The following is a 140945-nucleotide window of genomic DNA, read 5'->3' as shown; positions in this document are numbered from 1 at the left end:
TGCGTGGAGGGTGGGGGCGGGGAGGGGCCAGGGATGCTAATTGTGGTAACCCATTGGAGGGGCAGGTACACTTTGATCTCTAATGGGGCCAGTGGGGCTGCCGTGCAGGCAGGGCTCACCTGGCCCCATTGCAGGTCAGGAAATTGGGAAATTGGCGGGTCAGCCCTTGCCCAATGCTTAGACAGGAGCGAGGTGAGTTTGGGCTCAATGATTCAGGTGTGGCTTTAGTCACTGCTTCCCCACCACAGACACAGACACACAAATGCACACACGCACGTGCACACACACGCACGCAGCCCCCAGGGTGCCTGCACTTCAGCCTCCCCAGGGTGTGCCCCACCTGTGACACTGTCACCCCCTCCTCCAAGCCACAGCTGCCAGAGCAGACCCTGGGATCAGAGGAGTTGTTGATGGGCCCCGGGGCCTCCTGCCAGGCGGTCAAGGCCATGGTCTTGCGGGGCTGTGCCCACTCCCTCGGGGCTCCCCTGCAGCCCCACCGACTCCTCCATCTCCCCCAGAGGCTCCACATCTCACTCCCCTCCCAGACCCTGCTCCTGCTCTCCCTGCTGCCGGGGAGGCCCCGCCCCTGCCCTCCCATGGTCGAAATTCTGTCGGTCTGGGGACTCCCCAACAACCTGTGGCCCTTTTGTGGTCCCTGGGCTCTCCTGTGGGATCAGCTCCATTTAGGGTCTGGTCTTCGCCCCTGACTGGGAGAGCCTCCCTGGGCGCATAGCTTTCCCTGAGCGCCCAGCCCGTGTCAGGTGTCTTGCCTGCTGGGTCTTATTTTCTTGGCTACCGCTTCGCATGTACACAGCACTAACCAACGACTGACTTTGGCTGTGGGAGGGGAGGCTCCCAGCAGCTGGCTGACGTAGGCAGGTCACCTAGCGAGGCCTGGGTGGACGCCAGGGCAGCAGCCAGGCCTGTCTGAATTTGCACTTCACTGTCCCCCTGCCTCAGTCGTCGGGCATTGTTGCTGGGGGCAGCTAACTGGATTAGACACTCAGCGCACACGCCCTGGGCCCCTCCTTGGGTCTAGCCCAGTTCCTTTGCTGTGGCCCAGCCCAACCAAACTCCCTTCTGTCCTCAGGCCCAGGGGCCCCACCTGTGCTTCTCGTCCAGAACACATGCCTGGCCCCCGGGGATTCGCTCCTCCTAGAGTTTCTGCCTGACCCCACTGGGGAGACCCAGGCTGAAACTTTCTGCAAAGTTGCAGATGTATACTAGGGTGGGCAGGAATGTCACCCGGCTGGCCGGGATCTGGGCTGGCTCTGTCTAGAATGCTCCCTGCTGGGAGCTCTACACCCTTCTCAGCTGCTCTAGGAGCCTCCAGGTCACAACTCAGCATGTGACCAGGGTCAGGGCTCAGCGTGTGACCAGGGTCAGGGCTCAGAGTGGGACCAGGGTCAGGGCTCGGCGTGCGACCGGGCTTAGGGCTCAGTGTGCGAAGGGGTCAGGACTCAGCGTGTGACCAGGGTCAGTGCTGAGAGTGTGACCAGGGTCAGGGCTCAGGGTGTGACCAGGGTCAGGGCTCAGCATGCGACCGGGCTTAGGGCTCAGTGTGTGACCAGGGTCAGGTCTCAGAGTGTGACCAGGGTCAGGGCTGAGAGTGTGACCAGGGTCAGGGCTGAGAGTGTGACCAGGGTCAGGGCTCAGGGTGTGACCAGGGTCGTGTCTCAGGGTGTGATCAGGGTCAGGGCTCAGTGTGTGACCAGGGTCAGGGCTCAGTGTGTGACCAGGGTCAGGGCTCATCGTGTGATCAGGGTCAGGGCTCAGAGTGTGACCAGGGGCAGGGCTCAGTGTGTGACCAGGGTCAGGGCTCATCGTGTGATCAGGGTCAGGGCTCAGAGTGTGACCAGGGTCAGGGCTCATCGTGTGATCAGGGTCAGGGCTCAGAGTGTGACCAGGGTCAGGGCTCAGAGTGGGACCAGGGTCAGGGCTCGGCGTGCGACCGGGCTTAGGGCTCAGTGTGCGACGGGGATCAGGACTCAGCGTGTGACCGGGGTCAGGGCTGAGAGTGTGACCAGGGTCAGGGCTCAGGGTGTGACCAGGGTCGTGTCTCAGCATGTGATCAGGGTCAGGGCTCAGTGTGTGACCAGGGTCAGGGCTCAGTGTGTGACCAGGGTCAGGGCTCATCGTGTGATCAGGGTCAGGGCTCAGAGTGTGACCAGGGGCAGGGCTCGGCGTGCGACCGGGCTTAGGGCTCAGTGTGCGACGGGGATCAGGACTCAGCGTGTGACCAGGGTCAGGGCTGAGAGTGTGACCAGGGTCAGGGCTCAGGGTGTGACCAGGGTCGTGTCTCAGCATGTGATCAGGGTCAGGGCTCAGTGTGTGACCAGGGTCAGGGCTCAGAGTGTGACCAGGGTCAGGGCTCATCGTGTGATCAGGGTCAGGGCTCAGAGTGTGACCAGGGTCAGGGCTCATCGTGTGATCAGGGTCAGGGCTCAGAGTGTGACCAGGGTCAGGGCTCATCGTGTGATCAGGGTCAGGGCTCAGAGTGTGACCAGGGTCAGGGCTCAGAGTGTGACCAGGGTCAGGGCTCAGGGTGTGACCAGGGTCAGGGCTCAGGGTGTGACCAGGGTCAAGGCTCTGCTGCTCCCAGTGTTGCCTCCTGCCCAGCTTGTGGGGTGTCTCATCTGGGCAGTTTCTGTGGACCCCCAGGAAGGCTGAGTGGTGTCCCCACCTGGGCTCACACTCCCTTGTCCCCCTCTGGGGTGTACGGCAGGGCAGACAGATGGCTCAGAACGTAGCCAATGTTTCTCTGTTGTGGAGAAAGTGCACAGACAATGTAAAGGCCTCCCCAAGGCAGCTGCTGTAACCATTTCCTCTGTATCCTTCCAGAAGGATTCTGATTTGGATGTGCCCTAATTTCCCACCTCTGTACTAGCAGGCATTTAGGGTGCTCATAATTTGTGCTGAAAACCTGCTCAGTGAGCGTCTTATTGCACAGTCTGCACACCCTTCAGCCATAACCAGTGGGACGAGTGCTAGGAGGGACACAGCTGGGTCGCTCTGAGAACTCACGTTATCTTCCCATGCGCCTCGGGGCTCCTTGTCCACGTGATTGGGGCTTCTACTCCCATGTCTCCATCACCACTGCCCGACCCTTCCAGGAGATTTCCAGGAAGATAAAGGTGGCAAAGAACTATCATTCGTTGCAGGAACTTCCCAAAGGTCCCATCGGCTCTTCAGTGGAAACCATCAAACGACACTTTACACTCAGAAGCCCTGCCTCAGAATCCTAAACTATTTTATCAGGGTCCTTACCCAATGCTCACCAAGTCCCCACATCAGGAGACTTGCCTTAAACCGGGTTCTCAAAGCTCAGGGGCACGGAGAGGCGGGGGCTCTGTGTCGGTGGAGCGCTCCCTCCCGTCCACAGGTGTTTGGGTGACATCTTGGGGAGTCAGCCTTCAACAAAACTCTAGGGCATCTGAGGGTTTTATAGATGGCACTGATTTGCCTTCCACGAGGCTGCAAGAGGCTGCATGGATTCCCACCAATGGCACGGAGGGCTGGGTTCCCTGCCCTTTGGTCACCATTGTCTCATCACTTTTTTTGCTCATGGATTTAAAAATGCTACTTCCTTTACTTTGCTCCTCTTTGACTCCGAGTGTGGTTGAATTCCTTTTTCTCTGAAAATGCTACTCATGTCCTTTGCCCCTTCCTTGTGGATTTGTAAGTATTCGTTTTTTTTTTTTTGTGAGGAAGATCGGCCCTGAGCTAACATCTGCCAATCCTCCTCTTTTTTTTTTTTTTTTTTTGCTGAAGAAGACTGGCCCTGAGCTAACATCCATGCCCATCTTCCTTCACTTCCTCCACTGGCTTGCCAAGCGGTGCATTGGTGCACGCCCGGGATCCGAACCGGTGAACCCCAGGCCGCTGCAGTGGAGCTTGTGCACTTAACCGCTTGTGCCACTGGGCAGGCCTGTAAGTATTCTTTGTATGGGAAAAGAATAATCATTTTTTCCATATGTGGCAAATATTTCCTACTTTGTCTTCTGTTTTTTAGTTTTGTGTATGGTATTTTTTTCATGTATTTCTTTTTAGATTTTTATGTAGTCATGGATCTTTCTTAATTTGGATTTTGGGTCTTGTTTTTTCTTTTTAAAACATTTTTCTTCCTTTTTTCTCTTTAATTTTTAACAGCTTTATTGGATATACTTCACATACCATACAATTCACACATTCAGTGTTTTTGTATAGCCACAAATATATGCAGCCATCACCAGTCAGTTTGGAACACTTGCATTGTTTCCAAGAGAACCCCTTACCCTTCAGCTATCACCCCTTGCCCCACCTCCCTTTGGCCCCTGGCACGACTAATCTACTTTCTGTCTCTACAGATTTGCCTAATCTGGGCATTTCATATACATGGAGTCAGAATATGTGGTCTTTTGTGTCTGGCTTCTTTCACTTAGCATAATGTTTTCAAGGTTCATTTAAGTTGTAGCCTGCATCAGTGTTTTGTTCCCTTTTATAGCTGAAAAATATTCCATTGTATGAACAGACCACAATTTGTTTATTCATTGTCAACTGTGTCAACTTAAAAAGTAAATTGGCCAGTTATTTTACCTGCAAAACAAGTTTATTCAGGAACAACCAAAAGAATTGTAATTCAGGACACACAGGTCATGGTGGACCACAGGCAAATCCAGAGAACAAAGGAGGGGAGCTTACTTTTATAGGGAAAAGAGGGAGTTCGGAGGGGCTGCGATAAAAAGTCCATTGGAGGAAACTAGGAGTCCAAAGTATAGAGGCTTTTTATTGGTCGGGTTCTACAGCCTCTCACTGGCTGGGCTGTTGCTGGGCAGGGAAAGAAGTCTTCCCCCTGCCAGGTAGTAAAGTCGTAAACACTTTCCTGTGGGAGATGCAAGCCCAGGTCTCTTCCTGGTTGGTGTAATTGACAATGTGTGATGGGGGTGAGAGCTCCTCCTACAGGCCTCCCCACTCCACTTTAGTTAAGGTTTCTTTTATTCATTTGACAGGGGGGAGGGAGGGAGGGAGGGAGGAAGCAATGAACTCTGGGGGGTAGGGTTGTCAAGAAAAAGAACAATTCTGTCCCTTGTCAGGAGTTTTGCATTTTCAGCAATGAGGCAGGGAGGGAGGAGGAGATTTTAGCTCCAAACAGGAGATGGGCTGCTGGACCGAGTGGTGTTGGATGACGAGGGACAGCGCTCAGAGCACCCTGCACACGGGCACACAGTGAGCAAGCTCTGAGACGATGAAGGGAGGGAGGCAGGACGATGGAGAAACGGACTGGCTTTGGGTGCTGCAGACCAGGTTCCCGTCCTGCCCTGGCTCGCTGCAGGGCCAAGCGGGTCACCTCCCAGTCTGGACTCCGCTGTTTACGCTAAAGCAAGGACGGCGTGAGGACTGGGGACGCTGTGCTGCCCGTGGGCGGCGGGGGGAGGACGCCAGCAATGATGAGGCACATGGGGCTTCCTCAGAGAGAGTCACAGGGCTCTGACCCCCCATTCTTCAGGTGACAGGGCAGTGACCCCAGGCCAGGGGCTTGTTCTGTGGGGTGGAAGGTAGGATTTCAGAGGAGGGCCACTTAGGCAGTGAGGGGCCTGTGGGTCAGAGATGACTCAGTGGATACAGCACTGGGCAGGGCTCTCGTGATCCGCTGGCCCAGGGCTGAGCCAGGCTGATGGATGGCTCCTCCCTCTGGTGGCCACCAGACCCCTGTGACCCAGCCCTGGCTGCGACAAAGGCTTTGCCAGAGGCCCCACTCCCTGTTGTCTGTCCCCCGCGATGACCCAGGGGCGGTTCTCAGAGGTCTGTGGTGGGCCCTGGGCCCCAAGCCTCACAGACCCTTCCCACAGGACAGGGGGCCCCCACAGGGCCCAGGCGAGGAGGGGGTCCCTGTGGGTGGGGACAGTGGGCGGATCCGAGAGACTGCTGAGAGGAGGGGCTCTGTGCCTGTGCCAGGGACCATCTCACGCAGGGCCACGCTGCTGGTGAGGCGGCCACGGACCCAGACTGGGAAACAGAGGCCTTGCCAGGTGAGGGCTGGGGGCGCGGGGGCTGGTTGGGTTTGGATGGGGGGCAGCTGGTTTTGTTCGGGCATCTGGGAGGGTGGAGAGGCTGTCCCAACTCGGAGCTCTGTGGGAAGGTGACAGACACACCCGGTTTGAGGGGGGATGTCACCAAGTAGCTCTGGGGCAGGCATCTGGGCTGCAGGGCTGGAGGTGGGGCGTGTGACAGAGGAGAGGCAGGGACTCCCCCTCCCCACCCAAGAGAGGTAAGAGGGAGCCAGGAGATGGGGTACCCAGGAAACAGGTGCGGCTAGGAGGTCAGGCCGGGGAGAGCTGAGGAGGGCCATCAAATTCAGTGTGTGGGAAGGTCACTGCAGTAGTGGGGCGGCCTAGGTGCTGGGGGAGGGAGGTGTCAAGCCAGGGGCAGGGCACTGAGCAGTGAGCAGCCCTTACAGGGACAAAGACAGCAGGAGGGCTTAGCTGATGGGCCTGTGGGTCCAGGAAGGGGGTTCGGGTCGGGGGAGAACTGTGAGTGATGTCCACAAGCAGTGGGTAGGAGCTGGCGGATGAGGAGGGGCCAGTGCTGCAGGAGAGGGGGATGGGGCAGGAAGTGGGCCCCCCTGAGGTGGGGAGTCATAGCCCAGGGCTCCGTGGTGGCCAAGATTGGAGGGACGGGTGCAGAGCCATGGGGGAGGACATAGGAAGGAGGTGGCCCAGACCCGTGGACTCACCCCGCATCAGGCTCAAGGCAGCGGCCAGCAGGAGCCCAAGGAGCAGTCACCTGTTCTCCTGGGGAGAGGCCAGGGCACCCAGGCTGCCGTCTTGTACCTGCTGCAGCTCCCCGCCCGCCCCAGCCTGGCTCTGCAGTGGGAGTCACCCTGCGGCCCCCTCAGCCTGGGGAGCCGGGCTGGGGCCTGGGCAGTGCTGGGGTCCAGCCTGGCCCCCAAGGCTTGCTGGCTGTATGCCCTCAGCGGGGGCCTAGTTTAATCCCATGAGCCTCTTTCCTTGTGCATCCAGCAGGATAAGCCCGGGTCATAGGATCGAGGGTCATGTAAGATGGCCTGACACAGGGTGGGCCCTCAGCACACAGCCTCCCTTGGGTGTCCTGGAGGTGGGCGTCCAGCACAGGCCCACGAGTCTGTCCCCTCCCCTAAACATGCAAATAGGGCTTAGGGCGGGGTGGAAACCGGAAGCCTTCACCAGCACTCCCCCCAGGGTGAGCTCTGGGGAGTGACTGGATCTGGTTACTCTCATGATTGTACCTAGGGCCCAGGACCTGTGGGTGTTTTCCTGGGGGTGGGGGTGGGGGTGTAGCAGAAAGGCCCTTGGTATTAAAAGGGGCCCATGACGGTGAGAGCCCAGAAGGGCACAGCTGAGAGCAGGAGCCGATCCGCCAGCTGCACGCCCACCTTTCTGCCAAAAGCTCTTGGAGGATGGGGCACCGTGGGGCAGAGCAGGTGGCTGTCGACTGGGGGTTGGCTCTGCCAGTGCAGGGGCCCCTGTGTGTCTGCTCTGGCTACCCAAGTGGCTTTTGTCCACCCTCTACCTGGTGGGCTCCTCAGGGCTGGGGCTGGGCAGCCTCAGACCCTGCTCCCAGGTGGAGGAGAAACCAGGGAGCCAGAAGGCTGGGGTGGTGGGGTGGGTTCCCGGGGTCCTGCCTCCCTCACCCAGCCCCCACCAGCCTTCCCCAGGGACTCCACTCAGAGGGAGCACTGGGTGAATGGTGGGTCTGCCTCTCTCCATGGAACCGGGGGTCCCTCGGGAATCCTCTGCCTCTCCTGTTCTCTCCCCTCCGATGGGTGGTCCTCTTGCCCTGTGCCAGGGCAGGCTCCAAGGTCAAGACTGGATGAGCCGGGGTGGACAGGAGACTAGGACCTACAGAGCCAGCAGGACCAGCCAAACCAGACAGGAAGGGTGGGGCGGAGCTCAGGCCAAGGTGGCTGGCGGGGACAGAGAGAAGGGCAGACGTGTTTATTCATCCATTTATTCACTCGCCTGATGAGCTACTGTGCACAGTGTGAGCAGGGGAAGGGCTGTGGCCTGAAGGCGGATTCCCATGCTGGTCAGGGTCAGGGTCAGGGCTTGGGGTTAGCCCTGCAGCAGGGGCAGGGCCCTGGGAAGTACCCAGACCTTGGGAGCGGGACAGAAGGGCAGGGGCACCATTCATCCATCCATCCGTCCGTCCATCCGGGGCCTCCTGTGTGCCAGGCCCTGAGCTGGGCACTCACACCCATAGCCTCGTTAATTCCCACGAGGCCCCAGCTTGGTGGGAACGAGCATTCCCATTTTATCAATGAGACAGCCGAGACTCAGAGATGTGAATGACGAGCTCCAGGCCACCCTAAGGTGTAATATCCATCAAAACTCGCTGAAGGAGGCGTGAAAAAGAAAGGGGCCTCTCAATTGCTTTTTACCTTTTTCAGAGCTGTAGAATTATGACTAAAACACGTGTTCATCACAGCAATCAGATGTTACGAGGGAGATGAAGAGCAGGGGTCTCCCTTCCCCACATCCAGCAGCACGGGCCGCAGCTCTGCACTGACACCTTCCACATGTCTTCTTTATGCACCTGGGCCAGACCAGACACACCGCGCTGGAACGCGCTTTCCACCGCAGACGCCAACCTGACCGTGTCTCCAGGTCAAGGCCGGCAGCTCCAGCTTCTCCTCAGTTGTGTTCCAAGGCGAATACACAATACGATAGTCCACGGTGGGGGGGGCGGGGCAGGGGGTGCCACAGCGGAGTCGAGCAGCCACTCCTGAGAGATAGCCTGGATAGGCTTCCAGATTTGAGACACCACAAAGAGCCACAGGAGGAGCCCGAGCATCTATCCATATTGAGGGGAACCTCATTTCTGTTGGAGAGATCCCCAAAGTGGGACCGCCCACTGCCTTGCCGGCAGTCCAGGACCCATGGTCCTGACACAGGTGGGGCACGCCGGGGGTGACTGGCACCCCTCTGCCCTCCTCTCTCTGCTGCTCCACCCATGGCCTGGCACCCAGACATGGTGCTGGATGCCCTAGCTCTGGCCCTCATGGCTTCTCAAATCTCTGGTTCCAATTTTCTCCTTCTAAGCTTTCCTGACCCTAAGCCCTTATAATTATTTAACACGCAAAGATTCTCTTAAGTTTATAAACCCACCTTCCCGGCTTCCCCCTCCCAGGCTCAGGTGTGCAGAGCCTCCCAGCTGGTGGGAGAAGAGACTGCATGGTAGGGAAGGAGTGTGGTGGGTGGGCAGGGAGGCCAGCCAGCCTGGGGGCAACCACTTCACCTCTGTGCCTCAGTTTCCTCACCTGTCCAAGGGGCATGATAATGGCTCCCCTCCTACCTTGCAGCGCTGTCGTGGAGGGCTCAGAACCACGACGACAGGGAGAGTGGACGGATGTTAGTTACCATCCCCATCGACACCGTCCGCACAAATTTACCGGCTGGACTTCCACCAGCACTGCCCTTCGAGTCCCCGTGTTCTGCAGCGCCACACACCTCCCACTCACGGCCCCGGCCCAGCATTAGCTGAGTGCCTTCCGTGTGCTCTGCGCTGCGTTCCAAGGACAGCAGCCCCCGTCTGTGGTAGCGGTGGGGGACAGCAGGGTCCCAGGGGACTGGGGCAGCGTGATCGGCATTGGGCTCGGACCAGGTCAGGGTGGAGGAGGCATGGACAGATCAAGGCAGGGGGCAGCTGTAAGGAGCGCCCCCCAACAGCGGCACGCCCAGCTCCCACTGGATCCCTGCTCTCACTGACCCCAGCCCACAGACAACCAGGCAGGGCTCTACTCCATCGCCCCCTGGGAGGGACCCCATCCCGTGGCTCCTCCCAGCTCTGGCCCAGGACACCACTTGACCCAGGACAAACGGCTTCCCCAAGCAGGGTAATGACTTCGCCCCAGGCCTCTCCCGCTGAGTCAGGAGGTCAGAGCCCACGTCTGCCCTCCCTCCCAGCTAGCATCAAAGGCCTGTGCTGGCCCTGCAGCCAGCTTGGGGATGAGGGAGTTGGTCACTTCTCTGAGGCTGACCGCTCCTGGGGGTCCTGCGGGTGTGGGAGCTCAGGGATGGGGTCTGACTTCCTCCCAGCCTCCCCCAAGGACTCACACCTGATTGGGCCTCAAGGGGAGAGACACCCGGGTCCTGGCCTGCTGTCTGGGCTGAGCACTGGACCAGCCACTCCTTGGGGTTCAGCTTCTTCCTGTCTTCTGGCCTGGGGTGAGGCCAGTCCTTCCAGATCCTCTGGGAAGTCCAACCCAGGCCTGCCTGAGGACCCCTGCCCTGGCTCCCCCAGGATGCCCTGATCGCCTGAGCTCCCACCAGCTTGGAGAGAAGCTCTCAAGACAGAACTTCCAGCACAGGCTCCCCTGACGAGGGCCATGCTTTGGGGCCAAGGCCTTCTGGGTTCCAGGGACAATCTCACCACACAGGCATTTGCCACCATCCTGCCCACTTGGGCTGGGCCAGCTTGAGGGGGTTCCTCAGGCCCCTCCGCAGACACTGGAGCTGGGGGCACTGGCCAGGTGAGGAGGTCTGTGTGACACCAGGCACAGGGATGTTGCACACCCCGCCAGGCCTCACTGGAAGCAGGGCCGGCGCTCCCTGGACCCCTCTATCCAGGATGGCTGGTGCTGGGTACACCCGTGCTTCTCAGCCTGGCTGGGGATGGAGCTCATCTGGGGTGGGGGCCCTTTAAAGACCGCCGACTCTTGGTCCCTGGGGGTACCAACGCCCAGCTGGGTTGGGGGCACCTGGAAGCCACTCCCCGAGTCCAGGCGGGAGCGCTTCAGCCGGGTGCAGAGTCAGGGGATAGAGGGCCCGCGGAGACCCTCGGCGCCAAGGCCGGCTCACCGCGCGCTCGTTCCGCCGGGATCCTGCTGCCGGCCGGCCCGGACACTGGTCACCCGGAAGGAGGGTGCAGAGCGAACCCCGAGCGGCGCCCAGCGAGAGCGCGGCCCTCCTCCCCTCCTTCCGGGGACCCCGCCTCCCCGACCCCTCCTTCCGGGGGCCCCGCCTCCCCGACCCCTCCTCCCGGGGGCCCCGCCTCCCCCTCCCGCCGGCCCCGCCCGCCCCTGCCCAGCGCCACACCGTCCAGGAGAGGGCGAGCCGCTCGGCCGCGAGATTACCGCCTCCCCCCCCCGCCCCACGACTTGGGTGGGAGCATGCCCTCGGTCGCCGGGCCGCAGTTTGCCCCCCTCCATAAAGGGGCACGCCCCGCCGAGCCTGCTGGTGCTGAAGACCAGGCCTCGGGCGGCCCACGGCCCAGCTCCCTTCCCTCCCGGCCCAAAATAGCCCTGGGGTCAGCGCTCAGGCCCGACCAAATATAACCGGCCTGCCCGCCCCGCCCCCACGTGCCTGCCAGCCGCAGGCCCATCGCACAGGCCAGAGCCCAGGTAGAGAACGGGAAGGTCAAGAGTTTGGCTGAACAACAAGGGAAGGACCCCTCGCTGGACTCAGAACCTACTTCTGGGGCTGGAGGGGCGGCAGGAGCCTCTCTAGGCTGAGCCACCCCCTCGCCTGCTAAGTGCTGTCTGTACGCCTGGGCCTGGCACTCCTGCCTAGGACAGCGGACAGGGACAAAGGCCTTCCTCACATGGCCCTCACCTGACCTCAGGGCTGCCAGGAAGGTGGGGCGCGTCTCCCTTCAAATCAGGATGCCTTGGCTGACTGAGGAACCCCCATAAACAGCACACTTTGCCAGATGCCCCCATCCTCGGATGGAGGAGGGGCTGAGCTTCCCCACCAATGCCAGACCCCTCTGGGAGGCCAGTCCCGATCGGCCTTGAAAAGGAAAGGTCTTGGCCTCCAGGCCCGTGGTGGCTGGGGGTGGTTGAGTCCTCTTGCAGACAGTCCTGGGTGTGGCTGAAGGGGTCTGTGGGGGGCAGAGAGTGGGAAGGGTGTGTGCAGGGTGAGAGGGGGGCTGTGCCTCTCAGAGCTTTGTCCTTGAGTGCGGCTGGCGGGGGGCTTAGAGCAGACTCCAGAGGGTGGCCAGGAGTACAGGGACCAGGGCCAGAGCCCCAGGGGCGGCACGGCCAGCGCCGTTGCAGAGGTCATACTGGCAGCAGGAGGTGGTGGCCGCGTGCTTGGAGTAGCCATCATACACGGTCTCGAAGCAGCTGGGCACGCACGACTTGCTCACCTTCATCCTGGTCGGGGTGTAGTCTGCGGAGGGGTGGGGCAGCGGGCCAGGACCCTGAGTCGGGCAGACCCCAGCGTGCAGGGCCATTGGGCAGGTTCTCCCCCCCGCCAGGGGCTCCCAGAAAGGATCCAGGGCAGGTGGGAGCCTCCCTCCTCAGTAGCGCCCCCTCAGTCTCCTGGGAAGGGCTGTGGGGGCACCCTGCCGACTCACAAGTGCGCGTGGTCATGCAGTAGGTGACCATGGCTGGGCAGCGCATGGGGCTGAAGCAGTTCTCCCCGTTGTAAGTGCACACATGGCAGTCCAGAGCCTGGGCTGGGGCAGGGGTGGGGCAGGAGGGGCACGGGGTCACAGAACAGGGGGAGACCCCCTCCTCCAGCCCGTCAGACCCCCAGTCCCGTCACCTTCCCCAGGGAAGAGTAGCTAGCTGAGGGGAGACCTCCCTCCCCACTTACAGCCTGCCTGCCCCCACACTGGGTGTGTCCATCCCTCCATCCTCCATCCATCCTACCCAGGGGTAGGCCCAACAGGGCAGCCAGGAACAGGGCGAGCAGGGGCGCCATGGCTGGAGGCAGGAGGGCACAGTGGGAGTGGGGAGGTGGACAGCAGCTGGTCCTGGATTCAACTCAAGCCAGGCTGGGGCAGGGCACAGAGGGGGTCGTACAAGCCCCCTGCCCTCCGGGAGCTCCCGGTCTACTGGAGGCGCTGCTGCAGCCCTGCACAGAGGGGGACAAGGACAGGTGGTCACTGTGGGAACTGAGGGAGCCACGGGGGCCTGGGCAGGGGTGGCAGGGGCAGAGGAGCCACCCAACTCAGCCTGGGCATCAGGGAAGGTTTCCTGGAGGGGACACGGGATGAGATGAGAAGGGAGGGGTTGGGACATTCCCACCAGAGAGACCAGCGCCTGCAAAAACAGAGACCTGGGCAGATGGAAGGAGGCAGCACGAGAGTAGGGGGAGCAGGGTCCAGGGAAGGCTGGGGAGGCCTTGAATGCCAGACCATACCCTACACCTTACCCAGGGGATGGTTCATGCAGGGCCTGATGGGAGCTTGGCACACACCCCCTCCCCACCCAGGGCCCTGGGTGCAGGGGGCCTGGCCAGGGCACAGCTGGGCCCAGGGGTGGGTCTCTCCTCACTGCTCCCCCTCCCCTTTGCTCCTGGGGTGTCCCTGCGTGGTCCCCCACTTCCTGCTACTTTCAGGCCCAGCTAGGGGCCCCTCGCCTGGGAAGATCTCCAGAGCCCTGCCCAGGTCTCTCAGGTCTGAGTCCTTCGTCACTGCGGGAGCTCCCGGCAGCGAGGACCTAGGTCCAGCCTGTGGAGAAATGCGCGTTGAATGCATCCCAGGAAGGCACCTGGGCAAGACAGCAGGAAGGACTTCCCAGTCTGGATCTGGCGTCTGGAATGGAGATGCCACTCTCCTGGAAGGGGGTTTGGGGGGAATCTGGACTACGACTCTCCTCCCCCCGCGGGATATTCCGGCCCGGGTCCTCGCCCCGCGGGAGTAACCTAGACTCCCCCCTTCCCGAGAACAACAAACCCATCTTCCACGGCCCATTTCTCAGGCGTCAACCTCAGGATGCGGAAGGTCTGAGTAAGGCCGGGCGGGCGGCCCCTGCGCTTCCCGCCCCCTCCCGGAGAGCCCCGCCCCAAAGACTGCGGTCCCAAGCTGGGGAGGGGGTCGCGGTGACCTGCACCGTGACCTTCACCACCTGAGCCCCCGCTACGCCCGGGACTCACCCGCGGCCGCTCGCCGGGCCCTCCTCGGTCTGACAGAGCGTCTGTCCGCGCGCCCCGCAACCGCCGCGCCTCGCCGCCGCCTGCGCGGCCCCCGCCTCCCCGAGCCGCCCACCGCGCGCCAGCTCCGCGCAGGCTCGGCCCCGGCCTGTCCTGGCCCCGCCCCTCCCGCCGGGGCCCCGCCCCTCCCGCCCCCGCCCCCCGCCCCGCCCCCGCCCCGCCCGCGGGCTCTTCTCTCCCGGGACTCGGACCGGCCCTGGCGTCGGGACGCTCCGACACCGCGGACAGCCAGCCACGCCTACGCCTAGACACGTACGCGGCCCTGCAGTGACACCCGCGCGACCGTCAGACGCCGCGTCACTTAGTCGCCCGCACACCCCCGCCAGCCGCCCCGCCCCTCCGTCTTCAGCCGCGTCCTGCTGGGGTGTTGCATGGAGCAGCGCCAGGGCGCAGTGACCCCTGGACCAGGCTCCCTGTTCAGCCTGCCTGGGTCCTCGTCCCCTGTCCGTCCGTCCCCCGCAGCATCTCTGGGCCTCAGTCCCCACACCTAGTCCACCTAACAAAGCGTAAAAGCCAGCCTTGAAAGGATACCGTTGTTTTACGGACCCCCTCTCACCATAATAATATCAGTATTAAATAATTGTTTTTTATGTAACAACTTCAACCTTTAGCTTCTGCTGTTTTACGCAAAATTGAAGATTTTCGTGGGCCCTAAAATTTTCATTTTTTTCCTAATGTGAGAAAGCAAATAGATTTTTTTTGACGCTGAGTTCTTTTTTTTTTTTTTTCTTTACTAGATGAGCCATTTTTGGGCCCTAGGCCCTGAGCCTCCAGAGCCGAGTGGGCAGTACTGTGCAGGCGGACAGGAGTGATCGGTCCCCCTATCTGCCGAATAGTCACCGAGGTGTCCCCTGTGCCAGGAGTTGGGTAACGGTGGGGAATAAAACTGCCAAACGTTTCCAAATATCCCGCATGCATGGGGCTCACGCTCTAATGAGTGTAAAATAAACACAAAGGTCCAAACCGGAGCATGTCCTGCGCTCCAGCATCAGACCGCGATGAACTAACGGGAGCTGGATTTTCCGCCCTGCCTTAAACAGCTAAGAAACAGGGCTAAATAAACGAAGCATCGTCTTTCAGACGTTGCCCGGCGGGCAGCACAGGGCAGTGATCCTGGAGGGGAGGAAACAGATGGTGGAGCCACAGGGCGCAGTGCAGGGAGGGGCCCAAACAGAGCCGCCGTCTCCCTGATTGAGGAGACAGAGCGGGGAGCGCAGGGAGGCCCCGGCAGCTAGAGTTCACAGGGCGGAGCGTGGAGAGCGGAGAGCTGCCGGGAGGGAGGGCTGGGGAGGTCACAGAGTCTTCAACGGAGTTCCATTAGTGCACGTATTGGAGGAACTTACCCAAAGATCTGCAAGGAACCGCTGGGAAGGAGCAAGCCAAAAAGTTCCCAGAGCTCACACAGGGCTGGGGGGAGTTCACCTGAACTGGGAAGAGAAACCCTGGAATAGAAGGGTGGGCCGTGGGGCAGAGTGCTGGGAGGGAAAGTGCCTCAATCACAGCACCAGCTCAGCCCTAGATGAAAGACTGCACCTGGGCTCACCTAACAAAGCTTGAAAGAAAGCCTTGAAAGGGTCCAGTCGTCTCCAAGTAACTTAACTGCATCCTAGGACAAAGCTCAAAATTATTTTAAAAAAGAACATAATCCAGCACCCAACAGTGTAAAATTCATCCAGTTAAGTGTCTGATACCCATCTGAAAACACCACTGGCATGCAAAGAAGCAGAAAATGTAACCCATAGTGGGGAGAAAAAATCATTAGAAACAGACCCACAAATGACACAGATGATACGATAAGCAGGCAGGGACATTAAAACAGATATTATGAGTATATTTCATATATTCAAGAAGGTAGAGGAGAGCATGAGCATGTCAGGGGAGCCATGGGAAAGAGAAAAAGACACAATTGAACTTCCAATGATGAAAAATGGGTCTGAGATGAAAAATACACTGGATGACATTAACATTGGATTGGACTTTGCAGATAAAAGATGAGTGAATTTGAGGATAAAGCGTTAGAAACTACTAAAAAAGAATCACAGAAAAAAAGACTGAAAAAATGAGCAGAGTGTCAGGCAGCTGTGGGACAACTTCACATGGCTTAATATGTGTAATTGGAGTTCCAGAAGGAGAGGAGAGGAGGAGGGGAAAAGAAGACATTTTGAAAGAAATAATAGCCAGAATGTTTCCAAATTTGATGAAAACTATAAACCCATGGAACCCAGAAACTCAGTGAACCCCAAGCGCAAGAAATATGAGGAAAACGACACCAAAGCACATCGCAATCAAATAGCTTAAAGCCAGTGATAAAGAGAAAACACTAAAGGCAGACACTTTGTAATGCACAGGAGGTCAAAGGTAAGGGTGACGGCAGATTTCTTGTCAGAAACAGCCCAAGGCAACATAGCGAAGCAATGATTGAAATACCAAAAACAAACACAAACTATGTAGAATTATACGCCCAGCAAAAATATCTTTGAAAAGTGAAGGTGAAATACAGACTTTTTCAGACAGGCAAAGGCAGGAGGAATTCCTCAGCAGCAGACTGGCACCACGAGAAATGTGGAAGGAAGGCCTGCAGGTGGGAGGGAGACTGCGCTAAACGGAAACACCCATCCACGCAAAGGGATGAAGATGCCCAAAATGGGAAAGAGAAGGGCATTGTTTCTTATTTTTAAATACTTTAGAAGACAATTGACTGCTTAAAGCAAAAATGATAAGGTATTATGGGATTTCTAGGAAATGTGGAAGTAAATTGTGTGACGATAGTAGCACAGATGGGCCAGGAGAGGGAAGATGGACGTGCACTGTTGTAGGTTTATCATACTGTCTGTGACATGGTGTATTTCTGGAACATGGACTGTCATAAGTTAAAAATGTGTACTATGAACACTAGAGTAGCCAACAAGAAAAGAAAGAAAAGAAATATCAGAGAGCACTCCCTAATAAGGCAACAAAGGAGAGAAAATGGAACCATACAAAATTAATCTGTGAATCGAAGAGAAGGCAGAAGAAGAGGGAAAATGAAAAAGAACAGGTGGGACAAAGAGAAGACAAATGGCAGGATGAGAGATTTAAACCCAACTACACCAGTAGTCACACCAAATGGTCCAAACACCCCAATTAAAATGCAGAGGCTGTCAGATTGGATAAAAAGAGAAAGAGCCAAATATATGCTGTCTTCAAGAAACCCACTGTACGGATGAAAACACAATAGGTTACAAATCAGAGGGTGGAAAAGATATACCATGCTAACGCTAATTAAAAGAAAGCAGGAGTGACTACATTTAACATCAGATGAAGTGGGTTTTAGAGCAAAGAATATATCCAGGAAGAGGCCCATTACATAATGATAAAGAGGTCAGTTCATTAAGGGGACATAGCAATCCTAAATGTTTATGCATCTAACAATTGAGCTTCAAAATACATGAAGCAAAAAACCCTGAGAGAACTGAAAGGAGAAAAAGAAAACCCACAGTCAGAAATTTCAACACTCCTTTCTCATGACTGGTGGAGGAAGCAGACAGAAAATAAATGAGGATAAAGGAGACTTGAACAACATTACCCGCCAATGTGACCTGCTTGATATGTCGATGACTGTCCACCCAGCAGAAAGAGGACATGTTCTTCTCAAGTACACACAAAACATTTACCAAGATAGACTGTGTTCTGGGCCATAAAACAAATCTCAATAAATTTACGAGGATTGAAATCACACAAATTATTTTCTTGGACTACAGTGCAATTAAATTAGAAATCAAGAATAGAAAAATAGCCATGAGATCCCCAAATATTTAGAAACTGAGCAACACATTTCTAAATAACTCATGGGTCAAAGGAGAAATTTAAAAGGAAGTTAGAAAGTATTTCCAAGTGAATGAAAATGAAAACATTATCTATCAAAGTTAGTGGATGCCATGAAGGCAGTGTTTAGACGCAAAGTTTTAGCACCAATGCTTGTATTAGAAAAAAGGAAGGTCTCAACACGACGACCTATGCTTCTGCCTTCAGAAACTAGAACAAAAAGAGCAAATCAAACCCCAAGTAAGAAAACAAAAGAAATAATAAAAATAAGAGCAAAGAAAAAATCAATGAAATAGGAAAAGAAAAACAATAGAGAAGATCAGTCAAACCCAAAACTGATTCTTGGTGAATATCAATATGATTTTTAACCTCCTGGCCAGACTGATCAGAAAGAAAAGAGATGAGACAAACCACCGATATCAGGGATAAGAAAGAGGGCATTGTGACAGGTCCAGGTCATGATGACATTAAAAGCATAATAAGGGAACACTATGAATAACATTATGCCAATAAATTCTACAACTTAGACAAAACGGGCAAATTCCATCAAAGACACAAGCTAGCAATGCTCACTCAAGAAGAAATATATAACCTGATTATCCCTCTGTCTTTTGAAGAAATTGAATTTGTAGTTAAAAATCTTCCCATAAAGAAAACTCTAGTGAATTCTACAAAGTGTTTAAGGAAAGAATAATACCAATTCCATGCGACTCCTTCCAGAAAATGAGGACTATGTTCTACTCATCTAGGAGGCCGGCATCACCCTGATGCCAAAACCAGACACAGACATTACAAGGAAAAACACTCAGACCAGTATCCTTCATGGGCATAGATGCAAACATTAAAATAAAGTGTAGCAAATGAATTCAACAATATAAAAACAAAATGACAAAGTGCAAGGTTGGTTTAACATTAGAAAATCAATGAATGTGATTCACAATATCAAAAAGATGATCATCTGCACAGATTTGGAAAAAACATTTGACAAAATCTAACATCCATTTCTGATTTAAAAAAAAAAAAAAAACCATTCAGCAAACTGGGAATAGAAGGGAACTTCCTTAGCCTGATAAGGGGCATCTACGAAAACCCTACGGTTAATGTCATATTCAATGTTGAAAGACTGAACGCTCCCCCTAATATCAGGAACAGAGTAGGGACATCTCTGACCGTTCTTACTCAGCTTCGTACTGGAAGCCCAGCAGCGTAAGAAGACAGGAAAAAGAGATAAAAGACACAAAGATTGGAAGAGAAGAAATAAAATTGCCTTGATTTTTCAGATGACATGACTATTTACATAGAAAATTCCAGAGAATGTACAAAAACAAAAAACACCCTTCCTAGAACTAAATTGGTTTAGCAAGGCTGCAGGAGAAGAGGTTAATATGCAAAAAGTTAATTGTATTTCTATATACTAACAACCAACAACTAATAATTGAAGTTTTAAGATACCGTTTATTAATAGCATCCCATGCAGTACTTAGGGATCAATTTGACAAAAGACCTGTATACTGAAAACTAGAAAATACTGCTGAAATAAATTTTAAAAAGACTTCAGTAGATGGAGAGATATGCTATATTCATTGATTAGAAGACTCAATATTAAGATGTAAATTCTCCCCAAACTGATCTGTAGATTAGCTGCAATCCCAATCAATAACCCAAGGGTTTTTTTTCCTTGTAGAAATTGCAAGCTAATTCTAAAATTTATATGGAAACGGAGAGGGCCTAGAATAGCCAAAACAATTTTGAAAAAGAAAGTAAAAGTTGGAGGTCTCATACTACCTGATTTTAGGTCTTAATATAATCACCACAGTGTGGTATTGGTGTCAAGAGAGACATACAGACCAATGGAACAGAATGGAGTCCAGAAATAGACCCCACGTGGATGGTCAGCCGATTTTTGACACAGGTACTAAGCCATTTCAATGTAGAGAGGATAACTTTCAACCAGTGGAGTCAGACACGAGCAAAATTGAATCTCCCCCTGTCCCTCGCTCCACACGTGAAGATGAGCTCCAGTGGGTCACCGACTGAGCTGTGAGAGCTAAGCTTACACACATTCTGCAAGAAAACATACGAGGAAATCTTAGTGACCCCGAGTATGGTGAAAATTTCTTAAAATCTACAAACTATACAAGAAGAAATCAACAAACTGGACTTCATCAAAATTTAAAACTTTTGCTCTTTACAAAACACTGTTATGAAAATGAAAAGGCAAGCCGGAATGGGAGAAAATATTTACAAAGTATCTATCTAAGAAGTTGTATCTAAAATGTATGAACAACTTTTACAAATAAGAAGACGTTGAACAACCCAAAGGAAACAAAGGAGTAAGAGTGTTTGAACAGACACCTCATGAAAGAAGACGTTCGGATAGCAGATCAACGCTGCTCGAGACAGGGTGCTGGATGTCATCTGTGATTAGGGACATGCAAACTGCTACTGCTGTGAGACACCCCCACACACATTAGCTCGTCTAAAACTAAAGACTGAAGCACCAAGTGGTGGCCAGGAGGTGGAACAACTAGAACTCCCTACACTGCTGGGGGAAGGGAAAGGTGCAACCCCTTCGGAGAACAGTCTGGCAGTCCTTCAGAACTGAAACACGCATCTACCATCCGCCCCGTCCATTCCGCTCCGAGGTTTTATCCAGGGAAATGAAGACACCTGTCCACACGAAGACTTGTACACAAATGTTCATAGCAACATTGTTCACGAGAGCACAAACCTGGAAACACCCCAAACGTTCATCCACGGTGCGTGGATAAACAGACGCTACCAGCAATAAGAAAGAATGACCGACTGAAGCACCTTGCCACGTGGCTGCATCTCTAAACCACGCTTCGTGACAGAAGCCGCAAAACAAGAACGCATGTTGTGGGCTTCCATTTACATCAAATTCTAGACAATGTAAACTAATCGACAGTGTTGGGGTGTTTCCAGTTTTGAGCTCTCACGAATGACACTGCTGTGAACAAGCAGATGAGGGGTTGCCTGGGGTGTGGGTGTGCAGGGAAGGACAGAGGGACATTATAAAGGGGTGCAGGAAGCTCTTGGGGGTAATGGGCATGCTCATTATCTTGATTGTGGTGATGATTTCACCGGCATATAATATATTAAAACTCATTACGTTGTACACTTCAAATGTGGACAGTTTACCGTACTTTAGGTATACTTCGATTACACTGAGACAAGGCAGAGTGTGTCAGATGGTGACAAAACTATGGAGGAAACGGGAGCCGGGGGAGTGGGGAGTGTGGGTGGGGCTTCGGGGCCACATGTGGGGAAAGACCTGAGGACATGGGTGCATCAGATCGTGGCTGCCGTGTGAGGCTCGTAGACACAGGCCGAGTGCACCCTGCCATCTAGCAGCACTGGGAAGCAGCTCTGCCCCTTTGCCGTGGACCTCAGGCCACATGGGGCCCTGCCCCTCCTGCTCCTGGCTGGGTCCCTCGTCTTTGCCATCCCTCAGCCAAGGACCTCGCTGAGCCCACTGCCCAGCCAGGGCTCCTCCTTGCTGGCGCTTGAGCCTGCGAGATTGACTGTCCAGGGATGGGTGTGGCCTCCCCTGAGAGGTCCCTGTTTTCCTCCACACCGCGTCCCCTGGCACAGGCCTGGCTCAGCGTTGGCGCTCTGGCATGCAGCGTTTCTGGGAGAGGACAGAAGGGAGCAGCCGCTGGCATCAAGCAGGGCCCGGGGCTCCGCTGCCCCCCTTTCCTGTCTGTGCTGCCCTGCTTCAGCAGGCGGGAGGCTGTGTGGGAGGGAGAGAAGTGTCGACGGGTGATCTCAGGTCCCTCCTGGCTGCAGCTGCCTCAAGAGCAGTGTGTCTGGGGCACTGGTGACCTCCCTGGCAAGAGGGACCATGGCAACCCCTCCCCAGCCTTGCTTGTCCACGCAGGACCAGAGGGAGGCCAGGGTGGCTGGCCAGAGGAGTGGGTGGCATGGGTCCTCTGTGGGACCTGGGTGACCTGGGTGGGCCTAAGGGAGGCTTTTGGTCATATCCCCCATGGGCCCCTCTGAGCCAACCAGGTAACTCTCCTTCCTGTCCGGTGGGAAATGCAGGCCTGCCTGGGCTGCACCGTGGCCACCTGGTGATGGTCGAGGTTAAAATGTAATTTTGTTTCTGCCCAGAGTTCAGCCTTGAGGTGGTCGTGGTATCCTTCACCTCCACTCTGGCTTTGATTTTATCTCTTTCATTTATCACTGGAGAACAAAGCAGTAGATTGTCCCACAGTGAGGACATTTAGAAAGCCCAGGGCACAGATACACTGTAGCTGGGAAGAGCCACCAATCAGAACTGGACTCACCCTTAACCTTGCATGCTCTGCACTGTGTGCCTTTAAAAACCAGCCACCCCTAGACCAAGGCAGTGGGGACAGGGGTGGGGGATGGCTCACCTGTCAACTTCCAGTTGAGGTATACTTCCCCGGTTTGCAAACCTTTAATAAAGCCTCTCTTTTCTTTAAAACTTACCTTTGCCTCATAAAGCTGCTCATTTTGGTTAACATTTCTGGCACCGAGGATGGAATGTGAAGCGGCTGCCTGATTGCCTCCTGGGGACACTGCCTGCCGACACGACCCGGAGCCCCTTGGCTGCTCCTCTGCATCTCCAACGGTCTCAGGAGGACATCAAGGTAAGGCCCTCTCACCTTGAAGTCCCAGCTCTGGTAGAGGCCTAGAAGCTCTTTAAGGAGGGGATTCCCTCGGTCTCTAAGGAGGGGAATCCCTCATTTCCAGGTTTCTTTAAGGTTCAGCCAGCTGAAAGCGAAGCTTCTCCATTCATGATGGGTGCCTTTTGTTTTAAAGAGGCAGCAAATGGCCAACCACCTGCCACCACCCCTGCGGCCTTTATGTACCAAAATTATGGACCAGGGCCGGCCCAGTGGTGCAGCGGTTAAGTGTGAGCACTCTGCTTCAGTGGCCGGGGGTTCGCAGGTTTGGATGCCGGGCGTGGACCTACACACCCCTTATCAACCTTGCTGTGGCAGCGTCCCATATAAAGTAGAGGAAGATGGGCATGGATGTTAGCCCAGGGCCAGTCTTCCTCAGCAGAAAGAGGAGGATTGGCATCAGATGTTAGCTCAGGGCTAATCTTCCTCACAGAAAAAAAAAAGAAGAAAGAAAGAAAAATTATAGACCAAACATTTGCAAGTTCCTTGTCACCTGGGTCCAGATTACTGGAGATGATCTAAGATTACATTGGCCACAATGGGATCCTTCGACATTCCCAAACTGGTTTATTTGTGTGCTCAATTGGAAAAGAGGATACTGCACCTCTCAAAGACAATGGGAAGCCTATTTTAATGTTTTGAGGCCTCTAAACAAGATCAGGAATCCCTTACTGCCTCTTCAAAAGAAAATAATTAGGAAGAAAACATGCCAGATTGGAGGATGTCAGCTGCACCAGTGACCATGCTGGTGAAGCAAACCCAGATCTGCTGCTCCTCTCTCCTCTCTCCTCTCTCGCTGAGCTCCCCTACTTCAACTCCCCCGAAATTCCTGATCTAAAACTAAGCAAGTGAAAATGGGTAAACTTTCAGATGATGTGAAATTGTAATGGTCATTCTGGGGAATCTTGTTTCAGATAAGTCCACCTTAAGGGTCACTCTTAAAAGAAAGGATTCAAAACCTCTCACAACAGAATGCATTCTTTGATTAATACGCAGAACCTTCTAAAAGACAAAATGACTTCAAAAATGGCTCTAAAAAGGAGCCTTACAGCAAAGACAAAAAAAAAAATCTTTAGTAAAAATCTTTGACCATCTGAGCAGGTCCATCTGTCAGGGAGCAATTTGGATCCAACTATTCTTTGGAGTTTTGTGCCTGAGACATGCCTAAAATTTTAAAGATCTCTGTTTGTGTCTATCTGTATGTGTATGTTTATGTATATAAGTCTCTCTCTGTATATATATTTGTCTGCCTCCAGATGATATGATTTCAAAAGGAGTTCTATTTAATTGGCTTGAAGTAAGCACTTATGTAAATTATTTCTAAATATAATAGAAACTAGCACAGATGTCTTTCAAGTTAACATGATGTAAAATGATCTTTGGTAAATAAAAATTAATTTGCTGGTTTAATAAAAGCAGGGATGTCTTCAGAATTATCAATATTGCATATAATGCAAACATACAACTTTTTCTACCTGGGTTTACTGGTCATGTGGGCTCATGCTGTTTCCGTTCTGAAATTTGTCAACAGGGGAAATGACTCGGGATGATGGTTAACTATTTAATGTCTAATCCAAGCATAATTGTTAAAAGCAAATGTTTAAATAAAGGTAAATAAGACAAAAGCTTATGCTAAGTTAAACTAAATAATGGATATTCATTGAATATCTGAATCATTTCTAGATAGGATGCTATACTGAGACATTGATTGCTAAATATACGTTTGCCTAGTTTTGGCTTTCTAATTGTTTTTTACAGAAAGACAAACAATATTTGGGTCCATCAATAGACATGTTTTGTGCTTCACTGAAAAGTTTGCTGTAAAGATAAATATGCTTCTGGAAATTATGATATGTGTTTATGGGTTTGCTCATCTACTACAGGATGCAAATATGTGATACACAGTTCACAAATGCCTGATTCCTAGTTTCACAGGAAAGCAAAGACAATGTATAGGATCCGGTAAGGCTCCTTTTTAGAGCCATTTTTGAAGTCATTTTGTCTTTTAGAAGGTTCTGCGTATTAATCAAAGAATGCATTCTGTTGTGAGAGGTTTTGAATCCTTTCTTTTAAGAGTGACCCTTAAGGTGGACTTATCTGAAACAAGATTCCCCAGAATGACCATTACAATTTCACATCATCTGAAAGTTTACCCATTTTCACTTGCTTAGTTTTAGATCAGGAATTTCGGGGGAGTTGAAGTAGGGGAGCTCAGCGAGAGAGGAGAGAGGAGAGAGGAGCAGCAGATCTGGGTTTGCTTCACCAGCATGGTCACTGGTGCAGCTGACATCCTCCAATCTGGCATGTTTTCTTCCTAATTATTTTCTTTTGAAGAGGCAGTAAGGGATTCCTGATCTTGTTTAGAGGCCTCAAAACATTAAAATAGGCTTCCCATTGTCTTTGAGAGGTGCAGTATCCTCTTTTCCAATTGAGCACACAAATAAACCAGTTTGGGAATGTCGAAGGATCCCATTGTGGCCAATGTAATCTTAGATCATCTCCAGTAATCTGGACCCAGGTGACAAGGAACTTGCAAATGTTTGGTCTATAATTTTTCTTTCTTTCTTCTTTTTTTTTTCTGTGAGGAAGATTAGCCCTGAGCTAACATCTGATGCCAATCCTCCTCTTTCTGCTGAGGAAGACTGGCCCTGGGCTAACATCCATGCCCATCTTCCTCTACTTTATATGGGACGCTGCCACAGCAAGGTTGATAAGGGGTGTGTAGGTCCACGCCCGGCATCCAAACCTGCGAACCCCCGGCCACTGAAGCAGAGTGCTCACACTTAACCGCTGCACCACTGGGCCGGCCCTGGTCCATAATTTTGGTACATAAAGGCCGCAGGGGTGGTGGCAGGTGGTTGGCCATTTGCTGCCTCTTTAAAACAAAAGGCACCCATCATGAATGGAGAAGCTTCGCTTTCAGCTGGCTGAACCTTAAAGAAACCTGGAAATGAGGGATTCCCCTCCTTAGAGACCGAGGGAATCCCCTCCTTAAAGAGCTTCTAGGCCTCTACCAGAGCTGGGACTTCAAGGTGAGAGGGCCTTACCTTGATGTCCTCCTGAGACCGTTGGAGATGCAGAGGAGCAGCCAAGGGGCTCCGGGTCGTGTCGGCAGGCAGTGTCCCCAGGAGGCAATCAGGCAGCCGCTTCACATTCCATCCTCGGTGCCAGAAATGTTAACCAAAATGAGCAGCTTTATGAGGCAAAGGTAAGTTTTAAAGAAAAGAGAGGCTTTATTAAAGGTTTGCAAACCGGGGAAGTATACCTCAACTGGAAGTTGACAGGTGAGCCATCCCCCACCCCTGTCCCCACTGCCTTGGTCTAGGGGTGGCTGGTTTTTAAAGGCACACAGTGCAGAGCATGCAAGGTTAAGGGTGAGTCCAGTTCTGATTGGTGGCTCTTCCCAGCTACAGTGTATCTGTGCCCTGGGCTTTCTAAATGTCCTCACTGCGGGACAATCTATTGCCTTGTTCTCTGGCCATCTGGCGACAGTGGAGGTTAAAGTGTAATTTTTTATTTTTGTCCGTAGCTCAGCCTTGAGATGGTCATGGTAACAGTCACATGGACTCTGGCCTCCTTCTAATCTTTTTCTTTTTTCAACCTGTCCTCCTGGACTCATTCAAATCCCACGTGTGCGACCAGCCTGCTGTGGGATGGCAACTTGGTTTCCACACGTGGCAACGGGGATGGCCCACGGTCTGTGCGCCCCTGCGCCCTGTTCTCTGCCTGACCTCCGCGTCCCGCGTCTGACTCCTGCCTTTCCTCTCCCTGCCGCGTGCGTCCGGGTGCTGAGGGCACAGAGCGGGTTCTGCGTGAGGGAAGAGGCAGCATCCTCCCAACGCCCCGCTCTCCCGTGGCCGCCAGGGGGCGCGCCGGCCCCAGGACCCGCTCTGGGACTATTTCGGGAGCGCCAGGCGCTATCATGGCCCCTGGGAGCATGGAGGGGAGAGACCTCCAGCCCTGCAGAGGGTACCAAGGCCGCTGAACTGGACCACAGGTGACGTTGAGGGGCGCTGGCTTCCAGGTGGGTACCAAGAGCACACGCAGGAAACCGAGGCTTGGAAGTACAGTGGCTTGCTCCAGATCACCCCGTTAGGACAAGGGGGCTCCCAGAATGACCCTGGGGAGGCGTGGCTTGGAGGCAGAGATGTGGGCGAAGGGCTCGCAGAGTGGGCCGGACGGGGTCCCAGAGGCGCAGGCAGCCCTCCAGGGAGGGGTTCCATGGTGACCCCTGTCCCAGGCGAGACAGATGGCTGCATGGTGAAGAGCGAAGGCCTTGCCATCACCCCTCCCCTTAGACTATCCAGAGCCCCAGGTCCCTCCCCAGGGACTGGGGAAAGAGACTTATCTCATCCCATATGGGAATTAAGAGATGAGCGCCTGGCCCCAGGTTCAGGAAATGCTGCTGACCCTCCTCAGCAGCTGCCACCCCCCTGCTGTCTGCTGGGGTGGGAGGCCACCACAGGATTTCCCAGGCCAGGCCTGCAAGGGTGCCAGCCTTGGTGGGGGTCAGGGCTCTGTGCTGACCCATGTTGAGGCCTGAGAGTGTGGTGGCTGCCTGCCTGGGAAGTGGGGCCAGCCCTCCGAAGCCTCTGGTTCTCTTAGGAGGAGGAAAGGCTGCTTGCTTGGGCATCTGCTGGGTGCTGGGTGCTCAGAGAGGTACAGCGATTCAAACTGTCCAGATCCAGGCAGAGGGCCCAGAACCCTGGTAGCGGGACTGAAAACCCAGGTAGTAGGGTCCAGAACCCAGGCAGAGGGCCCAGAATCCAGGCAGAGGGCCAGGAACCCAGGCAGAGGGCCCAGAAGCCCACGCAGTAGGATCCAGAACCCAGGCACAGGGGACAGAACCCAGGCAGAGGGCCCAGGACCCAGGCAGAGGGCCTAGGACCCAGGTAGAGGGGCCAGAGCCCAGGTGGAGGCCCCCTGAACACAGGCGGAGGCCCTAGAATAGAGGCAGAGAGCCCGGAACCCAAGCAGTAGGATCCAGAACCCAGGCAGAGGCTCCTGTAACCCAGGCAGTAGGGTCCTGGAACCTAGGTGGAGGCCCCCAGAACCCAGGTGGAGGCACTTGGAACCCAGGCGCAGGGCCCGGAACTCAGGCAGAGGTCCTAGAATCCAGGCAGAGGGCCCGGAACGCAGGCAGAGGGCCCAGAACCCAGGCATTGGACCCAGAACCCAGACAGAGGGCCCAGAACCCAGACCCTCAGAGGCTGTCCTCTCTTTGCACCCAGCCGCAATGGTTGCAGTCGAATACACACACACACACACACACACACACACGCACACATACCATCTTTCTCGACCTGGTGAGGTTGGCCAAGGGAGCCGCTAGGCTCACCTGGAGGGGTCAACCCAAGGAAGCTGGACTTACCGTGGCCTGGCTGGGCAGTTGATGTCTGCAGAGCTCCAAGGCTCAGCTGCCATCTGGGGTGTCCCGAGCCGGCCTCTCTGGAGGCTCTGAGACCAGGTCTGAGGACATGCCTGGGGGACAGAGGCGGCAGCCCTTCTTCCCGGACTGCGGGACACCGAAGCCTTGTGCCCTGGGCTCCTGCTCAGGACCCCCAGGGGCGCCCTCCTCTTCTGGGGTTTCAGAGGAGGTGCCTGGGGAGGGTCATGTTCCTTCTGAGGGTGAGGGGTGACGGTGGCATTTCAGGCATCGTGCATGCTGCCATGACTGGCCCTGGGTGACAAGCCCTGGGACTTGGGGTCCTGTGTGGCTGGATGGCCCGGCCCACCCCCTCGACTACTGGAATAGCACAAACACAACCACACTGGTTTTCAATCATTTATTCCTATGCAGAGGTTTGAGTAGAAAAATAAGCGGAAACAACAGAATGAATATGGGATCAGAATGCCTTTGGTCCCCTGCCCTCCACGCTGCTCAGGGAGGGGCATCCTCTTATCTTAGGCGAGGGGATGGCTTCAAGTCATCAGCTCTCCGTGCCCGCACGACTGGCCCCAGCCCTTCCGAGGGAGGCCCCAGCCCAGGGCGTCTGAGTCCCCCCATCATGGCTAGGGAGGGGGTCGTGGAATTCCTCAGGGCAGGGAAAGGAAGGGTGGGGGGGTGTGGAAGTCCCTGGGAAAGGGATAGGGGCCCTTGCCTTGGGGGGGTTCACAGGTTGGGGACCAAGATGAAGGCGAGGAGGCCGAGGGCCAGGGCCAGGCTGAGGGTGGCACTGGAGAGCAGGATGCGAGCGGGCGCGTGGCTCTGCAGACTCTCGTTGCACAGGTCGCCCTGGCAGCACAGGGTGGCTGCCGTGCCGCTGCTCACCTGGCCCTGCATGCTGTACGCGGGCGTGCACGACTCTGAGCAGTCCTTCTCCACCAGGTTCCCCGCCAGGGGCTCCACTGGGAACGGGTGGGTGCGGTCAGGCCGGGTGGCCGTCTCTGACTCCCACATCCCACCCAGCTTGCGTTGTCCATGGCACCCTAAGTCCCAGCTCTCAGCCTCTATGGCCACCGCCACTGCTGGCACTCCCACCAGCCTCCCCGGGGATGGTCTGCCAGCCCCTGGGGCACCTAGACAGAGCTCTGGGGTGGTCTGCGGGGCCCCCTTCCTGGCCCCGTGCCCCCAGGTCACTCACCCTTGGTCATGGTCCTGCAGTAGCGCGAGCTGGTGGGGCAAGTCTGAGGTTTCCTACAGTTGGTAGAGCTGGAGCACACGTGACAGCGGAGAGCCTGGGCTGCGGGTGAGGGTGGCAGGGGTCTCAGCCAGCCCCAGCAAGGCCTCTCAGGGACACAGGGAGGCCTGGGCTCACTTCCTCCAAAGACCCCTCCTGGACAGAGCCCTCTGCCACCCCTGCCCTAGATCAGGCCCTCTGAGGTCCCCGCGCCCTGTCAGGGCTCATGTCCTGCACACAGCCTCAGCAGGCAGGAGGTGACAGTCCCTGTCACCCCACCTGGAGGAAATGTCCTGTGCTGGGCATGTTAGAGGAATGGTGAGGAGGGGCCAGAACAGGGTGCACTGGGGACCCCTCTCCAGGGTCATCAGAGAGCTCTAGGACCCGCTAAGTCCCCCCCAGGGGCTGTCCCTGGATGGGCAGCTGATGGTTCTGAGGACCTGAGGCTGGGTCAGAGCCCTGGGGCTGTCAGCTTGGCTGCACTGAGCCTGTGGGAGCAAAGCCTGTCCTGGGGGGCCCTGGAGACCAGGAGAGGCAGAGGCCAGATGTAGGGTTCATTTTGTTTTAATTTCTGAGTCTAGCACCCCACAATTTTAGGATTCTCTGAGCCTAAATGTCAACAACTCCAGGCTTCCACTGGCCGGCCCATTGGCCAAAGCTGCCAACCTCCATCCCAGCCCCCTCGTCCAGCCCCTCACCTGGCCCAGCGGCCACAGCCAGAGTGACAAGGAGCAGCAGGGCAGTCTTCATCTCGGGTGTCTCTGGGAGCAGTGGGGGCCCCTCCTCTCTGGAGGCCTTATAGCTGGGATGGGTGCTGACGGGAGGGGCGGGGTAGGCAGCCAGTCAGGCAGCGGTGTTCTGCGGGGCCCGGCCCCACCCTGGCTCCCCACACACCCCAGCCCAGCACTTGCCTGCCCCTGCCAGGTTCAGGGACCTCTGCCCCTGGCCACCTCCTCCCGCGGCAGGGGCCTGCCTTCCCCCTCTCCGGGCTGTGGACAGCAGCCTCTGCTGACCCTGCAGCTCACTGCCGTGTCTTCCTCTCTCTGGCCCTCTGGCCACTCCTGGATCACTGTGTCTGACCTTCCGCTCCTTCCCTTGCATTCCCCACCCTCAGACAGGGTCCCAGAGTCACAAGCTTGTGTGGGTGCCCACGGGTCCAGGGAGGCAAGAGGAGGCGCTGGCCCTGCCTGCCTGGGCTCTGGGCTCAGGGGTGCTAGGTCCACCCGGGAGCCCTGGGAGAAGGAGCCCTGGGGAGGCACAGCATCCTGCTGAGATGTCGGGAGCTGGGGGTGGTGAGGGGAGGGGAGGTCATCCTGGGCGGGGTGGGCCACAGAACAAGGCTGTGGATGTGCCTACAGGGAGGTGAGCACTAGACCAGCTGTGGAACGGGAAGACCAGTGGGACTGTCACGGGAGGGGTGGGGCGTGGAGGCCAAGACAAGCCCTAGTGGCACGGCAGAGACCGAGGGCCCTCACATCTCCCCCAACCCGTCCGGGGCCCAGGACCCCTCCCCATCAAGTGCTCCCTCCGCAAGGGGCAGCTGCTTCCGTCCTGCTTTGTGACTTGTTCTCTGCCTCTCTGCTCTGGTGACAGCTGGGGGTGGGCTCTCCAGGCCACTGGGCGCCTGCCCAGGGCCCTGGGGCAGGGTCTAACCAGTGGGTGCTGGGCAGGCCCCTCCCACCCCCACCCTCTTGTCGTGCTCGCAGGAGGGACTTGGGACTCTGAGCACAGGCGCCCTCTCTGCTCGCCATCTCCCCCCAGGTTTCCCTGTCTGCTTGCTGGCCCCGGGGGCCCTGCTGCTGCTCTGCTCTGCAGGGCAGCCCCTGCTGGGTGCTGTGGGTGGGCCCCACAGGGGCCTGTCCAGTCCTTGCCCTGGCAGGCCATGCCAACAGTGAGTGGGGCCGGGGCACAGGTGGAGTCAGCCCTGGGCTGACCCCACCCCCTGCCGATGGATATGTGCCACAAGGACTGGTGAGGCCGGGCCTGCCACAAGGAGGGCAGCCTTGGGCCGGGGGGCGGGGCCTGGGGCCAGCCTATGGCTCTTGGGAGCATCTGGGCTCCAGACTCCCTGGCCCTTCCTCCCGTCATGTCCCTGCGCTGGGCCCCTTCTCTCTCCGGCCACGTGTGGTAGAGTCAGGGCCGCATCAGGGGGGTCGGAGGAGGTGCTGCCCTCCCTGAAGCAGTCACTGGACCTGGTGGGACCTGGCCGAAGGTGGAGGAGTAGTGTGGCGGTGCCTTCCAGGACCATGGTGGGTGCAGGTGGGTCCCCCAGGCAGCCCCACAGCAGCACGCAGAGCCTGTGGAGGCCCCCTGTCCTGCTGGCTGGTCCCAGGCTCCCTGCGGCTTGTTTAGGGCAGTTGGGATCTCGCTCCACAAGGCAAGTAATGTGGGGGTCCCCATGCCCTCACCTGGAGAGAGAAAGTCACCCCAAGCTCCGAGGCCTCCCCATATTCAGCACGGCCACTCACGGCAGGGGGAGGGAGGGCATCCCTGAGGCCTTGGGAAGCAGGACTCAGGGCTGGGTGACAGGGTGTGACTGGCGTGGGGTGGGAGTGGCAGGGGGCAGAGGTGACTCACTCAGGCGAAGGGGCATGGAAGCTGCTGGAAAAACAGGTTTGAGGAATTGGATTTCCTGTTAGGCCTGGTGCAGCTGCAGGATCCAGGGACATCAGGCGGGATGGAGGTCCAGATGTGAGGCCACTGCAGCGGGCTCCCTGCACACCTGGCCACCCCTGTGAGGCACCTCAGCAGTCACTGTGGCCATGTGCCCTGGACCAGGGCCAGACACTGGCACAGAGGTGGCAGCTGGGTTCTGGTCCCGTGGGAAGAAGGCCTTTGTCCCTGGCAGGGCTGCCCCTGGGAAGGTGAGCCACCTGTCCTGGGGGCTTCCCAGCAGAACCAGCAACAACACCCCCAGACAGTTTACCTGTGGGAGAAAGTGGGTGATTTGGATGGCAGGAGCTCTCGGAGACTGGGAGTCAGGGAGGGCTCCCTGCAGGCGGTGACCTGGCTATGGTCTTGGAGGGCAGGATTCAGCAGAGAGAGGAGCCATCATGGCCTGTTAAGTGGGCCCCCTTCCAACACCCTTTTACTGGTGAGGAAATGAGGGCCAGAGAGGGCCGGGCTGGTGCCAGGTCACCCCAGGAGTGGGGCAGAACCTGGCATTTGTTTCTATCACCAGTGGCCTCTCTTCCTCTCCTCCCTCGCCCCCTGGAGAAAGCTGCCACTTTCCAGAACCTGAGCCCTCTCACCCAGCCCCTGGTGCCGGCCCAGGTCCTTAGACCTGACTGTACCAGCGGAACGTTGGCAGCAGGAATGACCGGGAGAGGCCTTGAAGGGGCCTGGGGCCTGGAGCACCGCCACCCCCACACCTCAGCCCCACGGCTCCCCGGCCAGGAAGCCAGGCGCTGGCACAAGCCCAGACCCTTGCCCATGGCCCGAGTCTGGCTGCTCACGCCCCTCATCACGCTTTGCTTTCCTACCCTCTCCCCAGCTCTGGCCTTGGAGTGGGGGCGGGCAGCAGTTGAGGCCCAGACCTCCAGGCTGTCGGGCCACCTGATCACATGGAGGGGGCCTGTGGCCCAGAGAGGAAAGTGCCTGGCGCAGCACGGCATAGCAGCCTCTCCAAGCCTTCTGAAAGTGAGGGTGGGCACCAGGGTGGGCAAGTCAGGCCCCCCGCCTGGAGGCACCCCTGCACCTCCATGCCTGGGGACAAGGCTTCTTCAGCTCCAAGTTGCCACATGGGCAAGTGCTGGCCCGGCCACACCCTAGGAGTGCCAGAATGCTTCCCTCTGCCTCAAGGCAGTCCATTCATTCATTCACTCACTCATTCATTCGGCAGTGTTTTAGAAGCACATACCATATGCCAGGTACTGGGGTGTAACAGACCGAGAGAGGAGAGATGGGCCTGGAGCAACTGGGGAGCCAGGGCATGGACAAGTGATGCTCTGTGGCGGACCCCACACACACATGTGAGGATCAGAGAGGCTGAGGGACCTGGGGGGAGCTCCAAGGGTGGAGCAGGGAAGGGCATCCATGCAGGGGAGCTGGGGCAGAGTCTGAGGCCCTGTGGCCCTTGGGGGGATCACACTTCTCTTGTCTCTCTTCCTTCTTCCCCAACAGGGGCGAGGTGACTACCCCGTGAGTCAGGCACCCACCCACGAGACACAGTGTCTCCCTTGGGCCCTCTCTGTCCCTTTCAGGCTCACACCTGCACACCAGACGGGCCTCTCTTGCATGACACAGAGAGGGCAGGGCCTTGCCCAGGGTTGCCCAGCTGGCGAGTGGGAGGCAGAGTTCTTCTCCCAGGCCCAGGCCTCCCACTCCTTCCTGGCACAGGAGAGTCACCCTCACCCACAGGGCCTCAGCCTCAACACGGATCTCTGTCACCTTCCCAGGGCCTTCCCCTGCCCTAGATCATCCCCTGGGACCCTGGCCGCAGCAGCCCTTCTCCAGAGATGCCCTCCCTCCGTTGCTGGGTGGGGCTGATGGGTGCTGTTAACGTCCTTGGGCTGGGCCAGGGGCTGGGGTTCGAGGCCAGCTCTGCCCTCTGCGCTGGCCCCTCGTCTGTGCGGGGTCTCTCTTCCAGGCTCTCCCAGAGTGCAAATCCAGGTAGCAGCCGACTGGGCAGCCTTTCCCTGCCTTGGGGTGCAACCTGTTCCTGGGCATGACTGGACCAGAGCCTGTGGTTCCTGAGGGCCAAGAGAGACAAACCAGTTCTCAGGCCTGGCAGGCGACTCCCCTGAGAGAGGCCCCACAGGACCCCTGTGCACACCAGCACCTAGGACCACACTGGGACACCGCTTGACGGAGCCCCACATGGGCTCTGGTTGTCGGCTTCTCTGCCTGTGTCCCTGAGAGGCCCTGGGACTCAGGGGTCGGGTGATGAGGGAGAGGCCCTCAGGGTGTGAGCAGCATCCTTCCCTGAGGTAGGGGGAGAGACCCTGCGGAAGGGCGCAGGCACAGAGCCACAGAGCCACAGCGACCATGGGGACCTCGGGGTCCCAGGACCACAGGCCCCTGCAGGATGGGCTCGTAGAACGTGGAGCCCTGGAAGTGCAGAACCCAACGAGCCTGAGGGTCAGGTCCTCTGGGGGGTGACTCTCCCCAGGCCAGGACAAGCTCTTTCCAGGTTTCTAGGGAAGGGCAGAGTATATGTGCCCACGCTCTACGCCTGGGGTCCCCCACTGCTGTGCCTGGCCCACTGCACCTCCTGCTGTAGCCTGGAGCTTGTGGCTGTGAATGGCTGAGCTCCATGTCAGCGTGGGTGTAGTTTCCAGGGTAGAATGTAGGACCCTCCTCACTCTCCTTTCTCACTCCTCTGCCCTTAATTGCTCCCAACACCTACCCACTCACCTACCCATGCATCCACCCATCTATCCATCATCCATCCACCCGTCCATCCATCTATCCACCCACTTGCCCACCCGTCCACCCACGTATTCATCCACCCATCTATCCATCCACCTATCTCTTCATCCACTCATACCACTTATGTGTTCTCTAGGAGATAGTTAGAGTGGTGTCTCTCTCTCCTCTCCCCTGTTGCCTTTCTTATTTACACACACACCTGCCCCTGACAAGAGAAAACAGTAATTCTCAGAGACCATGGAGTGAAGCCGGGGGCGCTTGGAGAGCCTTCGGTCTGCAGGTCATTGGCGACAGCTCTGGGACTTGCAACACCCGACATGCAGACACTCTCTTTTTACTTGAGATTATGTGATAACTTGGGGGAGGGGGGCTTCGGGAGGACATCGTTTATTCTAACCTTTAGGAGGGAAATAAACATTTTAGGTATATCACGTGCCCTGTTGGTCTTTCTGTCCATCTTTGGCACAAGTATCTCTTACACAGAGCGGTCTAAGTTTCTTTCCTTGATGCCCCGCCACCCTTGTCACTTTGTCCTCTGTTCCTTGGGAACGTAAAATGGCTCCTTACTGGGTGCTGCCACTCTCTAAGCCCCACTAAAACACTGCCAGGACAGGCTGGAATTTAAAAAAGTTTTTTTTTTTTTTTTTTATTGAGGTAACATTGGTTTATAACATTATATAAATTTCAGGTATACATCATTATATTTTAATTTCTGCATAGATTACATCATGTTCACCTCCCAAATACTAATTACGGTCCATCACCACACACATGTGCCTAATCACCCCTTTCACCCTCCTCCCTCCCCCCTTCCCCTCTGGTAACCACCAGTCCAATCTCTGTCTCTATGTGTTTGTTTGTTGTTGTTTTTGTCTTCTATTTATGAGTGAGATCATACAGTATTTGACTTTCTCCCTCTGGACTTATTTCACTTAGCACAATACCCTCAAGGTCCACCCATGTTGTCGCAAATGGCATGATTTCATCTTTTTTTATGGCTGAGTAGTATTCCATTGCGTATATATACCACATCTTCTTTACCCATTCATCCTTTGATGGGCACCCGGGTTGCTTTCAAGTCTTGGCTATTGTGAATAATGCTGCAGAGAACACAGGGGTGCATGTATCTTTACGTATTCATGTTTTCGTGTTCTTTGGATAAATACCCAGCAGTGGAATAGCTGGATTGTGTGGAAGTTCTAGTCTTAACTTTCTGAGGACTCTCCATACTGTTTTCCATAGTGGCTGCACCAGTTTGCACTCCCACCAGCAGTGTATGAGAGCTCCCTTCTCTCCACATCCTCTCCAACACTTCTTTATTTCCTGCTTGTTAATTATAGCCATTCTGACGGGCGTGAGGTGATATCTCATTGTAGTTTTGATTTGCATTTCCCTGACAATTAGTGATGTTGAACATCTTTTCGTGTGCCTGTTGGCCATTTGTGTATCTTCTTTGGAAAAATGTCTGTTCAGATCTTTTGCCCACTTAAAACATACAGATTTTTTGGAAACAGCTAATGAAATTGTCAGAGGGGGACTGTTGTCTTCCCCAGTACGTGTGGGGAGGGCTTCAGTCTTCCAGCGAGACCCAGATTGCAGCCCCTGTCTAGACCCTGCATTGTGCAGACGAGGTTCCTGAGGCTTGTCCAGTGCCCAGCAGGGCCTGGAGACTCACACTGCCCTGTCCCCACGCGGCCTGGGAGCTGAGGAGACCCAGTCTCTGCTCCTCGGGGCCCCAGGCGGCTGCTGAGCTTCGCATCTGGAACAGCCCAGCTCAGCTGCTCTCTGCTCAGCCTGGCCTCGGGGTTTGCATGTTGTTGCAGCTGCTCTGGGTGTGGAGACAGGCCCCCAGGGGAGGGAGGTGGGTCCCACACTGGGCCCTGCCAGGGAGCTCCTTACTACAATCACAGGAGCTTAGGGAATCAAGGGGCCTGTGTCATCCCAACAGGAGAATGTTATGTAAGGAGGGAGCAGGGCGGCTCCTTGGGGAGCAGGGGATGCTGGGTGGAGGGATTGTGACACGTGGAGCCAAAGGGACAAAGGGACGGAGATGCTGCTCCTTTCATCTCAGCCCCAGCTCTCTGGGCTCCAGCCACCTCCCCCCCTTCCCTGCCCAGGCCTCCCTTGGGCATTTCAGGAGTAACAGGTCGCAGCCTGAGCCCTCGATTTGTGGCCCCACCCCCACACCACCCAGAAATGCTCCTCCCTAAACAGGCAGCATTAGGGACACTTAGTGTCAAACCCAGCCCCATGTCCTGCTGCCCACGAGCCCTGCCGCTGGCTCACCCGCTGCCACCCTCGGTGTTCCCACGGCATGGGTCTCCTGGCAGTCCTCAAGCCGTCCTACCTCCCGGCCGGTGCACCAGCTGTCCCTGCGGCCTTCCCTGCCCTCGGGGAGGCAGCTGGCTCCCGCACGACCTGGGCCTCCGCCACATCCCTGGGCAGGAGCTGTGGGCCTACATTCGTTGGTCGGTTTGCTGGCTGCGGCCCCCGTGCCTGCTCTGTCACTGTGGTGTCCCGGTGCCCACATGATCCTGGGATGCAGCCGCTCTCTCTGAGTGTCTATGGATTTAAGGGCTGTGGGGAGGGGCTCAGTCTTCGGCGCGGACCACTCTGCCAACCCAAGAGTTAATCCAGAAAGCTCTTTGTGCCTCAGTTTCCTCCTCTGTAGCGAGCAAAGACTCATATCTTTGTATGGAAGCAGTCTCCTTACCCCACCCTCACTTCTGACTGCAGACGCTCTTGGAGGAGGAGGCTGTGGGTTGTCGTGTGGCATCCAGTGCGGTTTCCCCTTGGGACTTGTAGGGGTGGGGCTGCCCCAGAGGGAAGGCTCGTCAGACAGGAGAGTCATGAGAGGAAATTCCCACCCTTCTTAAGAAAAGAAACCCCAAGCTCCCAAGGCTGGGTGGGGTCGCCCAACCCTGAGCCCCAACTTTGCTCCTGCAATGGCCGCCCCATGGACTCCACACCGACCTCCTCCTGGGTCCCCAGAGCCCAGCAGCAGGGAGATTGTGCTGGAGGCTCAGAGGGGCCCCAAAGGAATCCTGACGTCCTTGTTTCAAGGCAAGGCCCCCCTCAGCCCGCCTTGTCCTCTAGACATCCAAGGTGCAGACACAGTGGGCAGAAACCCTGCACGAAGGCCGTGCCTCCCACTGGTCTGAGCCCTCTGCTTCCCTGCGCCCTTTGGGAGCACTGTGCTCCCCGACAGAAAGGCCACCACAGCACTGTCACAGGCACAGGGGATGACAGCGGGCTGGGCAAGCAGGCACTCGGGGCAGCGGTCCTGCAAGACTAGAGAGGTGGCTGCTGGGAACAGGAAGGGCTGTGTCCCTTAGGGCGAGCGTGGGAACGTTCTGGGACCCGCGGGCGGTGGGAGGGGTGGAGGCTGAGGGGAAGGGGTGGGGGAGGCTGACTGTCTGTCTGCCTTGCACATCTGCCGCCCAATTCCTCGGTTCCCAGGACTGAGGCCCGCGCCCGTCTAGGGAGGCAGCCAGGCTCTGCGGGGCAGGCGGGAGGCCCGTCCCTACTCACCGGGCCTGGACGGTTGTCCTTGTCACCCGGGAAGGGATGTGAGGGACAGAGAGGTGGGGGAAGGGAAAGGCTGTGTCTTCCTCGATTAGAGCAAGCCTCAAGGAGAGGCCTCTGGGGAGCGGGGAGGAGGCAGGTGGGCCAGGGCTGGGCTCCGCGGGCTGGGAGCAGGGAGACCCCGAGGGTGCCGGGGGTGTGAGGACCTGGGCGGGCTCCCGTGGAGGGGCCCCGGGCACAGGTGCAGAGAGCAAAGCTGCTAGAGAGTTGGGGGCCTCTGGCCTTGCCCCCCAGGAAGATCCCTGGGCGCCTGTGCCCCAGTGGGGGATGCAGAATAGTGGGGGTGCAAGGGCGCACTGTGGGGCTGAGCACCTATGCGGGGGGACACCGAGGCTGAGAGGGGCTCCCTACAGGACCCCATGTGAACCCCCAACTTGGGGTTTCCTGAAAGCATGTTTCTGCCACCCTGGCCGGGGGTTGGAATAGACCCCAGCTTCTCAGATAAGAGGAAAGTGGGCTCCTTCCCCACCCGAGCTTGTGCTCCCAGAGTTCTACCCACCCCCGTGTAACGTGCCCCTGCCTGCTCCCGAGGTGCAGGGGGCTTCCACCCCACCAGGACCAGGACAAGAACCCCCCCAGATTCGACGTCTCAGATAATGAGGGCAGGGAGGACGTGCAGCTTTATTCTCCTCTCAGAGATCCTGGGAGGTGGGCTGGCAGAGGGTGCCTCTGGGGGACGTAGGATGGCCCCCATTGCCAAGTGAGAATGGACGCCCCCCGATCCCGATGCCCGACACTGATGCCCTGGGTGACCTGGTCCACCCTACAGCAGGCGGCCAGGGGACCACTGGAAAGGCCTGCCTTCAGCTGGCAGGGGCCAGCGGGGGTGACAGTGGCCTTCTGGACCCCCCGTCCTGTCCCTGGACTTTGGGCACTGGTCACACACCGAGCCCCTGAGGGAGAGCCTGGGAGGTGGGTCCCTGCCGGCTCTCGTCGGGGTGCCTGGCTCCAAGGAAGCCCCGTGGGTTTGTGATGAATGAATGCACCAGCTGAAATGTGAGTGAACGAGGGAAGAGTAGATGCGCCAAAGGATAGATGGAGGGAGGGATGAATGAGGGAGCACAGGAGTGGCTGGTGGCGTAAATAGAAAGCCCGGGAGAATCAACATCCAAACCCCCGACCCGCCTCCTCCTGCATGGGCAGTTCCAGGCACAGGAGGAGGCCGAGGGGCCCAGTGGCCATGGAGCACAGGGGGCTCCTTCGAGGCAGGGGCTGATGGGAAAGAGTCGCCAGCAGAAGCCCCTGAAAAAGAGTGGAGGGTGCTGGGGAGAATTGAGGCACTCTTCCCACTCCCAGATGGCTGGGGGACCCCAGGATCCCAGGAGAGGGCTGAGGTTCCCTCTGAGGTGCAGGCCTGGGGGAGGCGTGCCCCCCTCGGCTTCCCACATGGGTGGGTTCCCTGAGGCAGAGGGGAGCGTCCTTCTCTGGGGTAGAAGGCTGAGGGGCTGGGTGTGGCCTGGGGGAAGCAGGGAGGAGTGACAGGCGAGATGGGGGCTCTTCCCACCAGGGTGGGGGTGTGCTGGGAGCTTCACAGGCTGGAGACAGACCCCTGCAGCCTGAGTTCAGGCCGAGAGGGGACAGGCCAGATCCAGGGCCAGCCAGTGGTGAGTGGGCTCACCAGGCCGCCCGGAGCAGTGCCCACAGCAGGCTGGCCGAGGTGCTGACCCGCAGGGCTCCGTGGCCACCAGCCAGGCCTGCAGCCCCGCTGTGGTTGCACTGGCTGCCATGGCAGCAGGAGACGGAGAGAGCGCGGCCATCCGAGGACACGGTGCTGTTGGGGCACGTCGGGGCACAGGACTTCATGACCAGGATGCTGCTGGGGGTGGCTGTGGAGAGAGGGGCGAGGGCCCATGGGCGGCGTGCTCCACGCACTGCCCACTCAGCCAGCCGACGCGAGGCCCTGCAGCCCATGGCTGTCACCACCGTGGGCACAGCCCACTTCCGGAGCTCCTGGGAGCTTGCACGTGGGGGTCCCAAAGGGCTGTGGAGGGGGGTGTCCTTCCTTGGTGCCTTTGGGTCTGGGGAGTCCTGTCTCCCCCTCGGGCCAGGCTCCTCCGTGACAGGTGGGGAGGGAGGACTCAGTGGCTCCCCATGCCCAGTCTCTCCGCCCCCAGCTCCCTCCTCCCCTCCCTCTGCCTGGTGTCTGGGGGTGCTTCTCCGCTCTGGGTCTCAGGGTCCAGGGGAGGTGCCAGGCCCTGCGCTCACCTCTTGTCCCTTTCTGGGCCTGGGGAGCCTTAGGAAACGGGGGGTGAGGGATTGTGGGATACAGCAGGCTGCACAGCTGCCCTTAGAACCCCACGCCCTGTAAGGGGAACGGAAAGTGCCTGAGGGAGGCTGCTGTGCGCCCCATTCCGGGAGGGAGGGCCTAGCAGGGCCCCTGTGGAGTGAGGAGGGCGCGTGGACTGGGGCCTCGGGCAGGCCGCCTTCATCTGTGCCAGACTCGCTGGCTTGGTTTCTGCCCTGTGCAGTGGGGACCGCTGAAGAGGGAGCCGGACATGCCGGGTGCAGGCTGCTCAGAGCCCAGGGTGCTGGGTAAATGCGAGCTGCTTCCCTAACCCGTGCCGGTCAGCACGTGCTTGAAGCTGGGACCCTGACCGAAGGGGACTCGTTTGCAGCTGGCCCAGAGACCAGCGGGTGGGGCTGGGGTGTCTGTCTCCTGGTGCCTGATCTCTCTGCCTCAGTTTCCTCGTCCGGAAGATGTGGGAACTAAGAGATCGACCTCGGCGATGGCTGGGGGTTAGATGAGTTAGTTCACGAGTAGCATGGAGACAGCGTTGAGTCCGTGTTAGTTTTCAGTCGAGTGTAGTTAGCAGCGGTGTTTAGAGCTGCAGTGCCAGGAAGGGAGGGACACAGCCCCTTCTGGCAAAGCAGGGACAGAGCCGCCAGCTCCCGAGATGGGAGCCGTGCCTGCGCGAGGAGAGGGTCAGAGGCCAGTGGGGCCACCTGAGGGGCCTCGGACTCGCCAGGTAGGCACGGTTCCTGCGCCCCCAGGAAGCCACCTCTGTGGACATACCCCCCTCCACGAGCCCGGGGCAGCGCCCGGCAGGACGCCAGACAGTGCGTTTCTTTACCTCTCGCCCCCGTAGCGAATCCTTCAATTACACAGATGATTGGTCCCTGCCCAGTGCAGTTATTAAGTAAGGAGCTGTGTGTTTATGGACGGCGTGTAACCGGGGCAGCGTCTGCTACCCTGTCCCGGAGTCACTGCTGGGGGCGTGTGTGGATAGTTACCCAGCTTGGCCACTGCCTCGCTGGGGGTCTCTGAGCTGCAGGGTCCTCACCTGAGAAATGGGGTTTTCAGTGGGGGCTGTTGGAGGACCGAACCGGAAGATGGACCAACGCCCTGGGCCTGGCGCTCTGCAGGGGCCGTGTGTTTACCTTGGTCACGAGTGAGACCATGGCTCTCTGCCGAGAGGACGGCAGTGGGGGGTGTCCTCAGGCCCCTCCTCGCGGGACCCACAGAAGCCGAGGCCCAGGGCGGCTGATTGGTGGGTCTGAGACCAGAGGCGGCACAGCCCTCTCCCCACCCCGTCTCCCAGGATCTCGCAGGGAGCCAGCGGGCATCACACCTCCCAGCTACCGTCCCCATGTCAGACCAAGGCTCAGGGAGGCCCTGAGACCTGCGGGGGCCCTGCGGGTGGTGCAGGGAGCACATGGGAGCGATCGCTCTGCCGCCCGCCCGTGCTCTGCCTGCCTGGCACCCACCAGAGGGCTCCTGCCCCCACTTGCTGCTCCAGGCCCCCCTGCCTCCCCCAGGCTGGCCAGCACCCTCCCTACTCAGGCGGGGCCTCTGCTCACGGCCCCCTCCAAGGAGCGCAGCCTCCCCAGTTGTCAGCCTGGGGCACCTGTTACCACGTGGTCAGATTTGGTCTGACTGCTGCCCCTGGAGCAGATGCTCAGGGAGAGCTGCCCGGATGGACAGGTGGACGGACAAACAGGTGCAGCAGGTGGTCAGTCAGGGGCAGGCGGGAGGTGGGAAGAGGGCGAGGAGAGCATGCCTGGGGAGTCTGAGGGAAGCTCCCGCCCCAGGGACGGGACTGCGGGCCCGCAGGGTGTCTGGCCCTAACCAGGGTGTAAGAACTGAGGCTTCAGGGGCAAAGGGAGCCCGTGGGGGGTCCTAGGCAGGCTGGGACCTCCTTGGTCCCCCTCTAGCCCTCTCGTCCACCCCTCTCACTCCGAGGTTTGCTGTGCTCTGGCCACCTCCCCCCAGTACGCCCATCGAGGCTTAGAACCATTTGGTCCTGCCTTGTGCCAGGGCCAGAGCTGGCCACGCACAGTAGGTGCTCAGGGGCCATCTGCCAGGTGACTGAAAGAGAAGAGCAGTTCTGGCTGTGCCCCCTGCAGGGCTCGGCCAGAAGTGGGGGCTTGTCCCCTAGGCCTGAGAAAGTGACATGCTGGTGTCTCTGGGCAAGGTCCTTCTCTGTCCAACAGGGGCGTCCTGGAGGCATTCAGGGGGCACACGCTGCTCCCTCACAGTGTCCCTGGGCTGAGAGGAGAGTGAGGGCCAGCTGGGTGGTGGGGAGACGGAACCCGGCATGGGCCTGTCCCTGGCATGCACTCGTGGGGTCCTGGGCTCGACACTGTGTCTCCCTGTAATGGGGGGGTCTGCGTCCTGGCAGGAAGGGCCTTTGTCATCATCGGGATATATAGGGAGCTGTGGCCCAGAGGACGGCCCCAGGCCCCCATGAGGCTGCCTGGCTGCCCGGCCCACGGCAGAGCTCCTGCTTCACGTGGGGAGCGGGGGGGGGGGGGGTGCGGTACACTGCCGGGGCCTCCACAGGTGTGACCCCAATGGCGGCAGCAGCCTGCACGTGGAGAGGGTTTCTCATCCCCATCGTAGGAATGGACGCTGCTGCCTGCCCAGCGTCTCCTGGACCACACACGGCCTCCTCTCTCTGTGAGGGCCCGCCTGTCCCTGCCGCCCCTTCCCAGCCAAGCATCCCTGCTGCGCCGTCTAACTCTCTGCAGTCTGGTCAGCCTTTGCTCTCCTCGGGGTCACTGCAGCGATCGCACCCTCACCTCCTCGCCCTGCTCAGATCCCCGTGATGTGACCTCCTTGGCCTTGCCTGCATCCTGATCCTGCCTGTCACTGTCACCTTCGGGCCCTACTCGAGAGCTCTGGCCCCGGCTCAGCCCATGGTGGCTCCAAGATGAACTGGACCCACACAGGGGGTCCTGGTAGGTCAGAGGAAGGAGTTGGGGGCGTGGGGGGATGCCAACAGCCAGAGGAACCCGGAGGAGGCAGGTTCCGAGTATGGCAGGGAGAGGCGGAGTGCCAGGTGCAGAGGGAGGACAGAGGTTATGGTCTTGCAGCCGCGTTTGAGGCAGGGAGCTGGGGAGCACACAGCCCGGCTGTGTGCAGGGCTGCGACCAGGCCAGGTCTTCCGGCATCAGCCTCCCTCCACGTTCGTGTCTTGCCAAATGCGTGTACCACCTGCTCCCTGCCTCCCGGGTCTTTTCCGCAGACTCACTCATTCTAATTGAATCCGTGGAGCCCGCTGTCCGGCCTTGCTCCGGCGGTGCTGTGGGGTTGCTGGCAGAGGTTCTTCTTGCTGACCCTTTGCGTGTGCACGTGAGTATTCCAGTGGGATACATCAGGCCCTGCCACCTACAGCCCTGGGGGTGGGCCGCCCTGTGGGGTTCCTGCTGGGGGGCAGTGGTGTTCCCCGGTTGGGACCAAGGTTGGGGGGCGGTCAAAGGCAGGCTTCTGGCTGGGCCGGAGCCGAGAGGTGGGGCACAGGACTGTGGGATGGGCGTGGGGACTCCCTCACCCGCATAATCACACAGGACTGGTCAGTTGGCACACTCCACCAGAGGCTCGCGGTTCTCGGCCGCGGCACATGTGGCAGTGCAGGGCCCGGCCTGGGAGGGAGGAAGCACAGGCTTGTGCTCTGTCTGGGCCGGGGGCTCAGGCAGCCATCCTAGTGGGTGGCCTGGGGGCCTGGGCCTGGGCCTGGGCTAGGCTGAGCGCCTGGCTGCCTGTGCATGGCCGCCTCCCGGCCAGCCCTCTCTGAGCCTCCTCTTCCTCCCTCCCTCTCTCCAGAGGTGCTCCTCGTCCCCTAGGATGGGCCAACGGGCAGGGACTTGGTGGTGGTGACTCTGAGGTGCCCCCAGGCCACCTCTCTGGCCCTGTGTGTGTGAACGCTGCCGCCGGTCAGCAGGAGTGAGGGTGTGGGTCAGAGCGTGGGTGTCTGCAGGCCGTCCCCCGGGATTGAGGAGGGCGTGGGGCAGCACGATGCAATACCAAGAGGGTCGACTTTGGAGGTGATCTGGGTCCTGCTTCTCACTGTCCCTGTCCCTCTCCGAGCCGCAGTGTCCTCACCTGTCAGGTGGGGCTCATCGCGGCCGGCCCGGGCTGTGCAGCCTTGCTGGAGGGTGAAATGGCACAAGGTGCTTGGCCCCTGCCCCGCCCTCCTTTGCTGGGGGCCCCCACCTGGGACTGCTGCCTGGACCAGAGGGCAACTGCAGCTCTGAGGATCCTGCACACAGTAGGTGCTGAGGGCTGCTTAGTTAACAGGAAGGAACGGCCCTGCTCCTCACGGCCTGGGGCCTGTCGGTGACCCCTCCTCCATGCCGATTGACGGGGAATCTACAGCAAAAGGCCCTGGTCCAGGCCAGCCCCTGCGTGCTGTGTGACTGGCTTCAGGACCCAACGACAGGCTGAAGGACCTGACAAGGACCTTCAAGGACAAGGCTCCTGGCCTGGAGACCCCGCAAGCCATCCAGGGGTGGCAGACCAAGGTACAGTGTGTAACCCCGAGTGGGATGGAGCGGAGGGTCAATGGACACCTGGCAGAGGGGAATGCAGTCTTGATAGAGGGCGGGGACCATCTGGGGAGGCTTTCTGGAGTGGGTGGCCCTGGAGCCGAGCCTGGACAGATGTATGGATTTCTACTCATCCTGGGGAAAGGACCCTCAGGCAGAAGGTGCAGTATGGCAGAGGCCAGGCCAGCTGGGACCAGGAGCTGTGACAGGGCAGGTGGGAAAGCCAGGAGCACCTTGCCCGAGGTGTGGGGGCCTGTGCTGCATGAGGGGGCTGGAGGAGGGGGGCTGGGGGGATGCCCTGCAAGGCGGTGCCTTGTAGCGGGTGCCCCGGGAGGGGGCGTCTTGGGAGGGGTGCCTTTGGAGGGGAGCCCCGTTGGATGTCCTGAGAGGGGTGCTCTGGGCAAGGCGTGGCCACTCTGACCTCAGAGCCGGGCCTGTGGAATGGGGTGACCGCACCTTCCACACATGGGTCAACTGATGTCAAAGCCCTTTACCCTGTGAGGAGAGTGGGAGGCGCTTGTGGCTGAATCATGGGCAAGCAGGCAGACAGCCTCAGACCTCAAAGCCCCCCACCCCTCGGCTCAGAGACCATGCTTCCCAGTTCAGGGTTCTGGAAGCCCCCAAGAACAATAGACCTCTCTGTCGGGGGGTAACTGCTGGCCATTCCTCGTCCCCCTGTCTGCAACGAAGTCCCGGGTGCTGGTGGGAGCAGGGAGACACTCTAGGTGCCTCAGTTGCCCGCACTGGGGTCCGGATAGTCCCTATGTCCTTGTGCTGTGCTGAGTATTCATGGGTTGGTACTCCTTAGGTCCCTGGAGCCGTGGCCTGCTTCCAGCAGGTGCTTTCCCAGCATCAGCCCCCCAGGAAACCTAAGCCCCAGGACAGAGACATCCCAGGCCCCGGCCCCTCCTCTCCCACAGCTGGGCCCCAACACAGGGTTGGGGGAGGGGTCTGAGTGGGGCCTCCTTAGCGCCTGCTCCCTCCTGCTGCTCCTCGCCTCTGCGCTGAGCTCTCTTCTGATAAGCCCCATTCCCGGAGCCAGCCTCACACCCTTGCCCAAATGTCCCCTCCATCTGTCCTTCCAGCCTCCCCGAGCTGGGACTGATCCCCAAGGTGCCTCCTTCCAGCTAAGGGCCCCACCGCCCCCATGGGGCTTCCCCAGGCAGCTGGAGGCTCTACTCCACCCCACCCCGTGCTCAGGGGAAGCTGATGGCGCTAATTATCTCTGATGGTAATTATTCAGCAGATAATCACAGGCTATACCACCCCCTCCCCAGGCCCTGTTTCCAGTGGCGCCCGAAGCAGCAGCAGGCGCTCTTGTTCAAGGTCGCACAGCCAGGTCATCAGGTAGGGGCAGAGCTGGGATTAGAAAGGGGTAACCAACTCATTTTCCTGGTTTTAGCACCGAGAGTCCTGCCTCCCAAGAATCCCCTTTATCCCAGGAAAATAGGACGATTGGTCACCCTGGCTGGAGCCCAGGTCCCCCTGCCTGGCCCAGAGCTCAGCAGTCCCGGGCCTCTCATCCAGGTCTTCTACCCCCACAAGAGCCAGATATACCAGAAACTGTGCCCAAAGGGACACACAGGTCTCCATGTCTGGCTGGTCAGGGAGCAGCCACAAGGGCCTCCCCCTCACTCCCTTCAGCCCCCAATCCAGGCTGATGCCGCAGACCCCTCAGACCGAAGCCAGTCCTATCTGGCACATGTCTCTCCCCGTCCCTTACCCAGGTCAGTGCACAGAGCAGCCAGAAGCAGAAACACCAGGAGGGGCCTCATCAGGGGACATCCGCCAGCTGGGACTGGGGACAGCCGGTGCCAGGTGCCTTTATATGGCTGGCTGCCCAGCCGCGGTCAGACCTAGTGATTTAGCTGGAGAGGAGCTTGGGACAGCAGGGCCAGCCTGACTCATACTGCCTAGGCTTCCCTTTGCCCCACCCCCAGGGGCCCTGGGGGCTCTCAGATGGTCGCTTGTCCCCCCTCTCTGCCTGTCCCTCTGTCCTGAGCCATTGGCCTCCCTGTCCCTGCAGTTATCACGAGGCCCCAGGTTGGGCTGGGGAGAAGGAAGGAGGCAGGGCCATGGTGGTCTATGGGTGACAACCCACTCTGGGGGCCTGGGGGACACGGCCCTGCCCTGGGGTCAGGGGTCATGGCCGTGCCTGGGGTCTGGAGGTTACAGCCCTGCCCTGGGGTCTGGAGGTCATGACCCTACCCTGGGGTCTGGGAGACACTCCCTGCTCTGGGGTCTGGGGTTACAGCCCTGCCCTGGGGTCTAGGGGTCACGGCCCTGCCCTGGGGTCTGGGAGACACTCCCTGCCCTGGGGTCTGGGGTTACAGCCCTGCCCTGGGGTCTAGGGGTCAGGGCCCTGCCCTGGGGTCTGGGGTCACGACCCTGCCAAGAGCACCTTTGAGGAGGCACTGCCACCTCTCCGGTGCCTCTTCCCTGGGCCAGGGCAGGTAGGGAGGCACCAAGCACTCCAGGCTGAAGCTGGCTTTTTTTTTTTTTTTTTGTGAGGAAGGTCAGCCCTGAGCTAACATCCATGCTAATCCTCCTCTTTTTTTGCCGAGGAAGACCGGCTCTGAGCTAACGTCTATTGCCAATCCTCCTCCTTTTTTTTTTTCCCCAAAGCCCCAGTGGCTAGTTGTATGTCATAGTTGCACATCCTTCTAGTTGCTGTATGTGGGACACGGCCTCAGCATGGCCGGAGAAGTGGTGCATCGGTGCGCGGCCGGGATCCGAACCCCGGGCCGCCAGTAGTGGAGCACGCGCACTTAACCGCTAAGCCACGGGGCCGGCCCTGAAGCTGGCTTTGGACCAGGATGTCTCAGTCTTCACTGTGCACACAGGTCACCCCGGGCTCTGGTAAAATGCCGATTCTGACTCGGAGGCCTGGGTGGGACCTGAGACTCTGCCTTCCTGGCAAGCTCCTAGAGGTGCTGGTGCTGCTGATGTGTGAGGCCAACACAGCAGGGAGGGGCCGAGCTGGAGGTGCACCCTGGGCATCCCAGTCGGCGCTGAATCACTGCCCATCCGTCTCCAGGCCAGGCTTGGGGATCCGGGGGTGACAAGTGTACCCTGGGGGGATGTAGGAAGTGGCCTGCTCACAGTGGGCCACTCCTTGTTCCTGTTTCGGGGTTTGGCTGGGGTTCCAGAGGCTGAAGGGTGGAAGCACGCACCTCCTGGTGTCTCTCCTCCATCCCCTCCCAGGGCCACCAGCCCCTCTTCTGGCGGCTGCGGTCCCCTCCCCGGTGACCACAGCCGTGCCAACCCTGACCATGCAGTCTGCTGAGAGCCCACAGGCACCCACTATCTGCATAACTCTGCCTCCCCTGGCCTCCCCTGTCTCCTCCAGCTTCCCCTCAGCCTCAGGGTAGACACTCACACACCTCTGGGCGCTCGCCCGGGACGCTCTTCCCTCCATCTCCCTGGAGGAATCATCTTTGTCTAGAACACTCTTAGATTCCCTGCCCCGGCCTGTGCCCGAGAGGTGCCCACCTGGAGCCTGTGCCTGTTCCCAGGTCCCTTGTGGGCTTCTTCTCTGTCCACTCACAGAGGATGGGCTGAGCTGCTGGGTGCTCATCCCACTGCCCAAGGGTGGCAAAGGCTTGTTGTTGGTGGGAGGTGGGATTGGAGCTGGTGCACAGGCTGGGGGCCACCTGCATGCGTGTGGGGCCCCTGCAGTGCAAGGTGGGTCAGGTCTCCGGCTAGGGACAGGCTCTCTCTGTAGCCGCCTTCTAGCACAAGCGCCAAGGGGCCTGGAATCTAAATTCACACTAGACTTTCCTGTTTTGGTGGTATATTTGTCCATGGTATTTTATTTTAGTGGTTTTTTAGCTTCTTTTAGAAGTTTCATATTTTTGGCCATAAGGAGTGTGGGCCCCCATTTGCCCCAGCCCCCAAAAGATAAGGGTGGGCCCAGCCTTATCAGGAACCCACTTACAGGGCACAATGAAGGGCAGCAAGAAACCAGAGTTCTCATCACTTCCCTTGAAATCTGTGCACGTCTGGATGCTGAGATGGGTTGGACGCTGGCTGAGCAAACCCGGGTGTCCACTCCACGCTCTCTACTCCATTCAACTCCATCCACACCATCCACTCCATCCACTCTCCTCTACCCACTCCACTCCACTCTATCCACTCCACCCCACTCCATCCATCCCATCTGCTCTGCTCCAACCACTCCACCCCACTCCATCCATCCCACTCCATCCACACCATCCACTCCACATCATAGACTCCATTCGCTCTACTGCATTCACTCCATCCACTCCTCACTCCATCCACTCTATCTGCTTCGTCCACTGCACTCTATCCACTCCAGTCACTCCACTCCATCTACTCCATTCAGCCCAAGCACTCCATCCACTCCACCCCACTCCATCCCATCCACTTCATGCACCCTACTCCATGCAACTCCTCCCACACCATCCACTCCCCTCCATCCACCCCATGCCTCCACTCCATCTCCACCTCTCCCACTCCATCTCCCCTCGAGCTTGGTGACCTCCTGTAGCCGTGGGCCATGATAATGAGCTGGGCCTCGCCCGACAGCCCTTGGCTTCCCTGGCCCGAAGCCCAGCCCTGCCGGGAGCTGTCCTGGGACAGATACTGGCCTCTGAGGCCTGGGTGCTTTCTCAGACTTCACCTCTGCCTTTGGCCCAGGCCTGAGAAAGTTGCTCGCTCTGCTGAGCAGGGCATGTGGTTGGGAAGGGCGTGATAGAGCCCAGACTGCTACCATGAGCCTGGTGCCGTGTTTGGAGCACCGGGCAGTGGGCTGGCCCTAGACCCAGCTCAGAGGCCAGCAGGGAGAGGCCGTATGGGTGCCTTGGGCTGGAAGCATTCTCCGGCTTTCCTGGCAGGGCCCTGCCTGGGTTCCGGGGAAGCGGAGCCCCTCCCTGCACGTGCAAGCTGCTACTATGCTCTCGGGTGGCTCTGACTATGACCAGCCCCTCCTCTCCCTGAACCCAGACCTGCTTCTCACCCTTCTCCCACCCCCAGCACTCAAGTAACCTTGCCCAGGCCTCTGTGCACATGTGAGTGTGCAGCAAAGATGCTCAGGAAGGGAAGGGCCAGGGGCTCGGGCTCCCCCTGCCCCAGGTAATGGATAATTATTTTGCTCAGGTGTCACTGATCCCTGCTCAGTGCAGGCTTGGGCCCTTGGTGTTGGGGCGCAGGGATGAGAGCCTGAGTGTGGGGGGTGTGGGGGCCCACATTAACAGAGATCAGTTGGGTCACACCCATGGGGGCCCTGTGCACAGCCTGATTCTACCAGTGCCGGCGGCCGCTGCCTGGAGAAGGGACCAGGTGAACACATTTTGAAGTAGGGGCGAGTAGTGGGGAGACTTGAAGGCAGAGGAGGAGCCCCTGCAGAGGAGTAGGCTGGGTCGGGGTGATGGATTCCCAGAACTCTCCCACAGGCAGAGTCAGCTGGATTTTACCCAGTGGGTACAGCATTTCTCCCATTGGGGTCTCTATTCTTGGGGATCTGTGAGAGCTTTTCTTCCTCTGCTAGGGCAATCCGAGAAATGCTGAACTTCATGAACCTCTTCAGGGGCAAAGATTCTACAGCCCCGTGGGGTAGTGCCCTGGCTGGGGCCTACCTATTTGCGGAGCCATCCCTCTCATGGGGGGAGCAGGAGGGGTGGGGGCTGCCCTGCGCTGGGGTGGGGATGGGCAGAGGAGTGCGGCTGGTGGGTTGCCAGCCTCCGGGGGGGGGGGGGGCTGGAGGAGGGGAGCAGCTGCCCCTCATTAGGCTAATCAGGCACCTGAAACTCACTCTTTTACAAGTTGGGTGTTCCCCAATTAAGGCCCAGACTCCCACGCCAGGTCACAATTAACAAGTGGCCTCCCCAGCCTGGCATGGACTCCACTCCCCAGGGTGGCTGAGAGTGAGACACAGGGCCCCCTGTCCCACGGGTGTGCAGGGCAGGTGAGGGAACTGGGGCAGCGGGGAGGCCTGGATTGGACACCCAGCATGTCCTCCCTGCCAGCCCAGAGGAGCTCGCTCCCACCCTCTAGGAAGGGACCGTGACCCCAGTTAGGAACCCCAAGACCTCCACGTGAACCAGAGGCCATGTCCTGCTCCTGACTCCCCCTCCCTCCTGGGCTTCCCCTCCCTCAGTCCCTCCTTTCCTCCCTGCTTCTTACCCTTCCTCCCTCCTGTGCTGGGGAGGGAGGCGGGGGACCCAGAATTTGAACTGGGGCCCCTTGCTGTCCGGCAGGGGCTAAAAGGGGTGCTCCTGTGCCTACATACACCAAGGAGGACTCCTGTGCCCTGACCCTGGTCGCAGGCTGTGTGGTGACCCTGGCCACACACTGAGCCCTGACCCTGGTCGCACACTGAGTCCTGATCCTGGTCACACTCTGAGCCCTGACCCTTGTCACACACTGAGCCCTGATCCTGGTCACACTCTGAGCCCTGATCCTGGTCACACTCTGAGCCCTGATCCAGGTCACACACTGAGCCCTGATCCTGGTCACACTCTGAGCCCTGATCCTGGTCACACTCTGAGCCCTGACTTGCCCAGGTCATAGAGATTGGAGGCAGTTCTAGTCTTAGGACCTATGACCAGAGTGTGGGGGAAGCTGGAAAAGGCCAGTTGCTAGGGGCACAGAGCACCTCACAAAGGGCTTAAACAGCAGCTGGAGGGGTCAGGGTGGTGGGATGCTTTGAGCTCTCCCATGAGCAGCAAGTTTGGTGTTCTGAGTTGTTCTGTCACCTGCCCTTGGTCAGTCTTGCCTCTTCCCTCCCTTCTTCCCACGCAGAGCCTGGCCCCTGCTCCTTGGCACTGCTGCCTTCTGTTTTCCTGTAGCAGGGAGAAAAGCAGCTGCTCTATACCCAGCCTGAGGGGCCCCTGTCTCAGGGTTTGGGGTTCTCTGAGTGTGCACACAGCAGCATGATGAGCTGCTTGCCGGGACACGTCCCAGCGGGCCCCTCCTCGAGCCTCCCTGGCTCCTTCAAGAGGAGGAACTTGTGGGGAGAAGGAGGACAGGGTTAACTCACCCTGGGTCCCTGTGGGGCAGCTGCTCCAGTTCTGACCCGTCTGGGCAGCAAGGAGCCAGGATGTAGGGACGCCCATGTTCCTGAGCTTGGGCAGCTGGTATTTTCCAGGAGCAAGGAGGTGGCAAACTGGATAAACAAGGGTGTCCCAGCTGCCAACATCCCGCAGGGCCCACCTGGGACAGCCCAGCCTTCCCTCCCCTGCAGGTTGGGCCTGAGCCACCATGGGTGGGGCCCCACAGCCAGGACTCCAGAGAAGGGGCACTGGAGGTGGGCCAGGAAGAGTGAGTAGGAGCTCCCCAGCCAGAGCAGGGGCCAAGGTGAATGGGCCAGTTGTCTTAGGGAACATCTGTGTGGCACCGGCTCCCTCTCTGAGCACAGGGCCCTTTGGTTCTGTTCCAGCAACATGTCATGGAAACCGTGGCACACCCTGGGCAGAGCCTGGCCATGGAATTTCATGCTCCGTTATCCTGTTTAGTGCAGTCCCGAGGGATAGCCATGTCACAGGCACAGCTCCTGCCCTCCAGTGTCCAGCTCCCTCTAGCGCCCCCTGCTGGCAAAGCGGAAATGTGGCGGGCAGAGTCACCGCTGGGAGCTGGGCAGGCGTGGAGTCGAGCCCATAACTTCACCAGCAGCACCCCGTCCTGCGGCCGAGGCGAAGGGCCCTCAGGGATCCTTCAAGCCACAGGACGCAGAGTGGACTGATGCTCCAGCCAAGGACTGGGCGACTCCTCGAAAGGGCAACTTGGGCCTGGCCAACATCTCAGAATGTCCCTCTCCACCTGCCCGCACCTGGAGAGGCTGGGCCGCTCCTGCTCCCTCCCGTTACCCTCCCAGCATCTCCCCAATAACTCTTGCACGTGGAACCCTGTGTCAGCGCCTGGCGTGAACTCACACCAAGTACACTCCAAGCCCTTCACATTTGGGGGGCCACCCCATGCCATCTCCAGCCCCACCCCATGCCCCTCTTCCCTGCACTGCTTCTCCTATCACACTCACCCACGCATGCTCAGGCAATATCATACATGTGTGCACACACACGTGTTCACACACACACACTCCCCCCACTCACATACACAAGCACACGCACATACATGCTCGCACACGCTCACATACACTAACTCACACATCACACACACGCGTGTGCACCAATCCTGAGTGCACCAGGCTCAGTCCAGCCTCGGCCTTTGTCACGGGGTCGCTCAGCAGGGCCACTGTGCCCCGCCTCTCACCCCATCTTTCTCCTTCACAGCTGGCGGGCTCTCAGGGAAGGGTCTGGGGTGTGCCAGGTGCTTCCCACATGACTGGAAACAGCATGGGAGGGCAGGAGGGAGGCAGCCTTCTCGTCCTGGGAGGGGCAGGGTGGGAGAGTGGAGCACAGGTGCCCTGGGGACCACGGTGGGGGAGTTTGGCCACCTCCCCGCAGTGGCAGCACTGTGTCAGGGAGGCCCCGGCTTTGAGGTCCGTAGCCTGGTTGATCTGTCTTGGCTGTGTGGCTTTCTCCTTCAGCAGCCTTAAATTCTTTGTCAGTAAGGTGGAGAAAATGGGGCCCCTCCCCTGGGTGTCCTGAGAATTAAAGGGAACACGTGTGGAAAATGTCTGGCAGAGTCCCCGGACCAAAGCACACCCAGAAACGGACGACGATGTTGATGGGGAAGAGAAGGGGGTGACGTTGGGGGTCCCAAGGGTGGGGCTTGCCTCGAGTCATCCGAGAAGACAGATGAGGAGAGGGGATAGGTTGCTGAGGGGTCTGAGGGGGCCCTGTGCAGTGGGTGAAGGGACACCAGAGAGCTTGTCGGGCTCCAGAGAGCGAGGCTGCCGCGGGGGGTGGAGCAGGGTGGCTCCAGGGCCACGCTCCCCACCTGGCTCGAGGAGAGCAGGGGCTCAGCTGAGGCCATGCTTGCTGGGGGCCCCGGGGCCTTCTCCGCTGGGTCAGACCTTGAGCTCACACCCTTTTGCCAGGTAGGAAAGGGTCTTCGCAGGGGCTGAAATGGCTGAGTGGGCACAGGATGACCACCTGTCCTTCCCCAACATGGAAGATGTCAGCAGGGGGGGCTTGGAGGGAGCTCGTGTCCCCAGCGCTGCCCTGACACTCTATGTCCCCAAAGCTCCGCATGGAACAGCTTTGGTGCCCTCTCGGCCCACAGGGGAAAAGCTGAGTGGCTTGTCTGTGGGCACACACCCACGGCTTCGGGGCCCATCCCTCCATGTCATCCCACACCCCACACTGTGTGTTTGCACCTCCACTGGGTCCACTCCGCGGGAAGGAAGCGCCTTCCTGTGCCTGTGGTGCCCAGCTTGGAGTCTGCCACCTGGAGGGCCCGTGTGGCTGTGGTGCAGGTGGCTCCTGCAGGGGCTCACCACATGTCTGGAGAAGCCAGCTGGCCTCTTGGAGGCCAGAATGCCCGCTGGTGGCACCCCTTGCTGGTTCTGCTGCAGAGGCCTGGCCGGTGGGCAGGCTGGGCTGGCAGATGTCCCCAGTCTGCACAGATGGTAAGGGCAGCCTGGTCAGCCTGGAGACAGGGAGGCCCCACGCTCTGACGTCGTTCATTCCACAAGTATTTGTGTGCCTCCTGTGTGCTGAGCACTGCGCCCTGCAGTGGCCCTCATGGACTTGGCTGGGAGTGGGAGGGCCAATGGCTCTCACGCCTGGGGCGATAGGTGTGCAGGCCCTGGGGCAGGGAGAGGCTTCTGCACGTGCTTCCCACAGTCCCAGGTAGTGGAGAAGACCTATTCAGGGGACCCTCCGGGCTCAGGGGACAGGAGCGCCTGGCTCCTACTTCTCCGGGCTGTGCCCTTCCAGCGGCGAGGCCTCGGATGAGCTTCTGGCCTCCCTGTCCTCATCTTTATTGCAGGGGCCCCTACATGGTCAATCTTGGAAGGCACTCATGCAGATCTAATGAGATGATGCCACCAGGTGCCATCGCCGCCCACCTGTGCCTGCCGTGTGGTCACCTGCGCCGGTGCCAGCGCTCAGCGCGGCTGCTGTGCTTCTCTGCCTGGGCCGTGCTCTTGGCCTGGATCCCATTTCCTCCCAGCAAGGCGGGCCAGGAATGCCGGGAAATTACCACCCCCCTCAGTCCTAAGGCACTGACAATGACAACTGGGGTCGGGGAGTCCATAACCCTACTTCCTTGCCCAGGTGGGACGATTCTGAGGTGAGGGTTCCACACAGACTCCAAGAGACTCCCATGGGGTGGAGCCTGGGGCCTGCGGTTGTAGCTGGCTGGACAATGCCCTTCCTTGATCGCCTCCCCTAGAGATGTCCCTTTACCTCCTGAATAAACCATCCGCTCTCCAACCCACGTCTCAGGCTCTGCTTCTGGGGGAACTCAAACTCGGCACCTTCAGCACTGGGCACATAGTCGATCACCAGCCAGCAGCCACAGCAATGACAATAGGGTTATCCCAGGAGTTACAAGGGACTCTTGGGGAGGTTGCAGACACCCAAATAGGACATCAGACACCTGTCTGTTTGTGGCCTTAAAGTCCAGGAAACTGCAGGTTTTTTTTTCAAGTTAGTGTATATATATATTATATATATATATATTTTTTTTGAGGAAGATTGGCCGTGAGCTAACATCTGTTGCCAATCTTCCTCTTTTCCTTTTTTTTCTCCCCAAAGCCCCAGTATATAGTTGTATATCCTAGTTGTAGGTCCTTCTAGTTCTTCTGTGTGGGACACTGCCTCAGAATGGCTTGATAAGCAGTGAGTAGGTCCACGCCCAGGATCTGAACCGGCTGAACCCTGGGTCGCCAAAGTGGAACATTCGAACTTAAGCACTAGGCCACCGGGCCGGCCCCGAAACTGGGGTTTGATCTGCCTCTGGCTGCTAAGTTAGGGGAAGCATCCCCCAGGGGAAGCTGAGCCTAGTGTTTCCCCAGCAAGGCAGCCCCGTCTCCAGAGGCTTTGTGGGGAGGCAAGCCCTTCGCAGGGTCTGGTCCAAGGCCTGTCTCTGCCACTTCTTCCCTGGGGGCCCGTGGGCGGCGCTGAGTCTCAGAGCTTCAGTCTCTTTGGCTGGGGGGGTGGGGGGCTTGCCCCAGGCTGGCCCTGAGGATCAAACAGCCTTTGGGTACAGAGTGCTCTATTAGCTATAAAGTGTGGCCATCATCCCAGAGCTCACAGACCCCAGAATCCTCCGGGGCAGGTGAGGACCCCTGAGGAGGGTGGAAAGGTCATGAAGACGGTGACCTTCATGCTGTTAAGTGGAAGGACTGTTGGTCCAAGTGGAAGGACTGTTGGTCCAACGGCAAGGAGTGTCGAGGCCAGTTTGTGCCAAAAGGAACAATATAGAGTGGATGGTGAGAGAGAGAGGGTGAAAGAAGAGGAAAGGAGAGCAGGATAGGAGAGACACGGGCACAGGGAGGGAAGCCAGCGCCACGCAGGGGTGTGCTGGGGAGTGATTAACAAGCGGCTCACCGAATAATGAGGCATCTGTGTGTGCGTGTTTACTACAACTTGTACTCACGTGAAGCATGTGTAGCGACAACTTACAAATAACAGTGGAATACACAACACTCTTAATTGTAGATCCAACACGGCCAACTGAGTCTCCCAGGACGCCTTTGTTGGAAGCATCCATTCTGACAATGACATTTGTGTTTACATTAAAGAGTAAGAGGAGAGTGAAACAGCAAAGATGACGTATGTTGGAACTCATTTGTCAATGACGTAAGTGAATTCTTTGCAGAATTAGATAATGTTTTTCAAATTCTGGAAGACTATTTCCTCAAAATTTTGTGCTATTGACAATGTAACAGCTACAGACAACACACTTCTGCATTATTACCATTTTCTCTTTCATTGTCTTAAATCTAAATAATCAACAAGACAATAAATCAAGACCTGATTTTACATTTGCCGATTTCTGTGGTGTAAATCCTTCCATCACGGCTGATTTCTTGCTCCCACTGTGACGTCCCTGGACGAGAAGTTGGGAAGCAATGCTGACTCTCTCCCCTTTATACAGCGTTTCCACCATATAGATACAATGGACAAAAATAACCTTAAGAGAGTAGATGATGGTAGAATAATCAGAAGTGTTAAGTTTTGAGTATTACCTTTGTTTCAATATAATTTATTTAATTATAAGTTGATATAATTTAACTTTAAATAATGACTGTCCTTAGCCAGGCTCCCACAGTTCCTGAAAATTGAACAATTGGCTCCTGTGAGCACACCACCGCTCCAGTGGGGGAAGAGGGAGGAGAGGCAGATAGTGAGGGGAAGGTGGGGCGAAGGGAAGAAAAGATGTGTAGAGAGAGAAAGTGAGGCAGGGGAGAGGCAGAGGAAAGCCGGGGGGGGGGGGGGGGTGGGTAACCTGGAGGCAAGCCCTGTGGTTCTCTGGCCAGCTAGGATTCTCACCCACCAGGATTCACACCCACCATCCTCTGTGCTCACGGCATAGGAGTGGCTGCCTTCTCATCCTCAGGGGATCCTACTGTGAGGACTCCCTATAATAAGATCTGGGTTTCTGGATGGTTCCCTTGAGATTCATCTAGATTGTTGCCTGTACCAATAGTTCATTCCTTTTTATTGCTGAGAAGTATTCCATGATGTGGATGGACCACAGCTGGTTTAACCACTGGCCCATTGAAGGACATCTAGGTTGTTTCCAGTTTTTGGCTATTATGAATGAAGCTGCTACAAACATTCATGCATAGGTTCTATATATATATACCAAACATATACCTTTTTTTTTTTTAAGCCTTTTTTTTTAAAGATTTTATTTATTTATTTTTCCCCCCAAAGCCCCAGCAGATTGTTGTATGTCATAGCTGCACATCCTTCTAGTTGCTGTATGTGGGATGCGGCCTCAGCATGGCCGGAGAAGCGGTGCGTCCGTGTGCGCCTGGGATCCGAACCCAGGCCGCCAGCAGCGGAGCACGCGCACTTAACCGCTGAGCCACGGGGCCGGCCCCCAAACATATATCTTGATTTCTCTGGGATAAGCAGTCAGGGTACAATTGCTAGGTCATATGGTAGTTGCATGTTGAGCTTTATAAGAAACTACCACAGTTTTCCATTGTGGCTGTACCATTTTACATTCTCACCAGCAATGTGTGAATGATCCAGTTTCTCTGCATCCTTGTCAGCATTTGGTGTGGTCATTATTCTTTATTTTAGCCATTCTGATAGGTGTGCAGTGATTTCTCATTGTGACTCTAATTTGCATTTCGTAAAGGACGATGATGTTGAACATCCTTGCACGTGCTTATTTTGTCACTCACATCTGCTTGTCGGTGAAATGTCTGTTCATGGGTTCTGGCTCATTTTCTAATTGGATTTTCTTTTTTTTAACTGTTGAGTTTTGAGAGTTCCTTATATATTTTAGACGATACCTCTTTGTCAGATATGTGGCTTGCAAGTATTTTCTCCCCGTCCGTAGCTTGTCTTTTCATCTTTTTAACAGAATCTTTACCAGAGCAAAAAGTTTCAATTTTGATGAAGTCCAGCTTATCAACTGTTCCTTTTATGGATGGTGCTTTTGGTATCAACTCTAAGAACTCTTTGCCTAGCCCTAGATGGTCTTTTTTAAATGCTTATAGGCTCTGTATACATGTCATCTTTTTCATCCCTTGTGTTGATAATTTGTGTCTTCTCTCAGTATGATCATTCTTTCTGGGGATTTATCAGTTTTATTAGTTTTTTCAAAGAAAGAACTTGATTTTGTTCATTCTTCTGTGCATTTTCTATTTCATTAGTTTCTGTTTTGTGAAACTTAATAAAGGAAACCTCAACTAAAATTAAAGTTGGAAGGCCTATAGGGGAAGCTCTCGTGCTCTACCACTCATCCTCAGTTACCACAAACAGGAAGAGATGTACCTTGCATTTCCAACAGGAAGCCGCCTACTGGTTTACTATTCCAGCAGGAGGAGGATTTTCTTCTTGCCCAGCATTGAGCCCAGCCAATGGAAAATGCCACAAGTCAGCCAGTTGAGGAACTGTCACCACCCTGAACTCTTACTCTCCTCCAGTGAACTTTCATTTAGAACAGCCCCTCCCCAATCCTCCTTTTTCTCTAGAAAAACAAGCTCCCCTCCTTTGTTCTCTGGACTTGCCTGCAGTTCACCACAGTTTGCACGTCTGGACAAAGTTCATTTTGTTGGTAATATAACTGGCTATTTTATTTATTTTAAGGTTGACAGTTTCTTCCTACTTCCTTTGGGTTTGTTATTCATTTTCTAATTTCTTGAAATAGATACTCAGATCTCTGACTTTCAGACTTTTCCCATTAATATATGATTTTAGATCACAAATTTCTCTCTATAAGCATGGCTTTAGCACTATACCACAAGTAATAATATGTCATATACACATTATAATTTAATATAAATGTTTTCTAATTTCCATTGTGATTTTTTTGAGTCTTAGGGTATTTGGAAATTATTGCTTAATTTCCAAACATTTGGAATATTTAAATTTTTACTAGTTTCTTATTTAACGTCACTATGGTCAAAAAACACACCCTGGATGGTTTCAATCATTGAAATTGTTGAGGATTGCTTTATACCCAGCACACGGACAAAAATTTGGTGACTATTCTGTGTCCACTTAAAAAGACTGACTTTTCAGTTGTTGGGTGCACTGCTCTATAAATGTTATTAGGCCAAGATTGTTAATCATAACGTTCAAAAATTCTGTATCTTTATTAATTTAGTGGCTTGTTCTATCATATACAGAGAGAAATCTCCTGAACTCTACCATTTCATCTTTTGTTTCTGTTAATGTTTGCTTTATATATTTTGAGGTTATGTTAACAGAGGCATACAAATTTAGAATTATATCAGCCTGTTGGATTTACCCTTTTGCATTTATGCAAAGCTCTCCATTAGAGTAATGCTTCTTGAATTAGCATCACCTTTGTCTGATATTAGAAGCTGTACCAGACTTCTTTTGTTTACCGTTTGCATGGTGTGCCAATTACTAAGCATTTGACTCAGCTCCAGCCGCCCTCCTAAGCCGGGCTCAGACCCTGGATCCAGTTCTGCGGACCCCGTTTCGGCGTTGCCGGGGTCGCCATGCGAGACTCCGCCGCTAGGGGCGCCAGAGGGAGCGGGCGGGGCTGGGAAGCGGGAGGGACGAGCTCCTTCCGGTTTGCTTCCGGTTTGCTCTCCGCGGTTTCCGGTCCGCGCGCAGTTCCCGGGTGACTTGGGGGCCGTTCTTCGCCCGGCGGGGCGCTTCTCTCCGGAGCTGCTGAACGGCCTGCGGTCTTTACGTCGTAGAGCCTTCATCGCGCCCCGCCTCGGAGATCGCGGCCAGAGACACCCCCTCCGCAGGGTCGGGGTCCAGCTCGGCCCCTCCTCCAGCCCAGAGACGCCCGCCCCCCCCCCCCAGACACCCCCTCCGCAGCGTCGGGGTCCAGCCCGGCCCCTCCTCCAGCCCAGAGACACCCTCCCACCCCCTACCCGTGGCCCGGAGACGTCCCCTCCGCCAGGTCTGCGTCCAGCCCCGCCCCTCCTCCAGCTCATATAGTCCCCTCTCTCCTCCCAGAGACACATCTCGGCAGGGGTCTTTGTCCTAGCTCCATGGGGACACTCCACTCCTTGGAGCTTCTAAGTTATAATAATTCTAACCTCTTCACTTTTTAACTCCAGCCCTAGGGATGCAAGCTAGCTCACCGGGTCGCCGTTCTCCTTCTGTAGGGACTGGCAACTATAACCTGAAGGCCAATCCAGCTGCTTGTTTTTATAGGACCTGTGAGCTAAGCATGGTCTTTTATATATTTAAATCTTGGGCGGGGGGGGAGGGGGAGAATCTTTCCTGAAAATTGCATGAAATCCAAGTTTCATTGTCCATAAATAAAATTCTTTTGGAACTTAGCAGCTCCAAATTGCTTTTGGAACTTGTATGCTGCTTCGTTTTCATATTTACCACCTGTCAGAACAATACTTGCACCTTGCAATACTTAACTCTGTTTATCTCTCTGCCACCTTCTGGGCTACTCCTGTTCCAGATAATTATTCACACTATTTATATCATTGTATTAAATAGGCTATATAATTCTTTAATTCTGTTAAAATCCCAAAGACCTCATTATTATTGTTTTTTACAATTAATATTCGTTTATATCAACACATTTATTCTTTCCTTCTTTTTTCTCTGCATTTCGTTTCTTATGCTTGAGATCATTTTTCTTCTACCTTCTGTATGTCTTTTAGTGTGGTCTACTAGTGATAAATTCTCTGAGATTTTGTTTCTTTGAATTTGTCTTTACCTTTGAATTGTGAAGGATATTTTTGCTTCGTATGAAGTTGTAGGTTCGTTGTTTTCTCCCATTGTCTTCTGTCTTTCGTGCTCCGTGTCTGTTTGGAACTCAGTTATTAGTCCTACTGTTGCCGCTTTAAGTATTGTGCCTATCTCTCTGGCTGCTTTTAATATTTTCGCTTGATCCATGGTTTTCAGCAGTTTTACTATGATGTGCCTAGGTATGATTTTTCTTTATCCTGCTTCTGTTTCTTAAGAGTTTCTTAAATCTTGATATCTTTCATCAGTTTTGGAAAATTATTAGCTTCTATATCTTGAAATGTTGTGTCTGTCCCATGCTCTTTCTCTCACCCCTAGAGGCCCCACATTGCATCAATTAGCTACTGCTGCATGACCAGCCCCTCGAAAGCCCGCCAACCTAAAGCACCACTCATTATCCTGCGCCTATCTGCGGGTGGGCTGGTTAGCTCTGCTTCTCACTGCAGATCTTGGGTCAGCTGGGATGGCTCAGCTGCCTGTGCTGCTCCTCCTCCTGCTACAGTGGGCTGGTGAGCACGTTCTTCTCATGATGACGGTAGAGGTGTAAGAAAGCAATCCCAACCACGCAAGCTCGTTTCAAAGCCTTGCTTGTGTCACATCCCCTAACAACTCATTGCCCAAAGCAAGTCACATGATTGATCCCAAAGTCCAGTTCAGGGAAATGAATCCAGCCTTTGGTTGGAGGGATTGCAAAGTTGGATGGCAAAGAGTGTTGTATAGAGCTGGTATAGAAATGGGGTCAATACTTACATCTGCGTACAAGTACCTGTGACCTTTCACCTTGAGCCAGATATCCAGCTCTTTCCTGCACCTTCCGTTCTTTCAGAAGAGTATTGTTTCCAGTCTGATGTTTTCTACCTGCTGCTCTTCTGCTTTCCTAAGATTCCTCTTTGGTTTTGTCTAATGTGCTGTGAATCCAGCTCTTGGTCTTTTCTATCATAGCCTTGAGTTTTATTTCATTAATTTCTGCCACTTTATTATTTTCTTATTACTAATTTCTAAATTTTGAAATTGAATGTTTAATTAATTAATTTTCCTATTCTCTTCTAGCCATTTAAGTTTTTTAATGTTTATAAGTTTCCCCCCAAATGCTGCTCTAGTTTTATCCCAATGTTTTGTTTTTTCTCTGCACACTTTTGTTAACTGTTCAATTTAAAATACTTAAAAATTTCCATTATGGTGTCTTGTTTTTTAGAAGAATGCTTATTCTGTAATTGTTAGGTGTGGGGTACAATATATGTGTATCAAATAATTCTTGTTAGTTGTGTTGTTCAATGATTTTATAAACTCTTGCCTTCAGGTCTGTCAATTATCGGGAGATGTGTTTAAATATTCCACTATGTTGCTGGTTTTGTCAGTTTTTCCTTGTAGTTCTAACACTTTTTACTTTATGTATCTTGAAGCCCTACTATTAGATACATATGAGCTTTAAATTGCTTAAAAATTTTTTCCTGGCGAGTTGACTATTTTGTCATTTATGCCTATTAGTGATTTTTGCCTTAAAGTCTATTTGTCTAAGAGCAATAGTAAAGTCCATTATATCTTCTTCCATTATTTTATGGTCTTAGGTTTAGAGTGTGTCTTTTCTGGATTAAAACAAAAGATTCAATCTGATAACCTGTCTTTGAGCTGGTGATTTCATTTATTGTGGATGCTAAGGCATGCAGATGTATTTCTTTTTTTGTGTGTGTGTGAGGAAGACCGGCCCTGAGCTAACATCTATTGTCAATCCTCCTCATTTTTTCCCCCTTTTCTCCCCAAAGCCCCAGTAGATAGTTGTATGTCATAATTGCACATCCCTCTAGTTGCTGTATGTGGGACACCGCCTCAGCATGACCAGACAAGTGGTGCATCAGTGTGTGCCAGGGATCCAAACCCGGGCCGCCAGTAGCAGAGAAGGCACACTTAACTGCTACACCATGGGTGCAGCCCTCCAGATGTATTCCTATCATGAATTATTTAGTACTTTTTATTTCTTCTATCCACTTTCACTCAGTTATTGACTTCTTTTTTCCTACGGAGATAGACGTTAAAAACTCCATTTCTCTTGTCATGGCATTGACTCTTTATGCCTAAATTCTATCAATATCTCTAACCTCTTCGTGAACTATACAAAAACTGGAGAACACGTCGACCTTAAGCATCTCCCCCCTGCCTTTTGATGCATTTGTATCCGGCATTCTCATTCTTGTTGAACCTCTCAAATAAGAAATTATTATTGTTGTGCTCTCTAGTCAATGTTTGTTTTGATTTATCCACATGTCTTAGTCGGCTCATGTTGCTACAACAAAACATCATGGACGTGGTGGCTTAAACAACAGACGTTTATTCTCACAGTTCTGGAGGCTGGAAGTCCAAGATCGAGGTGCTGGTTGATTCAGTTCCTGGTGAGGGACCAATTCCTGGCTTGCAGATAGCTGCCTTCTGGCTGTGTCCTCACATGCAGAGAGACAGGGAGCTGTCTGGTTCTCATCTTCTAAGGATACTAATTCCTTTGGATTAGGGCCCACCCTTATGACCTCTAACGTTACTTCCTTCCTTACTCCAAATACGGTCACACTGGGGATTAGGATGTCAACATATGAATTTTCGGGGACACAATTCAGTCCATAACACCACATATTAATACATTTCTTGGCTTATGATTCCTTCTTGTGTTGTATCTCTCTGTCTGGGAATATGTCCTCCTCTTAAGGAATGTTTTTTGGGAGTTCCTTTAGTAATGACTGATCAGTAGTAAAAAATTTCAATTTCTGTTTGTCAGAAAATGCCTTTATGTAAAGATTCAACTCCAGGTTAATTTCTAGTCATTTTCTTTCAACACTTTCTAGATATTAATGCCTTTCTCTGCCTTCCGTGTTGAATTGAGGTCTTCACAAAGTGTAATTGCTGTTTGTTTTTAGATATGTGTGTTTTCTCTCTGGCAGCTTTTAAGATACTCTCTTGGCTTTGAAATCCTGAAGTTTTACTCTGAATGTGTCTAAGCACAGGTCAGTTGTGATTCTTTGATCTGAGTATTCATGTCTTTCATCAATTTTGGAAAATCATCCACTGCTCTTTCTTTGAATATTGCCTGTGCTCCATTCTCTCTGTTCTCTTCTTCTGGAATTCAGCTTATTTCTATGTTAGACTGTCACCTTCTGTTCTCCATGTCTTCTAGTCTCTTCTTTGTACTTTCCATCTCTTCTTATCTCTAGGCTGCATTGGAGTAATTTGTTCAGCTCAAATTTCAGTTTCTTATTCTCTCTTCATCTATGTGCAATGTTAAATTCATCCCTCAAGCTTTTATATTCAACAGTTATAGTATTCATTTCTAGAAGTTCTCATTAGGGTTTTTTTGAGTGTCTGTAAAGCACGCCTCATTTTTTTTTATGGTATTTCAGTCTTTCCTCATGTTTTCAATGCTTTTTTATTTCTTTAAGCAAATTTATTTTGTATTCTGTATTTATTGCTTCCCATGTTTGAAACCTTTGGTGACCTACTTCTACTTCATTGCTTCTTGTTTTCTCATGTCCTTTGTAAATTTGGATTTTTGGTGTATATTTACTGAGGTCATACCTGTAGGTTTCTATGACTTCTGAGGGGAGGGTGTATTCCTTTGGAGAGGATTTTCCTTGGGTTTCCAGGTGTCTACAGGGTGAAACCAATCCATAAGCATTTTCCATTGTTTTCTTGCCTTGGAGTTTATTGGAATAAACCAGTAGTGGAAATTCAAACCCAAAAGTCATATGAGAGTTTCTAAAATCTCAGGAGAAATTTCTCTTCATGTTTTCATTTTCCACGTAGAGCTGATACTGACACAGACAAGTTTCCTCATGCAGAGTGAATCTTTTTCTCTAGTTTGTCAACTTAAAAAGAAAATTCATCTGTTATTTTACCATCAAAATGAGTTTACTTGGGAATAGCAAAAGAATTGCAATTCAGGCTGTGCATGCTATGGTGAACCATAGGCAAATCTGGAAAATAAAGGAGTGGAGCTGCTTTTATAGAGAAAAAGGGGGAGTAGGGTCTGTTCTAAATGAAAGTCCATTTGGGGACAGTAACAGTTCAGGGTGGCAACAGCTTCTCATTGGCTGAGCTGCGGTGTTTCTCATTGGTTGGGCTGTTTCTGGGTGGGGAGAGAAATCTTCTTTCAGTAGTAGAGTAGTGTTACTTCCTGTCAAAGATGCAGGCATCAGTCTCTTCCTGTTTGGTGTGATTGGCGATGGGTGGTAGTGCCCCCACAGGCCTTCCCAAATCCAATTTAGTTGAGGTTCCTTTGTTTCTACAAGTTTAATATGTAATTAGGGGTATATCTCTTCTGAAGCTCCACAGTTACATTTTTCACTTTGACTTCCTGTCTTATGGAGACTCAGTGCCTAGTCTCCTCTCCCACATGTGGCTCTAGGTGACTAGAGAAAAGCTAGTGTCCTGAAGGCCACTGCCAGTTTCAGGACTTGCTGACTATATATTGTCATGATGCAGTTTTTTTTCTTTGTCTGTTTTCCCTCTGAAATGTTCACATTAGCTTGGCATACAGTGGAAAAGTATTTAAAATATTTTTTCATTCAACATTTTCAAGTGTTTTATGATAGGAGGGTTTTTAGTGCCCTAGTGAGCCATATTGCTGGGAAAAAGCATTTCTATCCTCCTCACTTCATATTTCTTACTTTATTGCATGGCTGAGGCCTCCACTGTAGTGTTTGATTGTAATCATGAAAGCGTATATGCTTATTATGTTCTCCAGTCTAAATGACAACACTGCTGATGCTTCCCCATTAGGTTTGGTGTTATTTTTAGGTTTCTGGTAGGTAGCTTTTAGTAGATTATTGAAATTTCCTTCTATTCCTAGATATCCAGGACTAAAAAAGGATCATACCCAGGGAATGTTGATGATCATATGGTTATTATCCTTTATTTTCTTGCTATAGTGATTGACATCTTTTTCTAAGATTGAACCATTCTTACATCTCTGGAGTAAACTGTACTTGGTCATAACCAATTCTTTTTTTCTTTTCTTTTCTGGTGAGGAAGACTAGCCCTGGGCTAACATCTGTTGTCAATCCACTTTTGCTGATGAAGATTGGCCCTGAGCTAACATCCATGCCCGTGTTCCTCTATTTCATATGTAGGATGTCTGCCACAGCATGGCTTGACAAGCAGTGTGCAGGCCTGTGCCTGGGATCCGAACCTGCAAACCCTGGGCCGCTGAAGTGCAGTGTGTGAACTTAACCACTACACCACTGGGCCGGCCCCTAACCTATTCTTATTTTAATACATTTTATTCAATTAACTGATATTTATTTTTTGTTCACAATTACGTTGACCTCCAATTTTCCTTTCTTCTGTGTGCTGTTTCTGTCTTGTTGTAGTATCAGTTGGTTCTGTGCTTGCCCATAAAAGGAGTGAGTTAGTAGGAGTTTTCTAAGTGTTTGAGACAGAGAATGACACTTCAGACTGATGGACATGCCTGTTGAAAGATGCAGAGGCTTTGGAGAGCCTGTGTGCTCAGGAGCTTGTGAATTGCTCCATGTGTATCAGAGGAGGGGTCCCTGGCTGTGTTGGAAGAGCAAGGTTTGAAATCTAAACTCCCTTCCTCCTGCCATGTGCCTTTATGTGGCCCATTGAGTCCAGCCATCAGAGGGACCAGCAGCTCATGGAGCTTCTGAGATACTTGTTCTCCTTAGAAGATTGCTTTCTATACTCAAAGCAGACCCTCAAATTCTCATTTTCTCTGTTTTTAAAGCCTACATATAGGTGATGATTTTTACACGCATGTGTATTTTGTGGAATTTGTGCTACTATGGAACCCAAATTCTCCCTCCGCCAAAGTGTGCGCTCCGAGCTGCAGCGGCACTCAAGAGGCCCTTCTCACAGAGGTGGCTCTCAGCGGAGTCTATGTCCTTGTTCTCCCTGTCGCTGTTGCGGCCTCTGATCCGGATCCTGCTCATTCTGCCTGCGTAAGGACCTTGCTCTATCAGCTGGGCCACCGTCTCCGGCTTCTTCACCCTTCACTCGACTGACCCCTTCCTATCGGCAGTTAAAAGCTCGCAAGTTTTTACACTCATACTGTAGCACCTGTTGATCCTTGACCATTTTTGTTAACACTACCCTCTGTATCGCCTTCCTTCCACAGAGACTTTTCTAGAAAGAGTATCTATCACCCTGCTAACAACACATTCCCCAATTCATTTCAAGTCCTCATCCTACAATAACTTGATATCTCCCATCATCAGGTCATTGAAAGTGCTCCTCATCATGTCACCAAAGACCCACCAGTTCCAAATTTAGGAATTCTCCATATTTCCATTTGACTGCCTGTTACTGTATGCTGCACATAACCTTCCTCCTTTTGAAGAGACTCCCCTGTCAGGTTGCCATGGAAACTGCCATGTGGTTGACCTCTTACCTCTCTTGCTCTGTCAGGGCGAAGCACCCACTCTCGCCAGCCCTAACAAAAGTGGTGCTCCCCAACTCCAGTCCCAGGCTGAGTCGGGAGTAGCTGCTGCACACTGGTCCTGGGAACAGGCACAAGCAGCAGGGCCTGAGCACAAAGCCTGCGCTGGGAAAAGGGATGTGCATACAGCAGGAGCCCAGCAGATGCCGGAAATCATACCCAAACCCGGAGTTGCTGGCCAACCTCAGGGGCCCTTGCTCCCCACTTTTCCCCAGGGTGGACTTAGGCCTCCGGTTTGGAGGGTTCAGACGTGACAGAGACAGCCCTCCCCCCTGCCTCAGGGACAGCACAGAAACCACCCTGCGCCTGCCCCACACTGCCTCATTCTGGGGCCACTGAGACACTTTCTGGAAGGTTTCCGGGCTTCCCCACCCAGCGGTCTCCCTGTGTCAGAGCAGGTAGGGGCTGGCCAGGGTGTAGGGGCAGAACAGAGAGGAAGGTGAGCAGGGGGTGGGGCTGCGCCCTGCCCGACACTGAGCCAACACCACAAGGGAGAAAGCAATTGTTTCGGGCAGGACTTGGACTTTTCGACCCTCTTTGCATGGCTCCATCTCAACTGAAACACAAAAAAGAGTTGACCCTGCTACTGCCTACCCGGCCCAAGTTTCAGATGCTGGACAAATGCATGTGTGAGAATTTGTGAGTCCACACTCCTGTGCCAGTGAAGTCCAAGTTTATTCCACAGAATTCTTGTCTTCTGGCTCCTGGAATCCAGCAGGGAGAGCTGAGGAGCAGCAGCCCAGGCGCCTCCCCCATCAGAAGAGGGGTGTCCCTAAGACCACGGCCCCCCAACCCCATGCTGAGAAGTCCTTCACTCCAGGGATGTCTTAGCCCAAATCCTTCTGTCTCCCGCACTGACCCTGGATCCCCCAAAAGGTCAGAAGCATCTGAGCACCACTCTACATGGGTGGTCCTTAGCTCCTCCTCCATCAGTACTGGCGCCCCCCGGAGGTGAGGAGGAGTAAAGAGTGACTGTCAGCAACAAACGAGGTACAAGGCTTGATGTCAAAGAGAAATGCCTGTAAACAAAACCACTGTTGGGAGGGTTTGGGCTTGCTCTGAATGCAAGCTGTGGGCTATAGCCACCTGGGTTTGGTCCCCACCCTCCTACTCCAAGGTGCCTGGAAGCCAGACCACGAGCTAATGAATGGAAAACAAGTTTAATGCAACAGGTTGCGACTTTCTGCAGAGTCTACGTCACTGTGTGAGCTCCAGAAGGTGCGCTCTGGGGCTCATGGCAGTCTGAGGCCCAGGATCGCAGAGGTGAGCGGCAGGAAAACGCCCCGCCCAGCACGGCTGTTCCTCGGGCTTGCTCTTGCACGGACTTGATAGCTGTCCTCTGAGTCTGTGATATTTGGTTCTGCGGTATTGCAAAGGGAAGTTCTACAGCACATCAAATATAGGAAGGGAGTAGGCTTTAGGAGTACAAATGACTTGGCTTCCTCTTTCGGTATAGCAATTGCTGCACAATACTTCGAGCACTGCTTTGTAACATAGAAGTAACGTGTAAACATTCCTAACAGAAAATAAAGACAGACAGAGAGAAAAGAAACACGTGAATTGGAAGCAGCGACACCAAGGATGTTTCTGTACGTCCCTCCTGGCGCCCCCTCTCAGAGGCCCACACTCAAAGAGAGCAGGAGGCAGAGTCAGGAGCCATCAGCGAGGAGGAAGAGGCTCAGGCCTCTGTGTTCAGAGCTGCTTCCGGGCGGGGTGGGAGCTGGCTTGTGTGCAGCCCTGGCCTGTCCAAGTGCCCTAGGAACCTGGGGGGTCTGGGGGTCTCCAGGGGGGAATGTACAGGCTCCTAATGCCTCAACTCCTCAAACACAGAGTTGCTGAGGCCTCTGTGACCACGGACAGACACATGGGAGCGAGAGACTCCTGGCCATCCTGGCCACGGCCCAGGGCTCGGAGCTGGCCTCTCAGTGAGCTGCTGCCCAGCGCCTGGGTGCGAGGGCCCTGACAACGGGCCTGCCGCACGGGCACAGCTCAGCGCTGGGCGACGGGGCCGGTCTCATGACTTCACCTCGTCTCGAACTTCATCGTGCAAATCATTTTCCATTTACTAAGCTGTAAAGTCCACGTGCGTGCAGTGAGGCTTAAGCCTCCACTCAGCACCCCGCACGTGTCCTGGGACATGGAAGGCCCCCGGGAGCGGCTGATGGACTGATCTGACTTCTGGAGCCCTGACAGCGCCACGGCCGGGATGCCGGGGCCTTCCGCTCACTTGGGGGGAGCTCTCCTGCGGCCAGAAGTTCTCGGGTGAACGACAGATGACAGAGGAATGGTCGTCACCACCTTTGTAAAGTACACACACTCCTTTCAGGACATATTTAGGCCCACACCCCTAACTGTGTACAACTCTTAGAAAAGCTGTTCCCAGTGGGAGGTCTGAAACCACTAAAGCTTAACTTTCCGTTTACAAGTGAATGAAAATAAGACTCTCCTCTTCTCTTCCTCCCCCCAGTATTTCGTCTTGACCGACCGTGACGCCTGCTGCCCTATAGCCACACCGTTCCTACCTGGGCTGGGTCACCTCTCTCACCTGCCTGCAATCCTGGCGTCTCAGGACCTTGCTCTTCACAATGAAAAAACAGGTCACTTTTACATTAGCTATTCTCTGTTGAGGAAAACTCCACAGACCCTAAATCCTGAACATATTCTCGTGACCTGCCTGTGGGACGGCAGTAGGAACTGAGGTACTTACTTACAACAGCAAAAGTACAAAACCGAACACCTGGGTCACAGTTTACGGCATTAGCACAGCTGAAATTATCCTGTTGCTCACAAACGTGACACCTCAGTGCAGCTGGAACGAGGAATGAGCGAGAAAGTGGGATGTTCCTTCAGTTCTCCAGTCCTATCAGAGCATCACCCCCGTGCTCTCCCTCCTCCGAGTGAGCACAAACCAGGGGTCCCAGCCTCCCCACGCCCCACAGCCCACCCCGGCCCCTGACTTCTTTGTCTTCTCACTGGTGGGCTTCTCTCACACACCCAGACCCAGACACACGGCGTGGACACGGACACGCACAGACACCCACCACTGCACTCGGCCCCTCTCGCCCCGACGTGCACGCCCACACCTTCACACAGAGACACTCGCATCCCCACACCCTCACACAGATGTGCGCACGCACCTTCCCACCCGCCGTCCTGGCCCACCAAGAGCCTCCTCCAGCACCCGGCTCCACCCTCCTCTTCCCCCCAGGCCTGCGTCCTGACCCCAGCGCCGCAGCCCACTGCTGGGTCTGGGCTGGGGCAGGACTCGCTCCCGGGCGAGAAGCTGCTCACCCTCTAGCGGCTTTCCCTGTTCTCAGAGACAGCCCTGGAAGGCCCGACGAGGGCCAGGCCAGGCTGGGCTTCCGGCCTGACGTCTCCCAAGAAGGCAGGGCCACTGAGGGGAGAGCAGCGCGCTGGGGAATAAACCTGGGATCCGGCCACCCCTGCCTGCCCTGGGGGGAGCCCCAAATCGAGACGCTCCCCCATTAGGTGTCCAGGTCAGCTGGCCGCCCTCCCGATGCTCTCCTGCTCACTGATTCCTGTGCTCTGCAACTGCCCACAGCCACCTGGGGTCACTTAAATGTCCAGTCATGAGTAACCACCGCATGTCTGCACAGCCCTTCCAGCCTGCCTCCTTCTCCCAGCCCAGGAGGCTGAGGGGCCCAGACTTACCCTGTTTGCCAGACACGGTGACGTTTGTCTCCACCTGCGGCAGGCCCACGACCAGGAGCAAAACAAGGAGGACCGTCATTTCCAGTGGTTCCTGGCCCTGGACCTGAGGAGCACGGCCACTCGGTCAGCTCTGTGGCTCCAGAGTTACACCTGGCGCCTGTGTGCCCCCACCATTCAAAGCCCTTTCCCACTGGACGGCCAAGGGGCGACAGCCCGCGCCCTGAGCAGGGCAGCGCAGCGGGTCCACAGAGGAAGGCACCCACGGACCCATCTCAGATGCGCCGCAGTGGAGCCGTGGAAACAACTGCGACAGGTGAAAATCTGAACAGCAGCCAGAGGGGAGAAAAGGCGGTACCTTCCGGCAGCAACAGTCCCACCGATGGCTGGTCTTCCCACACCAGCCAGGAGAAAGAGACAACCCACGAGGACCACAGCTTCCGAACACTGTAGAAAGACGACACTGTCACCAAGACTGCTACTCTGCTGAAGCAAAAACACACTTCCAAGAGGAAGGCCAAAGGAAGAGGGTTTGACACAAAACTGGGTGATGCCTCGGTGCCGGCAGACCCCACACGAGACCTACTGACGGTGTGACACACTCGGAAATAGAAGCCACGACAGCCAGCGCCGCAGCAGAGGAGCAAGAGCGGCCCGGGTGGACACGCTCCGTCAGCGTCAGCCAGGCAGACTTCAGGACAAAAGGCCTGCAGGAGACAAGGGCAGGGGAGCTCAGGTCCCGAAGGAACTTCTGCAACTCAGTCAGAGGACGTCCTCTGACCCCAGCCGCACTGCGCAGGGCATCAGTCAGGAAGGAAAACTAGAAAATCTCCGCCTTCGGAAGTTGAGGGCACACTTCCCAACAGCAGACGCCCCCTTGGTTCCCAGTGAAAATAAGCAATATCTGGGGCAGGGTAACGATAAACACAGGACGCACAAGGCCCGCCGTCAGCAGCCTCAAGAGACGTGGCAGGGAAAGTAGGCTCTACAAGTTCACGTCGGAAAGGGAAGAAAGGCTGAAGCCCAGGATCTCCTAGCCACCTCAGACACCAAGAGACTGACCAATTCCACCCAAAACGAAGGGCCTGAAAACACAAGAAAAGTAGAAGCGGGAAGGGGGAGGGGTGCTGGGTGGGGTCCAGATGGGGCTGGGACCCCAGGGGGGACTGTGTTGGGGAGGGGGCGCCGTGTGGGGGTGGGAGACCCCGGGACCCCAGGGGGGGACTGTGTTGGGGAGGGTGCGCCGTGTGGGGGCGGGAGACCCCGGGACCCCAGAGAGGGGGGCGCTGTGTGGTGGGGGGGAGACCCCGGGACCCCAGGGAGTGACTGTGTGGGGGCGGGAGACCCCGGGACCCCAGCGGAGAGGGCGTCCTGTGGGGGCGGGAGACCCTGGGACCCCAGGGGGGGGGAGTGTGTGGGGGCAGGAGACCCCGGGACCCCAGGGGGGGACTGTGTTGGGGAGGGGCCGCCGTGTGGGGGCGGGAGACCCCGGAACCTCAGGGGGGGACAGTGTTGGGGAGAGGGCGCCGTGTGGGGGCGGGAGACGCCGGGACCCCAGAGAAGGGGGCGCCGTGTGGTCGGGGCTGCACCGAAGTCTGGACGGCTGGGGGCACCAGCGGGACGGGGGACCCCTGCTCGAGGGCGGCTGGGCCGCCCCCGGGAACTTCGGACGCTGACCCGGACGGAGGTCTGACCCTCTGCTCCGCCCACGTCCACCGCGAACCTCCCCCTCCCCTGAGACCTTCCTGAATCTTCGGTTCCACTCGCCCGCGGCGCGCCCGGCCCTTCTGGAAGCCTCGGCGCTGAGCGGCCCGGAGGACGGGCAGCGGCGGATAAGGCGCAGCCGTCCGTGAGCGCGGGGAGGACGCTCAGGGTCGGAGGGCAGTGTCTGCAGCAGGAGCGCGTCCTCAGGGGTCTCCTCTCAGCCTTCGCACAGCTTCTGGAAGATTCGCCGGGCCTTGGGGACTGCGTCGCCCAGAAGGCGCTTCTATCAGACGGCTTAGCGGAGGGGTTCCAGAAGGTTCTGAGTGCTTTCCCAAGGGCTCCGGGTGGTGCCGAGGGTTCCAGAAGGCTCTAACCGCTTCCCTCAGAGCGGCGGGCGGACCGGAAAGTTCCAGAAGATCTGGGGGGGAGGTCACGGTGGGGCGAGGGCGGCACTACAGGCTGGGACCTCCGTCCGGGTCAGCGTCCGAGGTTCCCGGGGGCGGCCCTCCAGGGGTGCGCGGGCAGGGGGGGCCCAGCCGCCCTCGAGCAGGGGTCCCCCGTCCCGCTGGTGCCCCCAGCCGTCCAGACGTCGGTGCAGCCCCGACCACACGGCGCCCCCTCTGCTGTGGTCCCGGGGTCTCCCGCCGCCACACGGCGCCCCCTCCCCAACACAGACCCCCCGTGGGGTCCCAGGGTCTCCCGCCCCCACACGGCGCCCCTTCCCCGGGGTCCCGCGGTCTCCTGCCCCCGCACGGCGCCCCCTCCCGGGGGTCCCGGGGTCGCCTGTCCCCGCAGCGCGCCCCCACACGGCGCCCCCTCCCCGGGGTCTCCCGCCCCCACACGGCGCCCCCTCCCCGGGGTCCCGGGGCCCCAGGTGCCCAGGTAGCTGGGCCCCTCAGGCAGTCCCATGCAGGGTGCATGTCAAGGGCTGCCACCACCTGGGGGGGTTCCTCGCGGGGACGCACAGCCAGCTGGGGATGCACCCCTCTCAGAGAGGCCCCCGCTTGGCACTGAGTGACCCTACTCCTGAAAGGAGATAGGGTGCCCCAGGGAGCCGGGCTGGGTGGGTCCCGGAGAGGCAGTTTCCAGAAGGACCGTTTGCAGCAGTGGGGGTCCTGATGGGTCCCTGCAAGGAAATGTTTCAGGCGCAGACACAGGCTCGTGGCTCCCTTGAGCACAGTGCTCCCGACACCTGCACTCGGGTGGGGCTGCCACACCCTCCCCTGCCAGCAGGTCAGGGCTACATGATGCCCGGCTGAGGAAGACAGGACTCCGGGGGGCAGCACTCTCCAGGCACACTGGGGACCGCTTGCAAGTCAGGCTTCTGGCATCTTCTGCATTAGTTCTCCTATTCTAGTCACCTCTCCTCCCCCGATTGTGGAGGTGCTTGTACGAGCAGGAAATACCTCAATGGACAGTGTGGAAACGCTTTTGACAGTTGCTCTAGAGGGCGGGAGTCCAGGAGTAGATAAGGAGAAGCCCTTGGCCCCCTGGGCCTCGGGTGTGCTCCTCGTGGAGGCAGCCCCAGGACCTCGCTGACTTGGCTGAGCTCCGCCTGATGGAGAGCAGGGACGATGGCTGACTAAGAGGAGGGCGTGAGCATGGCCAAGGCTTTGAGTGTGGGAAGGGCCTGCTGCCCCCAGTCCCTGCCCAGAGGGGCTCCCAGCCCAGAGGGGGAGGGGCGTGCAGGTGGGGAGAGCAGCCAGAGAGTCACTGCTGGTGGACGCTGGGAGCCAGAAGCCCGGCACACGGAGCCACACCCTTGATGATGTGCACCCTGGGTCTCCTCACCTACAGAGTCGGCTCCTGCAGGAAATGATGTTCGTCTATGCCTTGCTCCTCGCCATGGGGTTGCCACTGGTGGATGTGAATAGAACCATAGGACCTCCCCCCCAGGGGAGGGCGCGCTGTGAGTATCGGGCTTTCTGACCGTCACGGAGGGGACGAGAATTCACAGAGTTATCGGAGGTCATTGGAAGCGTTTGAGTGGAAGTTTCATCCTCTGGCCCAGCTGAGGCTTCCTTTGTCAGTGCAGTTGACGGGCAGGGAGTGGATCTGGAGAGTGTGTGAGCAAGGTTAGGTTCGTGAGAGGGTCAGGAGGGAGGAGGGCTTCCACCAAAGAGCAGTGGACCCAGAGACCTGATGGGGAGGCCCTGGCTGCGGCCCTTCCCCGTCGGGGACAGGCAGAAGTGGCCAAGTCCAGGAAAATCTGGGAGGGCGCTGCCTCTCATGACTGTCAGGCCTTCCTTGGACACGTGGACCCCATCTGCAGAGCGTGGGGTTCCCACACCTGGCCATCTGGTGGTGTTCCCTACAGCCTGTCTCTGGGGACAGGTAAAGGTCCTGGGTGTACCCGGCTTCTGCCCAGGAAGCAGGTCCTGGCAGACTCAGAGCCCACCGAGGCTGAGGTGTGCGGGCCTCTGCAAGTCCTTCGAGGGGGAAGGAAGGGGCCAGCTGCTGGAGGAGGCTGCAGTGGGCTGACTAGTAACGGGGAGGGAAATGCGTGTCCAAGCAGGACGCTGATGCTGCTTTCTTTCCTCTCAGGGACCTATAATTTGACATGCCATTACTGTTGGACCATAAACAACTTCAGATGTACAGCCATTAAAACATGTCCCTATGACGTCAGACGCTGTCTGATCGTCTCGATTCGTAAGTACCTGTTTCTTTTTCTTACACCTGGTCAATTAGTCACCCCACCTGAGGAGTTTCAGGGGGCAGGGTCAATCTGTTTTTCCTCTGCACCAGCCGATGGCCCTTGGCCTGCTCTTTTCCCCATCCTGAGAGCGTGTTCCCAGGCACTCGGCTCTGCCCCAGGAACGGGTAGTGTGCACCATCATGGAGAGCCATGCAGTCGTTGAGGTGGGGCCGTCAGTGTGCATGTCTCCTGCGAGGTCTCCAGGGGCTGGGAGGATCGCTGCACCTCTAGGCCTTGTCGGTCCCTGGTCACGTGTGTAGACGCCATAGTGCCGCCTGGGCGACTCCTCAGTGCACCTTTAATTCTGGCCGTGTAGGGTGGGCTTCCAGCTAAGCAGCCCCAAGAAGTGGACACACCGTGGACTCCTCGGGGCAGTGCCTACCCCACACAGATGCCAAGGCCAAGTGTGGGGTCAGGGCAGAGCTGACCTTCCAGGATGCTTTCATGCTCTGAGAAGGGGGTCCCTCTCCCCAGGGCCCTAACCTCAAGAACACGGAGGGCCAGAGGCCGGTGACCGTTTGATTAACCTGGGAGGCTGCAGCCGGTGTAGGGCCCCGGCAGGGAGGTGGAGGCCTTGTCTGGGGCCCCACGCAGGGCCCCTCTGCCAGCCCCTGTTCTCCGCAGGGACTGTGGCTCTCGTTGCATTTTCACACTCCGTTTTGTGTTCAAAGCACCCTGCAGAACAGTCCTCTGAACCCCACTGTTCATCAGACCAGCTGCTATCACCCTACGGGTGTCTGCCGGCTCCGGACACAGGCAGGAGCTGAGAATCTGTGCGTTGCTTCTGCAGTGGGCTCCTGTTTGGTGCCTGCTCCACCCATCAATATCCAGTGTTGTGGCTGGACCCGCCCTGGTGGTTCTTACTATGATTGCAAGATGCCCTTTAGCGACACCCATAAGGAAACTTTGAAAAACAAAAGGTTTATTACCCACAGGACCTGGAAATTACACAGCACGCCTGGGGCCACACAGTGAGGTCACAGGGAGAGAGTGAGCAAGCGTGGGCCTGGGGTTCTGCTTTTATTGGGGTCGAGGGTGGGGGCCTAGGGTTTCACGGGCTCACTCTTTATTCATGAATTTAAAACATAAGAGTGGAATTTAAAGCACAGCAAGAGAAAAAGCAAGAGGCCCCAAAAGTCAGTTATAGAAACCAATCAAGATCTCTGAACAAAGCAGCCTGGGGGGCAGGTAGGGGGGTGGCGGGGGCTGGCTCTTATGGCGTCCCTTGGCAGCCACCTGTTTACTGGAGATAGCCGCCTTTGAAGTCAATGGCCCTTTGAAGTAGGCACCCCCACAATCAAAGCTGACATGAGGCACTTGCCTTCCAACAGGAAAGCCCCCTGTCAGGGCTGCCCTACAGCACGTCTGGGCGAGTGGACGAGTGGTGTGTCGCCACATTGGGATTACTGCTCCTGAAGGGGGCTGGGAACTGTGTTTCCAGGAATCACATCCCTGGATGGCTCTGGGGTATACTTGACCAAGAGAGAACTTGTGTGAGATTCCCAAGGCGGAGGGGAAGCAGAGACTTTTTCTCTGGAAGGTCCTGGTGGTTTTGGACCAGTGGTGGACACCAGGGGACCCCAGCCTGACCTCACTCTCGTCCTGCTTCACCTCCATGCCCTCATCCCCATTGCTGGGCCTTTCGACCAAGAGCAGTTCCTGAGACCCCAGCGCGTGCAGGGCTGCTGCCTGCATTGGCACAGGTGCTCTGAGGGAGCACTGCAACATCTCCGCGAGACTTCCTCGCGTGGGCTGCGGTGGGAGGACAGAGGAGCACGGCTTTTGATGCTTTTCTGCAATGTTCTACTCTTCCACCCTGCCTCAGCTGCAAGTGGACCTGCTGCTGGACTCTCGCTCTGATCGTCAGCCCCCGACCCCATACACTTCCATTTCTCAGCTCCTCACACAGTCGTGGAAGCCAGAACACCTGGATTCAATAACTTATCCCTGTAGAGGCTCAGAGGTGCAGTTTTCCAGAATGATCCTGATGGATTCTGGGACAAAGAGTTTATAAGAGCATTCGGCAGAGACCTGAGACTGCTGGCTTGGTTAGGTAATTTCCCCTTTGCGATATTTGCTCATTTCTGGGCCTGTACAGGATGGTAAGCATAAACCCTCTATGGAAAAATTTTGAATGTCAGAGACTGAGCTTCCACCCGCACTCAGAATCAATGAGGTATTGGCAGGTGGACAGACGCATAGTCTATGTGACAGAATAGAGAGCCCAGAAACAGCCCCACGCAAATACGCCCATGACTTTTCACAAAGATGCAAAAACAATAAGAGGGAATAGTCTCCTTGACATCCACAGGGAAAAATGAACCTTGACCTAAACCTCAAACCTTATATGAAAATCAGCTCAAATGGATCATGGGCTTAAATGTAAAAGGTAAAGCTCTAAAACTTTTAGAAAAAGAAAATGCATGGGGGAAAATCTTTAGCATCTAAAGCTAGCCAAAGAGTTCTTACACTTGATGCCAAAGCACGACCAATAAAAAGTAAATTAGTAACATTGGACCTCGACCAGTTCTAAACATTTTTCTGTGTGAAAGACCCTGTCGGAGGATGAAAAGATAAGCTACAGCCTGGGAGAAAGCACGTGCAGACCACGTGCCCCACAAAGGACTCACGTCCTTTATCAGACCTTTGAAAATCCACAGTAAAAACGCAGCCAATCTCATTAGAAAATGAGCAAAGACAGGAAGAGACATTCCACCACAGTGGGTTCACCCAGGGCAATTAAGCACATGAATAGATTTCAACAGTTTTAGCCATTAGGGAAAATGCAAATTAAAAACACAATTAGATATCAGTAATCAGAGTGGCCAAAATAGTAAATAGTGACCACACCAAATGCTGGCCAGGATGTAAAGAAACCAGATTGTTCATACTTTGACAGTGACAGTGAAAAATGGTGCAGCCAATGTGGAGAACAGAGTGGTAGTTTCTTTAAAAGCTAAACATACAACTAGCGTACCTTCCCCAAATTGCACTTCTGGGTGTTTCCCCCAGAGAAATGAACACTTATGTCCACGCAAAAATGTGCGCATCGATGTAGACAGCAGCTTTCTTTGTAAAACCCCAAGCCTGGAAACATCCCAGATGTCCCTCAATGTGCAAGGAGTAAACAAACCGTGGTACCTCCGCACCAGAGGATATTAATCAGCAGTGAAAAGAGCAAAGTGTTGATATGTGCACCAGCTTGAATGCACAGCCAGGGAATTAGGCTGAGGGAAAAAGGCAATCTCCAAAGGGTACATAGCATAGAGTTCCATTTATATAACATTCTAGAAATGACAGACCTATAGAAACGGACACCAAATTAGTTTTGTAGGGGTCATGGTCTGGGGATTTGTGTGGAAAAGAGGCTACTGTGTCCGTAGAAGGGATAATTGTGGTGATAAACTCTTCTTTATCCTCACTGTTGTGAATGCCAGTACCCTAGCTAGTTGTGATATTATACTACAGTTGTGCAAGATGTTACCATCGGAAGTAACTGAGTAAAGGACACACAGGATCTTTCTGTATTTCCTGCAACTGCATTGAATATACACTTATCTCAAAGTAAAATATTTAATGGAAAAGAAATTTAAAAATGAACATAGTAATTACATTACTATAAAGTGGTTACAATTAGGGACCCAAGACTTTCAGAGTGAACAAAAAATAATGTATTCTGTTTACTAGAGACATGCTTTAAAATAAGAACATAAAATGTTTGAATATGAAATATAGAAAATGGTATACAATTTAAATACTGCCCAGGGGGCCGGCCCGGTGGCACAAGCGGTTAAATGTGCGTGCTCCGCTGCAGCGGCTGGGGGTTCACTAGTTGGGATCCCAGGCACGCAGCGACACACTGCTTGTCAAGCCATGCCGTGGCGGCGTCCCATATAAAGTAGAAAAAGATGGGCATGGATGTTAGCCCAGGGCCAGTCTTCCTCAGCAAAAACAGGAGGGTGGCAGATGTTAGCTCAGGGCTGATGTTCCCCACAAAATAAATTAAATAAATAAATAAATAAATAAATAAATAAATAAATAAATAAATAAATAAATACTGCCCAGAGGAAGCTCTTATACACACACTGAGGCAAAGTAAACATTAAGACAAGAGCATTACTTATGTGAAGAGCCACATTTTATGGAGATGAAGGGATAAATCTACCAAGAAGTTATCCTTGTCTAAATCTATATGTGACCAATAACACAGGATGAAAATACATAAAGAAAAAACTTTGATAGAACTTAGGAACTGCAGGCAAATCCACAAGTATGTAGTTGTCATTAACACTTCTGTCTCCATGGCTTCTAGATGCCAGAGCAAGGAGGCGAGACTTATTACAGCTATAGACCAGGGGTCGAGGAACTTTTTCTGTAAAGGGCCTGATAGTCAATGCTTTCAGTTTTGTAGGTCTTCTAGTTCCTGTCACAACTACCCAACATGGCCTCTGTGGGGGTGGAAACAGCCACAGAGGATAAGTAAACATATGATCATTACTATGTTCTAGCAAAGCTTTTTTTATAGGGGTAGTTTGTGAACTGGATTCATCTCATGGGATCTTGTGTGCCAACCTCTGCTGTAGAAGATGTGAACAACACCATCATAAACAGAGAATAATCACCATATATAAAATGGAGCCAGAAATGATGAAATACATGCTTTTTACAGGGTTGCATATGACATTTACAACATGGAGTTCATGCCATGACATAGCGCGAGCATCAACAACTATCAAATGATTGGAATTATTTAGAGTTCCTTCTCTATTACAGTGCAATGAAGCCAGAAATCATTACTCAAAAGTGAGCTAGGAAATCCCCAGCTGCTTAGCAATGGTGCAGAGCATTTCCAAATAACCAATGACACAAAGAGGAGCCACAACACGAGTTAGGAAATATTAAGTTTGAGTGATTATGAAGATGTGACATGTCAAAAATGAGTGGAAAGCTGCAAAAGGAGTGCTTAGAGCAAAATCTATGAGATTCCTGCATCTAGTGGAAGAGAAAAAAGGATGAGAAAGAGCTGAGCTTCCATTCAAGAAGATAAAAAACACGTAGAGAACCCACCCAAAGAAATCAGGAAGGAAAAGTAAGGAGGATAGCAGAAACCCTTGAAATGGAGAAAAGTAAAAAGAACAACATATAAAATCTGCAAAGCCAGTAGTTGGTTCTTTGGAAGGATTCATAGTATTGGTAAAACAGAGTAAGGGAAGTCAAAGACAGAAAACTAAAATTCACATTTCTAATATCAGAAATGAAAAGAGAGGCATCCATCAGACCTTACAGACCTTATAAAGAAAATAAGAGGCTATTATGAACAACCTCTCTGAGATCTATTTAAGATTCCTGATAAAATGAACAAAAACTTGGAAAACACAACTTAACTGTATCTGACCCACGATGAGATTGTAAAGCTGAAGTGTCCTGAGTCCTTTCTGAAAAACCTACCGAACCAGAGATTGCTTCCCTGGTGAATGTCTCACTAGTTTTATGGGAGAAATCACCCCAATCCTACACAAGCTCTTCCAGGTAATAAACAAGGAGGAGGTGCTCCCCAGCATGTTCATCATGGCATCTTAACCCTAACAGAAAAACCCAGCAGAGACATTGGAAGAATGAGAATCACAGACGATCCTCTCTTATGACTAGAGATGCAAAAATTCTAACCAAATCTTAACAAGAAAATCATGGTTTATATAAGCCATGCAGCATCCAGTGCAGTGCAGTATCCTGGTTGGGATCCTGGACAGGAAAAGAAGGTGAAGGAAAAATGAATGACATCTGAACAAAGTGTGGAGCTGAGCTGATAAGATTTTATCAGTATTCATTCATCATTTGGGACAAACGAACCATAGTGTGTAAGGAAGGAGAGACAAGACGGGACTGGGTGTGCCATATGTAGGAACTCTTCATATTATCTTTGCATCTCTTCTAAAAACCTGAAACTACTTTAAAATAAAAAGTTCATATTTACACACACACACACACACACACACACACACACACCATAACCACTACCTCATGGATTTAATCACAGAATTGCAATGTGGTTTACAATTTGAAACTCACTAGTTCAATACACCATATTAACAAGAAAATGGAAAACATCATATAATCTTGACCACAGATGCTTCGAACTTCTTTTTTTTCCTAAAGATTGGCCCTGAGCTAACATCTGTTGCCAATCTACCTCTCTTTTCTCTCCCCTCCCAAAGCCTCATGTTGTATATTCTAGTTGTAGGTCCCTCTAGTTCTTCTATGTGAGCAGCCACCACAGCATGACTACTGACAGACGAGTGGTGTAGTTCCTTGCTGGGGACAGAACCCAGGCTGGTGAAGCAGATCACACCAAACCTTAACCACTAGGCCATCGGGGTTGGCTCTGAAAACTTTTTGATAAAATCCAACACTCTTTCCCAATTAAAAAGAAAATTGTAAAGAAATGGAAGCAGAGAGGAAATTTTATCTCAAATAAATTATAAGAATTCCATGAGATGGCCGGCCCCATGGCTTAGTAGTTAAGTGCTTGCACTCTGCTACTGGCGGCCCGGGTTTGGATCCTGGGCACGTGCACCGACGCACCGCTTCTCCAGCCATGCTGAGGCCGCCTCCCACATACAGCAACTAGAAGGATGTGCAACTATGACATACAACGATCTACTGGGGCTTTGGGGAAAAAAAGGGGGAGGATTGGCAATAGATGTTAGCTCAGAGCCAGTCTTCCTCAGCAAAAAGAGGAGGATTGGCATGGTTGTTAGCTCAGGGCTGATCTTCCTCACACACACAAAAAATTCAATGAGAAGGTGGGAGAGATTTTCCCTTGAGGAGAATCTGGATTAGGAGGCCTGCCCTCACCACCTCTGTGCCCCATGGAACCAGAGTTCTTGGTTGGTTCAGTTGGGCTAGAGGAGGAAATAATACACATGGGGATTGGAAAGACAGAAATTAAATGGCCACTATTCACCAAAGACTACAGACTTTGGAAATAACAAGTGATTTTAGCAAGCACCCTGGGTACAAGATCAGGATTCAAATATTGATTTTAAAAATCAACTGTCTTTTTATACATGAACAATAAAAAGATTCAAAATGAAGTTTACCAAAAAAAAATACCATTTTTAAAGCACCTAGGAAGAAATCCAATTTGATTTTTGCAAGATTCCCACCCAGAAACTGCAAAAACTCTATTGAAGTTGAAGACTTAAACCAATAGAAGGAGACACCAGGATTATGGATTGTTAGACCCAATAGAGTCAAGATGGCTGTTCTCCTGAAATTAATCTACAAACTCCATAAAGTTCCAGTCAGAGTCTCAGCAGGTTGGGGTGTGTGTGTGTGACATGTTGATTCCAAATGTTCAAATGTTTATGGAAATAGAAAGGGCCAGGAACAGTGAAAGCAATCTTGTGAGAGAAGAAAAGAGCTGGAGGACTTGCACTCTTGACTGTCAAGATTATTTATATCATTTCATTAATTAAGACCACGTGGTATTGGTGTCAGGACTGAAAAATGGACCAATAGAGGAGAAAAGAGGGTGCAGAAAATCCACATCTCTCCAGTTATGTGCTTCCTGACAAAGCTGACTCTGCAGCGAATGGGGAGAAAGATGCTGGTTTACATCAACTAGTGGTGGACAGATGAGATGTTATACACAATATTTACGCTCTACAAAAGAGCAGTTTCAGGAGGTTTGTAGATCTCAATGTAAATAGTAAAAGAATAAAATTTTTTTTTATTTTATATTTTCTTTTGTGAGGAAGATTAGCCCTGAACTAAGATCCATTGCCAATGCTCCTCTTTACGCTGAGGAAGATTGGCCCTGGGCTAACATCCGTGCCCATCTTCATCTACTTTACATGGGACGCCGCCACAGCATGGCTTGACAAGGTGTGCAGCAGTCCAAGTCCGGGATCCAAACCTGCGAACTCCAGGCTGGCAGAAGTGGAGCACATGAACTTAACTGCTATGCCACTGGGCTGGCCCCTAAAAGAATATAAGTTTTTGTAAAGGAAAGTGTAGAAGAGAATCTTTATGTCCTTTGGATAATTAAGAATTTTTCAAAACTAGGCAAAATACTGCTAGTCACGTAAGAAAAAAAGTTGATAAATGGGAGTACATAAAAATTAACAAATTCTGCTCCCGAGAAGATAAGACAGTAAAAATGCAAGCCACTGATGCAGAGAAAGCCTTCAAAACACATCTTCTAAAAGACTCATATTCAGAATATAGAATGAACTTCTTCCTACTAATCAATAGTTGAAAATTCAGATGATCCAATGGAAATTTGAGCAAAAAGCTTGAAGGCTGTTTACCAGAAAATGATATCACAAAGGGTAACAAATATCAGAAAAGTTGTTTATCATCATTGTTCTTGGTGAAATGCAACTGAAAACCACAATATAGTAATGCCAAGAGGAGTGACTAAGTATTCAAAAACCACCCCACTATGTGTGGGCAAGATTGTGAAGTGTACACGACCCTTTGGAGTATAAATAGGTACAACCACTCTGGAAAACTCTTCCACAGTATCTGCTAAAGCCGTATGTGTGCATCTTAAAGACTCAGCATTACCACTCCTAGGTACACACCTAATAAAAAACTCACACAGGCTCACCTCAAGACAAGGTCGAGAATATTCACTGCAGCACTACTTGGGGTAGACAAAAACCAGAAATGCCTGATGTCCATCAACAATGAACTGCAGCATCGTCATCAATGGGACAGCCTACAGCCATGAGAGTCAACAGGCTACAACAGTGCACAACAGCGGGGATGAATTCCACAAACACGACGTAGAGAAAAGAAGCCAGACACAAGCAAACAGTGTAGGATTTCAATTTCATAAAACTCAAAAACAGGCAAAGCCAATCTATAGGCTTAGAAATCCAGACGCTTCGTACCTTTGGCCTTGGCTGCTTATATGGCTGCATAGAGGAACAGAACGAGGAATTCGGGGGATTTCATCCAGTTCACTTTCTTGAGCTGGATGCCGGTTGCATGGTTGTGTGCACCTCGTGAAAATCTGTTCAGCTGTCAACTTAAGATTAAGCGCTTCTCTGTAGCATGTTGGACTTCAATAAACTCTTTACGTGGAAAATAAGGAAAACCAAGTGGCTGGAGTTTAGTCACTAGTTCCTCCTCATGTTATTGAGGAGGCAGCCACAGAGCCGTGAATGGATAAATGGATTGTGGTAAGTTCCAGGATACAGTGTGTGTGTAAACACCATGAGGCTACAAGGGGAACAGAACTCGTGAATGAGGGCTGAGGACTTTAACCCAGGCATTCCTGAAGGAGGCCACAGATGGAGCCTTGGTCAGGTATCATTGGTTGGCCTAGGCCATCGGGTGAACCCACCATTGAAGGTAATCCCAGTAGCTGTTGGACCTACTTGGGACGGTGCATGAAGTGTGTGCTGGGGAGCAGGTTGGCGTTAAGGGTGCATCAGCGTTTATATGTTGGGCCAGGAGCTGAGATCACCAGGCTGAGGGGTCCAGGCAGGATCCATGCCAACTAAAGGGGCCATGCCAATTGCAGAAAATCAGCTGAAGGCCGCACGGATAGGGGCACTCTGCTTGAGGGTCTGTGTGATCTTTGGGACATGAGTGATACAGGTTTCCTAGTCTCCATTTTCTTTCTAGAGTCCTGGAGTTCTCATGACAAATAATGAGTAGGACATTTCATTTGTAGAGCTACATGACGAGGTGCCATAATGCTATGTCGGAATGGCCAGAGACAGAGATGAGGTGGTAGTGCAGATAGAAAACCATCCCCAGGAGTAGTTGTTCTTGGAGTAACCAGACCGTCTAGTGGACCTGGATATTCTTTCTCCATCAAGAATTCTGGCAATATAGTAACACTTGGGGATGTAGAATGTGGGCACAGAGCAAGTTACAGTGAATGTGCTTTGATATTTGCAAGCAGAAAACGTGAAATCAATAATTTTCCTCTCTACTTCTTTTTTAGGTTTGAACTTTCGTGAACTACTCGTTTACAAGGACTGTACGTACAACTGCACATTTTTATATCCATCCCAAGTGCCTCCTGAAGCCCCAAGAGTAATAAGAACCAATAATTTCTATTTTGTTCGTTGTTGTGGTTCTAGGACTTGCAATGAAGGAGGACCTACTAATATTGAGAGGGACATCTTACCTGATGAAGTAATTGAGGAGGAGATAGAAGGAACAGTGCGCTTGGGGGAGTCCAAATTATTCCTGAGCTTTGCTTCCATCCTAGTCAGTAATATCCTGACATGAGAAGCCTTCTTTGGAGGGTCTGATCATCTCCCTCCATTTCTCAGAGCCAGTTCGCTCTCCTTTGCTCGCTTGTGAACCAGAGACACTGATCCACGGGGTCCCCAGCTGGCCAGTTTCTCGTTTTTGGCTTATTTCAAGAGAGAAATAAAGAATGTTATGGTTTAGGTACTGAGATTTCTTTGTGGTTTCAGTATTTGATCTGTTTTTTCCTCTTTAGCCATCATCTCAGGAGTAGACCAAAAACGTCCTTCCACTTTGGCATACAGAGACTGAGTATTTTAATCAAAAGCAAAACGATTACCTCAGGATAGTCTATATGTCAGCTGAAAGAGAGGTCCCAGCTGTGCTCAGACCACAGGTTCCTGAGGCCACCTGAGACTCCATCCTTCCGGTTCTCGGGTCCGGACGACGGAAGAAGAGAGGGTGCTTGGAGATGAGATGTTCGTGGATAATCAGGGCCTGACATTAGAGACTGTCCAGCACCCTTGTGTGGGTCAGTCAGGTGGGTTCTGCAGGAACTGGAGTCAACTTGCAAAATGGTGTTGGTCTTCATGCACGCGATAGAATGTTGCCCCAGACGCTGACATCTGAGAAGGGTGAGGGGCCCTAAAGCCAGCAGGTTACTGCTCTGGAATGGCAGGGAGAGATCCTGGCTGCCGCTGTCATTCTCATCGCACCTGTGCTTGGTATCAGAAAAGAGACATGGAGGGAACAGAAAGTCAAGACCCTCTCTGCTCACTTTCTTTTCCTCCTCCTTTAAGCCAATACCTGAGTTTAATGACTGAGATAAAATTCACTGACATGAGAATTCACTATTTTTTTTTTTTTTTTTGCCGGGAATGTTTTGCCCTGAACTATCATCTGTTGCCAAGCTTCCTCTCTTTTTTTTCCTCCCCAAAGCCACAGTACAAAGTTGTATATGCTAACTATAAGTCCTTCTAGTTCTTCTCTGTGAGATTCCACCATAGCCTAGCTACTGACAGCTGAATGATGTGCTTCCATGCCCAGGAACCGCACCTGGGCCACTGAAGTGGAGTGTGCTGAACTGTAACCACTAGACCATCAGGGCTGGCTCAAAATTCACCATTTTACAAGGGTGTAATTCAGTGTTTTTTTAGCATATTCACAATGTTTTGCAGCCATCACCACTATCTGATTCCAGAACATTTTACACCCAAAAAGAAACCCTGCATCAAATATGCAGTTACTCTCTCTCCTCCTCTCCCCAGGCCTTGGCAACCACTACTCTGCTTTCAGTCTCTGTGGATTTGCCTATGCTGGGTGTCTTTGGCAGGGTTCTCCAGAGAACCCTTAGGGATATAAATACTTCCATGAGAGAATAAAGGAAGGAGGAGGGATGAGAAGAGAGAGAAAGAGAAGGGGGAGCGATATAATTCCAAGCAGGATAAATAAAGAGAGACTCGGGCATAGACTTCATATAGTTAAGCGAAAGAACACAGAAAAGCAAGAGATGATCTTAAGGGCATCCAGAGATTAAATAGAGATCGGATATAGGGGATGGCCATTAGACTGAATGCTGTCCTTTCAGTATCAACCATGCAAGCCAGATGACAGTGGACTAATGTGGTAGTTCATCTTACTGATGTGACAAAATATCCAAAGATGTATATGGCTCCAATATGAAAGAAACTATTTCTCATGTAAAGTCTGAAACAAGAATTTCTAATGAGCAAATAGCTCTCCTTCCACCAGTAAATTCAATGTATGGTGTCCAAGTTCTCCAGGGTAAGCCGGTAGAAGGGGAAAGAACATGGAGGACCATACATGGGACCTCTCTGTGGACTAGGAACAGAAGAGACATACATGATGTTTGCCCTGATTCCATTGGCTAAAACTCAAATACATGACTACACTAACTGCAAGGCAGGCTAGGAATGGTAGCCTATTTATGTGTCTAGGAAGCAGAGGACATGTGATTGATGGACCGCTAACTACATCTGCCACATCTAACATCTTCAAAAGACCAAAATAAAAGCAGTGCCTAACTGGAGACAAACATTCCACACAGTGATCGCTGAAGACCGAGGTTCAAATAAACACATCTTCAGACCAACAATTCTGAGAGCAGTCTCTACCAACAGAACTTTATCCAATGGAAATTTTAAAGAATGATCTCTAGGAAGAATAGAATTTATCTACTGGGAGAGTTTTCAATATAGGAAAGAATGGTGAGCACAGAAAATAGTAAATATGTGAGTTAATGGAAACAAAACTTAATCACATCTACTGTATAGTGTTAAAGAAACAAAACAACTTTAATGAAAAAGAGCTCCAAAGTTTCTGCATTTTTTAGTGTGTGCAGAAGATGTTGAATAATTTTATACCTTAAGCTACAAAATTCGTTTTAAAATGTCTAAAATAGGGGCGTCAGCATCATGGCAGAGTGAGCTTCCCCCATTGAACTCTCCCCCTCTAAGACGCAACAAAAAGGACATTCATATTCCAACAGGAGCTATTCACACAACACAGGGGACGACTGAGGCACCCAGGCAGCCATATACCAGAAGACGGAGGTGCTGGAATCACCAGAGCAAGTGGAAGGAGGTAAGAGGAGCTCCTTTCCTTCCCCAAGGACTGTGACCCAGAGACTGAGACCATGCGGCTCTCAGAGGAGGGGGAGGGGCAGCTCGCCACGTGAAAACCAGCCCTCTCCAAGACCCCTCACAGCCCGAGGGGATCCCCCTATGGAGGGAGCGGAGCTGTTGCAAGGGTAGTTTGAACAAGCTAGCCCCTCAGGAGAGCAGAGAGCGACAGCGAGGCGAGAAACCTCTGAGATCAGGGAGGTGAAAGTAAGCGCCCCTCCCCTACCCGGCCCTCCCGACTGGTGCTTCAGCACAGTGGCGTTTCAGCTCAGCCCCGTCCCCACAGGCAGTGGCCCCCGGGCACCCGGCCTGACCAGCAGTGGGGCGAGCCTGCACCCCCGCACCAGAGGCAGCAGCAGCTTAGTCCCCACCATGCCACAGCCCCAGCTGCTCCAGCTGGACCAAGCCACGGCCCCAGGTTCCCCAGCTCCACTGTGCCATGGCCCCAGCTCTTTTGGCTGGAACGTGCCCTGCCCCCAGCTCCTTTGGCTTGGCCACCCCGCACACCCCTGGCTCTGGAGGCTTCGGCTTGGCCTGTGCTCAGGTTCCAGCTGACTTGGTGCCAGCAACTTCGGCCCACCACACTCCAGTTCCAGCTTCTTCAGCCCAGTGGCACTCCAGTTCCTCCCTCGTCGGCCCAGCATACTCCAGTTCCAGCATCTTTGGCCTAGTGCACCCCAGTTCCAGCTTCTTTGGCCCAGTGGTGCTTCACCTCCTCCTTCTTCAGCCCAGTGCACTCCAGTTCCAGCTTCGTTGGCCCAGCTGCACTTCAGCTGCAGCTGCTTCAACCCACCTGCACCCAAGCCACAGCTGCTTCGGCCTAGCTGCGCTCCGGCTCCAGCTGTTTCCATGCTTCCCTCCCAAGCCGCCTCCACTCAGCCACACCACAGTCATCTACAGACCGACAAGAGTGCCCACGGATTGGGGTGGGCCAGAATACACAGCCCTTGACCCCCATCCAGTGGCAGCAAGAGGAAACTGCGACCATATACTTTCACTATGAGGAAAGGTAAGCCAACTCCAACAGGCACCATGCAAAAATATATTAAATCTCCAGACCAAAAGGAAAATGACAAGCACCCAGATGTCAACCCGGAAAGCACAGAAATGTATAACCTTAATGACAGAGAATTCAAAATAGCCATCATAAAAAAGCTTGATGAAGTACAAGAAAACACAGACAGAGAATTCAGTGAAATCAGGAGTGTCTTCACAACAGAGATTGACACTATAAAAAAAAACCAATCAGAAATCTTAGGGATGAAAAACACAATAGGGGAGATAAAGACAAATCTGGAAACCTTAAGCACCAGAGCTGACAATATGGAGGAAAGAATTAGCAATATTGAAGACAGCAATGCAGAAGTGCTCCAGATGGAGGAGGAAAGAGAACTAAGACTAAAAAGAAATGAAGAAACTCTCCGAGAAGTATCTGACTCAATTAGGAAATCCAATATAAGGATTATAGGTATTCCAGAGGGAGAAGAGAGGGAAAAAGGAGCAGAGAACTTGTTCAAAGAAATAATATCTGAGAACTTCCCAAACCTGGGGAAGGAGCTGGAAATACCAGTGAATGAAATAAATAGATCTCCCAAATATATCAACATGAAAAGACCCTCTCCAAGCATATAGTAGTAAAGCTGGCAAAAGTCAATGACAAAGAAAAAATATTAAGGGCAGCTAGGCAAAAAAAAAAAAAAATAATAATAACATACCAAGGATTTCCTCTCAGGCTCTCAGCCGATTTCTCGACAGAAACTGTACAGGCTAGGAGAGAGTGGAACGATATATTCAAAATTCTAAAGGACAAAAACTTTCCGCCAAGAATACTCTATCCAGAAAAAATATCCTTCAGATATGATGGAGAAGAATAACTATCCCAGATAAACAAAAGGCAAGGGAGTTCATTGCCACAAGACCCCCACTACAAGAAGTGCTCAAGAAGGCCCTCACCCCTGAGGAAAAAAAGAGAAAGTGGATTCAAAGTTTTGAAGGAGGAGGAAAATAGGTCGACAAAACCAGAAAAATTGCAGTCCTCTATCAAAATAGATTAGCAAACACTTAATTATTAAACCAAAGGTTGAGAGAAGGTAAGCACCAAGCATAAATATAACCTCATCATGCTAAACACGAACTCACAACACAAGAAGGAATAAGATGTGACAACAATAACATTGAAGGGGAAGAGGAAAGGAATTGAATCGACTTAGTCTAAGGGAATAAGAGGCCATAAAAAATGGACTATCACATCCACGAGATTTTTTATACAAACCTCCTGGTAACCACTAACCGAATAATCAGAACAGAATCACACATGATAAAGAAAGAGAAAACTAAGAGAAACCCTGTACAGAACCACCAAACTGCATTGGTAGTCTGAAACACGTGGGACGAGAAACACAAGAAATGCAAAAGAACCAGAAAAAGAGCGATAAAATAACAACAACAAGCCCCCATATATCAATAATTACCCTAAATATAAATGGACTGAACTCTCCAATCAAAATACACAGAGTGGTGGGATGGGTTAAAAAACAAGACCCAACAATATGCTGCCTGCAGGAAACACATCCAGCTCTAAAGACACACAGGCTCAGAGTGAAAGGATGGAAGACAATACTCCAAGCTAACGGCAAACAAAAGAAAGCAGGTGTTGCCATACTTGTATCAGACAAAGTTGACTTCAAGATAAAACAGGTAATGAGAGACAATGAGGGGCATTATATAGTGATAAAAGGGACACTCCACCAAGAAGACATATCACTTTTAAATGTATATGCACCCAATACAGGAGCACCAAGGTACATAAAGCAACTACTAACAAACCTAAAAGGAGATATCAACAACACAATAATAGTAGGCGATCTTAACACCCCATTCTCATAAATGGACAGATCATCCAGACAGAAAACAAATAAGGAAATAATGTACCCAAACGAAAAACTAGATGAGAAGCACTTAATAGACATATAGAGAGCACTCCATCCAAACACAGCAGATTGCACATTCTTCTCAAGCGCGCATGTAACATTCTCAAGAGTAGACTATATGTTGGGAAACAAGGCATGCTTATACAAATTTAAGAAGATTGAAATCATAACAAGCATCTTTTCAGATGATAATGCCATGGAGTTAGAAATCAACTACAAGGTAAAAAACGGGAAAGTGACAAAGCTGTGGAGACTCAACAACATGCTACTAAACCACCAATGGATCATTGACGAAATTAAAGGAGAAATCAACGCATATCTGGAGACAAATGAAAATGGAAATATACCATACCAACTCATATGGGATGCAGCATAAGCGGTCCTGAGAGGGAAACTCATCGCCATACAGGCCCACCTTAACAAACAAGAAAAAGCCCAAATAAGCAAGCTCAAACTACGCCTAACAGAATTAGAAAAAGAGGAGCAAACAAAGCTTAAAGTCAGCAGAAGGAGGGAAATAATAAAAATCAGAGCAGAAATAAATGACATTGAAATTAAAAAAACAGTAGAAAGCATCAATGAAACAAAGAGCCGGTTCTTTGAGAAGATAAACAAAATTGACAAACCCTTAGCCAGACTCACCAAGAAAAAAAGAGAGAAGGCTCAAATAAATGAAATTAGAAATTAAAAGGGAGAAATTACAACAGATACCACAGAAATAAAAAAGATTATAAGAGAATACTATGAAAAACTATATGCCAACAAATTAGACAGTCTAGAGGAAATGGATAAATTCCTAGACTCATACAACCTCCCAAAACTGAATCAAGAAGAAATAGAGAACCTGAATAGACCAATCACGAGTAAAGAGATTGAAACAGTAATCAAAAACCTCCCAAAATAAAAGTCCAGGACCAGATGGCTTTTCTGGAGAATTTTACCAAACATTCAAAGAAGACTTAATACCTTTCCTTCTCAAACTATTCCAAAAAATAGAGGAAGATGGAATACTTCCCAACGCATTCTATGAGGCCAACATCACCCTGATACCAAAGCCAGGCAAAGACAATATTAAGAAGGAAAACTACAGACCAATATCCCTGATGAACATAGATGCAAAAATCCTCAACAAAATATTGGCAAACCGAATACAGCAATACATTGAAAAGATCATACACCATGATCAAATGGGATTTATACCAGGGACACAGGGATGGTTCAACATCTGCAAATCAATCAATGTGATACACCACATTAACAAAACGAGGAATAAAAACAATATTATCATCTCAATAGATGCAGAGAAGGCTTTTGGCAAGATCCAACATCCATTTATGATAAAAACTCTCAACAAAATGGGTATAGAAGGAAAGTACCTTAACATAATAAAGGCCATATATGACAAACCCACAGCCAACATCATACTCAATGGGGAAAAACTGAAAGCCATCCCCCTGAAAACAGGGACAAGACAAGTGTGCTCACTCTGGCCATTCTTATTCAACACAGTACTGGAGGTTCTGGCCAGAGCAATTAGGCAAGAAAAAAGAATAAAAGGAATCCAAATAGGTAACAAAGAAGTGAAACTCTCGCTGTTTGCAGATGACATGATCTTATATATAGAAAACCCTAAAGAATCCATTGGAAAACTGTTATAAATAATCAACAACTACAGCCAAGTGGCAGGGTACAAAATCAACTTACAGAAATCAGTTGCATTTCTATATACCAACAACGAACTAAGAGAAAGAGAACTCAAGAAGACAATCCCATTTACAATTGCCACAAAAGAATAAAATATCTAGGAGTAAATTTAAACAAGGAAGTGAAAGACCTATACAATGAAAACTAGAAGACATTATTGAGCGAACTCAATGATGACATAAAGAAATGGAAAAATATTCCATGCACTTGGATTGGAAGAATAAACATAGTTAAAATGTCCATACTACCTAAAGCAATCTACAGATTCAATGCAATGCCAATTAGAATCCCAAGGACATTCTTCACAGAAATAGAACAAAGAATACTAACATTCATATGGGGCAACAAAAGACCCTGTATAGCTAAAGCAATCCTGCAAAAGAAGAACAAGGCTGGAAGCATCACAATCCCTGACTTCAAAACACACTACAAAGCAATAGTAACTAAAACAGCATGGTACTGGTACAAAAACAGACACACAGATCAATGGAACAGAAATGAAAGCCCAGAAATAAAACCTCACATCTATGGGCAGCTAATCTTTGACAAAGGAGCTAAGAACATACAATGGAGAAAGGAAAGTCTCTTCAATAAGTGGTGCTGGGAAAACTGGACAACCACTTGCAAAAGAATGAAAGTAGACCATCTTCTTTCACCATACACAAAAATTAACTCAAAACGGATCAAAGACCTGAAGATGAGACCTGAAACTATAAAATTCCTGGAGGAAAATATTGGTAGTACACTATTCATCACCGGCCATAAAGGGATCTTTTTGAATTCCATGTCTACTCAGACAAGGGAAGCAAAAGAAAAAATAAACTAGTGGGACTTCATCAGATTAGAGAGCTTCTACAAGGCAAATGAGACCAGGATCAAAATGAATAGGCAACACACCAGCTGGGAAAAAATATTTGCAAACCTTATATCGGACAAGGGATTAATCTCCATAATATATGAAGAACTCATGCAAGTGAACAACAAGAAAACCAAAACTCAAAAAATGGGCAGAGGAAATGAACAGACACTTCTCCAAAGGAGATATACAGATGGCCAACAGGCACAAGAACACATGCTCAACATCACTAATCATCAGGGAAATGCAAATCAAAACCACACTAAGACATCATCTTACACCTGTCAAAATGGCTATAATCACCAAGACAAAAAACAACAAATGCTGGAGAGGCTGTGGAGAAATGGGAACCCTCATTCACTGCTGGTGGGAATGCAAACTGGCACAGCCTCTATGGAAAACAGTATGGAGATTCTTCAAAAAATTAAAAATAGAAATACCTTATGCTCCAGCTATCCCACCACTGGGTGTCTACCCAACGAACCTGAAATCAACAATCCAAAGAGGCTTATGCACCCCTATGTTCATCGCAGCATTATTCACTATAGCCAAGACATAGAAGCAACCCAAGTGTCCCTTGACTGATGATTGGATAAAGAAGATGTGATGTATACATACGATGGAATACTACTCAGCCTTAAAGAAAGACAAAATCATCCCATTTGCAACAATATGGATGGACATGGAGGGTATTAAGTTAAGTGAAATAAGCCAGAAAGAGAAAGACAAACACGGCATGATTTCACTCATATGTGGAAGATAAACCAACACACACACAGATAGAACTGTTTGGTGGTTACCAGGGGCAAGGGGGGTAGAGGGTGGGCACAAGGGGTGGAGGGATGCACTTATACGGTGACTGATAAACAATAATGTTAAACAAAAGTTTCACAATATAATATTAAAAAAAATACCTGGCACTGTCAAAGAGGCATAAAAAAATGTCTAAAATAGTGACTAAAATGATACAAATAGAGTATATATCTTCCAAAGCAGGAGAGACAGGAAAATGGAATTAAAAAATGGATAACCGGAAGAGTGTTTTGGCAAGATGGCAAAGTAGGAAGGACCAGGAATCTGCCTCCTCACCTGGACAGCAATTGCAGTGGTGGAATCTGTTCAGTGTAACTCTTTTGGAAATCTGGAATCTCTTTAAGGTTGGCCACTCCCAGGGGAAGTCTTGAATGGCAAGATGCAGTAAATTTAAGTGAATTTCAGCTCTTAGCACAGTAGCAGCTACCTATCCCCTACCCCAGCCATGTGTCAGGCAGCTGTGCATGTGTCCCTGGAGCAGCTTGCACAAAACTTGCAGGAGCTGGTGTAGACAAAAAGGACTCTGTTTGGCAAATATTGGGGATCGGTGCCCTGATTGCTGATTACTGCATTTGATCACAGAGGTGGAGATGAAGAAACAGGCATCCATTGTTGCACCTCCCCTATTGTTATAAGTCCCTTCCCCTCCAGCTGAAGTGACTTCCAGGGGATTTAAAAGGCTAGTGCCCTTCCCCCTCCTTCATTGTTTTGTTTTTCATCCTTTCGGGAGACAGACCTTAAAGACTAGCACATTCAAAAACAACTGCATATATGGGGAAAATTAGAAAGTGGTCATGCATGCCTAGAGAAAGGCTCAAAGAGCCTACCTGAGAAGACATTAATGTTTGCTTCAGGCTGATCCTCTGCACAGAGACCGCCTACAATAAAAAAAATCAAAAACAATAACAAAAGCCAGCAAACCTGGGGATGGGGGAAAATCTTTTTCCCTGAGTTACCACATTATTAGGTTGAAATATCCAGTGTTCAACAAAAAAACATAAGACATACAAAGTCACAAGAAAATATGGCTCATTTCAAAAAAAAAAAAAAAATCAACAGAAACTGTCCCTGAAAAAAACCTAATGGCAGATCTAGTAGACAAACACTTTAAAACAGCTGTGTTAAGATGCTCAAAGAACTAAAGGAAGTTGTAGGGAAAGTCAATAAAAATATATGAAGAAAATAGGAATATCAATAAAGAGATATAAACATAAAAAGAAGCCAAATAGAAATTCTAGTGCTGAAAACTACAACAACTGAAATGAAAAATTCACTAAAGGGATTCAAATACAGATTTGAGAAGGCAGAGAAAAGAATCAGTGAACTTGAAGATAGGGCAATGGAAATTATTGAAGCTGGGGAACAGAAGGAAAAAAGATGGAATAAAAGTGAACAGAGCTTAAGGGAACTGTGGGACACCACCAAGTGGACCAACACACACGTCATGGGAGTCCAGAAAAAGAGAGAGAAGAGGGGCACAGAGAAATTTAAAGAAATAATGGCTGAGGACTTCCCAAATTTGATGAGAGATAGGAATATACACACCCAAGAAGCTCAATGAACTCTAAGGAAGATTAACTCAAAGAAACCCCACCAAGACACTTTAAAATGAAAATTTCAAAGGCCAAAGATAGAGAGAATCATGAATGCAGCAAGAGAGTAGTGAATAATCCCACGCAAGGGATTCTAAAGAAGATAATGAGATTTCTCATCAGAAACTTTGGAGGCCAGAACACAGTGGGCCAATATATGCAAAGTGCTAAAAGGAAAAAAAAATGTGAACCAAGGATTCTATATCTGGCACAACTGTCCTTCAAAAGTGAGGGAGAGATTAAGACATTTCCTGATAAACAAAAGTTGAGTGAGTTCATGCACCCTAGACCTGCCCGGCAAGGGAGTCCTGCAGGGACTCAAGGGAGTCCTGCAGAGTGAAATGAAAGGACACTAGACAGTAACTCACAGCTGTATGGAGAAATAAAGATCTTAATATCGATATATACATGGAAATTTATAAAAGCAAGAATTATTGTAACAATGGTTTGTAATAGTACTTTTAACTTTAAATTTAAACTGTACTTTAACTTTATTTTCTACATTATTTAAGAGACTAATACATTCAAAGAAAAACTATAAATGAAAAATAAGTATCACTATAACTTTGGTTTTTCACTCCAAATCTTGTTTTTGACGTAATTTAGGAGACTAATGCATGTAAAAGAAATATTAGTTTATGTTTTGGGTCACACAGTTCACAAAGCTGTAAATTTGTTATGTCGACAGCCAAAGAGATGGGGATGGAGCTGTAAAGGAGCAGAGTTTTTGTATGCTACTGAGGTTAAGCCGGTGTACATTTAAAATAGATTGTTACAGCTTTAGGATGTTGAAGATAATCCCCGTGGTAACCACAAAGAAAATAGCTATAGAATATACAAAAGGAAATGAGAAAGGAAGGTAAACATTTCTCTACAAAAAATCACCTAAACACAAAAGAATACAGAAATGCAGGAAAGGATGGACAAATAGTACCATGACAGAAGTCCCTCCTTATAAGTAATTACTTTAAATGTAAGTGGGTTAAACTCTCCAATCAAAAGATGGATTGGCAGAATGGATAAAACACGTGACACGACTACATGCTGTCTCTAAGACACTCGGTTGAGATCCAAAGACATGAATAGGCTGAAAGTGAAAGGATGGAAAATGATATTCCATGCAAATAGTAACCACAAGAGAACAGGAGTGGCTATACTAATATCAGACAAAATAGACTTTAAGTCAAAAAAAGTTTATGAGACAAAGAAAAACATTATATATTAAGAAAAAAGTTGCAATACAGCAAAAAGACATAATTATAAACATTTATGCACATAATCACAGACCATCAAAATATATAAAGCAAAAACTGGCAGTATTGAGGAAAGAAACAGAGAGTTCTACAATAATAGTTGGAGACTTCAATACTCCTTGTACAATAAAGCATAGAAAAATCAGACAGAAGAGAAGTAAGTAAATAGAGGACAATAAACCAACTAGATCTAATAAACCTATACTGAACACTCTACCCAATAACAGCATACACACACTTCTCGAGTGTACATGGGACATTTTCCAGGGTAGACATATGGTAGGCCATGAATTAAGTCTCAACTGATTTTAAAAAATAGACATCATACAAAGTATCTTCTCTGACCAGAATGGGAAGAAGCTAGAAATCAATAACAAAAGTAAAACTGGAAAATTCACAAAACTGTGGAAATTAAACATAACACTTTTAAACAAACAATGGACCAAAGAAGAAATCACAGGGAAATTAGAAAGCACAAGGAGAAGAATGAAAATAAGAACACAATATACCAAACTTATGGGACTCAGTGAAAACAGTGTTGGGGGAACTTTATAGCTATAAGTGCTTACAATAAAACAAGAAAGATCTCACATCAACACCTAACTTTACTACATAAGGAACTAGAAAAAGAAGAATACACTAAACCCAAAGCTAGCAGAAGGAAGGAAATATTAAACATTAGAGCAGTGATAAATGAAACTGAAAATAGAAAAAAAAAGAGCCACTCAACGAGACCAAAAGTTGATTCTTTGAAAAGATCAACAAAATTGACAAAACTTCAGCTAAATCAACTAGGAAAAAAGAGAGAAGTCTCAAATTACTAAAATCAGAAATGGAAGTGGGGACATTACACTGATTCTACAGAAATACAAACGATTATAAGAGAGTGCTATGAACAATTGTACACCAAAAATTGGATGACCCTAGTTGAAATGGGCAAATTCTAGGAAAAATAACGTGCCGAGAGTAAATAATGAAGAAATAGAAAATCTGAATAGATCTATAGCTAGTAAGGAGATTGAATTAGTAATCAAAGCTTTCCCAACAAAGCAAAGTCGCAGACCTGCAGCTTCACTGGTGATTTTACCAAACATTTAAAGAAGAACTAACACCAATCCTTCTCAAACATTTCCAAAATACAGAAGAGGGCTTACTTCCTACCTCATTCTATGAGGCCAGCAAAACTCTGATAACAAAGCCACCTAGGCAGTACAAAGAAAACTACAGGCTAATAACCCTGATGAAAATTGATGCAAAAATGCCCCACAAAATACTAGCAAACAGAACTCAGGAGCATATTAAAAGGATGATACACCATAACCAAGTGGGATTTATTCCTGGGATGCAAGGAAGGCTCAAAATATGGAAATTGATCAATGTAATAGGTCACATCAACAAAATGAAGAATAAAAACCACATGATCATAGCAATTCATGCAGAAAATCACTTCTTATACACTCTTTCATGATAAAAACACTCAATAAAATAAGAAGAGATGGAAAACAGCTCAACATATGTTTTGAGAGGTTCGGGGAACTCGATCCGAGAGTTAAAAGAAACTTTCCACTCCAAACAAATGGACTGAAGGTATATTTTATTATATAGAGGATAGTAAAGATGATAGTCTGCAAACAGATCCAAATAGGTCAAATAATAAGAGAGAAAAACACCAGATTGATTGGAAAGGGAAACATCCACATTGACTGAGATAGCAACAGATTCGAATAGATCATATAATGAGAGGGAAAAACATCAGATCGATTGGAAAAGGAAACATCCACATTGACTGAAGGGAAATGGCACAAATCAACCGGAAAGAGAAATACCAGGTTGATCAAAAAGAGAACAAATCAGATCAATTACTCACAACATCCACGCCCCCATTCAATCGACATGGCTGGGCGGGAATCCCATCATTACAGGTCCTGGGCAAGGTGTCCCTTCCACAGGTGAGACTCTCACCAGGCCTCAGTTTCCAGCAGTTTATATAGCATCAGTAATTTCCAGAGTAAGCAGTTACAGAGTTTGCAGAGCAAGCATTTAGTGTTCCCATGCACAAATGGTTATCAGTGGGTGCGTGCACTGAGCCCCTGGCTATCATCCCAGCCCAGCAGTTGTGTACGTGCATTGGTCTCCCTGGTTATCGTCCCAGCCCAGCACAGATGGCCTGTCCGTCCCACGCTATGACTCCCAAAGAGCCTTGAAATGTTACAACTTGCAACTCTCTCCATGGGAGAAGGACCAGTTCCCGGGAGAAAGGCCAGTTCCCATCACACAGAAATCAGCTTTATATTTCTGTGTGGGCTGGTAACTATAGGTCAATGGAACAGCCAAACATGGCTGTACTCATGTCAAGAAAACATAATAAAGGCCATATATGAAAAACCCACAGCAAACATTCTACCCAATGATGAGGACTGAAAGCTTTTCCTCTAAGATCAGGAAGAATGAAAGGATGCCTACTTTCACCATTTCTACTCAACATAATACTGGAAGTTCTGAGCAGAGCAATTAGGCAAGAAAAAGAATAAAAGCTAGCAAATTGGAAAGGAAGAAGTAAAATGATCTCTGTTTGCAGATGATATGATCTTATCTGTAGAAAACCCTAAAGACGCCACAAAAAAGATATTAAAACTAATAAGTGAATTCAACAAATGAGCTGGATACAAAATCAATACACAAAAATCAACTGCCTTTCTATACACAAAGAACAATCTAAAAAGGAAATTACAAAAACAATTCCGTTTACAATAGCATCAAAAAGAATAAAATACTTAGGAATTAAATTAACCATGGATGGAAAAGACTTGTACCATGAAAATTACAAATAATTGCTGAAAGAAATTTAAAACGACATAAATAAATGGAAACACATCCAATGTTCATGGATTGAAAGACTTAAGATTGTTAAAACGTCAATATTACCCAAAGTGATCTACAGATTCAATACAATTGCTATCAAAACCCTAATGACATTTTTGCAGAAATAGAAAAACCCATCCTAAAATTCACATGGAATCTCAAGGGATCCCAAATGGCCAAAACAATCTTGAAAAAGAAGAGCAAAGCTAGAGGACTCACACTTTCTCATTTCAAAACGTACTATAAAGCTACAGTGATCAAAACAGTGTGGTACCAGCATGAAGGCAGATGTATAGACCAATGGAATAGAATAGAGACGCCAGAAATAAACCCTTGCAGATATGGTCAAATGATTTTTGACAAGGGTGCCAAGACCATTCAATGGGGAAAAGACAGTCTTTTCAATAAGTGATGCTGGGAAAATTGGATACCTACATGAAAAAGAATGAAGTTGGACCCCTACCTCACACAACGTACAAAAACTAACTCAAAATGGATCAAATACCTAAATGTAAGCCCTAAAACAATAAAACTCTTTGAAGAAACATGGGGGAAAGTTTCACGACATTGGACTTGGCAATGATTCCTTGGATATGACACCAAAGGCACAGGCAACAAAAGAAAAAATAGACAAATTGGATTTCATAAAATTTTTAAAATTTTGTGTATCAAAGGACACCATCCACTGAGTAAAAAGACAACCCACAGAGTGTGTAAAAATATTTGCAAGTCATATATTCGATAAGGTGTTAATATCCAGGTTATGCAGAATACTCTTAAAACTCAACAACAAAAAACCGAATAACCTAATTCAAAAATGAGCAAAGGACTGGAGTAGACATTTTCCCAAAGAAGACATACAAATGGCTAATAAGTACAAGAAAAGATGCTCACCATCACTCATCATTAGAGACAACGCATAAATCAAAAATATAACAAGATACCACCCCACACCCATTAGTATGGTTACTATCAGAAAACAACAAGTTTTGGTGATGATTTGGCAAAATTGGAAATGTGTGTACTGTTGGTGGGAATGTAAAATGGTACAGCTGCTGTGGAAAAAGTGTGGTGATTCCTCAAAAAAATTAAAAACAGAATTACCATATGACCCAGCAATTCTGCTTCTGGGTATATACACACAAAAGAATTGAAAGCAGGGTCTCAAAGAGATATTTTTACACCGATGTACATAGCAACATTGTTCACAATAGCCAAAAGGTGGAAACAACCCAAGTGTCCACCAGTGGATGAATGGATAAGCACAATGTGGAGTATACATACAACGGAATATTATTCAGCCTTAAAAAGAAAGGAAATTCTGCAATATGCTACAACATGGCTAAACCTTGAGCACATTAGGCTAATTAAAACAAGACAATCACAAAAAGACAAATGCTGTATGAGTCCACTTATAGGAGATACTTAGAGCAGTCAAAATCATAAATACAGAAAGAAGAATGGAGGTTGCCAGGGGCTGAGGGCAAGGGAGAATGGGGAGTTATTGTTTAATGGGGACAGAGTTTGAGTTTATAAGATGAAAAGAGATGTGGGGATGGGTGGTGGTGATGGATTCACAGCAAGCTGAATCTATTTGATACCACTGAACTATATGCTTAAAAATGGTCAAGATGGTAAGTTTTATGCTGTGTATTTTACTACAGCAACAAGAAAGAAAAGGCCCCTGCTTGGCTGGACAGCCCCGCCACTTTGCCTCCTCACTGGAGCAGCTCTCAGGCTCTGGGAAAGGAGACTTGGAGTCGCTTCCACTCCCTCCAGACCAAGCGAGGTCTCCGAAAGACTGAGAGGGGAAGAGAGTCTCGAGGATTGAAGACACGCTCGTTCACATGGAGGCTCCAGGGCTTTAGGTCCAGAGTCCAGGTTGCAGGACATTTACTTACTCTGGTAGGAGATCTACACCGGAAAAATCTCTGAAGCCTTCCTTGTCATGGCCTACTACACAGCCTTATATTGGAAACACTCAAATTTGAATTAAAGAATAAAATACCAATGGAGAGAATATCTAATGTCTTACACTTAAAATGTGAGTTGTCGAGTGACGTCAGCATCATGGCAGAGTGAGCATTCCCCCTAGACTCTCCCCCCTAAGATACAACAAAAAGGACATTCATATACCAACAGAGGACATTCACACAACACAAAAGACGTCTGAGAGACCCACGCAGCCATATATCAGAAGGTGGAGGTTCTTGGACCCCCGGAGGAAGTGGAAGGAGGTAAGGAGAACTCCTCTCCTTCTCTAACGACAGCGACCCTGGGACCGGATCCACGAGGCTCTCAGAGAGAGTGGGGGGAGGGACAGCCTTCTGTTGGAAAACCGTCACTCTCCAAGTTCTCTCAGAGCCTGTGGGAAATTCCCATGTGGAGGGGACTGAACTGTTGTGGGGGTGTCTTCAACAAGCTAGCACCCCAGGGTAGCAGACAGTGAGGGAAGAGTGAGAAGCCTCTGGGATCAGGCAGGCTAAAGAAAGAGCACCTCCTCCCCCACACCCGGCGCCCCAGCACAACCAGTGGGCCAGAGCACCCGCGGATCACAACAGGCTCAGAATACGCAGCTGCTGACCCCCACCCAGTGGTGGCAGGTGGAAGCTGTGAGCAGATATTTTCAGAATGAGGAAAAATAAGCCCACGACCTCAAGCACTATGCAAAAATATATTAAATCTCCAGACCTGAAGGAGAACGACAAGCACCCAGTAATCAATCCTGAAGGCACAGAAATTTATAACCTAAATGACAAAGAACTCAAAATAGCTATCATTAAAAAATTACAAGAAAACACAGATAGACAATTCAATGAAATCAGGAACTTCTTCAGAAAAGAGATTGAAACTATAAAGAAAAACCAATCAGAAATGTTGGAGATGAAAAACACAATTGAGGAGATAAAGAAAAATCTGGAATCTTTAAAGAACAGAGCTGACAATATGGAGGAAAGAATTAGCATTATTGACGCTAGGAATGCAGAAGTGCTCCAGATGCAAGAGGAGAGAGAACTAAGACTAAAAAGAAATGAAGAAATTCTCCAAGAAATATCTGACTCAATTAGGAAATGCAAAATAAGGATTATAGGTGTTCTAGAGGGAGAAGAAAGGGAAAAAGGAGCAGAGAGCTTGTTCAAAGAAATAATAGCTGAGAACTTCCCAAGCCTGGGGAAGGAGCTGGAAATACAAGTGAATGAAGTCAGTAGATCTTCTAACTATATCAATATAAAAAGACCTTCTCCAAGGCATATAGTCAGTGGCAAAGCTGGCAAAAGTCAATGACAAGGAAAGGTATTAAGGGTAGTAAGACAAAAAACTAACTAAATAAAAATAACACGCCAAGTAATCCCAATCAGGCTTTCAGCTGATTTCTCAGCAGAAATTCTACAGGCTAGGAGACAGTGGAATAATATATTCAAAATTCTGAAAGACAAAAACTTTCAGCCAAGAATACTCTATCCAGTGAAAATATCTTTCAGATATGATGGAGAAATTATAAGTATCCCAGATAAATAAAAGCTAAGGGAGTTTATTGCGACAAGACCCCCACTACAAGAAATGCTCAAGAAGGCCCTCATGTCTGGAAAAAAAAGAGAGAGAGAAAGGGGATACAAAGCTTTGAGCAAGGAGAAAAATAGGTAGACAAAATCAGAAAAATTGCAGCTCTCTATCAGAATAGGTGAGCAAACACTTAATTATAACACCAAAGGTTAAGGGAAGGAAAGCACCAAAATAAATATAACCTCATCACTTTAGCACAAGCTCACAACACAAGATGGAATAAGTTGTGACAATAATAACTTAGAAGAGGATGAGGAAAGGGATGGAATTGACTTAGTCTAAGGAAATAAGAGGCCATCAGAAAATGGACTATCTCATCTATGAGGTTTTTACACAAACCTCATGGTAACCACTAAATAAAATAAACAAAACAGAGACACATACGATAAGCAAAGAGAAAACAAGAAAACCATCATGCAGAACTAACAAACTGAATCGGTAGCTCAAAACGCATGGAATGAGAAACAAAGCAAAGGTGAAAGAACTGGAAAATGAATAATAAAATAGCAACATTAAGCCCTCATATATCAATAATCACTCTAAATGGAAATGGATTGAATTCTCCAATCAAAAGACACAGAGTGGCAGGATGGATTAAAAAACAAGATCCAACAACATGCTGCCTCCAGGAAACACATCTCAGCTCTAAAGACAAACACAGTTCAAAGTGAAAGAATGGAACACAATACTCCAAGCTAATGGCAAACAAAAGAAAGCAGGTGTTGCCATACTTATATCAGACAAAGTAGACTTCAGATAAAACAGATCATGAGACAAAGAGGGGCAATATATAATGATAAAAGGGACACTCTATCAAGACGACATATCACTTATCAATATATATGCACCGAACACAGGAGCACCAAAGTACATAAAGCAACTACTAACAAACCTAAAAGGAGATATTAACAATAACACAATAATAATATGGGATCTTAACACTCCACTTACATCAATGGATAGATCATCCAGACAAAAAAGTCAATAAGGAAATAGTGGACTTAAATGAAAAACTAGATGAGATGGGCTTAATAGATATATATTGAACACTCCATCCAAGCACAGTAGATTATACATTCTTCTCAAGCATGCATGGAACATTCTCAAGGATAGACCATATGTTGGGAAACAAGGCAAGCCTCTATAAATTTAAGAAGATTGAAATCAAAACAAGCATCTTTTCTGACCATAATGCTATGAAACTGATAATCAACTACAAGAAAAAAAATTGCAAATTGACAAAGAGGTGGAGACTATACAACATGCTACTGAACAATGAATGGATCCTTGAAGAAATTAAAGGAGAAGTCAAAAAATATCTGGAGACAAGTGAAAATGAAAATACACCATACCAGCTCATAGGTGATGCAGCTAAAGCAGTCCTGAGAGGGAAACTCACAGCAATACAGGTCCACCTCAACAAACAAGAAAAATCCCAAATAAGCAACCTTAAACTACACATAAAGAATTAGAAAAAGAAGAGAAAACAAAGCCCAACGTCAGCAGAAGGAGAGAAATAATAAAAATGAGAGCAGAAATAAATGAAATTGAAACCAAAAGACAGTACAAAGGATCAATGAAACAAAGAGCTGCTTCGTTGAGAAGATAAACAAAATTGACAAACCCTTAACCAGACTCACTAAGAAAAAAAGAGAGAAGCCTCAAATAAATAAAATTAGAAAAGAAAGAGGAGAAATTACAATGGATACCCCAGAAATACAAAGGATTATAAGAGAATACTATGAAAAACTATGCTTAACAAATTGGACAGTCTAGAAGAAATGGATCAATTCCTAGACTCATACAACCTCCCAAAACTGAATCAAGAAGAAATAGAGAATCTGAATAGACCAATCACAAGCAAAGAGATTGAAACAGTAATCAAAAATCTCCCAAAAAATAAAAGTCAGGGACCAGATGGCTTCTCTGGAGAATTATACCAAACATTCAAAGAAGACTTAATACTTATCCTTCTCAAACTATTCCAAAAAATAGAGGAAGATGGAACACTTCCTAACATATTCTACAAGTCCAACATCACCATGATACCAAAGCCAGACAAGGACAATACAAGGAAGGAAAATTACAGGCCAATATCACTGATGGACATAGATGCAAAAATCCTCAACAAATCATTGGCAAACCGAATACGGCAATACATTAAAAAGATCATAGACCATGATCAAGGGGGATTTATACCAGGGACACAGGGATGGTTCAACATCCACAAATCAATCAATGTGATACACCACATTAACAGAACAAGGGTAAAAACCACATGATCATCTCAATAGACGCAGAAAAGGCATTTGACAAGATCCAACATCCTTTTATGATAAAAACTCTCAACAAAATGAGTATAGAAGGAAAGTCCTTCATCATCATAAAGGCCATATATGGCAAACCCCCAGCCAACATAATACTCAATGGGGAAAAACTGAAAGCCATTCCTCTGAGAATGGGAACAAGACAAGGGTGCCCACTCTCACCACTCTTGTTCAACATAGTACTGGAGGTTTTGGCCAGAGCAATTAGGCAAGAAAAAGGAATAAAAGGAATCCAAATAGGCCACAAAGAAGTGAAACTCTCACTGTTAGCATATGACATGATTTTATATATAGAAAACCCTAAAGAACTCATTGGAAAACTATTAGGAATAATCAACAACTACAGCAAAGTTGCAGGGTATAAAATGAACTTACTAATTTCAGTTGCATTTCTACACTCTAAGAACGAACTAACAGAAAGAGAAGTCAAGAAGACAATCCCATTTACAATTGCAACAAAAAGAATAAACTATCTAGGAATATATTTAACCAAGGAAGTGAAAGATCTATACAACGAAAACTATAAGACATTATTGAAAGAAACTGATGATGACATAAAGAAATGGAAAGACATTCCATACACATGGAGTGGAAGAATAAACATAGTTAAAATGTCCATACTACCTGAAGCAATCTACAGATTTAATGCAATCCCAATCAGAATCCCAACGACATTCTTCATGGAAATAAAACAAAGAATACTAAAATTAATATGGGTCCAACAAAAGACCCCATAGCCCAAGCAATCTTGAGAAAAAAGAACAAAGCTGGAGGCATCACAACCCCTGACTTCAAAATATACTACAAAACTATAATAATTAAAACAGCATGGTACTGGTACAAAAACAGACACACAGATCAATGGAACAGAAGTGAAAGCCCAGAAATAAAACTACACATATACAGACAGCTAATCTTTGACAAAGGAGCTAAGAACATACAATGGAGAAAGGAAAGTCTCTTCAATAAGTGGTGCTGGGAAAACTGGACAGCCACTTGCAAAAGAGTGAAAGTAGACCATTTTCTTTCACCATACACAAAAATTAACTCAAAATGGATCAAAGACTTGAAGGTAGGACCTGAAACTATAAAACTCCTAGAAGAAAATATAAGCAGTACACTCTTTGACATCAGTCATAGAGGTATCTTTTCAAATTCCATGTCTACAAGGACAAGGGAAACAAAAGAAAAAATAAACAAGTGGGACTTACCTCAGACTAAAGAGCTTCTGCAAGGCAAATGAAACCAGAATCAAAATGAAAAGACAACACACCAGCTGGGAGTATTTGCAAAGCATATATCCCACAAGGGGTTAATCTCCATAGTATATATAGAACTCACACAACTGAAAACAAAAAAATAAACAACCCAATCAAAAAATGAGAAGAGGATATGATCACACATTTTTCCAAGGAAGATATACAGATGGCCAACAGGCACATGAAAAGATTTTCAACATCACTAATCATCAGGGAAATGCAAATCAAAACCACACTAAGATATCATGTTACACTCATTAGAATGGCTATAATCACCAAGACAAAAAATAACAAATGTTGGAGAGATTGTGGAGAAAAGGAACCCTCATTCACTGCTGGTGGGAATGCAAACTGGCACAGCCTCTATGGAAAACAATATGGAGATTCCTCAAAAAATTAAAAATAGAAATACCTTATGGTACACCGAAAACTATAAAACATTTCTGAAAGAAATTGAAGAAGACACAAAGAAATGGAAAGATATTCCGTGCTCCTGGATTGGAAGAATTAACATAGTTAAGATGTCCATACTTCCTAAAGCCATCTATAGATTCAATGCAATCCCTATCAAAGTTCCAACAACATTTTTCACAGAAATAGAACAAAGAATCCTAAAATTTATATGGAACAACAAAAGACCCGAATAGCTAAAGGAATCCTGAGAAAAAGAACAAAGCTGGAGGTATCACACTCCCTGATTTCAAAATATACTACAAAGCTATAGTAACCAAAACAGCATGGTACTGGCACAAAAACAGACACACAGATCAATGGAATAGAATCGAAAGCCCAGAAATAAACCCACACATCTATGGACAGCTAATCTTTGACAAAGGAGCCAAGAACATACAATGGGGAAAAGAAAGTCTCTTCAACAAATGGTGTTGGGAAAACTGGATAGCCATATGCAAAAAAATGAAAGTAGACTCTTACCTTACACCATACACAAAAATTAACTCCAAATGGATTAAAGACTTGAATGTAAGACCTGAAACTGTGAAAGTTCTAGAAGAAAACATAGGCAGTACGCTCTTGACATCAGTCTTAGCAACATCTTTTCAAACACCACATCTGACCGGGCAAGATAAACAATAGAAAAAATAAACAAATGGGACTACATCAAACTAAAAAGCTTCTGCACAGCAAAGGAAACCATCAACAAAACGAAAAGACAACCTAACAATTGGGAGAAGATATTTGCAAACCATACATCTGATAAGGGCTTAATCTCCAAAATATATAAAGAACTCATGCATCTCAACAACAAAAAAACTACCAACCCAATTAAAAAATGGGCAAAAGACCTGAACAGACATTTCTCCAAAGAAGATATACAGATGGCCAACAGACACATGAAAAAGATGTTCAAAATCACTAACTATCAGGGAAATGCAAATCAAAACTACAATGAGATATCACCTCACGCCCGTCAGAATGGCTATAATTAACAAGACAGGAAACAACATGTGTTGGAGAGGATGTGGAGAGAAGGGAACTCTCATACACTGCTGGTGGGAGTGCAAACTGGTGCAGCCACTATGGAAAACAGTATGGAGATTCCTCAAAAATCAACGATAGAACTACCATATGATCCAGCTATTCCACTGTTGGGTATTTATCCAAAGAACTTGAAAACACCAATTTGCAAAGGTACATGCACCCCTGTGTTCATTGCAGCCTTATTCACAATAGCCAAGACTTGGAAGCAACCTAAGTGCCCATCAAGGGACGAATGGATAAAAAAGCTGTGGTATATATACACAATGGAATACTACTCAGCCATAAGAAACGATGAAATCCAGCCATTTGTGACAACATGGATGGACATTGAGGGCATGATGCAAAGTGAAATAAGTCAGAGGGAGAAGGTCAAATACCGTATGATTTCCTTCATTAAGTAGTAGATAATAACAACAATAAACAAACACATAGGGACAGAGATTGGATTGGTGGTTACCAGAGGGGAAGGGGGGAGGGAGGAGGGTGAAAGGGATAATTGGGTACATGTGTGTGGTGATGGGTTGTAATTAGTATTTTGGTGGTGAACATGATGTAATCTATGCAGAAATAGAAGTACAATGATGTACACCTGAAATTTTTACAATGTTATAAACCAATGTTACTGCAATAAACAAAAAATTTAAAAAAAAAAAAAAAAAAAAAAAAAGAAATACCTTATGATCCAGCTATCCCACTACTGGGTATTTATCCAAAGAACCTGAAATCAACAATCCAAAGAGGCTTATGCATCTCTATGTTCATGGCAGCATTATTCACTATAGCCAAGAAGTGGAAGCAACTTGTGTCCCTCGACTGATGATTGGGTAAAGAAGATGTGGTATATATATACCAGGAAATACTACTCAGCCACAAAAAAAAGACAAAATCGTCCCATTTGCAATAACATGGATGGCCCTGGAGGGTATTATGTTAAGCAAAATAAGCCAGACAGAGAAAGACAAACACCATATTATTTCACTCATATGTGGAAGATAAACTAGAACACGGACAGAGAGAACAGTTTGGTGGTTACCAAGGGGAAGTGTGTTGGGGAGTGGGCACAAGGCGTGAAGGGATGCATTTATATGGTGACTGACAAACAATAATGTACAACTAAAAGTTCACAATGTTATAAACTATTATGACATCAATTAAAAAAAGAAGAAAAAATGGATAACGGGGTAAACTGAAAATAGAAAATAAAGTACAAATAATCATTATACATCAGTTATCACAATAGATGTAAACAGAACGAATTTGAGACTTAAAAGACAAAGATTGTGAGACTGGATAAAACAACAACAAAATATGGTGATACGGCATTTAAGGGAGTAACATCTAAAAGACAAGTTATGGAAAGGTTGAAAGTCACAGGACTGAAAAATATATCCCAGGCAAGTATTACCCCAGAGGAAACAGCCGCACCCATGGTGGGAGATGTACTAGTGTCTTCAGTGGGCCATCTGAGGGCCTCCGGGACAGAGAGCCAGCATGGGTTCTTTGTGCAACCTGCTCAGTAGGCTGCCTAGAGGGATGGAGGGACCAGAGCAGCCAGAGGTGGAGACGGACACTGCACAAGTCCCCGGGCTTTCAGAGGCTTCTCAAGTGACCACCTGGCATAGAGATGCATCAGGCGAGGTCAAGGGCACTGCAAGAGAGATCTCCACGCAAGCAGCACCCACCAGAGAAAGTGTCTGGTCTAAATACCTGCCTGGTTTAGAGAGTTGAATTCAGCCCAGGATGGCAAGATTCAATAACCTCTCTTACCCTCTTACACTCTGTCCATCTCAAACTGGCTACCAAGCTGGGTGGCAGAGAGAGAGAAACAAGAGGTGGCAAGACACACACACGCAGCTCCCACTGCTGGCTCCAGCCTGACGGAGACCCAAGTGCAAAGCAGTGAGCTTTGTATTTTTAAATGTGGAGGACAACAGCTAGAATACGAACAGAATGACTGAAGCGCAGAGCCACAGGGGCAGGAGGTGATCCTGGAGACGAAACAGGAGGCGCAATGGCAGAGAGGTGTGGAGATGCCCCTGGTTCCTAGAAAGGCACCACGGCATCAAAGAACGGAGTGGGGAGGGGGCAGAGGCCCCTGCACAGCAGTTGGTGTCTGCACGTGAGGGCTGTTTGTGGTCAGGGTGAAATGCATGCAGGTGTTCATTCAAGAAACACTGACTGAGAACCAGCCCTGATGGCCTAGTGGCTGAAGTTGGGTGTGCTCTGCTTCAGCGCCAGGCTTCAGCCCCTGGGCGTGGAGCCACACCACTCGACTGTCACTAGCCACGCTGTGGCCGTAGCTCACACAGAAGAACCGGAAGAACTTACAGCTACACACAACTATGTACTGGGGCTTTGGGGGAGGGGAAGAAGGAAAAAGGAGGAAGATTGGCAACAGATGCTAGCTTAGGGTGACTCCTCCCCTGCAAAAAAATATCAGCAACCATTGCCCAAGACGGACATTTAATTTTGAAAAATAAAAACAAAACAAGAAACACTGACTGAGTCTTCACCCAAGTCACCCCTGTGACCCATGAGGCCAGGCCAAGTTCTGGGTCCAGCAGGGAAGACAACTGTAGAAGGCCAACCTGCTGCATTTGGGACCCTCTTTCTTCCCTGAAAGAAAGCTTGCCCACAGGAACTGCACAGGGAGGTTCGACTCGATGCAGAAGCTGCGGGCCGGCTTCTGGTGCACTCTCTGGTTTACGGTTCGCCAGCTTGTTTCCTGAGGTTTATTACAGTGCAGCGTGAGCTCTGTGAGGGCAAAGGCTGCTTGTCTGCTGGAGCCCGGCTGCACCTCCCCTGCCGGAACAGTTGTGGGGACCTCCCTTGTCCTCACAGCACTTGACCAGGTGGCCAGGGTCCTGCCCGCTGCTGGTCTAGAGCTCACAGGCAGGGAGAGGCTGCCGTACACGTGGCCCATCAGCAGACTGCGTCCCGGGCCACTGGGTCAGGCTTGCTGCACAGGTACCTGTGGACCACTGGCTCGGGGCCGCAGGCCTGGAGTGCAGCTGTCTTTTCCCAGACCTGATCTTTGAGATGGAATGAACACTGCGCCCAAGCCAAGCCCTAGAACCCAGGCAGTAACTTACATCTACCTCCACATCCCCAGTGAAGCTACCAACACAAGGCAGCGTCACCCGATCTCTGCCTCTCCGGGCCTTTGATCCTCATTTTAATCAGTTTGTTTACTGCAGATAACTGTCTGGTCCTCAGCTGTGCTTGAAACTTTATACAAAGTGTGTCATGATTCTGTCAACTTTGAAATTTGTTCTTTTTCATTTAAGGTTGTCTTGCTAACTAGTCCTTCTGTTGTTGGTCATCCTTCTCATTGCGTGTCCTGTAATAATTCCTTTCCACCATGTTAGAAGTTCGATTGTGTGCACGTCACAGAATGCAACACTTTGTCTTGTATCACGTTATATAGTTGTTCATTCTTATTACGATAAGTATGTGAATGAAAGGTAAACACTCGTTTCCATCACTGTTAAAATTCACTTGTGTGGGGCTGGCCCAATGGTGTAGTGGTTAAGTTCCTGCACTCCACTTCAGTGGCCCGGGGTTCATGGGTTTGGGTTCGGATCCTGGGTGCGAACCTATACACCGCTCATCAAGCCATGCTGTGGCAGCATCCCACATACAACATAGAGGAAGATTGGCATAGATGTAGGCTCAGGGACAATCTTCCTCACCAAAAAAAAAAAAAAATTCCCTTGTGCAAGTGTACCACTTGCTAAAACCCTTCTTCCCGACTGGGCATCTGGGTGGACGTTTCCCCATTTTTCTTCATCTTTTTCTATTGCACACAGGCTGTTATTAACACCATGGGCCTGGGAGAGGAAATTGCTGGATCCTAGAGTATGTTGTGTCCAATGCTCCAAGAAGAGGGGCCGCCTGTCTCCTCAAGTCCCCACCCCTTGAGGGTCCTGGGGGCTGGGCTCAAGAGGTGCAGCTACAGTTGGCCTACCCATCTCCAGAGGGCGACAAAGAGCTCAGACTTCTGGGCCACAGGGTCCTGGAGCTCCGCCATGGGCCAGGGTGGGTGCTGGGTGGGGGCTGGGGTTGGGGAGGCCTCCCATAGCCATAGCCTAGGGGAAGGGGTCTAAGAACCTTCTTGGGGTGCAGGCTCAGTCCCTGGAGTTGGGGACAGGAAGGACCAGGGACGAAGTGTGGAGAAGCCAGGACCCAGCCCCCAGGGGAGGAAGAAGGTCCTGTTCTGGGCAGGAAGGAGGGCTGACCTGGACGTGCTCCCGGGAGCCCACACATCTCAGCTGTTTGGCAGAGGGGGGAGGGGCCCACGTGCCCCTCAGCTGAGGGCCCCTCTTCCTGACAGTGGACCTTGGGAACGTCCGCTGTATTCATGGATGCCTTGCCCTGTGATGCCTCTGACCTGCCTTCTTCTCCACAGGACACTGGCACACCCTCAGCAGGATGGGAGGATGTCTGGGCGGGGTCTTCCCTCTCAGGCCCTCTCTGCACTCTCAGGGTGTGTGAGCCCTGGCCCCGTGGCTCTGCATCAGAAGAGACATCCGGGCTCGGCCTCGGCACAGGGTGTCCTCCCAGGAGGCGGTCTCCAGGCAGGGCCTGCCAGACCTGCAGGGTCTTTTCACAGCTGCACCGTTGCCCCTTGTGCAAATGTACCATCCATTAGTCAGCTGCTCTCCTGTGTATGAACATCCAAGTTGTTTCCAATGTTTAGCAATGCTGCAGTGAATCTCCTTGTACATACATGTTTTCATCTTTACTTTGAAGTAATCCTAGAGTTACCCAAGAGTTTTGAGAGAGTGCAGAGTTCCTGTATCCCCTCCACCCCTAATACTAACATTTCACGTAATCATGGTGTATTTATCAAAAGTAGGAAATCTACATTGGTATAGCGATATAAACTAAACCCCATCCTGTATTTGTATTTCACCAAATTGTCCTCTGATATACATTTTTCTGCTCCAGAATCTGGCCCAGGACACCATGTTGCATTTTATCAATGTGTCTCCCTAGTCTCCTCTGATTTGTGGCCATTTCCCTTCTTTCCTAGTTTTTCATGACCTTGACACATTCAACACTAGTCAGTTATGCAGCTTGCCCCTCTAGTTGGGTTTGTCTGATGTTTTCTCTTGGTTAGACTGGAATTATGGGTCGTGAGGAAGAATACCACAAAGGCAAACAGCTACAGGCCATTTTTGTATGCGTTCGTGTCTGTGTGTGTGTGAATTGTCTGCTCATTAATTTTTACCATGTTATCAAGTTTTTATGTTTTCCTTAAATTTTTTGAATTATTTATATGTTAAGGACATTAGCACTCTATCTGTGATGTATGTTGCCAAGATTTTCTACTAGTTTATCAGTTGTCTTTTGATTTATGATATTTTTTCAAAGTAGAAAACTTTTCCATTTTGTCAAATTTATCAAGCTTTCCTTGTATTTATTAAAAAGACTTTCTCAGGCCAGCCCCGTGGCTTAGCGGTTAAGTGCACGTGCTCCGCTACTGGCGGCCCGGGTTCAGATCCTGGGCATGCACCGACGCACCGCTTCTCCAGCCATGCTGAGGCCGCGTCCCACATGCAGCAACTAGCAGGGTGTGCAGCTATGACATACAACTATCTACTGGGGCTTTAGGGGGGAAAAAAAAAGGAGGAGGATTGGCAATAGATGTGAGCTCAGAGCTGGTCTTCCTCAGCAAAAATAAATGAATAAATAAATAAAAGACTTTCTCTACACCCAGGTGTATCTCTCAGCGTTCTCCAGAGAAAGAAAACCAGTAGGACAAGTAAGCTCTCTCACTCTGTCTTTGTCTCTGTTTCTCTCTATATGCAATATATAGATATATAGACATATAGATTCTATACACACATATATACATATATATCATCTATCTATCTATTACATATGTATATATTTCAAGGAATCAGGTCACGTGACTGTGGGGGCTGGCAAGTCCAGAATCTGCAGGGCACGTCAGCAGGTTGGCAGCTCTTAGGCAGGAGATGATACTGCAGTCTCGAGGCAGAATTTCTTCTTCTCCAGGAAACCTCATCTTTTGCTCTTATGACCTTTCAACTAATTGGATGAGGCGCACCCACATTATTGAGGCTAATCTTAATCTACTTTACTTAAAGTCAATTACTTATAGAAGCTAACCACATCCACAAAATACCTTCACAGCAGCACATAGATTAGTGTTTGATTGAATGACTGGGGGCTATGGCCTAGCCAAGTTGACAAATAAAACAAGTCATCATAGTAGGTAAGACAGTGAAGGCATCTTGCTGTCCTTGCCAGCTGATAGCAAACTACTCTGGTGGCTTTTACTAACAGAAATTGTGACAAAAGCATTTGCCAGATCAATGCCTGCATACTGGGTTCCAGTAGGTGTAGTAACGTGCTCAAGTAATGACACTGCATCTTGTACCGCAGTTGCAATTGGAGTCACCACCTAGTTAAGCTTAGGATAATCCACTGTCATTCTCCAAGATCCACCTGTCTCTGCAAGGCCAAATAGATGAGTTGAATAGAGATCCCACACCTGCATCCTTCAAGTCTTTGCTGGTGTACTAATCACTGCAATTCATCCAGAATGCAGTGTTGCTTTGGGTTTACTATTCCTAGGTAGAGGCAGATCTAGTGGCTTCCCTTGGCCTTTCCTTCCATAATAGTTCTCACAGGTCACGGAACCATTGTGGGGATTCTGCCAAGAGCTGAGTATGTCTATTCCAATAATACAATCTGGAACTGGAAAATAACCATGGTGGGGGGTGGTTCAGGAACTGACTGGGCCCTCTGTGAGATGAACCTGAGCTAAAACTCCATTGATCACCTGATCTCCATAAGCCGCTACTCAACTGGACCACCAGTGATGTTTTGGGTCTCCTGAAATTAGTGTCAGTTCAGAGTCTATGTCCAGCAATACCTAGAAAGTCCAGATAGTCCATTTCCCCAGTGCACAGTCACCCTGATCAAAGGCTATCAATCCCTTTCAGGAAGGCTGGCAGAAAGACTAACAGTATAAATTTTTGGCAGTGTAGTGGGCTCCTCTACCTTAAAGGGGACAGGGCATCCCCTTCATTCAAGGGGTTCCAGGTCTGTAAACTGGCTAAAGTCTAGGAATTGATTCAGAGACCATGACTCTCTATATTTACAATTCAAATTGAACTTCTGTTCACATAACCTAGAATTCTTCTGCTTACGCTAATCAAGTAAGAATTTAGTAGACTTCACATCTGTTTTTCTCCTAAGAACACCATGATCAAATAGCCAATGCCATAGCTCTTTGTAAGTCAGACTATGCTTATTACTTCTCTGACTCTGCTGTCTGTTATGGTAATCACGCCCACCTTGCCTTTGGTGATTAAGTGCCATCACTAGGGTCCCTGCCATCCCAGGATCCAATTATTCCCTTTGTATCTAAGGATTCCAGTTCAGTGGCAGTAGTTCCCACTGTAATTTCTGACCTACAGAGGAGAGCAAACACAGAGCTCTTCTAGGATTCTAGTGTTCCCTTCACAAATTTATTTCTCACAATCGTGGTGAAAGGTGTGTCCTCTGGACCTCTAAGGGTGACTGACCTCCATGGATTGGTTTAGGTCTCACACGGTAAATCCACCCTAACATTTCAATCGCCTTAAGCCTTTGGATACATTTCCCTACAGTATATCAAGGCTCTTCTGGCGTTTCAGCCTCATTTATTGTCGGTCACCTTCTGATCCATGTTTCAGTCAATGCACAAACAAACTGTTAGAGCCCGCTTCTAGTTCTCAAGCTACAACATTGAGTCCAGAATCTCTGCTTAATGGGCCCATATCAATAAATAAAATCGAACTTAATTTTCTTCCACCATGATCAAACTCCCTTAATATACATCCCCACATTGTCCCCCTGATTTCTGTCTGTGTGAATTGGAAATGTCCTGCAGGTTTTTTCGGCAGGTGGTGCAGCCCCTCCTGGGTCACACTTTGTACCTTGTCCTTTGGAGCTTGTTGGGACTTAAGTCTAATTATAGACCTAAAAGCAGAAAAGGGTGGTGGGTTAGGGCCTGAGGAAAGTCAACAGTGTCTTGCAAGACAACCAACTCAGGGAGCCCATTACAGAATCTTCAAAGGACAGATTCCACCATATTCAGAGAAACCTTGCCCTGTGATACTAGAGACCTGTGCTTTTCTCCACACAACACTCACATGTCTTCACCTAGGAGGATGAGAAGATCAGGGTTGGGGAATTCCTTTTCAGCCAAGGGTGGATGTTTTCAAGGTCCACTCTCAAGCATGAGGAGAACTTCACTTGAGGAGCCCACCAGTGCCTCCCCATCAAGGAAAGAGCTGAGATGTATGGACTCCCGTGAGCAAGACTGTACTGTGCTTCTTTCCAAAGTAGACCCTGCCTGTTCCCCTAGATGTCTGGGTCCTGGCTATTCCACACTCAATTGTTGGCCCTTTCTAGAAATTCCACTCTTAGGCCCATTAACAGGCAATGTTGCAGGATGTGTGTTAAGAAGATTGCAAAATTCCCATGAGGGAAACCAAAGAAGATCTAAATATTTGGAGAGACATAGTATGTTCATGGATTAGAAGTCTCAATATAGTAAAAATGTTGATTCTCTTAAAAATGACCTATAGATTTAATGCAATACCTGTCAAAATCCAAGCAAGTTTTTTAGACTTAGACAAGTTCATTCTAAAATTTAAATGGAAATGGAAAGGCCCTGGAAGAGCCAATACAACTTGAAAAAGAATGAAGAGGGAGAAATCACTCTTTCCTGGGTTAAGGCTGACTCTGTAGTCACAGCAATTCAGACAGTGTGGTTTTGGTGGAGATAGACACATACATCAATGGAGAAGAATACAGAACCCAGAAATAAACGCACACAATAGCTCCATTAACTTTTATCAAAAGTGCAGAAGCAATTCAATAAAAGATGTTGGAGCAATTGGACTTCCAAGAGCTAAAAAAAATGCACCACAATGTGAACTTCACGTCTAATACAAAAAGTCACTCAAAATGGATCCTGCAATTAAATGTTAATCATAAAACTATCAAAATTTTGGAAAAAAATAGGAAAAAGTCTTTGGATATAAGGCTAGCCAAAGATATCTTGTACGTGTCACCAAAAGCATGATCCATCAAAAGAAAAAAGGGGGGTCTGGCCTGGTGGGGCAAGCGGTTAAGTGCACGTGCTCCGCTGCGGCAGCCCAGGGTTCGCCAGTTCTGATCCTGGGCACGCACCAACGCACCGCTTGTCAAGCCATGCTGTGGCGGCGTCCCATATAAAGTAGAGGAAAATGGACATGGATGTGAGCCCAGGGCCAGTCTTCCTCAGCAAAAAGAGAAGGATTGGCAGATGTTAGCTCAGGGCCAATCTGCCTCACAAAAAAAAAAAAAAAAAGAAAGAAAAGAAAAAAGGATATCCTTGATATTATCAAAATTAAAACGTTTTGCCTATGAAAAATACTTTTAAGAGGATGAAAAGAGGGAGGGAGGAGGGTGAAAGGGATAATTCGGTACATGTGTGTGGTGATGGGTTGTAATTAGTATTTTGGTGGTGAACATGATGTAGTCCATGCAGAAACAGAAGTACAATGATGTATACATGAAATTTTTACAATGTTATAAACCAATGTTACTGCAATAAACAAAAAATTAAAAAAATAAATAAATAAATAAAATGATAATCACAGTGTTCAAAAAAAAAAAAGAGGATGAAAAGACAAATTACAGAGTGGGAGAAAAGATTTCAAATGAGATATCTAACAAAGGATATGCATCTAGAAACACAAACATTCTCAGAACACAACATTAAAAATAAAACCAATTACAAATGGACAAAGTCATTTGTCCAATATTTTAATGAGAGTGTACATATGGCAAATAAGCACATTAAAAGAAGATCATCATCATTAGTCATGAAGGAAATGTACATTAAAACCACAGTAAGATATCACTATGTCTGTATTAGAATGGCAATTAAAAAAGTAATAATAGGGGGCTGGCCCCGTGGCTTAGCGGTTAAGTGCGCATGCTCCGCTACTGGCGGCCCAGGTTCGGATCCCAGGCGCGCACCGACGCACCGCTTCTCCGGCCATGCTGAGGCCGCGGCCCACATACGGCAACTAGAAGGATGTGCAACTGTGACATACAACTATCTACTGGGGCTTTGGGGAAAAAAAAAAAAAGCAGGAGGATTGGCAATAGATGTTAGCTCAGAGCCGGTCTTCCTCAGCAAAAAGAGGAGGATTAGCATGGATGTTAGCTCAGGGCTGATCTTCCTCAAAAAAAAAAAAAAATAATAATAATAAATAAAACACTAAACACTAGTGAGGATGCAGAAAAACTGGAACACTCCTGGATCATTCATACACTGTGGAATAGAAAACAGTATAGTCCTTCTGGAAAATAGTTTGGCAGTTTTTTTGTGTGTGTGTGAGGAAGATCAGCCCTGAGCTAACATCCATGCCAATCCTCTTTTCGCTGAGGAAGACTTGCCCTGGGCTAACATCTGTGCCTACCTTCCTCCACTTTATATGGGATGCTGCCACAACGTGGCCTGACAGGCGGTACATCAGTGCACGCCCGGGATCTGAACCCCGGGCCGCCAGCAGTGGAGCGCACGCACTTAACCACGAGGCCACGGGGCCGGCACGTTTTGTTTTCTTTTTTTTTTTAATTGCACTTACCATATGATCCAGGAATTGCATTCTTGGGCATTTACTCCCCCATAAATGAAAACTAATTTTTATTTTTTTGGTGAGGAAGACCAGCCCTGAACTAACATCCGATGCCAATCCTCCTCTTTTTGCTGAGGAAGACTGGCCCTGGGCTAACATCCATGCCCATCTTCCTCTATTCTATATGGGACGCCGCCACAGCATGGCTTAACAAGTGGTGCGTCGGTGAGTGCCCGGGATCCAAACCAGCGAATCCTGGGCCGCCGCAGTGGAGCGCGCACACCTAACCGCTTGCGCCACCGGGCCAGCCCCAAAACTAATTTTCATGCAGAAGCTTATTCTAGACTATTCACAGCAATTTTGTTAATGCCCACAAATAGAAATGACCTAATGTCTAACAATGGGTGAACGGTTATGCAAACTGCAGCAAGCCATACGATGTAATACTACTTGGCAATAAAGGAAGGGACTACTGAGTCACACAATAAAGGGAGTGAACTTCAAGGAAATTATGGTAAAAAAGGAAAACTCAAAATGATGCATATGTATGATTGCATTCACATAATATACATCTGATTCCATTCATATATCGTTGAATGATTCACTTCATATTGTGAAATAACAGAGGTATAGAAATGGAGAACAGATTATCGGTGCCTGAGATAGGGATGAGGGGCTAAGGTGACTCGAATGACTATGAAATGCTAGAATGAGGGAGCCTTGTGTTGATGGAACAGTTTTGAACCTTGACTGTGGTGGTGGTTACGCAAACATGGACATGTAACAAAACTTCATAGACTTATCCACACACACAAATAACTGGTAAAACCTGAATGAGATCACTAGATTGTACCAATGTCAAATTCCTGGTTTCAGTAATGTACTACAGATGCACAAGATGTTAACTTTTGGGGGAGGCTTGTGAAGGGTATGGAGGACCTACCTATACATTTATCTGCAATTTTCTGTGAATCTATAATTACTTACAAATAACAAATTTTAAAGATATTTCTCAGCGTCCTTTAGGATTCATGTGACCCGGTCATGAGCAATGTACCCACATGGGTACTCTGGGGAGCCCTTCAATGACAGCACTCTGGACTTTGCCCCTTGCCACTTCCCATGTTCCTGTTTGATGCAGTGCCCATTGCCCAAAGTGGAGCAGCAACCTGTGACCACAAGGTCACTAGGCTGAGACCCCAATGGCATCATGGAGCTGGTGACCACGCTTGGCCTGCCTACCTCTGGATTTCTCCAGACATGGTGAACAAAACCTCTGATCATCATCAGCCATCATTATTTAGTTGCTGTGACCCAAGTCCAGTAAAAATGCTTTGGGATAAAGAAGAGCTGGTGAGGTGCACTCTTGACTGTGGGCACTTCTTTCCCTGCACTGATCCACTGTAGAGTGACTAGTGATCAAGGCATCTACTTTCCTTAGTGGAGTAGGAGCACGTGGGTACTGGAGGCCTGTCGGCTTTGCTAACTGGTATCTTCCAGGGCCAATCCCAGCTCCCAGCACATGGCATGCACTTGTACACTGACTGGAGGGATGCGTGAACAGAAGCCATCTGTCAAAATGGCTGACCCAATCATGTCTATCCTGTTGCCAAGAGACCTTTCCAAACTACATCCAAGGCTCTGCCCCCAGCTCCTCCCACATGCACAGGAGATGCCCAAGGCCCACACTGAATGGCAATTTCTGAGCAACTTCTGGACCACGGGAGATGAGGCCTGGAGTACATGGCTGACCTAGTTGGCTATGGGGTCACAATTCCCTCTAGACACAGTTTCTTGTCTTGAAAAGGGGGATGTGGTAGGATAAGTGATTACAAGGGCCTTTTCACTCTGCTCTGTTGGATTCCACTCCAAGACGAACAATTTCAGAGTGCTCAGTACATACTTGAGCTGGCTGGGAACGCAGGCTCCAGGAGGGGAAACTTGACCTGGACTAAGGGATGCTGAGTATCCTTTTAATGACTCTGAACCCACATAGAGGTTTTGGTATGGGAGCTGGATAAGAACAGAGGATGGATATGAGCCTGGACAAAGAGGCAAGGGGCAGGATCTGAGGCCTCTTGGATGGACACATGAGGAGCCTGGAGCTAGTACTGGGGCCACAGAGAGTCAAAGGCCCTCAGGGGAGGCTCCTTGCTGGAGAAGGCACTGGTGGGACTGGGCACACAGCCGGGACCTGCAACCAAGATTCATCCCCAGTTCTGCCCTGGCCTTGCTGCATAGCCTGGAAAGCCCCGACCCTCGGAGGACCTAGGCTGTGCCATTTGCGCAAGGTGCTGGCTGGACAGTGCGTGGCTCAGGAAGCAGGGCCCATCAGAGAAAATAAGGGTGGCCTGGGGTCAGGCAGACGGGGCTGGTGGTGTGGCTGGGGCAACAGTGCAGAGACGTGACTATTTGATGGCCCGGAAGGTAAGGAGGGGGAGGGTGGAGGGCATCAATATGAAGCGGTAGATCATCTTCACATCCTCTCGCGTCAGCGTCTCCACCACGAAGTTTTTTAGCACCTAGGACAGAGGCGCGAATTCCCCAGACCAACAGATCAGCCCCAGGGTCCTGGTCCAGCCTTCCCCACCTTCCAGCGCTCTACTAGGTGGGCTCGGAAAACCGAGAAACCTGTAGTGCCCAACCAGGTCCCTGAACACCCCCGGCCTCCCGCCCCACGCCCCCACAGGCCACGCCCAGGCAGGTGCCGTCCAGTCCCGCCCCGCCCCGCCCCGGCCCGCTCACGTGGTGCAGCAGAAGCAGCATCTCCACCTCCGCCAGGCGCCGCCCCAGGCACTGGCGCAGGCCGAAGCCAAAGGCCAGGTGGGGGAACCTGGTGCTGGAGGCCCTGTTGTCCAGCCAGCGCTGGGGGTGGTAGCGCTCCGGCCTCACGAACACGGCGGGGTTTCGGCCCAGGGAGTACAGCGTCACCCTGACCGTTGTCTGTGGGCAGGTGGGGAGGGGCAGGGTCAGCCAGCCGCCCCCTGGGCGAAGGTCAGACAGGCTTGGTGTCTGCTGCAGGGGCTGTGGGGCCTCACTCACCCCAGCCGGGATGTGGTAGTTCTGCAGCACCAGATCCGAGCTCACCTCTCGCTCCAAGAAGACACCCACGGGGTACAGCCTGTGGATAGGGGCATCCGACAGGGTCCTCAGCTGTGACAAGACCCTCGCTTCCCTTCTGCACCCTTTCTGGCCAGGGCACACCAACCCAGGGGAGCTCCCCCCAGCCCCCACCCCAACCCCCACCCTCACAGTCGCTTCTGCACCAGGAAGCCCAGATCAAGAGGCTGCTTCCTTGCATCTGCTGAGATCAGCCAAAGCTCCCCCACCCTGAGCAGCCCCGGGTCAGGGAGGACAGCGCTGAGGATGGCGGGGGATCCTAGAGGGAGAAGGGCCCCTGCCCCTTTAGGGAGAGGAAGAGGAGGTGCAGGGGGATGCAGCCTTGGGCAAAGCTGCTTATCAGGATGTGTCTGCAAACCCCAGCCAGGCTGCTCTCCAGACAGTGGAGCCACACCTACCTCAAGGTCTCCTTGAGGGCCGCCCGCAGCAGGGGCAGCTCTGTGGTTGCCATCTGGGGATTTTCAGAGATCCTGGCCTCGGCCACCAGGCTCTCCTGGCGTAGGGCCTGCTGCACTTCGGGGTTCCGAGCCAGCTCAAAGAGGGTCATTAATAAGGGGTAGGCCGTCTGCAGGAGCCATGGGTGCAGGGCTCAGACCTTGGCACAGGCCCTGCACCTCAGCCCCAGGGCACCCCTCCCAGGAAGGTGGTCTTCCCCCGGGGATGGGGTTGTCTCAGATGCACAGTGATGTGCATGCCCAGAGGAGGACAGAGCCGGGGATGTGAGACCTCAAGATCCTTAAACCCACCTCACCTACTTCTCCGGAACCCCTCAGGAAAGGTGTCCCACCTCAGTGAAGACCCAGGCCTCCTCCAGCCACTCAGGGCCGGGTTCTCACCCTCCTACGGAGCAGGAGGGCCTCCGTCCTGACATTTACCTGAGGGGGGTGGGTTCTGGAGTCCCAGGTCCATTGGCTCTCAGTGCTTTATCTCCCCTGGGCATCCACAGGCACGTCAGCCCAGCTCTCACGGTCCTAACACGAACCGGCCACCCGGGAACCCCAACCAGTTCCTCCTCCTGGGTCATTTCCATGTGCTGGGAGAGGCGCCCGCCACGCCAGCCTGAGGTCTGGGGGCTAGATATCTCCTGAATGCCCGTCCCCAGGGCAGCGTGCCTCTGGCTTCACCTGACATGCAGCAGTGGCCTCCCTGCTGCCCCCTGAGCTTCAGTCCATGCTCTGTCCGGTGGCACATGGGGACACTTGGGAGCAAAGTCTGATTGAGATGCTTCCCCTGAGACACCTGTTAGCCTTGGAAATGGGCCTGGTGCCCGAGGCCCTTCCTGACAGGGATGCTGACCCCCTCTGCCTCGTCTGCCCACTTGCCCTTTGCCCTCCACTCAGCCTCACTCCCTCCCTCGCTGTCCGGTTTTGGAGGCCCTGGACTGCGGCCCTCCCCGCCTCCTCTTCATGGCCTGTCTGACTTCTATGTGGTTCTTCCACATTCGGCTGAAAGGCCCCCTCCTACAGGAAGCTTTCCCAGAGCTGCCCCCTGAGGACATCCCTCCCCGGGGCTCTCTCACGGTGACTGCATCTCAGCCTCTGCTCAGGGAGTTTCTCACCGCGAGTCTGTGCCCGGCTCAGACCCAGGGCTGGGTCCCGAGCAGGCCCTCCGAGACGCTGGCAGATGAAGGCTGGTCTGAGGCGGGAAGCTTTGGCTACACTCCACACCCTGGGGCCCACCGTGCCCACCGTGCTGGCTTGCCATCTGTCCTCTCCTGCACAAGCTGGAGCCCTGTGTTGTCATCAGCCTGTCGCCTCTGAGGATCTTTTATGGAAGCCAAATGTAATCTGTCACTGGGAAGGGTCCCCTGTGCAGCCCTCCACTGCCTCTCGGCCCTTGCTCCTCTTCCCAGGACCCGGATCGTCCTAACGGGGTCTGTGCGGCTGCACGTCCCCAGGCTCTGTCCACTCTGCACTCTGCCTGGAGCACGGTTTCCCACGCGAGTGACTGCAAACTCCTTCCCTTCCAGGGTCGGCTCCCGTGTTCCCTCCCCTCCGAGCATTCCATCAGCTCAGAAGCTGAGGCCCAAGACCAGCAGTCTTGGAGGCACAGATTGGGGAGGTGGCGTGCAGGAGACACTTGGCATGAGAGGGGTCAGGAGGGCCCGGGGTGGCTGGGCAGGGCTGGCTGCTGGCCTGACCGTGTCCACGCTCCCGGCAGTGAGGTCGATAGAGTTGGCCCTGATGGCATCCAGGCTCATGTCTGCACTCAGCAGCAGCTCCGCCACGATGCCGCTGTAGCGCCGCGGGCGGCCGAGGGCCAGCTCCTGATAGATTTTCTGGATGGAATTGTTGGCTGTGGGGACAGAGACACAGAGGCCCTGGGCCTGGTGCTGGGAGGCACTTCTTCATGTTGTCCCCCTGCCCGTCAGCCCTCAGTACCCCAAGTGTCCCTGCTCCTGTGCCAAGTTCTCGGGATCAGCCCAGCCCGGCCTCAGTGCCAGCTCCCTCGGGGACCATGAAGACGTCGCAAGCCCCTTATGTGGCCTCAGTTCTCCCAGACTGTGGTAAGTGGAAATTGGGGACCCTCGTGTCCCTGCCTCGCAGCACTGCCGGGTCCCTGGCCCTCACCATACTGGAAGATGTAGTCCCAGGCCTCAAAGTGCTCCTTCCACACCTGGGTGCTTGTCCAGCGTGACAGGCTCCTGGGCATGAACATGAGCTGCACGGTGGATTTGAACATGGCCTCCAGAGCGTGGATAAAGTGCAGGCTGGCAGGGCTCGGGCTGTGGCCGAGGAGGCCCAGCCGCTCTCCAAAAAGGGCTAAGTTGCTGGCTGCAGGGAGGATGTGGTGGCTGAACCTAAGGCAGCCTGGGCCTCGTAGCTGCTCCTGCCGGCCCTCCCGCCCCAGTTCCTGGCCTCCCCCAGCACCCCGATCCCGGCCCTCCCCTTGTGCCCCCACACCTTCTATGGTGTAGCGGAAGATGCTGTGCTGGGCATCCAGGGTCAGACTCCCTCGGGCATTCTGCAGCACCTTCCACTTCAGGGCCTTTGAGAAGTCCCTTGCCACCCCATCCACCATGGGGATGTACTTCTGGACGGCCTGCGGTGACAGCACATCTGGGTTCAGCCGCAATCGGTCGAAGCGCCATTCGGGCCCGTTTCTGTAGAGCAGAGAGCAGAGCTCCGGGGCAGCCCTTGTCAGCAGCCGGCCCCCAGCCCCCAGTTCCCGTCTTCCTATCCCCAAAGGGAAACGGGCGAGGCAGGGAGCTGCCTGCTGGTCCTGGGTGGCAGGCTGTCGCGTTTGGGCCCCAGCTGCACCCCTTTCTTTCCGGGGGGCCTGAGTGTGCTGTGCGCAGGGTGCTCAAGTCTGTGCTGGGGCTGAGACCGGAGCGTCTGCCAGAACGTGCTGCATTCTCGTGCAGACTTGCAGCCCCGTGCCCGGCCCACACATCCCCCATCCCAGCCCTCCCGGGCTGTGGAGGCCTTTTCTCCGAGGATGGAGACTGGCCCTCCTGTCAAGCTTTTCCCACCTTGCCCACACCATGCCCCAAGCAGGAGAGGCCCCTGTGACCTTCGTCTCCCCACCCTACCCGTTCCTGAGAATGGGGCCCCTGTGCCAGTCACCCCTACTCCTGTCCCTACAGTGTCTCCAGCTCATCCATGGCGGGAACCAAATTGCATCTCTCCTAATATACTCAGAACAGAGCCCAGAGCATGTGAGGGCTCCATGGACGGCCCCCAGTGGCCGACGGGAAGGGATGGGCATTCTCAGTCACATTCCAGCATTAACGCCTTCTCTCCTGCGGCTAGCCGCCTGAGGTACTGAGAACGATCACGTGCACACACATGCACATATGACACACAAGTACAAGCACCTGCTCACAGCAAGATGCACACGGACTTGCACACGCATGTACGCTAACACAGGGATCACACGTGGGAAAACACACGTGAACACAGACACACAATTCCCACATGCACAACACACAACACTCAGACACTCAAAAACATGCACGCACACAGACACACATGCAGGCAGGCACACACACAACAGGCAAACACACACACATGCAAGCAGACAGAGGCACACGACCAACACGTGCAGTGGCTGAGCACATACACAGGCACACACGTGAGCACAAACACAAGGAAGTCGACATGGGCAAACACATATCCATTCACTCACATGTAGCGACATCCACACACAGGAACGCATGTGCACACACAGCAAACATACTCAGACGGGCACAGACGTCCACACAAGCAGACACCCCCAGACACACACAGGCACGCTCGCCCAGGCTCCCACTCCGAGCTCGGCCTCTGACAAAGGTGCCACCGGTGTCCTGTCAGCTGTCGCCCCATCCCCAGGCTCTCCTCTCCTGAGCGACCTTGGCCTCAACTCCAGGACACATGGGGGCGGCGCGGAGGGCCCTGGGGGACCCTCAGTCTCCAGCACACACTGACGTGCGCCCCTGGCCGGTGCCTCCCCTTCCCAGGCCTGGGCTTCCTGAGCTGTAGGAGGCGAGCCCCCTGCAAGAGAGACCCTAGGAGGCCTGAGTGGAGCGGGTGCTCCCTCGAGGTAGCTGTCGTCCTTCCTCTAGGTCTGAAGGAAGGGGCCCCACCGTGCGCCTGCTCTCCCTCCCCCGCCCCAGGGCACAATGACCGCATGGGATTGGCGCTTGTCAGGAACTGTGTCCCCTCTCTCCACCCGCCCAGATAGGCCCAGAGCAGGCGTGCTTTGGGGTCTTCCCTCTCTCCCTCGTGTCTGCACCCAGGCTGCCCAGCCCCCCATCCCGACTCATCCTCACAGCAAGAACACGCCCGATTTGTGCCCACGATGCTGTCGGTAGGCCAGCCAGGGTTCCACGGCTGTCCGCCGCGGGTGATGGCTCTCCATCTGCTGCAGCCTCATCACATCTTCGGGCAGCATCACAAACACCGTTTGTGTTCCTCCTACGTCATACCTGTGGGACAAAGCTCAATGCCCTGCTGTGGGGCCGTGTCCTCCCCCGTCCTCCTCCCGTGTTCGGCCTGTCTTCTATTGACCTCCCCCTTCTCCTGGACTGTGGCTCAGAGTGGGCAGTCCCTCTTGCTGTCTAACTGAAGGCTCTCACACTCTAGTATGTGGGCTCTGTCCACTCAGCAGCGAGCCGTGGAGTGCTCTGTCCTCACAAATAGCCACAGTGTCTGTCATCAAAGGCACACTCAGCCGCCGCCGAGCTCCCACTCTGCCTTCCTAAGGATGCAGAGCACAGGGACCCGCTGGGATGCGGCAGCGCAGGGCGCCCAGCACGGACTCACAGCCGGTAGGGACAGAGGGTTAGGGTGTTCCCACCGCGCGGGCAGGGAGGGCGGTACCTGAAAATGGGCCCCAGCTCCTGGAAGGTCCGGTGCATCTCCAGGTGAAGGCTCTCGTAGCCCTGCTTCCTCCAGATCTGCAGTACCCTCATCCACCTGTTGCCGGGACACTGGGGTATGGCTTCGAAGGGCAGCACCGCCTTGGGGGCGGGAGCGACTCTGGTGCCCACTGTGTGTGCCCGGCGCAGGGACAGCCAGAGTCCTGCCAGGCACACGTCTGCCTTCGCCCTGAGCACCATTTCTGAGCTCCTCGACCTCCTCTCAGCCCAATCCTTTTATCTCACCCAGAGGCCGCCTTGGCCGCCTTGATCACGTCACGGAAGAAATCGTCCCTGGACCAGGCCAGGAGACCCGGGCAGGGGTCAGGGCCGGAGGCCTCCAGGCGGAAGAGGAGGAAGGAGAGGGATGGGCGCCTAGTGGGGCAATTCCGGCAATTCCGCAAGGCCTGCTGTTGGATGGGTGTCAGCACAGGCGCAGGGTCTGGACTGGGGCTGAGTGGGGGCAGGTGGGGCCAGAGGCCGCTCCCCGTCCCCCAGTGGGGGAGGGAGCAAGAGGGATGGTCCCTTATCTTGTCAAGGGATGAGAGGGGCCTTGGGTGATTTCCTCTCCTTCCTACAAGGCCTGGAGCAGGAAGGCATGGGGAGGGTTTGCACTAATTTCATTAACCCCCATGCGTTTTATCTACTTGTCCACAGATAAAGGCCTTGTACCCCAGGCCTTAAGCTGGGTACAGGGAGTGGAGACATGAGCCAGCAAGGGTCCCTCCCAGTGAGGGCTTTCAGTCCATGGGGGCAGTTAGGGGAATCCACAGACACAACTTGGGGGGGACGCTGATGTGCCTGGGGCCCTGTCTGTCTGGCCTTGCTGGTCCAGCTGAGGAGCAGTGAAGACTTCCTGAGGGTCGCTGAGGGCTGGTTTGCAAGCCGCTCCTGAGGCAGAGAGCTGAGAGGCGTGGCTTGCCTTGGTCCAGGCTGGCCCCCACGGGGCCCTGTGCTCAGTGCCCACACCCTCCTTCCTCATCCTAAGTCGTGCTCTCGGAGGTGCAGACTCCGAGCTCAGGCTAATGGTGGGAGGAGAAAGTCTGTGATTGGGGGCTGTGGTCGTGGGCTCCCCACTCTCCCAGGGATTCTTTCCAGGAGGCACACAGTGGAGTCAACCTGCGGAGGGTGGGTCCATGGTTTGGGATCTTGTGTTTTCTGATCGAAGCCTGGCAGCATACCCATGAGGTGGATGTCACTGTTGTCATTCCCATTTTCAGGTGAGGAGATCTAGGCCCAGGGGTTCTGTCACCTCCCAAGGTCCCCAATGTGTCAGAGGGGCCCCGAGCCCTTGCTTCTCAGCCCCATTGAGCTGTGCCCACAAGCCCCGACCCTGATTGGGGGAGGGGGACCGTAGCTCAGGCTGTGGAGGCAGCCAGAGAGTGTGTGTGGGTTGAGCAGGAGGAGCAGGATCTAAGTGATATTTTTAATTTTTTCTTGAATTTCATCCGTTCCCCACTCCTGAGCCTTCCTTGGCGAACATTCAGCTGGGGCAGTGAGTCAGAGCTGCCAAGGCCCTTCAGCAAGCCGACATTAGGATGTGCCTCAGCCCCAATGGTGTCAGAGCTGTCCTTGGACAGAGACGCAGGCTGGGGTGACAGCCTGCCCTTGGTGTGCCTGGCCCTGCCTGTGTGCCCTCCACCCCCACACTCTTTTAGCCTCTCTTGATCTGTTTTTGGGGCTTTCAGCACTGTTGCCATGTGCCAACTTTCCATGTCCCCACACGGCCTGCCACGAGGAAGCTGAGGACAAGGGTGGCCCAAGACCAGCCTCTCCTGCCCGGAGGAACTGCAGAGAGGGCTGCAACATGGAGGTGCCAGCACCAAACTCTCCTGTATTTGCGCTGAACTCCTGGTGCCTCCCAGACCCCGAGCCTTGAACCCAAGGAGCAGGTCCCAGAAGAGGAGCAGGTCCCAGAAGAGCCTTCTCACAGTGCGTCATCCTCGATGAGGACGTGAGGGTTCTCAGTGCCCCTGCTTCTCTGTCAGCCCTGGGCCACCCTGTCTGCCCTGCGGGTCTGGCAGGCCCTCCCTGGAGACCGCCTCCTGGGAGGACACCCTGTGCCGAGGCCGAGCCCGGATGTCTCTTCTGATGCAGAGCCACGGGGCCAGGGCTCACACACCCTGAGAGTGCAGAGAGGGCCTGAGAGGGAAGACCCCGCCCAGACATCCTCCCATCCTGCTGAGGGTGTGCCAGTGTCCTGTGGAGAAGAAGGCAGGTCAGAGGCATCACAGGGCAAGGCATCCATGAATACAGCGGACGTTCCCAAGGTCCACTGTCAGGAAGAGGGGCCCTCAGCTGAGGGGCACGTGGGCCCCTCCCCCCTCTGCCAAACAGCTGAGATGTGTGGGCTCCCGGGAGCACGTCCAGGTCAGCCCTCCTTCCTGCCCAGAACAGGACCTTCTTCCTCCCCTGGGGGCTGGGTCCTGGCTTCTCCACACTTCGTCCCTGGTCCTTCCTGTCCCCAACTCCAGGGACTGAGCCTGCACCCCAAGAAGGTTCTTAGACCCCTTCCCCTAGGCTATGGCTATGGGAGGCCTCCCCAACCCCAGCCCCCACCCAGCACCCACCCTGGCCCATGGCGGAGCTCCAGGACCCTGTGGCCCAGAAGTCTGAGCTCTTTGTCGCCCTCTGGAGATGGGTAGGCCAACTGTAGCTGCACCTCTTGAGCCCAGCCCCCAGGACCCTCAAGGGGTGGGGACTTGAGGAGACAGGCGGCCCCTCTTCTTGGAGCATTGGACACAACATACTCTAGGATCCAGCAATTTCCTCTCCCAGGCCCATGGTGTTAATAACAGCCTGTGTGCAATAGAAAAAGATGAAGAAAAATGGGGAAACGTCCACCCAGATGCCCAGTCGGGAAGAAGGGTTTTAGCAAGTGGTACACTTGCACAAGGGAATTTTTTTTTTTTTTTGGTGAGGAAGATTGTCCCTGAGCCTACATCTATGCCAATCTTCCTCTATGTTGTATGTGGGATGCTGCCACAGCATGGCTTGATGAGCGGTGTATAGGTTCGCACCCAGGATCCGAACCCAAACCCATGAACCCCGGGCCACTGAAGTGGAGTGCAGGAACTTAACCACTACACCATTGGGCCAGCCCCACACAAGTGAATTTTAACAGTGATGGAAACGAGTGTTTACCTTTCATTCACATACTTATCGTAATAAGAATGAACAACTATATAACGTGATACAAGACAAAGTGTTGCATTCTGTGACGTGCACACAATCGAACTTCTAACATGGTGGAAAGGAATTATTACAGGACACGCAATGAGAAGGATGACCAACAACAGAAGGACTAGTTAGCAAGACAACCTTAAATGAAAAGAACAAATTTCAAAGTTGACAGAATCATGACACACTTTGTATAAAGTTTCAAGCACAGCTGAGGACCAGACAGTTATCTGCAGTAAACAAACTGATTAAAATGAGGATCAAAGGCCCGGAGAGGCAGAGATCGGGTGACGCTGCCTTGTGTTGGTAGCTTCACTGGGGATGTGGAGGTAGATGTAAGTTACTGCCTGGGTTCTAGGGCTTGGCTTGGGCGCAGTGTTCATTCCATCTCAAAGATCAGGTCTGGGAAAAGACAGCTGCACTCCAGGCCTGCGGCCCCGAGCCAGTGGTCCACAGGTACCTGTGCAGCAAGCCTGACCCAGTGGCCCGGGACGCAGTCTGCTGATGGGCCACGTGTACGGCAGCCTCTCCCTGCCTGTGAGCTCTAGACCAGCAGCGGGCAGGACCCTGGCCACCTGGTCAAGTGCTGTGAGGACAAGGGAGGTCCCCACAACTGTTCCGGCAGGGGAGGTGCAGCCGGGCTCCAGCAGACAAGCAGCCTTTGCCCTCACAGAGCTCACGCTGCACTGTAATAAACCTCAGGAAACAAGCTGGCGAACCGTAAACCAGAGAGTGCACCAGAAGCCGGCCCGCAGCTTCTGCATCGAGTCGAACCTCCCTGTGCAGTTCCTGTGGGCAAGCTTTCTTTCAGGGAAGAAAGAGGGTCCCAAATGCAGCAGGTTGGCCTTCTACAGTTGTCTTCCCTGCTGGACCCAGAACTTGGCCTGGCCTCATGGGTCACAGGGGTGACTTGGGTGAAGACTCAGTCAGTGTTTCTTGTTTTGTTTTTATTTTTCAAAATTAAATGTCCGTCTTGGGCAATGGTTGCTGATATTTTTTGCAGGAGGAGTCACCCTAAGCTAGCATCTGTTGCCAATCTTCCTCCTTTTTCCTTCTTCCCCTCCCCCAAAGCCCCAGTACATAGTTGTGTGTAGCTGTAAGTTCTTCCGGTTCTTCTGTGTGAGCTACGGCCACAGCGTGGCTAGTGACAGTCGAGTGGTGTGGCTCCACGCCCAGGGGCTGAAGCCTGGCGCTGAAGCAGAGCACACCCAACTTCAGCCACTAGGCCATCAGGGCTGGTTCTCAGTCAGTGTTTCTTGAATGAACACCTGCATGCATTTCACCCTGACCACAAACAGCCCTCACGTGCAGACACCAACTGCTGTGCAGGGGCCTCTGCCCCCTCCCCACTCCGTTCTTTGATGCCGTGGTGCCTTTCTAGGAACCAGGGGCATCTCCACACCTCTCTGCCATTGCGCCTCCTGTTTCGTCTCCAGGATCACCTCCTGCCCCTGTGGCTCTGCGCTTCAGTCATTCTGTTCGTATTCTAGCTGTTGTCCTCCACATTTAAAAATACAAAGCTCACTGCTTTGCACTTGGGTCTCCGTCAGGCTGGAGCCAGCAGTGGGAGCTGCGTGTGTGTGTCTTGCCACCTCTTGTTTCTCTCTCTCTGCCACCCAGCTTGGTAGCCAGTTTGAGATGGACAGAGTGTAAGAGGGTAAGAGAGGTTATTGAATCTTGCCATCCTGGGCTGAATTCAACTCTCTAAACCAGGCAGGTATTTAGACCAGACACTTTCTCTGGTGGGTGCTGCTTGCGTGGAGATCTCTCTTGCAGTGCCCTTGACCTCGCCTGATGCATCTCTATGCCAGGTGGTCACTTGAGAAGCCTCTGAAAGCCCGGGACTTGTGCAGTGTCCGTCTCCACCTCTGGCTGCTCTGGTCCCTCCATCCCTCTAGGCAGCCTACTGAGCAGGTTGCACAAAGAACCCATGCTGGCTCTCTGTCCCGGAGGCCCTCAGATGGCCCACTGAAGACACTAGTACATCTCCCACCATGGAGTGCGGCTGTTTCCTCTGGGGTAATACTTGCCTGGGATATATTTTTCAGTCCTGTGACTTTCAACCTTTCCATAACTTGTCTTTTAGATGTTACTCCCTTAAATGCCGTATCACCATATTTTGTTGTTGTTTTATCCAGTCTCACAATCTTTGTCTTTTAAGTCTCAAATTCGTTCTGTTTACATCTATTGTGATAACTGATGTATAATGATTATTTGTACTTTATTTTCTATTTTCAGTTTACCCGTTATCCATTTTTCTTCTTTTTTAATTGATGTCATAATAGTTTATAACATTGTGAACTTTTAGTTGTACATTATTGTTTGTCAGTCACCATATAAATGCATCCCTTCACGCCTTGTGCCCACTCCCCAACACACTTCCCCTTGGTAACCACCAAACTGTTCTCTCTGTCCGTGTTCTAGTTTATCTTCCACATATGAGTGAAATAATATGGTGTTTGTCTTTCTCTGTCTGGCTTATTTTGCTTAACATAATACCCTCCAGGGCCATCCATGTTATTGCAAATGGGACGATTTTGTCTTTTTTTTGTGGCTGAGTAGTATTTCCTGGTATATATATACCACATCTTCTTTACCCAATCATCAGTCGAGGGACACAAGTTGCTTCCACTTCTTGGCTATAGTGAATAATGCTGCCATGAACATAGAGATGCATAAGCCTCTTTGGATTGTTGATTTCAGGTTCTTTGGATAAATACCCAGTAGTGGGATAGCTGGATCATAAGGTATTTCTTTTTTTTTTTTTTTTTTTTTAAATTTTTGTTTATTGCAGTAAGATTGGTTTATAACATTGTAAAAATTTCAGGTGTACATCATTGTACTTCTATTTCTGCATAGATTACATCATGTTCACCACCAAAATACTAATTACAACCCATCACCACACACATGTACCCAATTATCCCTTTCACCCTCCTCCCTCCCCCTTCCCTCTGGTAACCACCAATCCAATCTCTGTCCCTATGTGTTTGTTTATTGTTGTTATTATCTACTACTTAATGAAGGAAATCATACGGTATTTGACCTTCTCCCTCTGACTTATTTCACTTTGCATCATGCCCTCAATGTCCATCCATGTTGTCACAAATGGCTGGATTTCATCGTTTCTTATGGCTGAGTAGTATTCCATTGTGTATATATACCACAGCTTTTTATCCATTCGTCCCTTGATGGGCACTTAGGTTGCTTCCAAGTCTTGGCTATTGTGAATAAGGCTGCAATGAACACAGGGGTGCATGTACCTTTGCAAATTGGTGTTTTCAAGTTCTTTGGATAAATACCCAACAGTGGAATAGCTGGATCATATGGTAGTTCTATCGTTGATTTTTTGAGGAATCTCCATACTGTTTTCCATAGTGGCTGCACCAGTTTGCACTCCCACCAGCAGTGTATGAGAGTTCCCTTCTCTCCACATCCTCTCCAACACATGTTGTTTCCTGTCTTGTTAATTATAGCCATTCTGACGGGCGTGAGGTGATATCTCATTGTAGTTTTGATTTGCATTTCCTGATAGTTAGTGATTTTGAACATCTTTTCATGTGTCTGTTGGCCATCTGTATATCTTCTTTGGAGAAATGTCTGTTCAGGTCTTTTGCCCATTTTTAATTGGGTTGGTAGTTTTTGTTGTTGAGATGCATGAGTTCTTTATATATTTTGGAGATTAAGCCCTTATCAGATGTATGGTTTGCAAATATCTTCTCCCAATTGTTAGGTTGTCTTTTCGTTTTGTTGATGGTTTCCTTTGCTGTGCAGAAGCTTTTTAGTTTGATGTAGTCCCATTTGTTTATTTTTTCTATTGTTTATCTTGCCCGGTCAGATGTGGTGTTTGAAAAGATGTTGCTAAGACTGATGTCGAAGAGCGTACTGCCTATGTTTTCTTCTAGAACTTTCACAGTTTCAGGTCTTACATTCAAGTCTTTAATCCATTTGGAGTTAATTTTTGTGTATGGTGTAAGGTAAGAGTCTACTTTCATATTTTGCATATGGCTATCCAGTTTTCCCAACACCATTTGTTGAAGAGACTTTCTTTTCCCCATTGTATGTTCTTGGCTCCTTTGTCAAAGATTAGCTGTCCATAGATGTGTGGGTTTATTTCTGGGCTTTCGATTCTATTCCATTGATCTGTGTGTCTGTTTTTGTGCCAGTACCATGCTGTTTTGGTTACTATAGCTTTGTAGTATATTTTGAAATCAGGGAGTGTGATACCTCCAGCTTTGTTCTTTTTTCTCAGGATTCCTTTAGCTATTCGGGGTCTTTTGTTGTTCCATATAAATTTTAGGATTCTTTGTTCTATTTCTGTGAAAAATGTTGTTGGAACTTTGATAGGGATTGCATTGAATCTATAGATGGCTTTAGGAAGTATGGACATCTTAACTATGTTAATTCTTCCAATCCAGGAGCACGGAATATCTTTCCATTTCTTTGTGTCTTCTTCAATTTCTTTCAGAAATGTTTTATAGTTTTCGGTGTACCATAAGGTATTTCTATTTTTAATTTTTTGAGGAATCTCCATATTGTTTTCCATAGAGGCTGTGCCAGTTTGCATTCCCACCAGCAGTGAATGAGGGTTCCTTTTCTCCACAATCTCTCCAACATTTGTTATTTTTTGTCTTGGTGATTATAGCCATTCTAATGAGTGTAACATGATATCTTAGTGTGGTTTTGATTTGCATTTCCCTGATGATTAGTGATGTTGAAAATCTTTTCATGTGCCTGTTGGCCATCTGTATATCTTCCTTGGAAAAATGTGTGATCATATCCTCTTCTCATTTTTTGATTGGGTTGTTTATTTTTTTGTTTTCAGTTGTGTGAGTTCTATATATACTATGGAGATTAACCCCTTGTGGGATATATGCTTTGCAAATACTCCCAGCTGGTGTGTTGTCTTTTCATTTTGATTCTGGTTTCATTTGCCTTGCAGAAGCTCTTTAGTCTGAGGTAAGTCCCACTTGTTTATTTTTTCTTTTGTTTCCCTTGTCCTTGTAGACATGGAATTTGAAAAGATACCTCTATGACTGATGTCAAAGAGTGTACTGCTTATATTTTCTTCTAGGAGTTTTATAGTTTCAGGTCCTACCTTCAAGTCTTTGATCCATTTTGAGTTAATTTTTGTGTATGGTGAAAGAAAATGGTCTACTTTCACTCTTTTGCAAGTGGCTGTCCAGTTTTCCCAGCACCACTTATTGAAGAGACTTTCCTTTCTCCATTGTATGTTCTTAGCTCCTTTGTCAAAGATTAGCTGTCTGTATATGTGTAGTTTTATTTCTGGGCTTTCACTTCTGTTCCATTGATCTGTGTGTCTGTTTTTGTACCAGTACCATGCTGTTTTAATTATTATAGTTTTGTAGTATATTTTGAAGTCAGGGGTTGTGATGCCTCCAGCTTTGTTCTTTTTTCTCAAGATTGCTTGGGCTATGGGGTCTTTTGTTGGACCCATATTAATTTTAGTATTCTTTGTTTTATTTCCATGAAGAATGTCGTTGGGATTCTGATTGGGATTGCATTAAATCTGTAGATTGCTTCAGGTAGTATGGACATTTTAACTATGTTTATTCTTCCACTCCATGTGTATGGAATGTCTTTCCATTTCTTTATGTCATCATCAGTTTCTTTCAATAATGTCTTATAGTTTTCGTTGTATAGATCTTTCACTTCCTTGGTTAAATATATTCCTAGATAGTTTATTCTTTTTGTTGCAATTGTAAATGGGATTGTCTTCTTGACTTCTCTTTCTGTTAGTTCGTTCTTAGAGTGTAGAAATGCAACTGAAATTAGTAAGTTCATTTTATACCCTGCAACTTTGCTGTAGTTGTTGATTATTCCTAATAGTTTTCCAATGAGTTCTTTAGGGTTTTCTATATATAAAATCATGTCATATGCTAACAGTGAGAGTTTCACTTCTTTGTGGCCTATTTGGATTCCTTTTATTCCTTTTTCTTGCCTAATTGCTCTGGCCAAAACCTCCAGTACTATGTTGAACAAGAGTGGTGAGAGTGGGCACCCTTGTCTTGTTCCCATTCTCAGAGGAATGGCTTTCAGTTTTTCCCCATTGAGTATTATGTTGGCTGGGGGTTTGCCATATATGGCCTTTATGATGATGAAGGACTTTCCTTCTATACTCATTTTGTTGAGAGTTTTTATCATAAAAGGATGTTGGATCTTGTCAAATGCCTTTTCTGCGTCTATTGAGATGATCATGTGGTTTTTACCCCTTGTTCTGTTAATGTGGTGTATCACATTGATTGATTTGTGGATGTTGAACCATCCCTGTGTCCCTGGTATAAATCCCCCTTGATCATGGTCTATGATCTTTTTAATGTATTGCCGTATTCGGTTTGCCAATGATTTGTTGAGGATTTTTGCATCTATGTCCATCAGTGATATTGGCCTGTAATTTTCCTTCCTTGTATTGTCCTTGTCTGGCTTTGGTATCATGGTGATGTTGGACTTGTAGAATATGTTAGGAAGTGTTCCATCTTCCTCTATTTTTTGGAATAGTTTGAGAAGGATAAGTATTAAGTCTTCTTTGAATGTTTGGTATAATTCTCCAGAGAAGCCATCTGGTCCCTGACTTTTATTTTTTGGGAGATTTTTGATTACTGTTTCAATCTCTTTGCTTGTGATTGGTCTATTCAGATTCTCTATTTCTTCTTGATTCAGTTTTGGGAGGTTGTATGAGTCTAGGAATTGATCCATTTCTTCTAGACTGTCCAATTTGTTAAGCATAGTTTTCATAGTATTCTCTTATAATCCTTTGTATTTCTGGGGTATCCATTGTTATTTCTCCTCTTTCTTTTCTAATTTTATTTATTTGAGGCTTCTCTCTTTTTTTCTTAGTGAGTCTGGTTAAGGGTTTGTCAATTTTGTTTATCTTCTCAACGAAGCAGCTCTTTGTTTCATTGATCCTTTGTACTGTCTTTTGGTTTCAATTTCATTTATTTCTGCTCTCATTTTTATTATTTCTCTCCTTCTGCTGACGTTGGGCTTTGTTTTCTCTTCTTTTTCTAATTCTTTATGTGTAGTTTAAGGTTGCTTATTTGGGATTTTTCTTGTTTGTTGAGGTGGACCTGTATTGCTGTGAGTTTCCCTCTCAGGACTGCTTTAGCTGCATCACCTATGAGCTGGTATGGTGTATTTTCATTTTCACTTGTCTCCAGATATTTTTTGACTTCTCCTTTAATTTCTTCAAGGATCCATTCATTGTTCAGTAGCATGTTGTATAGTCTCCACCTCTTTGTCAATTTGCAATTTTTTTTCTTGTAGTTGATTATCAGTTTCATAGCATTATGGTCAGAAAAGATGCTTGTTTTGATTTCAATCTTCTTAAATTTATAGAGGCTTGCCTTGTTTCCCAACATATGGTCTATCCTTGAGAATGTTCCATGCATGCTTGAGAAGAATGTATAATCTACTGTGCTTGGATGGAGTGTTCAATATATATCTATTAAGCCCATCTCATCTAGTTTTTCATTTAAGTCCACTATTTCCTTATTGACTTTTTGTCTGGATGATCTATCCATTGATGTAAGTGGAGTGTTAAGATCCCATATTATTATTGTGTTATTGTTAATATCTCCTTTTAGGTTTGTTAGTAGTTGCTTTATGTACTTTGGTGCTCCTGTGTTCGGTGCATATATATTGATAAGTGATATGTCGTCTTGATAGAGTGTCCCTTTTATCATTATATATTGCCCCTCTTTGTCTCATGATCTGTTTTATCTGAAGTCTACTTTGTCTGATATAAGTATGGCAACACCTGCTTTCTTTTGTTTGCCATTAGCTTGGAGTATTGTGTTCCATTCTTTCACTTTGAACTGTGTTTGTCTTTAGAGCTGAGATGTGTTTCCTGGAGGCAGCATGTTGTTGGATCTTGTTTTTTAATCCATCCTGCCACTCTGTGTCTTTTGATTGGAGAATTCAATCCATTTCCATTTAGAGTGATTATTGATATATGAGGGCTTAATGTTGCTATTTTATTATTCATTTTCCAGTTCTTTCACCTTTGCTTTGTTTCTCATTCCATGCGTTTTGAGCTACCGATTCAGTTTGGTAGTTCTGCATGATGGTTTTCTTGTTTTCTCTTTGCTTATCGTATGTGTCTCTGTTTTGTTTATTTTATTTAGTGGTTACCATGAGGTTTGTGTAAAAAACCTCATAGATGAGATAGTCCATTTTCTGATGGCCTCTTATTTCCTTAGACTAAGTCAATTCCATCCCTTTCCTCATCCTCTTCTAAGTTATTATTGTCACAACTTATTCCATCTTGTGTTGTGAGCTTGTGCTAAAGTGATGAGGTTATATTTATTTTGGTGCTTTCCTTCCCTTAACCTTTGGTGTTATAATTAAGTGTTTGCTCACCTATTCTGATAGAGAGCTGCAATTTTTCTGATTTTGTCTACCTATTTTTCTCCTTGCTCAAAGCTTTGTATCCCCTTTCTCTCTCTCTTTTTTTTCCAGACATGAGGGCCTTCTTGAGCATTTCTTGTAGTGGGGGTCTTGTCGCAATAAACTCCCTTAGCTTTTATTTATCTGGGATACTTATAATTTCTCCATCATATCTGAAAGATATTTTCACTGGATAGAGTATTCTTGGCTGAAAGTTTTTGTCTTTCAGAATTTTGAATATATTATTCCACTGTCTCCTAGCCTGTAGAATTTCTGCTGAGAAATCAGCTGAAAGCCTGATTGGGATTACTTGGCGTGTTATTTTTATTTAGTTAGTTTTTGTCTTACTACCCTTAATACCTTTCCTTGTCATTGACTTTTGCCAGCTTTGCCACTGACTATATGCCTTGGAGAAGGTCTTTTTATATTGATATAGTTAGAAGATCTACTGACTTCATTCACTTGTATTTCCAGCTCCTTCCCCAGGCTTGGGAAGTTCTCAGCTATTATTTCTTTGAACAAGCTCTCTGCTCCTTTTTCCCTTTCTTCTCCCTCTAGAACACCTATAATCCTTATTTTGCATTTCCTAATTGAGTCAGATATTTCTTGGAGAATTTCTTCATTTCTTTTTAGTCTTAGTTCTCTCTCCTCTTGCATCTGGAGCACTTCTGCATTCCTAGCGTCAATAATGCTAATTCTTTCCTCCATATTGTCAGCTCTGTTCTTTAAAGATTCCAGATTTTTCTTTATCTCCTCAATTGTGTTTTTCATCTCCAACATTTCTGATTGGTTTTTCTTTATAGTTTCAATCTCTTTTCTGAAGAAGTTCCTGATTTCATTGAATTGTCTATCTGTGTTTTCTTGTAATTTTTTAATGATAGCTATTTTGAGTTCTTTGTCATTTAGGTTATAAATTTCTGTGCCTTCAGGATTGATTACTGGGTGCTTGTCGTTCTCCTTCAGGTCTGGAGATTTAATATATTTTTGCATAGTGCTTGAGGTCGTGGGCTTATTTTTCCTCATTCTGAAAATATCTGCTCACAGCTTCCACCTGCCACCACTGGGTGGGGGTCAGCAGCTGCGTATTCTGAGCCTGTTGTGATCCGCGGGTGCTCTGGCCCACTGGTTGTGCTGGGGCGCCGGGTGTGGGGGAGGAGGTGCTCTTTCTTTAGCCTGCCTGATCCCAGAGGCTTCTCACTCTTCCCTCACTGTCTGCTACCCTGGGGTGCTAGCTTGTTGAAGACACCCCCACAACAGTTCAGT

General features: G+C 50.7%; 5 protein-coding genes across 8 annotated transcripts; 1 reads left to right on the top strand and 4 right to left on the bottom strand.

Moving 5' to 3' along the window:
- Nucleotides 1-11090: 11090 nt before the first annotated feature.
- Nucleotides 11091-13946, bottom strand: LYNX1 (Ly6/neurotoxin 1). 3 transcript variants are annotated; one of them, XM_004431030.3, is made up of 4 exons: nucleotides 13839-13946; nucleotides 12611-12815; nucleotides 12313-12414; nucleotides 11092-12125 (listed from the first exon to the last, which is right to left on the bottom strand). In XM_004431030.3, the coding sequence occupies exons 2-4, from the start codon at nucleotides 12660-12662 to the stop codon at nucleotides 11929-11931; spliced, it is 351 nt and encodes a 116-aa protein (XP_004431087.1). In that variant the 5' UTR covers nucleotides 12663-12815; nucleotides 13839-13946; the 3' UTR covers nucleotides 11092-11928. The 3 variants fall into 3 exon arrangements, with proteins under 3 accessions (XP_087303496.1, XP_004431087.1, XP_087303497.1); XM_087447371.1 differs by lacking the exon at nucleotides 13839-13946 and adding an exon at nucleotides 13454-13519; XM_087447370.1 differs by lacking the exon at nucleotides 13839-13946 and having other exon boundaries at nucleotides 11091-12125; nucleotides 12611-12829.
- Nucleotides 13947-28470: 14524 nt separating this feature from the next.
- On the bottom strand, nucleotides 28471-29748 carry LY6D (lymphocyte antigen 6 family member D). Its single transcript, XM_004431029.3, has 3 exons — nucleotides 29691-29748; nucleotides 28957-29055; nucleotides 28471-28720 (listed from the first exon to the last, which is right to left on the bottom strand). The coding sequence occupies exons 1-3, from the start codon at nucleotides 29740-29742 to the stop codon at nucleotides 28485-28487; spliced, it is 387 nt and encodes a 128-aa protein (XP_004431086.1). The 5' UTR covers nucleotides 29743-29748; the 3' UTR covers nucleotides 28471-28484.
- Nucleotides 29749-44406: 14658 nt separating this feature from the next.
- GML (glycosylphosphatidylinositol anchored molecule like) lies at nucleotides 44407-85885 on the top strand. Of its 2 annotated transcripts, XM_087447368.1 has the most exons (4): nucleotides 44407-44688; nucleotides 74563-74674; nucleotides 75310-75417; nucleotides 85428-85885. In XM_087447368.1, exons 2-4 carry the CDS (start codon nucleotides 74581-74583, stop codon nucleotides 85715-85717), a joined length of 492 nt encoding a protein of 163 aa, XP_087303494.1. In that variant the 5' UTR covers nucleotides 44407-44688; nucleotides 74563-74580; the 3' UTR covers nucleotides 85718-85885. The 2 variants fall into 2 exon arrangements, with proteins under 2 accessions (XP_087303494.1, XP_087303495.1); XM_087447369.1 differs by lacking the exon at nucleotides 44407-44688 and having other exon boundaries at nucleotides 73722-74674.
- On the bottom strand, nucleotides 68599-71143 carry LOC147913973 (lymphocyte antigen 6K-like). Its single transcript, XM_087447098.1, has 2 exons — nucleotides 70969-71143; nucleotides 68599-68908 (listed from the first exon to the last, which is right to left on the bottom strand). Exons 1-2 carry the CDS (start codon nucleotides 71141-71143, stop codon nucleotides 68625-68627), a joined length of 459 nt encoding a protein of 152 aa, XP_087303224.1. The 3' UTR covers nucleotides 68599-68624.
- A 36158-nt stretch (nucleotides 85886-122043) lies between the features above and the next one.
- LOC147913971 (cytochrome P450 11B1, mitochondrial-like) lies at nucleotides 122044-128297 on the bottom strand. Its single transcript, XM_087447367.1, has 9 exons — nucleotides 128059-128297; nucleotides 127509-127664; nucleotides 125659-125858; nucleotides 125326-125529; nucleotides 124896-125050; nucleotides 123154-123320; nucleotides 122678-122756; nucleotides 122381-122578; nucleotides 122044-122157 (listed from the first exon to the last, which is right to left on the bottom strand). The coding sequence occupies exons 1-9, from the start codon at nucleotides 128295-128297 to the stop codon at nucleotides 122044-122046; spliced, it is 1512 nt and encodes a 503-aa protein (XP_087303493.1).
- Between the last annotated feature and the right edge of the window lie 12648 nt (nucleotides 128298-140945).

Source organism: Ceratotherium simum, chromosome 23 (genome assembly GCF_057802395.1).
Source record: "Ceratotherium simum simum isolate JZ-2026a chromosome 23, ASM5780239v1, whole genome shotgun sequence".
NCBI classification, from domain to species: Eukaryota; Metazoa; Chordata; class Mammalia; order Perissodactyla; family Rhinocerotidae; genus Ceratotherium; species Ceratotherium simum.
This window is presented reverse-complemented; position numbering and strand designations above follow the sequence as displayed.

Coding starts and splice junctions, on each gene's coding strand:
- LYNX1 (XM_004431030.3), bottom strand. CDS start 12,662: ATGGCGCCCCTGCTCGCCCTGTTCCTGGCTGCCCTGTTGGGCCTACCC. Junction 12,415..12,610: donor CCTGTTGGGCCTACCCCTGG/GTAGGATGGATG, acceptor CCCCTGCCCCAG/CCCAGGCTCTGGACTGCCAT. Junction 12,126..12,312: donor CTGCATGACCACGCGCACTT/GTGAGTCGGCAG, acceptor ACCCCTCCGCAG/ACTACACCCCGACCAGGATG.
- LY6D (XM_004431029.3), bottom strand. CDS start 29,742: ATGAAGACTGCCCTGCTGCTCCTTGTCACTCTGGCTGTGGCCGCTGGG. Junction 29,056..29,690: donor GGCTGTGGCCGCTGGGCCAG/GTGAGGGGCTGG, acceptor CCTCACCCGCAG/CCCAGGCTCTCCGCTGTCAC. Junction 28,721..28,956: donor CTGCAGGACCATGACCAAGG/GTGAGTGACCTG, acceptor ACCCGTTCCCAG/TGGAGCCCCTGGCGGGGAAC.
- LOC147913973 (XM_087447098.1), bottom strand. CDS start 71,143: ATGACGGTCCTCCTTGTTTTGCTCCTGGTCGTGGGCCTGCCGCAGGTG. Junction 68,909..70,968: donor ACTCATGACTGGACATTTAA/GTGACCCCAGGT, acceptor ATTTTCTGTTAG/GAATGTTTACACGTTACTTC.
- GML (XM_087447368.1), top strand. CDS start 74,581: ATGATGTTCGTCTATGCCTTGCTCCTCGCCATGGGGTTGCCACTGGTG. Junction 74,675..75,309: donor CCCCCAGGGGAGGGCGCGCT/GTGAGTATCGGG, acceptor CTTTCCTCTCAG/GGACCTATAATTTGACATGC. Junction 75,418..85,427: donor CTGTCTGATCGTCTCGATTC/GTAAGTACCTGT, acceptor CTTCTTTTTTAG/GTTTGAACTTTCGTGAACTA.
- LOC147913971 (XM_087447367.1), bottom strand. CDS start 128,297: ATGGTGCTCAGGGCGAAGGCAGACGTGTGCCTGGCAGGACTCTGGCTG. Junction 127,665..128,058: donor GAGCTGGGGCCCATTTTCAG/GTACCGCCCTCC, acceptor TTTGTCCCACAG/GTATGACGTAGGAGGAACAC. Junction 125,051..125,325: donor GGACTACATCTTCCAGTATG/GTGAGGGCCAGG, acceptor CTGTCCCCACAG/CCAACAATTCCATCCAGAAA.